Below are 144,179 nucleotides of genomic sequence, written 5' to 3'. Positions count from 1 at the left end.
CCTTGGCATATGTCTCCAATGGGGCTATGCTGGCCCTTGGCAACTCTCTTCATGGACTGTGATGCACTCTGTTACCTTGTCATATGTCTCCAATGGGGCTATGGTGGCCCTTGGCAACTCTCTTCATGGACTGTGATGCACTCTGTTACCTTGTTATATGTCTCCAATGGGGCTATGGTGGCCCTTGGCAACTCTCTTCATGGACTGTGATGCACTCTGTTACCTTGTCATATGTCTCCAATGGGGCTATGGTGGCCCTTGGCAACTCTCTTCATGGACTGTGATGCACTGTGTTACCTTGTCATATGTCTCCAATGGGGCTATGGTGGCCCTTGGCAACTCTCTTCATGGACTGTGATGCACTCTGTTACCTTGTCATATGGCTCAAATATTCCTTATTTTTACAAGATTATTTCTAAACGTTGTTGATGTTTTCTTACATACTAATAAAAGACATGTCATTGCACGATTCTTTGTCCTCATTCTTCATGTTATTTTTTGAAAGCTCTAGTTTATCTTGTTGATCCTTAAAGGGACCTACCAAAAATAATTGTTTTTCAAAAATCATATATGTAAGACAATTGTAAATGACTTTAAGATTAACATCTCCAATGTAATCTTATTATTTGTCTTTATATTTTTCTCAAAGCTTTATCATTGCATGATTATGATTAGCATAGTAATTGTTTTATATATGTATATATAGATTGTTATTTGTGTATATATGTATATTTCAATTTTCACATCCATGTGTGTATTTAGAAACTCTGCATGAATAGATGCACCTTTAACAAATGATCTGAGGATTGATACAATGATATAATCCCTGTAAAGTGTTCATTTTATTGAAATAGTATTGTCTATGTGTATCCTCTTTTTAAAAACAAAATAATGTCCCTTTAAGTGATGGTGAGCACAATTGTTAATGAATGTATTTCCATTTCTAAAGCGTTTTTGTCCTTTTTACATGAACAAGGACATATAATCTTATTAATAAACAATCTTATTGTAATGTTGACAGCACATGTATTTCATTTTCAATTCTATCTTATTGTAAAAGTGTAACCAAATAAATCTCTGTGTGTAATGCAAATATTTTAGATGATGAATATTTTTTAACAAATATTTTAACAAAATACTTCTCCTCCCATATATGGCTATATGTAGGCTGACCATATTTAAACTTGAATAAATGACACGTTTAATCAATCCATGTATAATTATTGTTATTCCAAAACAATCAAAACATATCTTAAAACATCAATGGCATATGTATTTCTCATGTTTATCTTTTAAATGTTAAAGATATACACCATAGCTATAGTTCAAGGGACAGTCAAGTCCGAAAAGATGATTCATGATTTCGTGACATTCCTAGATAGCAATCTAGACACATACTAGTTCCTAAAATATAAATACATTTCTTAGTGATATGCCAAGCTGTCAACTGAGTCCTTGTATTGGCTGCGGTTTTTCAGCGATCTCGGATGGCCATGTTGCTTAAGACGTCACCTGCCAGGCTGTCCAATGATTCCTTGTATTGACTGACGTTCTTACATGATCAAGAATGTGCCTTTTATTGGATGGCGTTTTGACGCGATCAAGGATGCGCCTTTTTTTTGGGGCGTTCTTACGTGATCAAGAATGTGCCTTTTATTGGATGGCGTTCTTACGTGATCAAAGAAGAGCCATGTTAAGACGTCACATGCAAAGGTAAAAAAACGTCTGATTGGATTACGTAGTCCCGCAATATTTGTTTGTGCACGTTAAACACGTTTGTGACTGCAGCCAATTTTAAAAACCTTGCGAATATGTATTATTTGCATCATGTTACATTGTTGACCCGTAGCTGATAAAGACCACCACATTCTCTTTTGCTGGATGTCTGGTTGAATAAACGAACGAAAGCAAAATGTTTTCATGCATATGATATTTCGAGGCAAGTGCAAATCTCTATAGTCCATGTTGTTTAATATGTTTGTCAACAATATGTTCCTTTTTCAGAAAAATGACTGTTGTGTTTAATGTTTAAGATATCTAATTAATAAATATGCGCTATTGTGTTAGAATAACGTAATCAATATGCATTTAGCTTTATCATATGCTAAATATATGATGCCGACTTCTTCTAAATGTAATTTCGTTGTATATTTTATTAAAGGTTCATTAGACACTCACATTATAAATGAAATCTTTTAATTTGGTCTCTAGTTAGATAGTCCATTGTTTAACAAATACATGTTTCATTTTGCTTCTGTTCAAATAAAATGTAATTAATTATCAGACTCCTCGCCAAGCCTCTAAGTTTCATGTGAGTACCATCTCCAGCTTTCTCCTGTTTTGTGTATGATGGTGTATTGTCTTGTTTTACGGTTGTAATGGGGGTTCATCTATATTTTCAATAGAGCTAACCCGATTTTCTTTGAAAGTGTTTGAAGCTTTGTAATATTGATATCAGTATATGTTAATCTTGTTGTTTCTAGTAGTGTCTATTACATACAGTTCTGTTAAAAATATAGTATACTGTCCCTTTAATGCAAATGTTGATTTTTGTATCATGTATGAGTTCCACATTGGTTAATCTTCAAATATATTATTGTTAGCATATTTTCACCCCCCACTCCTAAAAGGACTTTAAACCATATTCATTGTTAAAACAAATGTCTTTATAAAAAAAAATTAACACAATAATGTCTCTTTAAGAAAATAGACTTTATTTAACACGTCAATATAAATCTGATTTCAATATTTATTGTTTGAACAAGTACATGTAGATATACCAACAAGCTTCAAATATATGTTAGCATATGTAATTTTGTTAAAGGGACAGTTTAGAAAACAAATAATGTTTTGCATTATTCTAAAAGTCAATTTTGTAATATCAATGATATCAAATGTTTCTCACCAATTAATCATTTGTCTGTGTTTATTTAAATTTGCTAGCTAAACCTATGAGGTTCGTGTGCTCATTTCTTCGAGCTTGAAGAGTGCATGTAATCATTATGCAATTTGACCACTAGAGGGCATTTGTATAGCATTTGTATATGTAAAACTTTGTGCTCATACAGCATATTATTTACCATGTATTGATCATTGATATCTAAAATGTTGTTATGTCAGAACAACAAATAAGTGGTCATTTTTCATAGTCATAGATACAAGGGTAAGCACATAAGTCACACGTATTTCTCCATGTTTTGTTGTTTCCAACTTGATAATGCGTAATATTCAAACAGTAATATGCCATCATGGATAATTGTAATGCTAATTTAGTTTGCGATTCGGGAAACAGTTTGGACATCACATCACAGAAACCAATCAATATCATGAACAAGGATAGGTATGTGATGATGTGGTTTTCACACACTTATAACCCACACTCGGCAAACAATCTGCCTCCATGGACCCGGTCCCATAGAAGTAGATTATATACAGAGTGTGGTCCACAAGTGTATCAAAACCACATCATCACATACCTATCCATTACACATTAAATAAATAAAAACATTAAAGATGAAAATAAATACTTACTTCCTCTTCCTTCCCCTCTTCCCACGGGGCTGAGGCTCTGGGAGGGGCAACTGCCGACTCCGAAGAGTTCTCCTTGGAGATGTTGTGGGAAGAGTGGAAGGAAGAGTACTGGGACGACCAAGGTGAGGAGGAGAAGATGGCTGAGGAGGAGAAGATGGCTGAGGAGGAGAAGATGGCTGAAGAGGAGGAGATGGCTGAAGAGGAGGAGATGGCTGAAGAGGAGGAGATGGCTGAAGAGGAGTAGATGGGCCGGCAGGAGGAGATGGGCCAGCAGCAGGAGGCCCAGCAGCAAGAGGCCCAGCAGCAGGAGGCCCAGTAGCAGGAGGCCCAGCAGCAGGAGGCGGACCAGGAGGCAGACCAGCATGCGCCTCCCGGAAAAAATTGAACATCTCTTGGTGCAGATTAATGATTCTGTTTTGGCCTTGTTCGATTCTATTAAGTATGTTTATTATTTGGTTTTGGCCTTCAATTATTTGATTTTGTCCATCAATAATTCGAGTTCGGCCTTCGATATTTTGTATCCGGGAGTTACGCATCTGGTCTATGTAGTCCAGTAGAACCCGCACCTCCGCTATTTCCTCTTGTTGTGCTTGGCGGGGTACCCGTGCATGGCGGGGTGCCCGTACACGGCGGTGTGCGGGTCCTTGAGGGGCCTCTGGTTCCGCGGACTCCTCCTCTGCTTCCGGGGCCTCTCCATCTGCTTCCGTGCCCTCTTCGTCACGGGGGGCCTCTTCCCTCCGAAGTGGAAATTCCTCCCCACCACTCTCATCCCGGGGAGATGGATGAGGCTGTATTTCTTGTGCTGCCTCCTCCCCAGACTCTGTATATTAGAAAAAAAATAAAAAAAATGTATATATTAGCATATTTGCAAATCAAGCTTTAAATGACTTAGCTTACGATACAATTACAAATGCAGAATCATTAATCCACAAATCTAACAATCAATACGATTTCCGCATTTTCTAAATCGTGTTTGTGATATCTCTGGTCAATCTGAATGTTTTAGCGTTTGTTTTCAGTCTGTTTAAATGCACACCTAACCTATAGCCTAGATACTGATGTAACCGCAAAGTAATTGTGAATGCGTGTAAACAACGTTATAGCATTAATCTGATCCTTAAAGGGACATGAAACCCAATGTTTTATCTTTCATGATTTAGAAGCATACATTTATAATCAACTTTCTAATGTACTTTTCTTATCTAATTAGCTTCATTCTCTGGATATTCTTTGCTGAAAAGCATATCTAAATATGCTTATAAGATGCTGATTGTTAGCTGAATATAGCTGCCTCCTGTGATTGTTTCAACGTGTGCATGGCTATTTCTTCATTAAAATATATCTCAAGAATGATTCAAATTAGGTAATATAAGTACATTTGAATGTTTTGTCAAATTGTATTCGCTACCTCAATCATGAAAGTAAAGGTTTGCGTATAGTGTCCCTTGAAATACATTCGTATGTGAATTTATTGTTCAATGAGCTTACCGTCAGATGAGAATGGCAGGTTCCCGGTATCAATTCCTCCGATACCGACTACATCCACCTCGGAGATGCTGGGCCGCAACATTTCCTCCCATCGGCAGTACTCTATTTCCAGGGCAGGTCCGCCACCGGTTCCTGCGGAATGTCGGGCCTCCAGGCTTAACTTTTTCTTGAGATCCATCTTACAGTCCCGGTAGCGATGTTTTATCGAATCCAGATCTCTGTTCCGGCCACCCACTGCATTGACTGCATTTCTTATCTCATTCCAGAGCCTCCTCTTGTCAGTCGGGGTAGTCTTCTAGTGCTGCAGCCTCCTATACCTGGCCATATAGGCCTCTACGAGGGCCTCCTTCTCCTCCATCGAAAACCTTGCCTCCCTAGTCGCCTTGGCCTACCCCTGTGACAATGCCCTCTGTTTCCCGGACTGTGAAGCCCTACTCTGTCCGCCACTGGGCCCAGCCACTTGTTCATCTTGCACCAAGTGGCTGTGTCCACCCACCGCTTCCACCCCCGCTTCCTGCCCCCCTTCCTGCCTGCCCTCCATCTGTTCCCTAAACTAAACCCCAAATAATCAAACAAAAAGTGAGTGTGATGAAATGAAAGGGGGTCAAAATAAAGAACTAAAAAGACAAAAAAAGTGCTGAAAGTGTGAGAGGGATGTAAAAAAACAAAGAGGGTAAGGAGTATTTAAATAAACCAAAAGAAGAAGACGACTAAAAGGAGGATATGTAAACTAAATGTAACTAGGGGATGGGTATGGGATAAGAGTAAATGGGATGAAAGGGAATGGGACTACAGGGAATGGGGTATGTAGTGTAGTATGAGGGGGTATGGGGTATGGAGTGTATGTAGTGTTATTGATAAGTGTATGTATGTATTGAATGTGTTTGCGTGTAAATGTGTTACGTGTACAGAAAAATCACTCGCTCGCTAACTCACACTACTACTAATTCTCACTAACACACTACTACTAATTCTCACTAACAAACACTCCCATTAACTCTCACTAACTACCACTAACTCACGCTCCCACTAACAACTCTCACTAACAACTCCCACTCCCACTAACTCACTCACGCTCCCACTAACAGACTCTCTCCCACTCCCACTAACTCCCACTAACTCACTCACGATAACACTAACAACTGACTCTCTCACGCTAACACTAACTCACTCACAATAATGCACCAACTCTCTAATCTTAAACCTCCAATCTCCAAAGACCCACCAGCAACACAGTCAAAGAAGCCCTGCTTGTGTGGTACTTATATACCCTGTGTAAATGTTTAATGATGTACCAATTTCCGTTGTAAATTGTGTTCAGGTGTGCTTTATTAGCAATTAATATTAGTGCAATGTGTATTAGCTGTGAATTTGCGCATGCTCATTTTGAGTTAGTATTTGTGGAATGTGTAGAATGCGATGATGTCATAGTGGTCGTTTTCTCTAACATTGTCCAATAGTATTCTTTTTAAATGTGAATTTGCGATGGTGTGTTATTAGCGAAGTGTTGTATATGTATGTTTGTCCTAATATATAGTGATATTGAATGCGATTATTTTTCTAGTGTATGTATATATTTTTTACTCCTTGTTGTTATTTTGCGAATTTCCGCATCTTAAAGTATATGCGTATTCCCCGTATTAAATTTTATTAAAAATCCCCCCGCTTGTGAATATGTAATGCTTGTGTGCTTTGTTGATTGATTGTTGTTGTGACATTTGCGGCGTGATGTGGTATGCGTCATATGACCGAGCTGTGCGTATTCTCGCGAGATCGAGTGTTAGGTGAAAAAAGCTATTTTTTTGCTTTTCCATTGATCTCTATGGGAGACTGTCTAACGCGGGCAGGATTCCGCGTGTGACATACACGCGTTAGGAGCATCGTTAGATGGTCTTTTTTGTACTCTAAATACCAGAGTCAAACAATGCCGTGCGTCAGACATAAAACACGCGTGGCGTTAGCAACCCATCTACCGCCAAACTCCAAATCTAGCCGAAAGACTTTTTTGCTTTTCTCCAGATAAGGCACTATATTTCTGGAATTATCAGAGAAGTAGGTTGGTCCTGGACACTGGGTAAATTAGAAAGTTGGCTTACACTTATTAAAGTAAACAGGATGTCCATCTCTTTTTGTTACCGCTTACTTGTCACTGTCAGGGGAACTTCAATTCTAGCCAACCTTGCCGTAACATGGTCTTTAATCTTAGGCCAGACCACAATGGAACCAAAAATTTTACAATATTCTATCATCAGAGTAGCAAAGACAACACTATCTGCTACATGGCGGGAGGCACATATTAAACTCCTGCATCGAGCATATTTCACCCCGGAGAAGGGCCACAGGTTGCACAACTCGGACTTCAACAGATGTCCTAAATGCTCACTTCCTGCATCTGACCTTAAGCATATGTTCTGGCTTTGTCCAAAAATTCGTAAAGTATGGGGTAAGCTTGAATATTGGCTAAATAATGTCCTGAAAATTTCACCAGTGACCCTATCCCTCTTTCAGATTATTTTTTGTTTTGATAATTTAAAGAAGCAATACCCAAATGAGAACATTGTATCTATGTCTATATTAGCAACTAGATATCTCATATGTAAAAAATGGAAAATGCGTTCCACACCTAGTGTCTGAAATTCAGAACTGTTTGAAAAAACAATGTGTACTTGAACAAAAGGATACTGATATAGACAACACAGAAGATATAAAAAAAAAATTCACTAAATGGGCTGTATTTATTAAAACACTCCCCAAAAATGAGATTGACTATATGATTTTTCCATTTCAGAATTCAGAGTTGGTGCTTCTGGGTGCTTGGTAGTGGAGACGCTGGGGGAGAAGGAGAGAGAGGGTTATTTCTTCTTTTTTTTTTTCTTGTAATTCAATCTTAACTTTTTTTTATTTTTATTTTTTTTATTTATTTATTTATTTTTTCTTCTCGGTTTGTTTTGTGAGGGTCCTTGGTCATAGGACCATTGTGTGAATGGAAATTAACGATTATAAAACCCTGCTGTGCAGAAACTGTATACAAGAAAATAAGTTTACATTAAGACTGATAAGACGACTGAATATCAGTGTAATTATGATAAGTTTGTTATTGATTATATTAATAAGGAAAGTGCTGATGGATATATGTTGTAAACATATTTAACTGGAGACTTTATGTTATGTTGGCTTCTTGTTTACTGCACAGTGGAAAATAAATAAATATTTAAAAAAAAAAAAAAAAAAAAATTGCCTGCTCTATCTGAATCATGAAGAAAACATGTGTGTTTCATATCCCTTTAAGGTTGCATGATTTAGAAACACATGGATGTGCAAAAGCATAAAGATACAACAGATTAATCCTGACGACAAAAGTAGCACTGATTTTAATTTGGGTTAACAAGAGCAACCCCTTGTGCCATGATACCAAACATTGCATTCAAATTACTGCCACTGACCCCCTTTACTTTGCGCCTTGGGCTTGGCCTGATATGACCCAGTGAGGCTTACACAAATAAATTTCAATAGCGTGCCATGCAGCCCATATCTTACCAGGTCAACACCTTCATTTGCCAGATGTTAATCAGACTTGTTCCTTTAGCATAGCACAGCAACCTGTGCCTTTACTTATTCTATCTATTGACGCTTACCCTCCTAACTATACTATACCACAATATCCATTGGGAGAGTACTCACTCAACCATTCTTTTGATAGGCCAATTGTGTTGTCGTTCAAAAATCATTTACATTGTTTGAAATCGATGTCCCTCAAGATCCAATCCTGTAGCACTTTTCGTGTCCGACCATCAAATTGTTTAATGACCTGCCCATTCACACACTTCGATAAAGTGGTATCCCTAGCAACCATACTCTAGTCACGTCCCAGTGTTGAGATTGTGTAACTTGACCACATCATTTTGATCACATCGGCCGCAATCTACCAGCAGCGCCTTTGGAATCGACTGGTAGATCCCGATCCACCTAATGGGCACCCCTGTTTTTTTATACGATTTTCTGTGACTTTGTCTCATCTTACCAGTACTTCGAACTGTGGAATGACCACCGGCTATTGAGTTAAGAAATTGTACATTGATGTGATGGTACCTGCCTGCTTACCTGTTAACCCTGGCCTGAAAACTGAGTACTCTTCTGTTCCTCTACTGAAGTTTGTTATAATCTTTTGAGAGCTGATTCAAGCCTATTCCTGTCCTGGGCCTGTAACGTATATCTTGCAGTTATGGTTCCAGCATGCAAACAAGGTAATTACCAATTTACCTTATAACACCTTACCTAGAGTTCATAAAAACTTGGATAGGCTATCCTAAAGTGGCCAGTATATGACCAATTTTATCTTTATATTTCAGTTTAATTAGATCATTGTAACATAGTAGATGAGGTTTAAAGAAGACAGCAGTCCATCAAGTTCATCCTATACAGATACTACCTGATTTACAATAAAAGCTCGAATTGAGCTTAACTAAATCCCATTAAAATAGTGACCCATTTAACACAAACAATCATATTCCTGAAATCTGTTTCTAGACAGAAATGTACCTAAGCCATTCTAATGTATCTAAGGTATTGGCATTCACTACCTCCTTAGGCAATGAGTTCCACAATGTGATTGCTCCTACCATGTAAAAATGCTTAAGTTTATGGAGATTAAATCTCATTTCCTCCAGAATTAAATTGTGAACTCTTGTCACAAACAATTTCCTTGGAATAAACACAGCTTCTGCCAACTTTGTATATGGGCCTTGAATATATTAATATAAAGTAATCATACCACCTCTCTAGAGCCTTTATTCTAGAGAAAAGAAAGATCCAGTTTGACTAACTTCTACTCATAATTTAAATTATTCATTCCATTTATTAGTTTTGTGACTCTTCTCTGAACTTTTTATAACTCTGCAACTTTTTTTTTTGAGATTGGTCCCCAGAACTGCACTCCAAACTCAAGGTGAGGTCCAGGGATTTATATAGTGAACAATTATGCTTTTCTCCCTTGCATCAATGCCTCTTTTAATACATAGTAATATCTTATTAGTTTAAAAGCCACTTCCCTGCTTTGTAAACCCATTTTTAGCGTGTTATCTATAAGTACGCCCAAATCCCTTTCCTTCTTTGTTTTACTAAGTATAGTCCCATTTAAATAATATGTTGACTGCTTATATTTACTTCCAAAATGTAGATGTACATTTTCCAGTATTAAATATAATTTTCCATTTACCAGTCCATTCTTCCAATTTTTGCAAATCCCCTTGCAAAGTAATTTCATTTTGCACTAACTTAATGAACTTACAGACCTTTGTATAATTTGCAAAACTAGAGATGTTGCTATTTAGTCCTTGCTCCGAGTCATTAATAAAAATATTAAAAAGAACAAGGCCCAGTACTGATCCCTGGGGGACTCCACTTATTACCTTTTTCCAATCTGCGTATGATCCATTAACTCGTTGCTCACTGTCTTTTTTTCTAGTTATTTGTCCATGAGTTTAGATTTTCAGCTAGTCCCAGTCTCTTAATTTTGCACAATTATGTCTTATGTAGCACCGTATCATAAGTATTTGCAAAATCCAAGTATATAACAAGTATATAACATCAACTAGTTCCCCTTTATCTATGTTTGGATCTAATTAGATTAGTTTGACATGATCTATTTCTCATAAAACAATACTGGTTTGAACTCACAATCTTGTTTACATGTATATACTCATCAATAAAATCCCTTATCCCTTCAAGTTTCTTGCCCCTACTGATGCCAGACTAACTGGTCTAAAGCTTCAAGGATCAGGCCTTCTTCCTTTTCTAAAAAGTGTCACCAAGGCAGCTTTATGCCAGTCCTCGGGTACTATGCCTGAGAATAACGAATCTTGAAAAATTGAGAGTAGGAGTAGAGGTTTGACTATAACAGTGCTAAATTCCTTGGGTGTATTCCATCTGGGCCTGGAGTTTTACTTACCTTAATATTATCCATTTTTTCCTGATATCCCCTAGAGATAACCCAGTTTCAAAGTATCTACCATTGATTACCCTCTTGTGTATACTGAAGAAAATAACTGGTTTAGTACCTCAGCCTTCTCCCTGCCACTGTTAATCATGCTACCCTTCTCACATTTTAATGAACCTATACTTTCCTTATTAGATTTCATGTTTAATTTACGTGCAAATTCCTCCTCCCCTTTAATTACTCCTGTCCCTCCTAAATAAAGCATGACCCTATAAATGAACTGCCCAACCATGTGAATAATCCCACCAGGTTTCAGTTATACTGATAATGTCAAAATCCTCTTCTAAATCTACGAGCCCCAGCTCCCCCATTTTACACGTCATGCTTCTTGCATTTGCTATCATACATTTAATTTTCATGTTATTTCTGCTGCTACTTGGTGCACTTTCCTACAAATTTTGTAATGTGACATTTTCTATGTGTAGCCTTCTGTCATTAATTCCTTGAGATAGTCTAGGTGTGTCATATTCACAGACTGGTCTGTCTGTTCTGTTTGGACTGACCCTCCCCTAGTTTAAAAGATTCTCTAAACGTGCTACCATCATCTCCCCCAACACACCTGCACCCTTGTGATTCAGGTGCAATCTATCCTTACTATACAAATTGTATCCAAGCGAAAAGCCAGCCCAGTGCTCTAAAGTCAAACCCCTTATTTTGACACCATGTGTTTAACCAGGAATTTACTGCCCTTAGCTTTTGCCTTATTGGATTAGCACATGTCATTGATAATATTTTAGAAAACACTACCTTGGAGGTCTATGCTTTAATCTTGCTACCTAACTCCCTGAAAAAAATTTTTTAGGACACTCCTCCAGCTGACTCTACAGTGCCAATATGGATCATGATTGTGGGATGAGATCCAGATCTCTCTAACAATGTGTCAATACACTCCACAATATGCCTTATACAAGCCCCTGGAAGACAGCAAACTGTTCTATTTAAAGGATCTGGATGAAAATGACTCCATCAACCTACCAAATATTTACAGGTGATCAACATCAAACATCAAATTAGACTACCTGACATATGAAGCACAAACAGGGAATTTGAAGCTTTTTATGAAATAGAAGCAGCGTTAACTCTAACACAGACCTGCTTGATGATAGGCTGAAAGTATTCAATGTGTCTTTCTGTGTGGAGTAACGGCTGGACACCGCCGACTTTCTTAACACTGAAGGTATTTTGCAACATTGTTTTATCTGGATATTCTGGATTGTAATCATTGCTTATACAAGCAATAAGACGTTACCCTTAATCTTTAGCTTACAGAGCGGACATACATAAGGTACCTTATCTGCCTATAGACATTGCTGATATAATCAGCACTTATTGGATAGTTGTTGTGGCCACAACATATATATATTTATTTAGGATATGTATTTTATCTAATAAATGTTTTAATAACTCTAGATTTCATTGCATTTATTTTTTCCACTAGTGCAGAAAATTGGTTTTCATTTAAATATTGTTTTCATTTTAACTATTTAACTATTTATATATAGCGTAATACATCTTGATATTTAACATATTGTCATTTTTATATTATCGAGTGTTTAGAAGGGCTATTTAGTTAACCCTATCTGAGTTTAACTTTATTCCTTTAGCCTATTGGGTATATGGGCGACACTCCACCTGTAAATATTTGAATTTATCTCTATCAAAACGTGAGTGAGAAGAACACGTTTTTTAGGAGTGTGCAGATTCTTTTTACTTCTAACCTTCCAAATATTAGTCTCCTACAACCAACATCTGTCTGAGGCCAAGACTTGTATGCCCTTCTTCCATTACTGAAGGACTGTTCACTATATTAGGCCAACCCTGAATTGATATCCCCAACATCTTCACTCAATATGGCAATGTACTTGTATAATATGTAGAGGAATCTAGTTAATTTACTCTTGACACTGGACATTTCCTGAATAAAATAAGAGTAATTATAACACCTACTGGTAAAAGTATTCTATTTAGCCTTGATATGTTTATCTTAAAAAAAAATCAATAACCCATACATGGAGTTTGGAAGCAGTAAAAAAAACTGCTAATCATCTAACGACACCGCAATATAGATCAGAGAGAGATCATTTGAAAGGTGTTGAAAATTGTATTAAGGTGCAATAAATTATAATGTTGTCCCCACCTATGTAAATATATTTGTGAATGAGGATTTACTTTTTCTACTATATGGTGGTTTAGTGGCACTTTATTGAGGACATTGTCAGGGTGTGGTTGAGCAAAATTAGAGCTCTTAAACAAATTTGTGGATATATCTAATACTACCACTAAACACTGCATTTAATCTGGTATACAGTGAAAAAACATATTTGGCTACCATCATTATTATTATTTCTAAAACAGAATTTTTTCAAGAAAGGTAGAAATCAATATCTATTATATTTTAACAGTGGCCTTAAAAAATCCCTTCAACATAGTAAAAAAGTAATAGTAAATAGTGAGATGTATAGTGTCTGATGACTTAATGTAGCTGACGAGATTAAAAGAGATGGGTAAATCGTTCACTGTAAACCGTTAAGACCCAATGTTTAGTCAACATGAGGTTTCAGCTTTAAAGAAGAGTCCTATAGATTTTAAAGTGCAGTTTACCCTAAATTTTTCTCCAATTAATTTGTTCACAATGATCCATTTTACATGCTGGAGTGTAATTAAAGTATTTACAAATAGCTCCTTTACCTTCATATCAGCAACTGAAATAGATGATTTTGCCTGTGCCAGCCCTACATATACTAAGGGCAAGATTTATCAAGCTCTGAAAAAATGCGCCAAAAATTTGCGGATATTTCCGCATCTATTTGCAATTTCTAAAATACAATTATTTACCAATATTTATCAGCGCTACGTAATTTGGCCAGCACTAAGGAATTTGGTGGCGCTTTACAAATAAATGATTATAATATTAATAATAATTGTTGAGACAAATTTTGTGCAAAAGTTTATTGCGATGACAAGTGAATGACTAGAATAGTTTTCCGGAGAATGCTAAGATTTTCACTTTATTTATCAATCACAAGTTATTATTATAACGTTACCTACCGGAAAAAGTTTTATTTTTATTATTGTAATTGTCCTATAAAAATTAAATAAATTAACCACATGATTGTTTGTTATAGTGTTATTTCTTATTTATGATTAAAGTTGTTTTTATTCTGACCCTTTACTGGCGCTTTTGCAAACTGGAAGGTTGCCTTTAGTTAGTCGCTAATTGAAATTCTTTTGATTGTTCATTTTAATTGATTCTCTTTTTTTATTTATAATTAATTTTGTATATATATTTATATAATATACATTATTGATATATTACATACTATATATACTTTTTAAAACTTTTTGATTTGCATAGTTATATTTTACTATATATAAGTAATTAATATATTTATTCATTAACTTATTTATTGATTATGTCTGCTGCTGAGTTAAGAGGTAAATGCATTGACTGCCGGGAAAACCAAAGGTGGTTGTATTGTTAATTTTAGCCTTGCTCAGAATAATTTTCTAGTAAAAAAAAATATGAAATAACTATGACATTTAACCCACCCATATTTGTGGGGAAGTTTTGGAAACTTTTCAGAGAAGAGTAGAATGAGACTTAATTGATCTCTCCAGGACACCACACTGCTCCAACTACAATTTAACCCTAGATGAAAGGAGGGCCTTTAATGGTTTAAAAAATAACCTTAATTTGAATATCAAGATGGCAGATAAGGGTGACAGTGTGGTTGTCTGGGACAGACAATTATATATCATGGAAGCTAGGAGACAGTTAGAGGATACTATGTTTTATCAGAAATGTACCTTCAATCCTATGGCTAGATTCCAACTTGAACTTAGATCAATTCTGGATGATGGTCTGCATGAGGTTTTTTTTTAATCATAAATCTATAACTGATGTTAGAGGTAGGCCAATTGTATCGGGTATAGGTTCTCTTTGTGAACCACTATCACAGTGGTTGGATAGTATCTTACAACCCCTCATGCAGTCTCTCAAGAGTTATCTTTTGGATGAAGTACAGTGGATTAAAGGTTACATTTGGATCACAATCGATGTCTCCATTTTGTACTCCAATATTAAACACAACAATGGTTTGGAAGCTTTGGCATATTCCTTAAAGCATATGACTTATTATAGTGGATAATTACAAATATTTGTTTTGAGGACAGCTGAATTTCTACTCACACATAATTTCTTTTCTTTTGAGGGGGATTTTTTCCTCCAGAGATGTGGGACAGCCATGGGGGCAAAATTTGCCCCATCCTACGCCAACCTATTTTTGGGTTGGTGGGAGGCATCCCACATCTTTGGCGGAAGAAATCCTTATAGGGATAATATTGCCTTTTATAGGCGATATATTGATGACATCATACTCATTTGGAAGGGGGCCATTTCCCTGGTAGACAAGTTTTTAACATACATCAATAACAATGAAATTGGGATGTCTTTTACCATGGAACATTTGTCTGACATAAATTTTTTAGATGTCACACTTAAATCGTCATTAGTTGGCGCTAAGGTGACAACCAAGTTATATTGAAAATTGATCTTGGGCAATACGATTTTGCATGGTAAGAGTTGTCACCCACGTCATGTGCCATATGCCATTACAAAAGGACAACTAATCAAGGTAAAGTGAAATTGCTCGGAAGCTTCTGAATACTTGAGAGAAATTACTTAATAAAAAGATTGAGAGCAAGGGGATATTCTGACAGAGACATAATAAAGGCCAAAGATGAAACTGATTCTGTTGATAGACAAAGTCTCCTGAGAAATGGAGATCATAGAGACAGGTCCAATAGACAGGAGGGGATTATCTTTCTTACTGAATATTGCTTGGAATATGATAGGATCTGTGGCATAATAAGGAAACATTTTTCCTTACTCTCGGCAGATGAGAAACTTGAGAAGGTTGTACAAAAGGGTTGCAGGTTTACCTATAAAGTAGGAACTTCACTTGGAAACATGCTTTCGCCAAGTAAATTGAGAGATACAAAGGTTAGGACCAATTCATGGTTAACTTGCAAGGGCATGTATAAATGTCACTGCATAGCATGCTCACATGTAGATAAGGGACCAATGTTTGAGTCTTTTGCAAACAAGAAATCATACAAGCTAGACTCCTGTGTTAATTGTTGTTCAAACTATGTGGTATACATGATATGGTGTTCACAATGCAAATTACAATATGTAGGGTGCACAACATGAGAGTCACGTGATAGGATTAGGGAACATCTTTAACACATTAAAAAATTGGTTGTTTCTTCTCTTTTGGTTAAACACTTTTTGGAAATACATGATGGAAAGGTTGATTTTTTTTTCAAATGGAAAATTATTGAGAAAATTGTAGATAATACAATTCAGATAATTGTATCAATTATGACAATACATTTCTGGGAGTGATTTTCTTTAGATAGAATCTTTTTTATGGAATGTTATCTCCCATATATTTTTCCTTTTTCCTTAAGCATATGTTCATATCAATGACATCATTAAGATGGTACTTATTTGAAGATTTTTTAAGTGACTATACGTCATTCTATATTGATAATTTTGAAGTCCGTTATGTAGTCACTTGTGTACATCACTGCAAGTATGTGTATTTGGATATATAAGTGTACGTCTTGGAATAAGCGATAAGAGCTTATTTGCACCAGTACTTGCCTATCATATAGTACTAGGAACAGTATCTTTATAACATATGGGGAAGGTCATCAGGACCACAACACTGGTTTCACATTGCCCTTAACACTCCTTTTTTGGCAGTTCATAAAATTATGGTAAGATCACTTATGATTAGATGGATTCAGGCAGAAATTGAATTGTTCCATGTTACCTTAAGGCTTATGGTAACTACACCTAGATACCCTATATAAGTGTGAGGTCATTCAGGACAGTTCATTTGGTGACATATAGTAAATAGAAATTAAGCTGATCTATGTCACTTTCACTTTAGTTGGCTTCATATTACCATTACGGTCTTTATATCATTATTACAGTATATATTTATTGAGGAATCGCACTATCATTTCCAATATGATCAACAGATTAACACTTGTCATGTTTTTGTGGTTTTTAAAACTAGACAGCGTATTCATATAATATGAAAATCGTGTATTTTTGAGTATTTAGGTAACCTTAATATTGTATAAAAAATGAGAATTTTGAAAGTGTCATCTAATATACCAAAATTAATTAAGTCAGTTATATTGATGTGCTGTTTTAACAACTAATCATGTGATAGGTGTTTAGACCAATAGTAAGCGGGTACTGCTTTTAAATAAACCTGTGTATGTAATCATGTAAAGGCATCTATGAGTAAGGCATAAAGCCGAAACAAGTGGCGTGTTTTTATATCCGCCACATTGATGGAGTGAAAGTCTCAATAAAGTCTTTGAAATTTTTGCTGGAGTGCTGAACTTTTCCTTATTTCTTTCCTGTATGATATTCTGCTAGGCTGTAGAAGTAGGCAGACACCTATGGCCCGCAAATGGATGAGATGGCTAGAAAACATAATTTATGTAAGAACTTACCTGATAAATTCATTTCTTTCATATTGGCAAGAGTCCATGAGCTAGTGACGTATGGGATATACAATCCTACCAGGATGAACAAAGTTTCCCAAACCTCAAAATGCCTATAAATACACCCCTCACCACACCCACAATTCAGGAGAAGAGATTGATTTAATGACAGGCTTGATAAGGAGCCTGCACAAAACAGTGAATATCAGGAAGCTTAGCAATCTTTCTGTGAAATAAAACAGAAAGAGCAGAGATTTGTCCTTTCAAGGAACTTGCAGACAAACCTTTATCCAAACCATCCTGAAGAAACTGTAAAATTCTAGGAATTCTAAAATAATGCCAGGAAAATTTATGAGAAGAACACCATGAAATATAAGTCTTCCAAACTCGATAATAAATCTTCCTAGAAACAGATTTACGAGCCTGTAACATAGTATTAATCACTGAGTCAGAAAAACCTCTATGACAAAGCACTAGGCATTCAATTTCCACACCTTCAAATTTAATGATTTGAGATCCTGATGGAAAAATGGACTTTGAGACAGAAGGTCTTGTCTTAAAGGAAGTGGCCAAGGTTGGCAACTGGACATCCGAACATGATCCGCATACCAAAACCTGTGAGGCCATGCTGGAGCTACCAGCAATACAAACGATTGTTCCATGATGATCTTGGAGATCACTATTGGAAGAAGAACTAGAAGCGGGAAGATATAAGCAGGTTGGTAACACCAAGAACTGCTAACGCATCCACTGCCTCCGCCTGAGGATCCCACCTTGGACCTTAGATGGGAATCCATCAGATCTATTTCTGGACGACCCCATATCTGAACAATTTGAGAAAACACATCTGGATGGAGCGACCACTCCCCCTGGATGTAAATTGTGACGGCTGAGATAACCCGCTTCCCAATTGTCTACACCTGGGAAATGAACAGCAGATATTAGACAGGAGCTGGATTCCGCCCAAGAAAGTATCCAAGATACTTATTTCATAGCTTGGGGACTGCGAGTCCCACCCTGATGATTGACATTTGCCACAGTTGTGATTTTGTCTGTCTGAAAACAAATGAACGGTTCTCTCTTCAACAGAAGCCACACCTGAAGAGCCCTGAAAATAGCACGGAGTTCTAAAATATTGATTGGTAACCTCGCCACTTAAGATTTCCAAACCCCTTGTGCTGTCAGAGATCCCCAAACAGCTCCCTAACCTGAAAGACTTGCATCTGTTGTGATCACAGTCCAGGTTGGACAAACAAAAGAGGCTCCCTGAACTATACGATGGTGATCTAACCACCAAGACAGAGAGTCGAACATAAGGATTTATGGATATTATTTGTGATATCTTTGTATAATCCCTGCACAATTGATTCAGCATACAAAGCTGGAGAGGTCTCATATGAAAACGAGCAAAGGGGATCGCGTCCAATGCTGCAGTCATGAGACCTAAAACTTCCATGCACATAGCTACTGAAGGGAATGATTGAGACAGAAGGTTCCGACAAGCTGAACCCAATTTAAGTTGTCTCTTGTATGTTAGAGACAGAGTCATGGACACTGAATATATCTGGAAACCTAAAAAGGTGACCCTTATCTGAGGAATCAAGGAACTTTTTGGTTAATTGATCCTCCAACCATGTCTTTGAAGAAACAACACTAGTTGATTTGTGTGACATTCTGCAGTATGTAAAGTGAGCTAGTACCAAGATATCGTCCAAATAAGGAACACCGCAATACCCCATTCGCTGATTACAGAGAGTTGGGTACCAAGAACCTTTGAAAAAATTATTGAAGCTGTCGCTAGGCCAATTGGAAGAGCGACAAATTGGTAATGTTTGTCTAGAAAAGAGAATCTCAGAAACTGATAGTGGTCTGGATGAATCAAAATATAAAGATATACATCCTGTAAGTCTATTGTGGACATATAATGAACTTGCTGAACAAAATGCAAAATAGTCCTTATAGTCACCATTTTGAAAATTGGCACTCTTACAAATCAATTCAAAATATTCAGATTCAGAACTGGCCTGAATGAATTTTCTTTCTTTGGGACAATAAATATATTTGAATAAAATCCCAGACACTGTTCCTGAAACGGAACTGGTATGATTACCCATGAAAGCTCCAGGTCTGAAACACACTTCAGAAAAGCCTGAGCCTTTACTGGATTTGCCGGGATGCGTGAGAGAAATAATCTTCTCACAGGAGGTCTTACTCTGAATCCTTTTCGGTACCCTTGAGAGACAATACTCTGAATCCATTGATTTTGGACAGAATCTGCCCAAATGCTTTGGAAGAATCTTAATCTGCCCCCTACCAGCTGAGCTGAAATGAGGGCCGCACCTTCATGCGGACTTGGGGGCTGGCTTTGGTTTCTTAAATGACTTGGATTTATTCCAACTTGAAGAAGGTTTCCAATTAGAACCAGATTCTTTGGGGGAAGGATTGGGTTTCTGTTCCTTATTTTGTCGAAAGGAACAAAAACGGTTAGAAGCTTTAGATTTCATTGCACAATGAAAATTAAAAAAAAATATATTGAAAACAAAAAACCAACCTTCAAAAACCACAGAATCTGATTATGAAGAATGTTCAACAATAATTTTTGGTCTTTTCATTGGAAGACTAAACTCGGGCTCTGGAATATCAAATTTTCCAGCTGTTTTTAAAATAAATATATTTGAATTTAGATTTAAATATATAGAACAGTTACCTAATAACCTATTTTGATTTGTTGAATTTTTTCAACACTTGGGGACGTTAGTTCATGTGTATTTTATAGATACAATTGAGGTAAAACACTTTAAGTTACATATGAGTAAGCAATATCTAAGTGGATAAAATGTAAGTCTGACAAAATGGGCAGTTTGCAGAGGCTTATATGTAAATAATTCAAAGGTACATTCTGGTAAACTAAAGTATGATAGTTTATATTAGTAGAAAAAAAGGGTTGTTTGTAATAAAGAATGAGGTGACCAAATTTTATTTTTATTACATAGCCACCTATCAGCATGTGCCAAACATTGTATCTAATCTATTTCCTCAAATTATTCTACTACAATTTTCTAAAATCTACATTTTATTTATCTATTTTATTTCCCTTTAAGTAATTGGATAATAACAATTAACTATACATTCTTGGTTTTCTTCTAAAGTATTTTCAATCTCAACCAGTTTCTTATTTCTGATTTTTAATATTGGCATATGTGGTGATCCCAAAGTTTGGTCACTTTGCACCTCCATATCCTTTAGATATTTTACATATCTATTTTCTAATTTTTCTTTCCTGTCTGAGCAATGAAGAAAAAAAACAAAAAAAAAAAACAATTAAAAATAAAAATAAAAAAAATTAGGAGTTGTTTTTTAAATATCCTTTCTTGGGGCATAATAACAGGCATTCCAGGATACCTTCTTGGGGCATAAGAGAAAAGTGTCATGTGGCATGAACGCTATTGAGTTATTGTGCAATACATAATTATAGCTTATTTTTCTTGAAAAATCATGTTTATAACTATTTTGTCAATTAAGTGGCCACAGTTTTTTTCGGATCTTTTCTTGGGGCATAATAACAGGCGTTCCGGGATACATTCTTAGAGCACAACAAGATAAAAGTGTCATGTGGCATGAACAATTTTGCATTATTGCGCAGTACATAATTATTGCTTATTTTTCTTGAAAAATAATGTTTATAAATATTTTGTCAACTAAGTGGCCACAGTGTTTTTTGGATCCTTTCTTGGGGCATAATAACAGGTGCTCCAGGATACCTTCTTGGGGCACAACAAGATAAAAGTGTCATGTGGCATGAACACTATTGCGTTAGTGCGCAGTACATAATTTTAGCTTATTTTTCATGAAAAATAATCTTTATAAATATTTTGTAAACTAAGTGGCCACAATGTTTTTCAGATCCTTTCTTGAGGCATAATAACAGGTGTTCCAGGATACCTTCTTGGGGCACAACAAGATAAAAGTGACATGAACGATATTGCGTTATTGCGCAGCACATAATTATAGCTTTTTTTTTCGTGAAAAATAATGTTTATAAATATTTTGTCAACTAAGTGGCCACAGTGTTTTTTGGATCCTTTCTTGGGGCATAATAACAGGCGTTCTTGGGACAAAATATAAACATCTTGTTGGGGCAAAATAATAACCTTCTTGGGGCTAAATAAAAAGTGTGTTGTGTAACTTTGAACAGGACATGTGCATTGCATCACATATCTTGTTCTTTTAGGGGCACAGAAAATAAGTACTGTAATAGAAAAAAGATACTTACATGCCCAAAGAAATTTTATTATAGAGTTTTTTAGATCCTTTTTTGCTTAAATCTGAAAATCTTTTCAGGCAGCCGCGCTAGGTCCATTTTAATACGGACACTCTTCGGACCCTAAAGGTCATTTCTGACGAGATCACATTTCTTTGGTTGTGCATGACTCTGTAGAAACCACCAATTTTTGGGGGGAAATATTTCTGCATGAATGCTGTCATTAGAATGAACTCTCCCAAAGTGAATCTTGGCTTCCTTGTTAAAGGCATTCTCTTCTCTGCTCCAAAAATAGGAATACATGTGCATTCATTTTTTCCTTTTTTTTTTTTTTTTTTAAAGAATTTAGACATTTAACATACTTTTAAAGTTTTGTGGATACTTAGAATATATTTTGGCATCATTGCTGCTAATATTAATGATAATTAAGGATTGTTATAATTTTTCATAGAGGGATTTTTTTTTCAATTAAATATGTTTAAAAACCAAAAATGTAAGACACAGTACTAAAGAGAAAAATATGCTCTTCTCCACTGTATATGCAAATATGAAATTCTTATTTTTTTTACAATTCTTAAAGGGATAGCTTAGTCGATTTTATAGTGTAATGATTTGCAGCCACCAATATCCCTATACAAAAAGTATATCAAGAGAATGATGCAAATTAGATAATAAAAGTAACTAGCATTCTTGTATAAAATTATATTTTATATCGAAATGATGAATGAAAAAATGTGGGTTCTAAGGGATAGTCATTTAAAAATTAAACTTTCATGATCCATATAGGGAATCAAATTTTAATCTACTCTGCAATTAACTTTCACCATCAAATTTGCTTGTTTCCCTTGGTGTTATTTTTTTAAAAGCTAAACATAGGTGGGCTAAAAATTATTTCTATTTTGTTGAAAACAGTCTCATAGCTTAGAGCATGTTTAATTTTTTTGGAGTTACACATTACTAGCTCATGTATATCGTATAGCTAACAATGTGCTCACTACGGTGGAGTTATTTAAGAGAATGCAATGATTGGATAAACTGCTTGTCTGTCAAAAGCACTGAGATAATCACAGCGTTAATAAGTATATAAATTAAAGGGATAGTGTAGTTAAAAATAAATTCTCATGATTTTGATAGATTGTAATTAATTTTCCAATTTCAATACTATTATAATTTTTTCAACAATTATTTTAGTATGTTTATTTAATAATTATTGGAGGGGCCAGTCCATTTTTTAGGACATGTGTAGCAATTGCTGATTGAATGGCTAATTATTGACACCAATCATCAAGCGCTAGCCAAGTTCTTAGAAATAAATGTGCCATCAAATTGATAAATGGAGTAAATTAGAAAGTTACTTAAAATTACATGCTCAATCTGATTCTTGAAATGTTATTTTTGACTAGACTATCCATTTAACTTAAATATTTTGGTTATGTAACACTATTATTCATTTCAAATATTTTGTAGATTAAAGTGGAACACACATTTGCTTACAAGTATACTGTACCTTACAAATGTACCCATGATGCTGTTTAAAAAAAATATATAAAGAAACAATAAAGAACTATATATTCAACCATTTTTTTAATGATTATAGACTATTAAAAAAACAATGAAATCAATATTTCTTAAACTGGATTCCTTCTTATTTCTTCAGTTCACACCGCGTTATTTTCCTTAAAAAAAAAATATATATATATATATATATATATATTTTTTTTTTTAATGGAAATGGACAGAATAATTATAAAACTTATTGTTTTTGAGAAATATAAAATATACTAACATGAGAAATATAGAGCAACTAGGTTATTGCGAACTTCAACACCACCAGCAGTGGAATCTCTTGAAGCCTCAAAATCTTCATTATCATCATTCTCACTGTGGACATCTCCATCTTGCAGAGCTATGTTGTGCAAAATGCAGCACACCAAAATTATATCGGAGACCTTACACAGAGCATATTGTAGAACTCCACCAGATCAATCTAGACACCAAAATCTAGTTTTTAATAACCCGAATGTCCTTTAGATGAGTGAGTACTCCGATGAGCATCATTATAGTTTTTCTCACCATCATTTCTTGGATTGGTAAATGGCGTCATGAGCTAGTGACGACAAGGATATCCACTGTCTCCTAAAAAAATAAACTGTAAATACATTTGAAAACGTGTCCAATAAAAGGGAAAAAAACATGAAAATGAAATGTAAAATTGACATTCAAAGAAAGGAATAAGAAACATAATTACCTACCAGTCATTCTTCAGGCATTTCTACAGATTCAAACATCCGATAAAGTGCAGACTGCTGAAGTATATAATAGTCATGGCATGACCCAGGAAAATTTGATCGGACACTCACAATTGTAAGCTTGGCATCACAAACCATTTGAACATTTAATGAATGGCTATGTTTGTGATTCCTAAACTGTTCCTCTTTATGTTGCAGAGGTCTTAATCGGATGTGGGTGCAATCAATAGCCCGTAAGACATTGGGCATACCAGTAACTTTAGAAAAATTACTTTTCAAGCTTTGCCGATCTTCAGAATTATTTGAAAAATTAATAATTTTAAATGCTTCAAAATAGCTTTTAGCACATGTGTGAGATGCCTTGAAAAAGAAAAATGACTGAGGCCCACAACGATACTGCTGACGGATTGAAAAGACCAAGTAGCCAGGAAATGTATGACAGCCAATAGCTATATCATGCCAGGAAGAGCATGGGTCCTTTTTTTCTTGTTTTGCAACTAGATCTTGCTCTGTGACCTGTTGTGGGCGATTTCTGTTTAGAGAAACAGCTAACACAGCAAGGAGAAGGACATTTTACATTTAAACCGGGAACAACAAAAATCAACTATTCGCGCTCTTCCACTAACTTGCATCATTCAAATTGGTGAATTTAGAAACAGTGAATATAACATGCGACACTTTTGATATATAATTGCGAATAAAAAAGGGCATCTATGAAATGTTTATAGGTTTAATACAAGAATTAGGAATTTCCAGACAATTTATTTGCATATAATGAAAACTTGCGAATAAACATAAGTCATTTTGTTCACATACATAAGAAGTTGCAACTTTTCTGGTGCATCAACTTTGATAAATATGGAGATATCAATTGTAACGTTTCTTTTGGCAAAAAATATGAGAATTTTGAAATTGGAACTAGTTGCCCTGATGGGGGTCATGCTAGTGTTTTTATGACATGATTAAGAGCTCTTGCCTGAAAACTTGTCTTTAAACTTGACTAGATGTCTAAATTTAAAAGGGCCATAGACACCAATGTTTTTTTTTTTTTGCATAGTTGTGTATAAAATTAAGTGATATAGCCCATCTGGGAGTGTTTTTGTATCAATATTTAGTTTTGTTTATTTTTTAATAACATTGCGTAGATTTTCAGACTCCTAACCAAGCCCCAAAGTGTGTGATGTATACCAGGGCTTAAAATGTCAAGCCCTAAGCTACTAGCCAGCCCAAAATGTTACTCGCCACTTTTTAACCCACCCACACCACACCCACTAATCTCGCCCCCCTCTTTGCTTATATTTAGCCAATGTAAAACACCTTATTGTGCAGTAATATTTTTTTATCTATCTATCTATCTATCTATATATATATATATATATATATATATATATATACAGTATATATATTTTATTTATTTTTTATATTATATATATTCCAATTCATGATACAAAATAATCAAGAAAAGACACCAAGGATTACATCCTGACAGAGTGAGGTATTACATAAAAAAGAAAATACATAGACACATTGTCAAGTACATATCAAAAAGAGAAAAGAAAAACAATCATATACATTGACATTTAAACTTTGTTTGACTCATCTGTCTGGTCCAAACTTAAACTGAACTAATTGGAAGCAAGAAAGGGTTTCAATGGCACTGCCTTATCAATTCTTGTGACTACACCCTATATAGATTGCTGGTTTATGTTTCATATAACCCTAGGGTCAATGGTGCTGTGTATTGTTTATATTACAAAGAGAACATGGGCCAAAAGACCATGAAAGAATACACAAATAGCACTCTTGCAGTCATCTGTGACACAAAATGTGTATATATTTAATAAGAGGATAGAGTACCAAATGGTAAGGGGAGTACGCTTAAGTAATTAAAACATAACTTTTATTAGATACGCAAAAAAACAGGAGATAAAATAAAGGGATGTGCAATTAAAAACAATAGATGCCTGGGGAGTGATAAATCATATATCTTATATCACTATAATGTCTGAATATGACAGTTTGAGGTTGTTGTATAGATAGGGTATAGACAATTTGGAATATATTGTATAATAAACCTCTGCAATGTTAAGGATAACTCAGTGCTAATTATATCAACACTGTAGTTAGCTCTTTTTGCTTGTGTTAACCACAAATTTATTGCAGGATAAAGATATGTCCCATATTGTTAAATTGTTACCCAAAATAACTTGTTAACAAGAAATGTTTAGAGTTACATAGAACACATAAATGAGGGCAGGGCATGAACCACTGATTCAGCAGTCAGTGTGCTTGGTGCATACTTAGGTATTTATGTTTGTCTGTTCATTGTCTCTCAGACTAAAACATTATACCTTGACCTTAAATGATACATTTGCCAATCACAAATGCATACATGTACCATGTGACAGCCAAAAGCCATTCACAAATGCATACACACTTATTCTTGCACATGCTCAGTAGGAGCTGGTGACTCAAAAAGTTTAAATATAAAAAGACTGTGCACGTTTAGTTAATGGAAGTAAATTGGAAAGTTGTTTAAAATAGCATGCTCTATCTGAATCATGAAAGTTTCATTTTGATTGAGTGTCCCTTTAATGTTGGGAAGTGCAAAGCCTCCATCTTCTTTAAGATGGGTTAGTTTTTATTGACGTCCGTAGTTTCCCTTTAACCCATAAAAAACTTGAACATTGAGAATTAAACTTTTGAATGGTATTTCTATTACGAAGAATAGGAATGTTTTGAAGGGGGAAGAGTATTTTCAGAAAAACAATAATTTTGATTAGTGTAATCTTAGCCGAGAGAGTTAATGGAAGCCAGGTCCAGTTTTTAAGATCTAGAAAGCATTTCTGCCATAAGGAGGTGAAATTAAAGGGACACTGAACCCAATTTTCTTCTTTTGTGATTCAGATAGAGCATGCAATTTTAAGCAACTTTCTAATTTACTCCTATTATCAATTTTTCTTCGTTCAATTGCTATCTTTAATTGAAAAAGAAGGCATCTAAGCTTTTTTTTCAGAACTCTGGACAGCACTTTTTTATTGGCGGATGAATTTATACACCAATCAGCAAGAACAACCCAGGTTGTTCACCAAAAATGGGCCAGCATCTAAACAGCAGGGGGAGCATCATTGAAGGGTTTTATGGAAGAATAGAAATAGATCTAAGAGCCTTATCTATGACCACTAGGAATACACCACAAAACCTAAGCAGGACCGAAAAAATAGCCCTTGAACAACTCACTAATAATCAGGATATTGTCGTGCGTAATGCAGACAAGGGAGGTTCTGTGGTCGTCTTAAACAAAAGTGACTACATAAAGGAGGCACTAAGACAATTGGAAGATCCTGAGTCATACACAGTCCTCTCTATTAATCCTACTAGAAGGTTCCAAAGGGACCTAAAGCACCTGGTAGATGATGGAATAGAACAGGGCTTTTTAGATTCTGACACAGCCACCTATATTTATGTAGAGTGTCCAGTTACCTCAGTCTTCCATCACCTGCCGAAGGTGCACAAGTCCCTCCAGAATGTAAGAGGTCGCCCCATAGTCAGTGGGATTGGGTCTCTTTTTGAGCACCTCTCCGAGTGGCTTGACATGATACTGCAACCATTTGTGGTATCTCTACCGAGCTTCCTAAGAGATACTAAACATTTGGTGAGCCTAGTAGACGATTTTGTCTGGAATAATGCTCTCCATAGTTGGGTGACTGTTGACGTCACGGCTTTATACACGTCCATTCCCCATGACAAAGGCATGGAAGCTATTTTGTTTTTTCTCCAAGAGTGGTCAGATTTTTCAGAGGATTTCCAAAAGTACATCCTAAGGGCGGCCTTATTCCTTCTAACACACATTTTTTTTTAATTTGAGGGTACCTTCTATCTCCAGAGGTGTGGGACAGCTATGGGGGCCAAGTTTGCCCCCTCCTATGCTAACCTATTCATGGGTTGGTGGGAGCTGTCCCACATCTTTGGAGATGGAAACCCTCATAGGCCAGAGATAGCCTTTTTTCGTCGGTTCATTGACGATGTGATTATGGTTTGGGGAGGAAGCAAAATAGACTTGGAAATGTTTACCAAATACATCAACATGAATGATATTGGTTTGAAGTTCACATATGAGACAGACAAGATCAAGATAAACTTTCTTGATATAACATTTAAAGGTAGAAATGATGGAAAAATCACTACCAGTCTCTACAGAAAACCTATGTCTGGCAACTCATTGCTACATGCAAGGAGTTGCCACCCTAAACACGTACCCTATGCGATTGCTAAGGGACAATTGATTAGGGTCAAACGAAACTGTACCGATGCAATGGATTGCCAGTATCAGATGAAGGAAGTCAACAAACGCTTGTTACAAAGGGGCTACTCACGTAAGACTGTCAAAAGGGCTTTCAATGATGTTTCTAAACTGCATAGGTCTGATCTAATCAAGTACAAACAGAAGGATGGGAAAAAATACAAAGGTGTCACCTTTGTCACTGACTTTAGTTCCCAGTATGAAGAAGTATGCAGTATAGTTAAACATCACTTTAAGATGCTCGTTGCGGATGAAAGACTGATAGATTGTGTACAAGAGGGTGTCAGATGTTCCTACCGTAGGAATTGGACATTGGGAAACATTTTGTCACCCACGGTCCTTAAGAAGCCATTACTTCAAACCAGTTCTTGGCTTACTCACAAAGGGTCATACAGGTGCGGCAGTTCCAGATGTGGGGCATGCGAGTACCTGATAGTATCTGATATTTTTAGATCCTCCAAAACTGGTAAAATATATGATATTAACTTCTGCCTCAACTGCACTTCTACATATGTCATATACTGTATAACGTGCACAGTATGTGGCAAACAATACATTGGACTCACGACGAGGGACGTTAGATCTAGAGTGAGAGAACATCTTTCTACCATACGAGTGGGTAAAGCCTCTACCCCACTGGTGCACCACTTTTCAGTGGTTCACAATAAGGAATTATCCTGCTTCTCTTGGCAACCCATTGATATGGTCCCTTATCCCAAAAGAGGAGGAGATAGGGATACTATCTTGGGGAAGCGGGAGATGTTGTGGATATTTAAGCTAGAGACTAAGATCCCTTATGGACTTAACTCCGAATTCGATCTTATTAATTACTGGGAATAATATTCCATCGCACCAGCATGTAATAGTTCTATTACCCTTTAAGTAATCGAGTATATTTCCACAACTATCCCTTACTTCAACTAGTACTATCTATTTTGCTAAGTTTTATATATATATATATATATATATATATATATATACATATATTTTTTACCATCAGTATTAATGGGGCCTAGGTGCTACTACATGAGATGTCTAGTACTATGCCTTCCCTTTTCCCCTCATCCCCCCCCCCTCATGGTACTAGAAAGGCCCATATATATATATATATATATATATATATATATATATATATATATATACGTAAACGTATTAGGTAGCTATGGTAATCACTCTAGAAATATCCCCTGGAGTTCTGAGTCTAGAAAGGGCATTTCAATTTCCAGCAAGGATCCCACATGGGTTTAGGTTAATTATACCCTCTATGTGTACATTTAGGGTTATGTTCTATTTCTTATGCACGGCAATATTATAGAACATCCCTTTATATTCAATCCCAGATACTCTTGCATAGTTCTGCATATGGTAGATACCTTTGTACTTGTTTCTACATGGGTACAATGCTGTATATACATCCGGTACACTATTATATATATTTTTGGTTTTATGGTACCGTCGCTATATTTCCAGCTTTGAACACTGTATTTTGTATATCCCGCATATTACCCATTCAGTGCATATTAATTTGGGACCTACATACATCTATGATTTTCATTGATATATACCATTGCATTTGTTGTTTTTGTGTGGGACCAACACCACATTTTCCACACCTACTTTAGGGTTGTTTAAACATTTCTGTTTTACTATACAAATTGTTTTATAAGATCTACACTATGATGCTTTCATTCATTGTTATTTATCTTATTCCTCAAGTATGTAATATGATCATGTTGTACTAAATTTGTACCAAGGCCGGTTTCTGGCACACTACGTGTTAATACACCTAGGGGAGTTGTTTTAACCTTTGAACTTGTGATGTTAATTAATTATATGTGTATATAAGCATCACCTGGTATAGGCTACCTCATGTTATGATTACGGCTTAACAGCCGAAACGCGTAAGCTTGCCTACCCTAGGTGCTTGTGTGCAAAGTTCTTTTGTTGTTTTGGACCATCAGCTTTTAAACTTTTTTGAAAATAAAAGACTTGGTTTTAAATTTACCCTGCCGTTCGCTCTCACAGTTTTCTTTATGGTGAAGCCAGCATCTAAACTTATATTCTTGCATTTCAAATAAAGATACCAAGAGAATGAAGAAAATTTGATAATAGGATTAAATTAGAAAGTTGCTTAAAATTGAATGCTCTATCTGAATCATGAAAGAAAAAATTTGGGTTCAGTGTCCCTTTAAGTTCATACCATTCCTCTGGATTTTTAGATAGTGTTATTCCTAAATATTTAATTTTCCCTTTTGCTTGTGTAAAGGGATTAGTCATTTAGCTCAGTGCTTGACAAATCTGTTTAAAAACTAGTAGCCAGTAAGAATATTTAGGAGCCAGGCATATTTTTAGGAGCCAGACAGTTGGATTTGTATATAGATATATGGAGAATAACCCAAAAACGTAGAAGCCAGGGGTAAAATTCTAGGAGCCAGTGGCTCCCAGGCTCCTGGGTTTGTCGAGCCCTGATTTAGATGTCTTTTTTTTAACAATCTAAAGTATTTCTGACTAAGGTTGATTCTATATCCCAAGAATTTACTATATCCAGAAATATTTAAGATATTGGGAATATTTACCTTCGTATTTCCTACACAAAATAGCATATCATCTGCATAGAGGGAAAGAATAAAGTGTTTTTTGCCTATTAGAATACCTTCTAACTTTTTCCTACAAATTATTGCTAGGGGTTCAAGCGCAATATTAAAGAGTAACGGCGATAAAGGACAACCTTATCTAGTTCATTTTTGTAAGGTTATGCTTGAAGATAGCAAACCATTAATACTCAGGAAGGAAACTGGATCATGATAAATCAGTTTGATATAATTAACAAAAGAACCTATGAAGCCAAATTGCTTCAAAGCGGTAAACAGATATTCCCAGGAGATGGAGTTGAATGTCTTTTCGACGTCTACAGTAAGTAGTGCAAAGCCTCTCTGAGTATGAGGGTTGATTTTGTTTTGAGACATAAAGTGTTCTATTAATAGCATTGCTAATCTGATATTTTTCTGTTAAGTCCTACCTGGCATTAAACCAGTTTGGTCTATGTGAATTATTTCTCCTATGATTTTTTAAGTCTATTTGCTATTATATTTGCTAAAATTTTGTAGTCTGTATTAAGTAAGGAAATTGGACGGTAAGCACCATTGACTCCATCTCCTTGTCTTTTTTCAAAATAAAGATAACAGAGGCTGTGAAAAATCTAGATGGTTTGATATTATTTATAAAATAATTGTTATATAAGGTAGCCAATACAGGAGAAATTTTGTTCTTGTGTAATTTTAGAGAATTCCGAAGGAAGTTAGTTTGGGACAGGTACCTTGCCGTTTGCCAATTTAGAAATTGATTACGTGATTTCATCTAGCGTAATTTTACTATTGAGCAAAGACAATTGATCGAGTGAGACTTTAGGGAGATTAATATTATCCCCAAAAAAATTTTTAGCCTCTTTATCAATATTATCTGATGAGTATACCTTCTGGAGGAAGAATTCTGGAAGAAGAGCTGAAATTGGGCTATAATGTCTTTAGAAGTATATATTTTACCTTCAACTGTAATAGTCCCTACATAATTATTTTTCATCCAACTTTTAGCGAGATTGTGCAGTAATATTTTAATATTGTTTTTGTTTTATATCATAGACGAAATAATGCTACATACAGTAATAAATTAACAAAAATAAGTTGATAGCAGTTAGCAACATCAACGAGGGCTCTGGGAAGACAACAGCTGGACAGAAAAAGGAAGTTGATGAACTGAGAGAAAGCAGAGTGTTGACATTAATGTGAGGTCATAGCAGACCTGGAAAAAAATATATAAATTATCATCTCTCATTAATATTTCTCCACTCCCTCCTCTCTTCAATCTCTCTTTCCTCCCCTCCCTTCTCTCTTTGGCCATATCTCCACTTTACACTCTTTCTCTCTCCTCTTTTTTTTCTCCACTCTTTCTTAATGCTATATTTTTCTCCACTTTTACTTTTCCTCTCTAATCTCTCTCTGCTTCTGTTTACCCTGCAGAAGTAACAGTCTAAGCACTAATGGGGTCCCTAAAGGAATAACATACCCTTGCCCTTTTATGTTTATATAATATCCATTTAGATACTATTTGTAGACATTCACTCACTAACTTTCACTCGCCACTGTTAAATTTCCATTCGCCAATGGCTACTGGACATTTTGAGCCCTGACGGCTAAAAAATGTTTTTGCTAAGCGGTGACGTTTTCACCTTTTAGCCAAATGTTTTTTTTAGCCATGTGCTGCTGTAGCAGCTAAGAACGGCGATCGGTTAAAACAAATAAAGGAGCTTTCTACATGAAGTATCTTATACTTCATGAATGAAAGTCCCCTTTATTTGTTTTAAAAGTCAATCCTAGAGTTTCTAAAACTCTAGTATTTACTTTCACTTTAAGGGTAGTGATGCAGAACCTCTAAACAGATTTGCACAGTATTCTCAAAACATACAGGAAATTGACTTTTCTTGAATTTTAATTTCTAAATTTTGGAATTGGCACAGTTGCCACTTGCCAGAATGCAGTTATAAAACCAGAGTACTTTGCTAGTCTTATATACATTTTGTCTGCATATTGTAGCATCACAGTATGCAGCACTTTACATTAAAACAGCAGAATAATAAAGTAATAGATCTAGTTTGATTAACTGGCATATGTAAATCCCCTGCAGTTTACATATTCAATTAAATAATACTATATTTAATATTTTACATAGGTTGTGTTGAATTTATATTGGGTGCTTTGGGGCAGAGCTATGGAAAAAAAAAAAGGTGTTTTGTTGTAGTCAATGCTAATGTAACTTGCTTGATTGCTCTGCTGCAAAGTGTCCCTGGTTCTCAAATGTTTTTTACTAAGACAAGGTCAATAACAACTCATATATAGTGGGGGAAGAATGTGATCCCAATTTGGCTCCAAAGATTGACACTGATTTTTTTTTTTTTTATCAGCACTTTCTTTATAAAAAAAACAACAACAAAAAACATAACGTGATCTGGCACAAACAGGAGCTGCATGTTATCCGTTATGTACTGCAACTGGTGCCAGGGCGTAACAAAAGGTAACAATGTGTAATCAAATAAAAATAAAATACTATTGGGGGTTGTATTGCCTAAAAAGAATGAGAAGACTTTGTCACATAGAGTACTGGTATATAAACACCTTATAGTTATTTTAACCTCTTAAGGACATATGACGGAATTTTTCCGTCATAAAACAATTGAGCAAACTGAAAGCTGTGTCCTTAAAGGGTTAAAATTGATGCCCAACCGGGAGTAAAATACAGCACTTTTTTTTTTTTTCTGAAGTATCCAGTAATTGTTTTTATTGTATTGGAACAAGCAGCCCAATTTACATTTTAAACAAAATTTTGTATCAATAGCGTGTCTATTTCTACCGTGTTTAAGCAGAATTATTGTCAACTTTGTTTTACCCTGTTTTCATTGTTATTTTAAGCTAACAAGACCTTAACATTAAAATATATTGCCCTTCTGTTGATATTTGGTATAAACGCTGAATTACTAAAGCCTGTGCCGCATTTGGAATTTGGCAAAATATGCGCGACCGACTAGAAGTTACATATTTATAGGAGTTATTTCTTTTTTCTTTTTGTTCTGTCCGTATGCTGAGGGCGCACGCCGAGGAGTATAATCTCAGGTATTTTCTTTTAAGTTAACCTTTTCCCACCTACATAATATACCCCTTTCCATGTGCCCACCACCATAGCTCTACAATGCGGGCCTCACATCTAAAAATATTCCGACTCCTCCTCGGCTGCGCCATTTCCGGCCCCACACAAGAGGGAACATGGCGGCGCCCTGTAATTTGGAGCTTCCGTCCGAGGCTTCGTCTTGTGTAAAAATACCGAAGGCTGAAGTTTTATCACCGGGTTCCCCAGTGCTTAGTGACGGAAACCGATCTCTTTCTAATCCTTCTACCCCCAGCCGATCATCCCCTCTGAACACCGGGACACCTGGTGGTGCCAACACAGGCCTCAGCGGCGCTTCTCCTTCAGTTTCTTTCTCCACTGCATGCAGGGGGATGTCCTGGACACCGGCCGAGACAAACGCGCTAATAGCTGTGTGGGGCAATGAGCGGCTTGTGGAAGCCCGGTACCAGCAGCTTGAGGGAGCTGGTACCATCTTTGGAAGCAAAGCTCCCGGGCCTGCTATGTATGACCGGGTATCTAGGGCGCTGGCAGAACTGGGCTATGAGAGGACCCCGTCCCAGTGTCGAGAGAGGATGAAGGTAACCTACAGATGTCACCAATTCAAGGTGGCTTAAAGCTGGTTTAAGATTCCCGCAAATAACATTGCTGTGTCACACAAAGCATCCTCTGCGATGTCACCTGGACAGCTAAGTGCAGCATTCGAGGGTGCTGGCAGTAGTATTCCTTTGTAATATTCAGCACCCGCCTCATACCTTCCTAATAACTGCATTTTAATAGTAAGCACCATAGAAAGTGTGGTACCCAGATAAGAAGTGCATTAAAGTGACAGCATTGCCATTGATATCTTCTGATATCTACCAGCCCTTCCAGTCTTGTTTTAAGCAGATGTTGTAGTATTATTATTATAAAATATTTTCTAAATCAAAGATTTGAAGTGGTCTTAGGTACTGGAGGGTTCACTAAGTATGCATGGTGCACCGAGAAACCAGCAATCACAGGTCCTTTGACAGGTGTGTTGGTTTCTCTGCAATTGTGCAGGGAAGAATACATTTGGACACAATCATGGTGTCCCCTGTACTGCCAGGTGCTATTTAAAAAACAAAAAGCTAATTGAGTCACATTGGCTCCTAGAAATTTACTCCTGATTCTTAACTTTTTTGGTTATTCTCCTTCTCCAAATATCTATTATAAATTTCAACTATATTTGTTGACCCTTGACATAAGAACTCATTAGACAGCAATAGCAGGGTACAACTTGCTATGTTTCATTTACTATAGTGTTTAGTGGGTGTATATATATATATATATAAAAACTATTTAGACCTACTTAAGAAGCAACTTAACAGAGCTTTATAAACATCAAGTGCCTTGTTGCTAATCAGTGGGTCATGGTAAAATCTACCTCTATTCTGGCATTTTTAGGGAAATGTGCAGCAGCACAGCCTCTCTTGTCCTGTTTGCAGCATGCTTGTGCCCCTTATGTTAAATTTACTGATGAATGTATTGAGGGCAGTTAGGTTATATTAAATGGGTGTGTACTAGTGATTTAACCCCTTGATTGGCTGTATTAATTTCTGTTGTCTGGCTCAGTTTTGTTGTCCAGACAGTTGCTGTGTTTCTCAAAGCATAGGCACTTGCCTTGCACACTAGCATACTGTCTCCTGTTGATTCTTCACAGCAGGATGCTGCCACAGGCCAAGATTAATGTCATGCCAAACTTTAGGGAAGGAAAGCAGAGACCTGGCTTTGCTTTTTTTTACTCCACAATTTATACGGTACAAGTTTTATTACTTGAATATTCCCAGTGGCACAGTTTGCAAGGAAATCGGCATAGGCAATAGTACCAACAGTCCTATGAACATCAAAACTTGTCTGTCACCGTGGCCCATGTTAGATCTGACTTGCTCCTTCCTGGATGTATTTCCTTGGTGTTCACGTTTCAGAAATCCTTGTTGTAGCTATATTCTTAGAGTGAATCTAAATTTTGATGCTAAAGTGCCCGGTTTTTAAAAATTTGATTAAAAACAGGGGCACTTTAATTCATAAAAATTTACATTTCACTCCTGTTGTGAAAAAAACTTACCTTTTAAACTTGACAGCAGCTCAAGCTTCCTCCGGTCGTTGCAAGCCATTTCTGATGTCAGAAATGATGGATAGGTCATCCTCCAATCACAGCTTTCCCCCCCTGGGGGAATCGGTGTCTGATTCAATGCCGTGATTGGAGGAAGTCGGATTCCTCATTTTAGACCCAGGAAGAGGCTTTGCGACGGGTGGAGGAAGCTGGAGCTGCTGTCAAGATTAAAAGGTAAGTTTTTTTTCACAACAGGAGTGAAATGTAAATTTTGATGAATTAAAGTGCCCATATTTTTATTCTAATTTTTAAAAACCAGGCACTTTAGCATCAAAATTTACATTCACTTTAATATATTTCCTATCTTCAGACAAGAAATTGCATTGTGGGTAGAGAATTGGCAATGAACTTGGAATGTGGTGCTTTAGGTTGCGTGCTCTCTCATACGGCTTTAACTGTATTTTGGATATAGGGTTTAAAGGGACAGTATACACTCATTTTCATATAACTGCATGTAATAGACACTACTATAAAAAATAAGATGCACAGATACTGATATAAAAATCCAGTATAAAACTGTTTAGAAACTTACTTAGAAGCTCTCAGTTTAGCTCCGTTGAAAAGGTAGCTGGAAAGCCCACTGCAAGTGGGAAATAAGACACTCCCCCCCCCCCCCCCCCCTCTTTTGCATATGAAAAGACAATTTACACAAGCAGGAGTAAGCTGGAGAAGGTAGCTGCCGGAATTCACATAAAACTTTGGGGCTTGGTTAGGGGTCTGAAAATCAGAGCAATGTTATTTAAAAATAAGCAAAACTATACATTTTTTTAAAAAAAAAAACCTTTATGGGCTATATAAATAGATCGTCTACAAAACATTTATGCAAAGAAAAAATGAGTGTATAATGTCCCTTTAACCAATTTTCTGAGTGCAGTCAAATGATCTTCAAATAGTTAATTGCATATACAAATGGGAGAAACATGGACAGAGCAATGATTTTATACATTTTATATCCCACAACTCGCATAGTAAGTGAATGGTTAAATCACTTCTGCTTTTGTTTTACAGTCAAGAGGTTAGGTTATAGCTAACAGTTGGGCATATATCATTGATTTATTATTATTATACTTAATTTATGAAATGCCAACATATTCAGCAGCGCTATCCATAGGTACAATTCAATTCATTTTAAATAAAACAATGATATCAAACTTGTAAGAGACGAGACAAAATTTGACAAATACAGGAGGAATTAAGGTCCCTATTCCTGTGGGAACTTATTTATGTGTTTTTCTGGCCAGCAAAGCTGTTAAATTATACTTCTGTATGTTAATAACTTATTTTATATTACATAAAAACAAAATAATACCCTAATCATAATCACCTCCATTGTCTTTATCTTCTACTTTACTTTCTTGCCTTCCAAATAGCTTAACAAAACATTAGCATTAATAATATATATTTTTTTAAAAGAAAATGACACATTTTAGTATACAGTTTACATCCTTTGTAGCCATATTTCATGATGCTGTCTGTATGCAGTACATCATAGATTACGTGATCAAGTTAATATAAATGTGTATAAAGGTTAGAGATTAAGGTGCTCTGGTTTCACAAGTGGAATGATAGGAACACTTATCTGCATCTTTTTGCTTATACAGTATAAAGGATTGACAAACCTAGACAATGGTCAGATGTAAATACGTTCCAGCACTGAGTAGCATATAGAAGGTTCTGTCTTGCTCGCTCTGGGTCCAATGAGCTAAAGCTGACATCCTAAAACTTGGCCATCCAGAGGTTTTGGAACTACATTTCCCATGATGCTCAGCCAGCTGATATGCTGGCTGAGCATCATGGGAAATGTAATTCCAAAAACCTCTGGAGGGCCAAATTTGAGGATGTCTGAGCTAAAGCAAAGAATTTTGGAACTGGCTACAGGTGAGTTTCTGATCTTGGGTCAGTCTCTCTAAACCTTGTTCTTGCTTCTCAACCGAAAACAAAAATTAAAGTTTCTCTCTAGCCCCCACGCAGCCAAGACGTGATTCAGAGGGCTCTCCTGCGTCGTCATTGACAATTTACAGTGTTCTGTCATGGTGCACCTATTTTATGCAATACAAGCGTGCACTCTGTCACTCACAGCAGTGAGAAACTGTATCCCAGGCATAGCTGACACCTTATTAAATAATTATTTAAAGGGACACTGAACCCAAATTTTTTCTTTTGTGATTCAGATAGAGCATGACATTTTAAGCAACTTTCTAATTTACTCCTATTATAAAATTTTCTTAATTCTCTTGGTATCTTTATTTGAAATGCAAGAATGTAAGTTTAGATGCCGGCCCATTTTTTGTTGAACAACCTGGGTTGTCCTTGCTGATTGGTGGATAAAGTCATCCACCAATAAAAAAAAAAAGTGCTTTCCAGAGTTCTGAACAAAAAAAAGCTTAGATGCCCTTTTCAAATAAAGATAGCAAGAGAACAAAGAAATTGATAATAGGAGTAAATTAGAAAGTTGCTTAAAATTGCATGTTCTATCTGGATTACGAAAGAAAACAATTTGGGTTTAGTGTCACTTTAAGTGCTTGAAACTGTTGTCTGTACCCTCTTGGATCTGCTCACTCTCTGTAGACAAAAACAAATAAATGTGTTCAATGCAATTATCCCTAGCTACAGAAAATGGTAATTGATCTATTTTTGGTGCCAGAAGGAAACAATACACGTATATTCATCAAAGATAGCTAATCTGTTTATTCATTTTGGCATATAACTTATTACACTATGTATACAACAGCTTACATTGTACCTTTTAAAGAGACATGAAACACAAACATTTTCTTTCATGATTCAGAGCATACCATTTTAAACAACTTCCGAATTTATTTCTATTATCTAATATCCTTTGTTTTCATGGTATTCTTTGATGAAAAGGATATCTAGGTAAGCTCCATAGAAAGTGTGGTACCGAGATAAGAAGTAAATTAAAGGGACACTCGATCAATTAAACCTTCATTATTCAGATAGAGCATGCTATTTTAAACAACTTTCCAATTTACTTCCATTAACAAAATGTGCACATTCTTTTTATATTTAAACTTTGAGTCACCAGGTCCTACTGGGCATGTGCAAGAATAAGTGTGTATGCATTTGTGAATGGCTGATGGCTGTCACATGGTACGTGTATGCATTTGTAGTTGGTTGATGGCTGTCACATGGTACAGGGGGAGTGGAAAAAGCCATAACTTTTAAAATTGTCAGAAAAAAAAATCTACTATTTGAAGTTCAGACTAAGTGCTATTGCATTGTCTTGTTATCGTGCATTTGTTGATTATGCAAATCTACTGTGTTGACTGGTCCTTTAAGTGCATTAAAGTGACAACATTGTCATTGATATCTACCAGCCCTTCCAGTCTTGTTTCTGCTGATTGGTGGCTGCACATTTATGCCTCTTGCCATTGGTTTACTGATGTGTTCAGCTATCTTCCAGTAATGCATTGCTGCACCCTGTTATACAGAATACTGAACCCAAAATGTTTCCTTCACAATTCAAATAGAGCATGCAATTTTAAGCAACTTTCTAATTTACTCTTATGATCATTTTTTCTTTGTTCTTTTTGTATCTTTATTTGAAAAAGCAGGAATGTAAGCTTATGAGCCGGCCCATCTTTGGTTCAGCACCTGGGTAGCGCTTGCTAATTGGTGGCTAAATGATATCAAGAGAATGAAGCAAATGTTATAAGAAATAAATCTGAACATTTTTTTTTTTTTTTAAAAATTGTATGCTCTATCTGAATCGTAAAATAATAATTTTGGGTTTATGTTCCATCAACCCCTTAATGACCATAATGTTTATTTTATAACGTTTTTGCGGTGAAAGTAAGGCTTGTTGTCCCAGCAGACAAAAATTCACAATTTTGTGAACTACAAAACCAAAAATATGTGATCATTTTCTAGATAGAAAAAAAAAAAATGCCTAAAATAATCTTACAGAAACCTCTGAAAGAGCATGACATTGTGAATGGATTAATATAATTCATTTACCAAAAAATCAACCTTACATCCATGAATATCCACCCTGCTCATAAACTTACATTACATTTTCTAATCGTATATTTATAGCTATATATAGGATTTATATAATAAGAGAAAAAAAAATTAAATTTGGCTGAAGGGAGAAAATAAAGAATAAGGATAATATAATTGTGCAAATCTGCAATCAATCTTTTGTGTAACAGTATTTAGGGGAAAAAATGAGATAGCTAATACGAGGAAGGTTCCAGTAGGTTGTAGTTTTAGTGTTCGGTTATCTTGTTTAGTAGTATTCTTTAATGGAGTTGATTTTAATTGTATGATTTGAATGTAAAGGGAGAGTCTACTTTTTTATTGTTTTAAAAGATGGAGAACACCTTTACTACTCATTCCTAAGCTTGACATAAACATTTGTTATATTAAAGGGACAGTCTTCTCCAGAATTTTTGTTTAAAAACATAGATAATCCCTTTATTACTCATTCCCCAGTTTTGCATAACCAGCACGTTTATTATATTAATATACTTTTTACGTCTGTGATTACCTTGTATCTAAGCCTCTGCAGACAGCCCCCTTATTTTAGTTCTTTTGACAGGCATCCATTTTAGCCAATCAGTGCTGACTCCTAGGTAATGCCACGTGTGTGAGCTCAATGTCATCTATATGGCACATGTGAACTAACACCCTCTAGCTGTGAAAACTGTCAAAATGCCCTGAGATAAGAGGCGGCCTTCAAGGGTCTTAGAAACTAGCATACCTAGGTTTAGCTTTCAACAAAGAATACCAAGAAACAAAGACAATTTGATGATAAAAGTAAATTGGAATGTAGTTTAAAATTGCATGACCTATCTGAAATGTATTTTTTGAGATCTGAAAAATGTTATTGCCAAAATAATCTGCACATGGTGACTCCAAAAACATAAGTTATGGCTCCCACATATTTTGTACTTTATTTTTTAATATAAACATTTCCCTTGATCTTCTAAGAAGTATATTTCAGATTGATCAACCACTGTTAAATCGTACATAACGCTGAAAACCAAAGTCAAATACCAACTAGGAGACAGGAAGATTTGTTTAGGATGATAATCCCAATGATCAGCACCAGTGGTTCCGTATTGTACGGATTAGCACCTGTGATTTTTTTGTAAAATAGTAAATGTGAGCAGCAGATACCAGGAGGATATTAAAGCTTGTTCAAACAGATGCATGATTGGGATGCCTCTAAACAGGATTAAAGGGGCACAAAACACCATAATATTGTAATATAACATTTTTAATTGTGTAGTAAAGGAGCTGTAATACACTCTTTTTAAAGATAGTTCAAAACCAATTCTAGAAGCATATCATCTCCAACTGTACTGAGACCACTTTCAGATATAAGGATTTATTCAGCAGAAGACATGGTACCCATCTATTCTTAGTCCTGGCATTAAACCATTGATCCAAAGTGCTCAGACTCATTATTTCTTTGAAACATAGGGAAGGAATTGTAAACCAAGCTAATAAATTGGTTATGCATTACACAGGCTTTACCCATCTCTCCTATAAATCAGTGGGCAGAAGAGCATATGGAAGAAGTAGGATTCTCACAAGAAAATATATTTCTACATTTGCTCTTACAAGGCTGAACATTTAGTTCAGACTTAGATTTTTTTTTTTCTAACAAAATAATTCTACAGGGAAAGAAAATAAATGGTAATCATATTGTTCAAAAAATACTTTAAAAGTATAATTTCCAGTCTAGCATTTGTAGCATTATTTGGGAAAAAAAAATATTTATGCTACAAAACAATGAATGGCCTAATTTATCTATATTGAATTATTATCTCACAAGTTAAGCAAGTGAATGGGTTTTTGAGACCTGGTGTGTGTGTGTGTATATATATATATCTATATCTATATCTATTCACTTTCCATGTTTCTTGCAGACGGTCTGTCGCATCTCCTTCAGACCGAACTTGGGAACTACAATTTCCAGCACACTGCACAGCCAGAGTAAAGAGTACTCTCTATTGTGCTGTTTTTACTGCAAGTGGTTGAAATGTAGTTATACTGAGTACCGAGGACATGAATGATTACTCCTCCTGACTTGAGATATTTTATGTGAACTTTTTTTTTTGTGGGTCCTGGTTTGTTTGTGTCACTAATCTACGTTAAATACTACACTACAGGGGTGTGGAAAAAATACACAATATCAAAATAGTATATGTGTGTGTATATAGATGTATATCAGTTTCTGTTTAAATCAATAAATAAATATTTTCACTTACCGGTCTTGTATTTCAGGGGTCGACAAATCTGTTTAAAATTTAGGAGTCGGTAAGAATATTTAGTAGCCAGACATATGCTTAGGAGGTAGACAGTGGTATCTGTATATAGATCTATGGAGAATAACCCAAACAGTTAGGAGCCAGGGGTAAAATTCTAGGAGTCGGTGGCTCCCAGGCTCCTGGGTTTGTCGAGCCCTGTTGTATTTACATAATTAAAAATGAATTAATTCAGTTAGAAAATATACCCCTTGTGTTAATAGTTTTCTATTTTTAGCTGGGTAAAAGCTGATTTTGGGCCATGGTTAAAATATATAAAGTCCCCTGTAAAAACTAACAAGCAGGTGGTAGTGTCAAAGGGCTAATGTTCTAAGTGCAGATTATATAGGGAGCCTTTACTTCAGCTATAATTAATTTTTGGGGCACCACTTGCACCCAGGAAAATTGAACACTGTGCTACTGTGTACATCTGAGCGCCGGGATTCACGGGGACAAACATCTGCATTACCTGTTTTACATCTCTATATATAACACAGGGTAATAGTATGTAACACGTATTTAATGCTGCAGTAATAAGTGCACCTCATCCTGGGCATGAATATGGAGCAAGTCGCCTTCCCACCTCTTACCTCATGAGCATGGCTTACTCCGGGGAACATACAGGTCCCGGAGGCAGCTGCAGGCCTCTCACTGCTTCCCTGTGCCTCTAGGTGCCTGCGCTCTGCCAGGTTCCGTATTCCCCAAGAACTCCTGTCACTGCCATGTCCTGCCTGATGAGAGGGTGGAGAGCAACTTGGTTGCAACTTTGATAACTCAGCCAGTGAACTGGCATGCACTGAGGTCATTTAAGAGAGCTGGAGTTTAGTGCTTATCTGCTGACAGTTGCCTGCTTGCCAGTCAAGCTATTTTTTGTTATTCTTTTTTTTTTTCCAAGGGGTGCATCCCTGAACAGCTCTTGATCAGCAAAAAAATTGTGCTAAGAACATTGCAATGTCAACTCAATTTAAAACCTTTCACAGTACAGTGTTTAATATCACTTTTGCAGTTGTCTCACAAATATAAAATAGTTTTGGAGCTGTCCCTCATAGAAGTTAAAGTGACATTGTACACTAGATTTTACTTTGCATAAATGTTTTGCATAAATGTTTTGTAGATAATACATTTTATATAGCCCATCTGGGAGTGTTTTTGTAACAATATATACTTTTTGCTTATTTTTAATAACATTATTCTGATTTTCAGATTCCTATCCAAGCCCCTAAGTACACGCATGTTTACATAAACAGGAGCGAGCATGAGCCTGTAATCTTTCTTTTCATATGTGCGGAGGGGGGAGTGTCTGCTCTTACAGCTTTCCCAGCCCCTTTCACTAGGTGTCCCAGCCTAACCTCATAAACAATGCTAAACTGGGAGATTTTTTAAAGTTTTTATACTGGATTTTTAGATCATTATCAGTGCATATTATTTACAGTAATGTCTAATACATGCAGTTATATGAAAATTGGTGTACACCGTCCCTTTTAAAGATAAATATGGCTTTATAAAAGAGTGCTTTATTCGGGATTGATAAATCCTGATAACCATATATAAAAAGAAAATGCCCCTTAAAGCCTCCTTATGTCTGTCATTTTGGTATTTTGCTTTGCAATTGGTCGGCTATTGGTTATTCTAAAATAAAACTTTTCCCCCCCCCCCCCCTCTTTCCTTTTGCAGACTCTTCGCAGGTGTTACAGTAGAGTGAAAGAACGGGGTGTCGGCAAAAGGAAGAGCAGCTATACATTTGAACAACTGGAGCGTGTGTTTGGGCAGGGAGGATGGGATTCTCAGTCATGCCAACCAGTGCTAATCAACAGTAGTGGATTGTATCAAGAAATGGAATCGGATGGAAGTACCATGGAAGAGTTTTCTCAAGATGACTGGGGAAATCATAGTCAAGATATTCAAGCATTTCCTGGAGAAGATCTGAGTAAGGAATAAAAGCTAAAATCCAGTCGCTTGTTAGATGTTCTATATAATTTTTTTTCTCAACCGCAGTCCTCAATTACCCCCAACAAGCCAGATTTTCATTATAGCTGAACCAGTGCACAAGTGAAATAATCAGCTGATGGGTGAGAGCAGGTTAGTAACCATGGTGTTGCTGATCAGCTGATTACTTCACCTGTGCACTGGTCTTGTGCTTAATATTAAATACATGGAATCTGACCGTATTTGTCAGAGAAACTAATTTTATGTAAATTTTTATATACCCGCATATTATTTCTATATACACACGCATATATCTTTATTTATTCATGTGCCTTTAAAGGGACAGTATACACTCATTTTCATATAACTGCATGTAATACACTACTATAAAGAATAATATGCACAGATACTGATATAAAAATCCAGTATAAAACTGTTTAAAAACTTACTTAGAAGCTGTCAGTTTGGCTCTGTTGAAAAGGTAGCTGGAAAGCCCACTGCAAGTGGCAAATAAGACACTCCCCCCCTCCCCCTTCTTTTGCATATGAAAAGACCCTTTACACAAACAGGAGCAAGCTGGAGTAGGTAGTCGAGCGTATTCAAATAAAACTTTGGGGCTTGGTTAGGAGTCTGAAAATCAGAGCAATGTTATTTAAAAATAAGCAAAACTATACATTAATTTAAAAAAAAAACTTTATGGGCTATATAAATAGATTATCTACAAAACATTTATGCAAAAAAAAAATGAGTGTATAATGTCCCTTTAAGTTTTATATGACATTTCTACGTATACAAATAGACTTTTGAGGGTTAGAGTAACCATGTTTTCCAGACATCTATTTCTCTTTTGTCTTGCACAGAGGATCCTGATTGCAGCATATCTGAATTATTTTTTATTTTTTTTTAAATGCACTCCTAATGGATGACACGGTTAATTACGAACTCCATGTGTTTTTGTACTATCTGTGGTATTTCCCATAATCCAAGAAACAGTTAAAGTCTTAATTTCTGAAAGGGTCAGTAAAAGTCAAAATTAAACTTTCATAATACAGATAGAGCCTATAAGTTTAAACGAGTTTCAAATGTACTTGTGTTATGAAACTTTGCTTGTATTTATTTTTGTTGTAGTAAACCCAGGTGGGCTGGGCTCATAGGATCTAAGGAGTGCACACTTTTCTTTACCCGTGTTTGCAATAACTAACATTACTACAAACATTGTTTCAAACTCTGCTGCCATAGACTGCTAAAGATTGTGCACACTCGTGAAGTCCTATGGAGCTACATACATTTTCTCTTCAACAAAGGATTACAAAGGGAAAAAAGTAAATTTGATAATAGAAGTATTCTAGAAAGCTGTTTAAAAACGCATTCTCTGTCTAGACTATGAAAGTTTAATTTTGATTTTACAGTAGTAGTTAAAGGGATACTGAACCCAAATTTAGGGCATGACATTTTAAGCAACTTTCCAATTTATTCCTTTTTATTAATTTTTCTTTGTAGTCTTGCTATCTTTATTTGAAAAAGCATGAATGTAAGCTTACGAGCCGGCCTATTTTTGGTTCACTACCCTGGATAGCACTTGCTGATAGGTAGGTGGCTGCATTTTGATAATATGAGTAAATTAGAAAGTTGTTTAATATTGCATGCTCTATCTGAATAATGAAAATTTAATTTTGACTAGCCTATCCCTTTTAAATTTGAGCCTTTTCCAGATTTCTATCTGCCAAATTTTTGTGGTCAAGGAGCTCAAGTCCATGCGTTATATTTTCACGAGGATTGGAAGATTGTCATAGGTTTAGTGGTGGCAATGTTAAAATGTATTTTCTTGTGGCTTTTTTTTTTTGACAGCTGTGCTTTCTAGTCCAGAGGGACCACAATTTTTTATACATTTCCAGAAAAAACTCCATTAGTGTCGCCAAGAAGGGTTTTCCCTAAACTGGTGTTTAGAGGGAAGCATTTTGCAATGTTAGCAGTGCTAGTCTGTCAGATTGTGGTGCAGTACTGAATTATTTTATAGCTGCGTTAGCTCGTTTTATTAGGATCTCTTGTAATAAATGTCCTGTAACATTGCCTTGAAGCTTGGTCTTACTAGTCATCAAGGAGTGGTTGAAAGCAGGTCTGACTTCCATTATTTGAATTATTTCCCGTGCCAGTCTTGGCCATTCACATCTGTAGGTCTCCAGGATTTGGAGCTTGCTTCAAGATACATACAGTATTTTGTAGAATATTAATGTTTCTTAACTCCAGTCCTCAAGTAATATTAACAGGCCAGGTTTCTATGATATATAAACCTTAAAGGGACACTAAAACCAAAATGTTTCTATCATGATTCAGGTAGAGAATACAATTTTAAACAACATTTTAAAGTACTTCTATTATCTAATTTGCTTCATTCTTTAAATATCCTTTACTGAAGAAATAGCAATGCACATGGGTGAGCCAATCACATGAGACATCTATGTGCAGCCACCAATCAGCAGCTACTGAGCCAATTTAGATATGCTTTTCAGCAAGGGATATCACAAGGATGAAGCAAATTAGATAATAGAAGTCAATCAGAAAGTTGTTTAACCCCTTAAGGACAAGGCCATTTTTCAATTTCTTTCCCTTAAGGACCAGGGCTATTTTTACATTTCTGCGGTGTTTGTGTTTAGCTGTAATTTTCCTCTTACTCATTTACTGTACCCACACATATTATATACCGTTTTTCTCGCCATTAAATGGACTTTCTAAAGATATCATTATTTTCATCATATCTTATAATTTACTATAATTTTTTTTTTTTAAATATTAGGAAAAAATTGAAAAAAACACACTTTTTCTAACTTTGACCCCCAAAATCTGTTACACATCTACAACCACCAAAAAACACCCATGCTAAATAGTTTCTAAATTTTGTCCTGAGTTTAGAAATACCCAATGTTCACATGTTCTTTGCTTTTTTTGCAAGTTATAGGGCCATAAATATAAGTAGCACTTTGCTATTTCCAAACCATTTTTTTTTCAAAATTAGCGCTAGTTACATTGGGACACTGATATCTTTTAGGAATCCCTGAATATCCCTTGACATGTATATATTTTTTTAGAAGACATCCAAAAGTATTGATCTAGGCCCATTTTGGTATATTTCATGCCACCATTTCACCGCCAAATGCGATCAAATAAAAAATATTGTTCACTTTTTCACAAATAATTTCACAAACTTTAGGTTTCTCACTGAAATTATTTACAAACAATTTGTGCAATTATGGCACAAATGGTTTTAAATATTTCTCTGGGATCCCCTTTGTTCAGAGATAGCAGACATATATGGCTTTGGTGTTGATTTTTGGTAATTAGAAGGCCGCTAAATGCCACTGCGCACCACACGTGTATTATGCCCAGCAGTGAAGGGGTTAATTAGGGAGCATGTAGGGAGCTTCTAGGGTTAATTTTAGCTTTAGGGTAGTGTAGTAGACAACCCAAAGTATTGATCTAGGCCCATTTTGATATATTTCATGCCACCATTTCACCGCCAAATGCGATCAAATAAAAAAAATCGTTCACTTTTTCACTAACTTTGGGTTTCTCACTGAAATTATTTACAAACAGCTTGTGCAATTATGGCACACATGGTTGTAAATGCTTCTCTGGGATCCCCTTTGTTCAGAAATAGCAGACATATATGGCTTTGGTATTACTTTTTGGTAATTAGAAGGCCGCTAAATGCCGCTGCGCACCACACTTGTATTATGCCCAGCAGTGACGGGGTTAATTAGGTAGCTTGTAGGGAGCTTGCAGGGTTAATTTTAGCTTTAATGTAGAGATCAGCCTCCCACCTGACACATCCCACCCCCTGATCCCTCCCAAATAGCTCTCTTCCCTCCCCCACCCCACAATTGTCCCCGCCATCTTAAGTACTGGCAGAAAGTCTGCCAGTACTAAAATAAAAGTTTTTTTTTTTAATTTTATTTATTTTTTTTAAAAAATCATATTCTGTTGCGTAGGATCCCCCCTTAGCCCCCAAACTCCCTGATCCCCACCAAAAAGCTCTCTAACCCTCCCCCCACTAACTATTCCCCACCATTTTGGGTACTGGCAGCTATCTGCCAGTACCCACTTTGCAATAAAATGTCATTTGTTTTATAAAAAACACTCGCTTTTTCTGTAGTGTAGCTGCTCCCCTCCATACCCTCCCCCCTCCCCCTCCCAGATCGCTTTTGGAAAGTAACCCCCCTCCTCTTCTGCCACCCACCACCCTCTCTCCCACTGCCCAGCACTTAGAAATTTTAAATGGTCCTATGCTAGATCGCGGGTGCGCGCCTCTCACCTCCCGCGCGCGCTCCCGCGCGCACCCGACATATCTGCTGCCACAGAACAGGAAGTTCCCCAGCGATGCGCACCCACCCGCCTCCCTGAAATGGCTCCCACCCACCAACGATCGGCACCATCGCTGGCCGATGCAGAGAGGGCCACAGAGTGGCCCTCTCTGCATCGGTGTGCCAAAAAAGGTATTGCAGTGATGCCTCAATATCGAGGCATCACTGCAATACCTTGAAAGCGGCTGGAAGCGATCATGATCGCTTCCAGCTGCTTGAAACCCTTAACGACGTACAGGGTACGTCGCTGGTCTTTAAAGACCAGTTTGTGTGTGACGTACCCTGTACGACATGTGTCGTTAAGGGGTTAAAATTGCACGTGTTATCTGAATCATCAAAGGAAAAAAAAGGGTTTCCTGTTCCTTTAAGCTCATGTGAAATAATCACCTGATGGATGAAAGCTGGTTTGTAACCATGGTTACTGGTCAGCGGATTTCACCTGTGCTCAAGTTAAAGGGACATAAAACCCAAACATTTTTTCCATGATTCAGATAGAACATACAGTTTTAAACAACTTTCCAATTTACGTCTTATCAAATTTTCATTGTTTTCTTGTTACCTTCCTACTTTTAAACAAAGTATAAGTTCAGGAGTGTGCACGTGTCTGCAGCCCTATATTGCAGTTATACACTAGCACTATTTACTTTCATGTAGTGCTCTAGATATGTCTTCAAGAACAAAACAAATTTGATAATAGAAGTAAATTGGAAGCTTTTTATAAAATTTGTATTCTCTATCTGAATTATAAAAGAAAAATTTTGGGTTTCATTTCACTTTAAGGTAACATGAAAATCTAGGATGTTAAAGTCTACACTAAAATTGTTATTGTTTAAAAAGATAGATAATATATTTACTACCCATTCCCCAGCTTTGCACAACCAACATTGATACATTTAAACCTCTAAATTTCTGCCTGTTTCAAAGGCTCTATAGACAGCGTCTTAATAACATGCTTTTATTTGCTTTTCACAACAGGAGACTACTAGTTCATGTGGGCCATATAGATAACTGTTCACGCCCGAGGAGTTATATAAGATTTAGCACAATACAGTACTAAATGCAATTCAATAGATAATAAATAAAAAAGTAATATGATCAGGGGGCTGTCAGAAGATGCTTAGATACAAGGTAATCGGAGGTAAAAAGTATATTAATATAACTGTTGGTTATGCAAAACTGGGGAATGGGTAATAAAGGGATTATATATTGTAGATTGTCCCTTGCTAGTGCTTGAGGCCTTGAGTTGAGAAATGCTTGAACAGAAATTAATTGTAATTACTAGGTGTTTACGATCCCTTTAAAATTGTACTGGACTTTACACAGACGTTAAGACAAACACTGAATGTGTTTGCCAGCAATTCAGCTTGTTTACAGGCAGTGCAATTTGCACAGAAGTCCAAAGCTCCTGGGTAACAAAGTGGTATTGAAAATCCAGAAGTCACAGTGGTTCCATTAGGATCACTCAAACTTGCAGCTGAGTCACAGCTTAGAATATTTTGGGTAGTACTAATTTAGGATTTGTGCTTATTTCAGCTGTATGTCACTATCTTGATGTATCACTCCTTGTCTAGTGTTTAAAAGACCAGTCAATACAATAGATTTGCATAATCAACAAATGCATGGTAATAGCACTTAGTCTGAATTTCAAATGAGGAGTAGTAGATTTTTCTTTTTTTTTTTTTAAATATGTCTATTTCCACTCCCCCTGTATCATGTGACAGCCATCAGCCAATCACAAATGGTGACTCAAACATTGTAAATATAAAAAGACTGTGTACATTTTGTTAATGGAAGTAAATTGGAAAGTTGTTTAAAATGGCATTTTCTATCTGAATCATGAAGTTAAATTTTGACTTGAGTGTCGCTGTAATTTAAATCCCCCCCCCCCCTCATTGCTGAAAAGACAAATTATGGCCAATGTTTGGAACGTCATCAGCAATTAGGCAGGTAACAAGAGAACACAACGTATGATTAAAAATGCATATTAATGGGCAGTGCTGTAACCATGAGGTTAAAAAGTGTGGATTTTCTTTGTTAGTTTACCAATGCAGGCATGTGGTATATTTTAAAGTGATGGTAAACTTTCCCCTCTGTATAAAACGATCCGGAATGTTAGCGTTATTTTAGATTGAGTTTCATCAGTTGTAATGAAGATATGCTATAACTTGCTTTTGAAGTGGGCGTCCAGTATTTGAATTTCAGCGCTAAATTAAAAAGTAAGTATTTTTGTGAGCTAACGGTTAGAATTGTTCCTTAATCGGTGCTCTAGCCATAAGGCATTCACACAATTTTTTTTATTTTTTTTTGTAGCTAGAGTGCCGATTTGGAGAACAGGTCAAACCGTTAGCTCACAAAAAAAATTACTATTGAAGTGGGCGGCCGGAGCGCGGGGTATTTGAATATCGGCGCTATATTAAAAAGTAAGTTAAAGCGTATCTTCCTTACAACTGATGAATTAAATCTGTTTTTACAAAGGCCCAGATTTATTAAAGGTTCTGACTGCAGGCTCGCATAAACAAACAAACTTGCACCTGAAAGTTAAGAAGCTGCGGTCATCAGACTGCTGCTTAACAACCCACTTCGCTATCTATGTGGAGTATCTCAACCCCCCTTAACTTTTCCAACAGTGCGATTGGTTGCACACTAGCTGTAGAGTGTAATGATAAATGTGGGAAGATGTACGCCACTGTCCGCCGGACTTTGTAAACTTTCCCCCTTGGGCCAGATTTAACAATCCCTTTAAAAAAATAATAATGCATTTTTCTGCATTAGTGGATAAAAATATTGTTTGCCCCTGCTTGTAGTAAAAAAAGCAAAAAGCTGTGTCCTTGCATTGGCTATGGTGATATAAACTGTTCAGAGTATTTCCAGTCCATGCCTATGATTTAATTTATGAAAAACTGTCTCCAGAACAGCTGTTTGAATAATTCTAATTGTACAATGTTAAAGCCTATGAATGCTAAATGTGTTCAAGTACAGCTAACATAATATTGTCATATATTAAATTTTGTTGTACATAAAAGTTAACAAACTGAACAGGTTGATATGTGTTGTTTTTTTTTTCTCCCCCCCAGCTCCTTGGATGGTTCAGAAACCTTCATTACCTTGTCCTCCTAATGACGGTACAGTATTTACTTTCCTTTCTTTAGTGATAACACACACAACGTGAAATTTCCACTAATCCCAAACGAGTAGCATTTTTTTTTTTTTAACAATTTAAAAATGCTACTATAAAGAAACTGCAGCTGAATCTTAGTGCTACATTGGTTAGTTTTGTATATAACATTATTTTGTGCACAATTCCTAATGTCAATAGACATTATCGCTAGCTATATAGTACACCTAATTAATTTATTAGGGTGTATGTATAATTATAAATGTAATATGGTTAGGTATGAATGGAGTAATTGTGTTCCTAGGAAATACATGCTTGCTGGTGTATTTACTCTTTAGTTGTTGTATTACTGAAAGATTTTTTTTTTTTTAAATAGTATATAAAACACCTTGAAATTGTGGCTTAAAGGGATACTGAATCCAAATTGTTTCTTTCATGATTCAGACAGAGCATGCAACTTAATTATTTACTCCTATTATCATTTTTCTTCATTCTCTTTATTTATCTTTATTTCTTTATTTGAAAAAGCATGAATGTAATCTTACGAGCCAGACCATGTTTGGTTCAGCACCCTGGATAGCGCTTGCTGATTGGTGGTTGCATTTAGCCACCAATCAGCAAGCGCTACACAGGTGCTGAACCATGATGAGCCAGCGATAATAGGAGTAAATTAGAAAGTTGCTTAAAATTGCATTCTCTATCTGAATCCTGAAATGAAAAAATATTGTGTTCAGTATCCCTTTAATTGCCTAGAGGGAGGGAAAAGAGCAGACATAAAGAAAAGCAAGTAACAGCAAAGTAGAAATGTGATCATCTGTCTTTTCTCTTCCTGCATTTTGAGTAAGTGTTAGATGATTTTGTAGATAGTGGAAAATTCTGGCTTTAAGAATAACTTGAATGTAGTATATAATTTCACAAAAGATTACAGTTTCTACTATTCTTTTGATAAGTGGTTGTGCTTCCTCTTTGCTATTTATTTGAGCTGTATGGCCTGTAGGGAAGAATAGTCAAACATGCATTCTTGGCATGCAAGATAAAAATCATCTTTTTACATTCATTCACAGTGTCTTAAACACATAATTTGTGGTTGGTTCAGCTGTTTGCTTGATTGATAGGTTGTTTATATCGTTCCAAGTATTTTCACCTTTAGAGGAGTTAAAGGGACATTAAACACTAAATAACTGCTAGACAGAATGATGCATTCAAAGACCAGATTAGTCTGATAATAACACGTAGATGTATGTTTTAAAAATTTAATTAGCTGTTTAAATATTGAAAAAATTTCTTTCCTAAGATATGGTGAGTCCACGGAATAATCAATTACTGTTGGGAATATCACTCCTGGCCAGCAGGAGGAGGCAAAGACCACCACAGCAAAGCTGTTCAGTATCACTCCACTTCCCACAATCCCCAGTCATTCTCTTTGCCTTCGTACAAGGAGGAGGTGAAGATTTTGGTGTCTGATAATTGAATTTCTACAAGCAAGTTTTTTTGGTCTAGCCGTATTCCACGTTAATCTCTTGAGTAAGGGTTGTGGTGGCTTTCAAACAGCTAGGAATTTGAAGGTGGGCCTTACTGTGCTTTCCTAGTATTGTGCTGCCCTATTCTAGAAAATCAGAGTAGGTGACTCTTCTTTCTTTTTTAAAGGGTCTCTGTGAAGGAACTGTGTCCTTACATACCCTGCAAGCTGTCTTCATGCCGGACAGCGGATTTGGCAGGTAAGTGCCTGTTTTTTCTTCCAGGTGGGGATAAGTTATAAGCACTTACAATTTTCTATGCATTACTGAGACAGATAATCCTTATGTAAGGAATGATAACTAGTGTATGATGCAGGGATTTAGGACTGAGACTCTAACTTTTCAGAAACTAAAGGGTTAATTAGGCTTTTTTTATTGAGATCATTATTTTAAGCACAATTTCACTTTTTATTACGGTGGGGATTTAGGATGTCCATATAGTGTTTTCGATTTCAGCTCGCACTGTTACTCAGGATTACGTAACCAGGAAGTAGCTTTTGTGGTATTTTGCGCCTTTCTGTGGTGTAGTTGTATTTTGGCCGATCACGTGAGCGCTCTGTCGGTTTTAGTTTCAGAGCGGTGCTGACTGCCGGCGTGAGAGAACATGTCGCTCAGGTCTTATTGGTGGCAGGTAGGCGCCTCGGCTAAGGCTGAGCTGAGGGGTTCCTGAGAGTTAAAGGAGCGCATAGTTGCCCATTTAATTACATTTCTTTTTGCTGATATTTTTAATTTGGTTAACACCCTCAAGACATTGTGCCATTAGCATAGAAAGCGTAAGAGGAGACAGACCTTTTAAATTTTTCTGCAGGCAGTAATTTTTCTGATACAGATCTGGATCAAATTCAGTTAAATGCATGTCTTTTGTGTTTAGAAGCTTAGACTGCTTTGCCAATGCAGTTCTGTTCCTCATGTGTTAAAAAGATTTTACAGTGTAAATTGATGAGCCTAATGTCTCTCAGGATGATGCTGTTCAGGTAATACCACAGCCTTCTCCTGGAACGTCCCAAGCTACAATGGCGTCATATGCAGCGCCCTGAAGTTCCTCTATAGCTCCCAGCGGAGCATATTTGAAAGCTGAAATTGCCGCTCAGGTTTCTTCAGCGGTATCTGCAGCATTAGCTGCTTTTCCTATGTTGAAGGGAAAGCGTAAGAGGAAAAGGAATTCAGACAGCAAGGTTTCTGATTCCAGTGGTGTGTTACAGATGGCCCTTCCTCTTATGTCTGAGGAAGATGCGTCAGAGTTTTCTGAGGGTGAGATCTCAGATTCGGATAGTGTAAGTCTGTCGTCTGAAACTGATGAAAGTTCTTTCAGGTTTAAAGGGACACTGAACCCAATTTTTTTTTATTTTATGATTCAGATAGAGCATGCAATTTTAAGCAACATTCTAATTTAGTCCTATTAGCAAATGTTCTTCATTCTCTTGGTATCTTTATTTGAAAAGCAAGAATGTAAGTTTAGATGCCGGCCCATTTTGGTGAACAACCTGGGTTGTTCTTGCTGATTGGTGGATAAATTCATCCACCAATAAACAAGTGCTGTCCAAGGTTCTGGACTTTCTCAAAGATAGCAAGAGAACAAAGAAAAATTGATAAAAGGAGTAAATTAGAAAGTTGCTTAAAATTGCATGCTCTATCTGAATCACGAAAAAAAAAATGTGGGTTCAGTGTCCCTTTAAGCTTGAACACCTTTGTGTTGGCTACCTTAGATGATTCGGATACTCCTGTCACTGTCCAGCCTAAGAAATCTAGTAAACTCAATAATTAATTCTTCTAAGGAGGTTCCTGACCGGGCTTAGGATATTATTTCCCAGGAGTGGCAGAAGCCGGGGGTATCTTTTTCTTTTTTTTTTTTTTTTATTTTTCCCTTTCCTATTTTTAAGAAAAAGTTTCCCTTTACGGACTCCATTACGGAATCGGGGCATTCTGTTCCTAAAGTAGATGGGGCTATTCCTACTCTTGCTAAGAGGACAACTATTCCTGTTGAGGATAGTTGCTCTTTCAAAGATCTTATGGATAAAAATATGTAGGTATACTTAAAAAGAATCTACGTTAATCTTGGCCTTTTATGTCAACCTGCAGTTTGCATTGCCACAGTGACAAGTGCTGCATCTTACTGGTTTGATGCTTTGTCCGACTCTCTTCAGGTAGAAACTCCTTTAGATGAGATTCAAGACAGAATTAAATCTCGTGGGTGATTGTAACCACGGGCACCAGCCTGATGCCCTGGGGAGTGGTTTGGGACTCTTTTTGAAGGCACAGGGACTGTGGTCTCAGGAGGAATCTGCTCTCTCCATAAACATTCTGGAGTTGAGAGCTATCTTCAACGCCTTGATGACTTGGCCTCAACTTGCCTTAGGCCGGTTTATCAGGTTCCACTTAGATAACATAACCTCAGTGGCTTACATCAACCACCAGGGGGGAACTCTGAGTTCCTTAGCCATGAAGGAGGCGGCTCGGATCATTCAGTGGGCGGAAGCTCACAATTGATCTGTCATCCATATTCCAGGAGTGGACACTTGGGAGGCAGATTTTCTAAGCAGACAGGATTTCCATCCCGGGAAGTGGGAACTCCATCTGGAGGTGTTCTCCCGGTTAACAACCAAATGGGGGTTACCGGAATTGGATTTGATGGCGTCTCCCCAGAAGGCCAAGCTTCCAAAGTATGGATCAAGGTCGAGGAAACCTCAGGCTTTCTTGATGGATGCTCAGGCAGTTCCTTGGAACTTCAGGTTGGCATGCCTTTTTTTTTTTTTTTTTTCCTCCTTTTGCTCTCCTTCCATGAGTAATTGCTCGGATCAAGCAAGAGAGAGCTTCGGTTATTTGGTCTCGCAGGATCTGGTACGCAGACTTAGTGGAAATGTCATCTCTACCTCCGTGGAGTCTCCCTCTGAAGAAAGACCTTCTACTTCAGGGTCCTTTTTCTTCATCCATACATCATTATTCTGAAGCTGGTTGTTATCTTGGTTTTGTTTGACTGCTATTTCTTCGGCTCAGAGTTTCGGAACTCTCAGCTTTACTGTGCAATTCGCCTTATATCATATTTAATACAGAAAAGGCAGTTCTTCATACCAAGTTTGGTTTTCTTCCTAAGGTTGTTTCGGATAGAAATATTAATCAGGAAATTGTGGTTCCTTCTTCTCATAAGGAACGGTTGTTGCACAATCTAGATGTTGTGCGGGCTCTTAAATTCTATTTGCAGACTAAGGACTTTCATCAGTTTTCTGCATTGTTTGTTTGCTTTTCCAGTAAATGCAAAGGTCAGAAATCTACTGCTACTTCTTTCTCTCTGGTTAAGTAGTATTATTTGTTTGGCATGAGACTGCTGGTCAGCAGCCTCCTGAGAGAATTACGGCTCATTCTACCAGGGCAGTTTCTTCTTCTTGGGCTTTCAAAAATGAGGCTTCTGTAAAACAGATTTGCAAGGCTGCAACTTGGTCTTCTTTACTTACTTTTTCCAAATTCTATAAATTTGATACTTTTGCCTTGGCAGAGGCTTCTTTTGGGAGAAAGGTTCTTCAAGCAGTAGTGCCTTATGTTTAGGCGACCTGTCTTGTTCCTCCCTTATTATCTGTGTCCTCAGGCATGGGTATTGGTTCCCAACAGTAATTAATGATTCTGTTGACTTGCCATATCTTAGGAAAGAAAACAAAATGTATGCTTACCTGATAAATGTATTTATTTTCGGATATGGTGAGTCCATGGCCCCGCCCTCTGTTTTAAGACTGTTCTTTTGACTAAACCTCAGGCACCTCTACACCTTGTGTTGCTCCCGTTTTCCTTTTCCTTTGGTCGAATGACTGGGGATTGCGGGAAGGGGAGTGATGCTTAACAGCTTTGCTGTGGTGCTCTTTACTTCCTCCTGCTGGCCAGGGGTTATATTCCCAACAGTAATTGATTCCGTGGACTCACCATATCCGGAAAGAGAGAAATTTATCATGTAAGCATAAATTTTGTTTTTAGTGTCTGTAAAACAATGGGAGCTGCCATGTTGTAACTTAGGTTTCCTTCTCTGCTGTGGCCAATTAGGGACAGTTATAAATAGGTCACTAGAGTGTGCAGCCAATGGCTGTGTGGAATATAACAGTATTCTGCACTTCCATTTCTAACAGGAACTGAAAAGCTCTCAATTTCAGAATATAATTACAGGAGAATGGGACAAAATAAATAATGAAAGTATATTGCAGACGTGTGTGTTATTATTTTATATTACCATCTCAAAGTGTTTGTCTCTTTAAAGTTCTTATTTGAGCCAACTAAGGACTGGTATTAGGGTGATTTGTTACTGTATATTAAAGTGAAGGTACATTTTCATGAATGGTGCATCAAATAAGGGGCTACATGAATAAATAGCATAATTTTTTTTAAAAATACTTATTGCAGCGGTTTTGTTTAAATACTTACCTTTTTCTTCTTCCAAGCCGAACCAGCGATCCTCCTCCCACAGCTGCTCTGTACTTAAGTCAGCAATGACAAAGCCGGCTTCCTCCAATCATGGCTTTCCCCCCACCCCCCAGAGCAAACATTTCCTGAGGTCATGCCATAATTGTAGGAGGCCGGTTTTGTCATTGCTGTTTAAGTACTGCAGGAAAAGCAGGCAAGGGATCGCTGGTCCCTCAGGTGCTAACGACGTCTCCATGCCGTCACTAGGACTCAACATTCAGGGGGACCTGAGGGCCCCCTACACCCGTCCGATCTTGCCCTCATATTGAAGAGCAGGCTCGGGGCTTCACACGGAGCGCAATGTCGTCATCACACAACTTTATTTACAACTGTCAATTGACAGTTATGGAGAGATGGGGGCATACTGCTTAGGTTCCAGTATCTTGGGCATCTAAGCAGCTACAGACCCCCACGACCTACCATTGGAAAGGTAATCACCTCACAAATGGTGTAAGTTTTTAAAGTGTAGTAAAAAAAGATTAAAAAGTTAAAAATAAATACATTAAAAAAATATTTAAAAAATAAGGGAGTCTCTACAGGCACATCAGTAAACATCAAAATTGCCTAGAGACTCCCAAAATAGATTTCCCTAAAATAAATTAGTCCCTTTTTTAATTTTTTTTAATTTTTTATTATCAATTTAAGTATATTAGCTAAAGGATCACCGTGGTAACCAGCATTACCAGAGTGATCACCTAGCTAAGAAAAATGACATTCCCTTATTATACGGATAATATTTGTAATCACATGAACACCTGGATCATGTGCTAACAAATTAATCAATGTTATAGAAATGCTTTTATTAAAAAGAGAGAATTTTTTTTTTTTTTTATAATCAGTCTTTTACAGCTCTTGTAAGGTACTCAAAACACCCTCTTTGCGCAGCTCTCACATTCTTTCAAAACCCCTGTATTTTTACTGCAAAGAAGCTTCATTTTTTTGCAATAAAAAATATAACTTTTCTAGCAGCATCATTTCTTTCAAAATATCTATTCACTTTGTAAAGAGAATTATGGCTGAGCGTCTGATGAACTCCGACCTTGTTTCCTTCTCGAATGACGCTAGATCTGCTAGAGAAATTATAATATATTGCAAAATTTGAGTGCACAAGAAATAGCTGAACATGTCACTTTACTTTGAAAAAAAATTGCTTTCTAACCAAAGCACCATATTCCGTTAATTTTAACGCACTCCACTTTTGTGCTAGAAATACATGTAGACCCTCATTCGATGCCCAAAGGGGTGTACTTTATACAAATGTGTACTTTATGTACCCCTTTTAACTTCCCATGTGGCTAGAGCTGTTTAATTGCAGAAATGACAACCTAAAAAAAAGTCTAACATTGTCTCAATTTTTAGGGGTGATGTCTGCAATTAGACAGCTGTAGCCACCTGGAAAGTTAAGATACAGTAAATAAAGTGCACATTATTTGGTAAGTACACCCCTTGGTGCATCAAATAAGGGGCTACATGAATAAATAGCATAAAATTAGAGTGCGCAATATATAACTAAACAGTGCACTTTGCTCAGAAAACGTTTTGTTTTTTAAACAAGTGCAATATTTGCTTATTTGTTACATTCTCCAGTTTTGAGAGATAAATACAAATAAACCCTCATCTGATAGACCTGGGAGTGTAGTTTCTAAAAATGTAGTAAAAATAGTTTAGTTGCCATAGCTTAACTTCCCTGGCGGCTAGAACTGTTTAAATGCCAGTAACAGAATATTACATTTAAAAACGCTGTTTTTGATTATATACTAAATTAGCATCCCGGCAAAAAAACAGTAGAAAAACGCAGTGAAATGTTCTCAATTTTTTACTTATTTTATACAGGATATCTACTAAAAATATTTATCCACACAGGTTTTGATGATAGTTTACAAAAATAAAATTGCATACAGTTAATTGAGTCAGAAGTAAAAATATCCTTTTTTTTTTTTTCTTCTAATGTTTTGCTTTATTTTTCAAACATAACAAATACAAAGATACAATATTTGGAGTGCATAAGACATAAATGAAAATGTCACTTTGCTTAGAAAAAAATATTTTCTAAGCTAAGCACCATATTCCATGAATATTTGCGCACTCCACTTTTGTACTAGAAGTACATATAGCCCCTCATTTGATGCGTACCCTAATTTAGCTTCCCAGGTGGCTTAGAGCTGTTTAACTGCAGATATGGCAACCTTGAAAATCTTATTTAACCCCTTAAGGACCAGCGACGTACCCTATGTCGCTGGCCTTTTTTTGGGACTTGATTGTTTTTTAGCGCGGTCTTGCCACCAGCGTTGAGACTGCTCTATTCCACAAAGCCTGCTGGAGGGAGGGTATTAATAGCGTCTTCTTGCTAGACTTGTGCTATTATGTCCTGAAAAAACCCTTAATGACCAGTGACATACAGGGTACATTGTGGTCATTAAGGGGTTAAAAATTGTCTTTAAACATTTAGGGGTGATGTCTACAATTAGACAGCTGTAGCCACCTGGGAATTTAAGATACAGTTTACAAGGTACACAGTTTTGGAAAGTACACCCCTTGGCACATCAAATGAGGGGGTGCATGTATTGCTAGCACAAATTTGGAGTAAGAAATTATTTTTTTACAAGTGTGATATTCGCTTATTTGTTGCACACTTCAGATTTGTGATACAAATAAGACCTCATTTGATGAAGCTGGGGTGTAGTTTCTAAAAATACAGGGAGTGCAGAATTATTAGGCAAGTTGTATTTTTGAGGATTAATTTTATTATTGAACAACAACCATGTTCTCAATGAACCCAAAAAACTCATTAATATCAAAGCTGAATAGTTTTGGAAGTAGTTTTTAGTTTGTTTTTAGTTATAGCTATTTTAGGGGGATATCTGTGTGTGCAGGTGACTATTACTGTGCATAATTATTAGGCAACTTAACAAAAAACAAATATATACCCATTTCAATTATTTATTTTTACCAGTGAAACCAATATAACATCTCAACATTCACAAATATACATTTCTGACACTCAAAAACAAAAACAAATCAGTGACCAATATAGCCACCTTTCTTTGCAAGGACACTCAAAAGCCTGCCATCCATGGATTCTGTCAGTGTTTTGATCTGTTTACCATCAACATTGCGTGCAGCAGCAACCACAGCCTCCCAGACACTGTTCAGAGAGGTGTACTGTTTTCCCTCCTTGTAAATCTCACATTTGATGATGGACCACAGGTTCTCAATGGGGTTCAGATCAGGTGAACAAGGAGGCCATGTCATTAGATTTTCTTCTTTTATACCCTTTCTTGCCAGCCACGCTGTGGAGTACTTGGACGCGTGTGATGGAGCATTGTCCTGCATGAAAATCATGTTTTTCTTGAAGGATGCAGACTTCTTCCTGTACCACTGCTTGAAGAAGGTGTCTTCCAGAAACTGGCAGTAGGACTGGGAGTTGAGCTTGACTCCATCCTCAACCCGAAAAGGCCCCACAAGCTCATCTTTGATGATACCAGCCCAAACCAGTACTCCACCTCCACCTTGCTGGCGTCTGAGTCGGACTGGAGCTCTCTGCCCTTTACCAATCCAGCCACGGGCCCATCCATCTGGCCCATCAAGACTCACTCTCATTTCATCAGTCCATAAAACCTTAGAAAAATCAGTCTTGAGATATTTCTTGGCCCAGTCTTGACGTTTCAGCTTGTGTGTCTTGTTCAGTGGTGGTCGTCTTTCAGCCTTAGTATTGCACACCTTGTGCTTTTGGGCACTCCAGTGATGTTGCAGCTCTGAAATATGGCCAAACTGGTGGCAAGTGGCATCTTGGCAGCTGCACGCTTGACTTTTCTCAGTTCATGGGCAGTTATTTTGCGCCTTGGTTTTTCCACACGCTTCTTGCGACCCTGTTGACTATTTTGAATGAAACGCTTGATTGTTCGATGATCACGCTTCAGAAGCTTTGCAATTTTAAGAGTGCTGCATCCCTCTGCAAGATATCTCACTATTTTTGACTTTTCTGAGCCTGTCAAGTCCTTCTTTTGACCCATTTTGCCAAAGGAAAGGAAGTTGCCTAATAATTATGCACACCTGATATAGGGTGTTGATGTCATTAGACCACACCCCTTCTCATTACAGAGATGCACATCACCTAATATGCTTAATTGGTAGTAGGCTTTCGAGCCTATACAGCTTGGAGTAAGACAACATGCATAAAGAGGATGATGTGGTCAAAATACTCATTTGCCTAATATTTCTGCATTCCCTGTATATAGTTTTGTTGTCGTTTCTTAACTTCCCAGGCAGCTGAAGCCATCTTAATTGCTGGCAACAATACATTAAATTTAAAGATGCTTTTTGTTAAGGTCTATCAAATTGACACGTCGGTAATAAAACAGTAGAAAAACACAGTGAAATCTTCTCAATTTCTGCTTATTTTAGATAGGTTACCTACTGCAAATATTTAGCAACACAGGTTTTGATGATAGAGTTTACAGCAATAAAATTACAAACTCAATAAAAATGAGTGTGGAGTAAAAAAATACTTTTTTTTTTTCTTTTTTTTTTGTTCATATTTTATGCTTTATTTTTAAAACCTGTTGAGACACATATAATATTGGTATATTTGGAATCTGCCAGGTCTGCTGAAAAAATAAATATATACTGCAACAAAAAGCTCAAAACCAGCTTAGCACACAGGTGGGAAACTGCTTAGCAGCCAAAGGGTAAAGGGAACAGACATGCTACTTTTCTTGTAATTGGCAAACATTTACTGACTAATATGTAATTGTATTTACCTTTCTGTCAGATAAATCCTATCCTACTGTAGAACTTCAGTATTAAGGGCGTAACTAGAAACCACAGGGCCCAGGTGCAAGAATCTAAGAAGGGCCCACCGCCCAAAAAATGTGAATTTGATACATATTTTTTTTCTTCAACATAATAATGTCAAAATTAATTTTTCATGTTTTAGATATAGCGTGCAATAATAATTGATTAGATCGTAAGCCGAATTAAGTCCAGGCGGATATCTGGTTTTTAGTTGGAATATCCAAAATATTTCCCTCTTGGCCAGTGCTCTATCTTTATCCCCCCCTCTTTTACCAACATGGACAATTTCGATGATGGTCCATTTAAAACTCTTTGCATCTTTATTGCAGACCATTTTAAAATGTTGGACCAGGGGGGTTGTTAGAACACTGGCATTTATATTGGTGAGGTATTATCGAATGCGTGTGTCTCTCAACGTCATCCCTACATACTGTAGGTGACAGTCTGTACAACTCGCCAAATAAACTGTGTATTTACTTCTACAGTTCATGCATTTTTTTATGTGTATATATGTCTTGTTAGTGATCTCACTTTTGAAGTCCCCACCTTCAACCAAGTGCTCGCAGGCTGTGCAGGTAAAATTACTACATCTGTAAACGCCTCTGAACCTAAGCCAAGAGCTTGCATCTTCCTGTAATAACGGCTTCAGTTGTGTGGGTGCCAGGATAATATCCATTGAAATCCCTTCGCCTAAAGCATCATCAGAGCACCCCTACAGACAGAATATACAGTTTTACAGGCGGTATATTGATGATCTGCTCCTGGTGTGGAGAGGGACAGAGGAAAAGGCCAAAGAGTTTGTAGATTGGTTGAATGATAACGATATTGGGTTAGAATTCACCTTTTGGAGTTCAATAAATCCGAAAAATTAATTTTTTGGATTTAACCCTAAAGGGCACACCTAATGTAGGTGTAGAGACTGAGATCTATAGGAAATCAATCACAGGCAATAACCTTCTCCACGCCAGGAGCAGTCATCCAAAACAGGTTGCAAATGCTCCTTTAGGCGAGGGATTTCAATGGATAATATCCTGGCACCTACACAAATGAAGCCGTTATTACAGGAAGATGCAAGCTCTTGGCTTAGGTTCAGAGGCGTCTACAGATGTAGTCATTTTACCTGCACAGCCTGCGAGCACTTGGTTGAAGGTGGGGGCTTCACAAGTGAGATCACTAACAAGACATATAGACAAGCGGGACCAGCACTCACTTAATCCTTAATTTTTCCAGTAATTAGAGTTGGTGCACACCAGGGGGACTCCCCTAACCAAAGTCCAGTGACAAGTATAATAAAACAACACACTGGTGGCACTCAAAAAATGGCAACAGTGCCTTTATTACAGAGTAACGTTTCGGGGCTCCTGCCCCTTTATCAAGCTAACATATATGAAGAAAAAACACATTTATGTACATAGGAGACCAATCACAAACTCAGAGGGAGGGGTCACACACCTGTTAAGGTCTCACCTGACCTAACAAATAAGCGAGTAATTCTCACATAGTCAAAATTTTAACCCCTTCAGAACCTCATGTGAAAAAGACTCCATTTAAAAACAGATGCAGCAAGTTGCTATATAAACTATGCTATATGGCTAAATATTTGGCTACATGTAAAATATCGATAGTGTATTGATCAACTAGAACAAAAACAAAATGAACAGAGGCCTTAAATAAAAGGAAGTAAGTCAAATTCTCTATTCAATCCCTTGGGGTGCATAGTATCTAACTTCCAGATCCATCTGGCCTCCCTATATAGGAGGTCCTTAATCCTATCACCCCCTCTAATCCGTGCAGGGGCCTGGTCTATTACCATGTATCTGAGCTGATTGATTTGGTGGCCTTTCTCAATGAAATGTACAGGGAGGTTAGCAGTTTTCTCATTTCTAATCGTGGATTTATGTTGGCATATGCGGTCCTTGACCCGTTGGGTCGTCTCGCCAACATATAGCAGCCCACATGGGCACTTTAACGCATACACCACATGTGTAGAATTACATGTGTAATACCCTTTTAATTGAGAATTTTTCCCCTGTGTATGGATGAGAGATGCTACCACCCTTAATGACATTTCCACATTGGCCACAACCTAGGCAGGGGAATGTGCCCTCCTTCGGTTTACCAAGGAATCTCTGATCTCCTCTTCTAGTGGCATCAGAACTAGACATGGCTCTAACCAGCCTTTTACCTATGGTCTTACCCCTACGATAAGATGCTCTAGGGATAATCTGGAATTCTTCCATTTCTGGACAAGCTTCCTTAAGTAAAGGCCAATTCCTCTTGATAATATTGAACACTTTTTGGCTCATGGTGTTATAAGATGTAACAAAATTCATTCTTTTATTAGCAGATATAGTATTTGACTTATGGGGACTTTTAATAGATTGTTCTACTATATCTAATTGCTGACTATCATAACCCCTTTGGATAAATTTATTTTTCATCTCAGCAAATCTGGCTGTTTTCTTTTGGGGATCTGTGACTATTCTGTCCACCCTCATTAATTGGGATTTTTGGACACTGTCAAACACCTTAGGGGGGTGAAAACTGGTACGAAGCAATAAGGTATTGCGGTCTGTGGGCTTCACAAATAAATCAGTAGTTAAGGACCCTTTCTGTTTGAGAACAGTAGTGTCCAGAAACTCCACCTTGTGGCAGTCATGTTTGCAGCTGAATTTTAGGAAAGGAACAGCGTTCTCAATGTTGGTCTGGAGATCCCTTAATTTTTCAGGGGGGCCCCGCCACACAATGAACAGATCATCTATGTAGCGGAACCACCCCTGACAATGCTCCTTGAACAAGGGGTCATTGTAAACTACTCTTTCTCTTGTTAAGTGTATCCAGTCCACGGATCATCCATTACTTGTGGGATATTCTCCTTCCCAACAGGAAGTTGCAAGAGGATCACCCACAGCAGAGCTACTATATAGCTCCTCCCCTAACTGTCATATCCAGTCATTCTCTTGCAAGCCTCAACCAAGATGGAGGTCGTAAGAGGAGTGTGGTGTTTTATACTTAGTTTATTCTTCAATCAAAAGTTTTTTATTTTTAAATGGTGCCGGAGTGTACTGTTTATCTCAGGCGGTATTTAGAAGAAGAATCTGCCTGCGTTTTCTATGATCTTAGCAGAAGTAACTAAGATCCATGGCTCTTCTCACATATTCTGAGTAGTGAGGTAACTTCAGAGAGGGAATGGTGTGCAGGTTTTCCTACAATAAGGTATGTGCAGTTAATATTTTTCTAGGTATGGAATTTGCTAGAAAATGCTGCTGATACCGAACTAAAGTAAGTAAAGCCTTAAATGCCGTGAGAGCTACTGGTATCAGGCTTATTAATAGAGATGCATACTCTTATAAAAATGTAATATAAAACGTTTGCTGGCATGTTTAATCGTTTTTATATGTATTTGGTGATAAAACTTATTGGGGCCTAGTTTTTTTCCACATGGCTGGCTTGAATTTTGCCTAGTAACAGTTTTCCTTGTTGTAATATGAGTGGGAAGGGCCTTTTTTAGTGCTTTCTGTGCAGCTAAAAATACTGACATAGACATTGTTTCCCTCTGCATGATCCAGGACATCTCTGGAGGGCTCAAAAGGCTTCAAAGTCATTTTTGAGGGAGGTGCCACAGTAGAGCTGTGGCAGTTGTTGTGACTGTTTTTAAAAAAACAAAACAAAAAAAACAAAAACGTTTGTCTTTTATTATTCCAGTTTGGGTATTAAGGGGTTAATCATCCATTTGCAAGTGGGTGCAATGCTCTGCTAACTTGTTACATACACTGTATAAATTTCGTTAGTGTAACTGCCTTTTTTCACTGTTATTTCAAATTTTGACAAAATTTGTGTTTCTTAAAGGTGCAGTAACGTTTTTTATATTGCTTGTAAACTTGTTTAAAGTGTTTTCCAAGCTTGCTAGTCTCATTGCTAGTCTGTTTAAACATGTCTGACACAGAGGAAACTACTTGTTCATTATGTTTGAAAGCCATGGTGGAGCCCCATAGGAGAATGTGTACTAAATGTATTGATTTCACCTTAAACAGTAAAGATCAGTCTTTATCTATAAAAGAAATATCACCAGAAGATTCTGACGAGGGGGAAGTTATGCCGACTAACTCTCCCCACGTGTCAGACCCTTTGCCTCCCGCTCAGAGGATGCACGCTAATATGGCGCCAAAGGGACGCCCATAGCGATTAACTTGCAGGACATGGCTGCAATCATGAATAATACCCTGTCAGAGGTATTATCCAGGTTGCCTGAATTAAGAGGCAAGCGCGATTGCTCTGGGGTTAGGAGAAATACAGAGCTCGCAGATGCTGTAAGGGCCATGTCTGATACTGCGTCACAATATGCAGATCATGAGGATGGAGAGCTTCAGTCTGTGGGTGACATCTCTGATTCGGGGAAACCTGATTCAGAGATTTCTAATTTTAAATTTAAGCTTGAGAACCTCTGTGTGTTGCTTTGGGAGGTATTAGCAGCTCTGAATGAATGTAACACAGTTGCAGTACCAGAGAAATTGTGTTGGCTGGATAAATACTATGCGGTACCGGTGTGTACTGATGTTTTTCCTATACCTAAAAGGCTTACAGAAATTATTAGCAAGGAGTTGGATAGACCGGGTGTGCCTTTTTCCCCACCTCCTATATTTAGAAAAATGTTCCCAATAGACGCCACTACACGGGACTTATGGCAGACGGTCCCTAAGGTGGAGGGAGCAGTTTCTACTTTAGCAAAGCGTACTACTATCCCGGTTGAGGACAGTTGTGCTTTTTCAGATCCAATGGATAAAAAATGGGAGGGTTACCTTAAGAAAATGTTTATTCAACAAGGTTTTATTTTACAGCCCCTTGCATGCATTGCGCCTGTCACGGCCGCGGCGGCATTCTAGTTTGAGGCCCTGGAAGAGGCCATCCATACATCTCCATTGACTGAAATTATTGACAAGCTTAGAACACTTAAGCTAGCTAACTCATTTGTTTCTGATGCCATTGTTCATTTGACTAAACTAACGGCTAAGAATTCCGGATTCGCCATCCAAGCGCGTAGGGCGCTATGGCTTAAATCCTGGTCAGCTGATGTGACTTCAAAGTCTAAATTACTTAACATTCCTTTCAAGGGGCAGACCTTATTTGGGCCTGGTTTGAAGGAAATTATTGCTGACATTACTGGAGGTAAGGGTCACACCCTTCCTCAGGACAGGGCCAAAGCAAAGGCCAAACAGTCTAATTTTCGTGCCTTTCGAAATTTCAAGGCAGGAGCAGCATCAACTTTCCCCGCTTCAAAACAAGAGGGAACTTTTGCTCAATCTAAACAGGCCTGGAAACCTAACCAGTCCTGGAACAAAGGCAAGCAGGCCAGAAATCCTGCTGCTGCCTCTAAGACAGCATGAAGGAACGGCCCCCTATCCGGCGACGGATCTAGTAGGGGGCAGACTTTCTCTCTTCGCCCAGGCGTGGGCAAAAGATGTTCAGGATCCCTGGGCGTTGGAGATCATATCTCAGGGATATCTTCTGGACTTCAAAGCTTCCCCTCCACAAGGGAGATTTCATCTTTCAAGGCTATCTGCAAATCAGATAAAGAAAGAGGCATTCCTACGCTGTGTGCAAGACCTCCTAGTAATGGGAGTGATCCATCCAGTTCCGCGGACGGAACAAGGACAGGGTTTTTTTTTCGAATCTGTATGTGGTTCCCAAAAAAGAGGGAACCTTCAGACCAATTTTGGATCTAAAGATCTTAAACAAATTCCTCAGAGTTCCATCTTTCAAAATGGAAACTATTCGGACCATCCTACCCATGATCCAAGAAGGTCAGTACATGACCACAGTGGACTTAAAGGATGCCTACCTTCACATACCGATTCACAAAGATCATCATCGGTTTCTAAGGTTTGCCTTTCTAGACAGGCATTACCAATTTGTAGCTCTTCCCTTCGGGTTGGCTACAGCCCCGAGAATCTTTACAAAGGTTCTGGGCTCACTTCTGGCGGTTCTAAGACCGCGAGGCATAGCGGTGGCTCCGTATCTAGACGACATCCTGATACAGGCGTCAAGCTTTCAAGTTGCCAAGTCTCATACAGAGATAGTTCTGGCATTTCTGAGGTCGCACGGGTGGAAAGTGAACGAGGAAAAGAGTTCTCTATCCCCACTCACAAGAGTCTCCTTCTTATGGACTCTTATAGATTCTGTAGAAATGAAAATTTACCTGACGGAGTCCAGGTTATCAAAACTTCTAAATGCTTGCCGTGTTCTTCACTCCATTCCGCGCCCTTCGGTAGCTCAGTGTATGGAGGTAATCGGCTTAATGGTAGCGGCAATGGACATAGTGCCATTTGCGTGCCTTCATCTCAGACCGCTGCAATTATGCATGCTGAGTCAGTGGAATGGGGATTACACAGATTTGTCCCCTCTGCTAAATCTGGATCAAGAGACCAGAGATTCTCTTCTCTGGTGGTTGTCTCGGGTACACCTGTCCAAGGGTATGACCTTTCGCAGGCCAGATTGGACAATTGTAACAACAGATGCCAGCCTTCTAGGTTGGGGTGCAGTCTGGAATTCCCTGAAGGCACAGGGATCGTGGACTCAGGAGGAGAAACTCCTTCCAATAAATATTCTGGAGTTAAGAGCGATATTCAATGCTTTTCTGGCTTGGCCTCAGTTAGCAACACTGAGGTTCATCAGATTTCAGTCGGAACAACATCACGACTGTGGCTTACATCAACCATCAAGGGGGAACCAGGAGTTCCCTAGAGATGTTAGAAGTCTCAAAAATAATTCGCTGGGCAGAGTACCACTCTTGCCACCTGTCAGCAATCCATATCCCAGGCGTGGAGAACTGGGAGGCGGATTTTCTAAGTCGTCAGACTTTCCATCCGGGGGAGTGGGAACTCCATCCGGAGGTGTTTGCTCAGTTGATTCATCGTTGGGGCAAACCAGAGTTAGATCTCATGGCGTCTCGCCAGAACGCCAAACTTCCTTGTTACGGATCCAGGTCCAGGGACCAAGAAGCGACGCTGATAGATGCTCTAGCAGCGCCTTGGTTCTTCAACCTGGCTTATGTGTTTCCACCGTTTCCTCTGCTCCCTCGACTGATTGCCAAAACAGGAGAGAGCATCGGTGATTCTGATAGCACCTGCGTGGCCACGCAGGACTTGGTATGCAGACCTAGTGGACATGTCATCCTTTCCACCATGGACTCTGCCTCTAAGACAGGACCTTCTGATACAAGGTCCTTTCAATCATCCAAATCTAATTTCTCCGAGACTGAATGCATGGAGATTGAACGCTTGATTCTATCAAAGCGTGGCTTCTCCGAGTCAGTCATTGATACTTTTAATACAGGCACGAAAGCCTGTTACCAGGAAAATCTACCACAAGATATGGAGTAAATATCTTTATTGGTGTGAATCCAAGAATTACTCATGGAGTAAGGTTAGGATTCCTAGAATATTGTCTTTTCTCCAAGAGGGCTTGGACAAAGGATTATCAGTTAGTTCCTTAAAGGGACAGAATTCTGCTCTGTCTATTCTTTTGCACAAGCGTCTGGCAGAGGTTCCAGACGTCCAGGCATTTTGCCAGGCTTTGGTTAGAATTAAGCCTGTGTTTAAACCTGTTGCTCCCCCGTGGAGCTTAAACTTGGTTCTTAAAGTTCTTCAAGGAGTTCAGTTTGAATCCCTTCATTCCATTGATATTAAACTTTTATCTTGGAAAGTTCTGTTTTTGATGGCTATTTCCTCGGCTCGGAGAGTCTCTGAGCTATCTGCCTTGCAATGTGATTCTCCTTATCTGATTTTTCATGCAGATAAGGTAGTCCTGCGTACCAAACCTGGGTTTTTACCTAAGGTGGTTTCTAACAAGAATATCAATCAAGAGATTGTTGTTCCATCATTGTGTCCTAATCCTTCTTCAAAGAAGGAACGTCTTTTACATAATCTGGACGTAGTCCGTGCCTTGAAGTTTTACTTACAGGCTACTAAAGATTTTCGCCAAACATCTAACCTGTTTGTTGTTTACTCTGGACAGAGGAGAGGTCAGAAGGCCTCGGCAACCTCTCTTTCTTTTTGGCTTCGGAGTATAATACGTTTAGCCTATGAGACTGCTGGACAGCAGCCCCCTGAAAGGATTACAGCTCATTCTACTAGAGCTGTGGCTTCCACCTGGGCCTTTAAAAATGAGGCCTCTGTTGAACAGATTTGCAAGGCCGCGACTTGGTCTTCGCTTCACACTTTTTTCCAAATTTGATACTTTTGCTTCTTCGGAGGCTGTTTTTGGGAGAAAGGTTCTTCAGGCAGTGGTTCATTCCGCTTAATCTTGCCTTGTCCCTCCCATCATCCGTGTACTTTAGCTTTGGTATTGGTATCCCATAAGTAATGGATGATCCGTGGACTGGATACACTTAACAAGAGAAAACATAATTTATGCTTACCTGATAAATTTATTTCTCTTGTAGTGTATCCAGTCCACGGCCCGCCCTGTCCTTTTAAGGCAGGTCTAAATTTTAATTAAACTACAGTCACCACTGCACCCTATGGTTTCTCCTTTCTCTGTTTGTTTTCGGTCGAATGACTGGATATGACAGTTAGGGGAGGAGCTATATAGCAGCTCTGCTGTGGGTGATCCTCTTTCAACTTCCTGTTGGAAAGGAGAATATCCCATAAGTAATGGATGATCCGTGGACTGGATACACTACAAGAGAAATAAATTTATCAGGTAAGCATAAATTATGTTTTCTTCAATGTCGTCCATGACCAAACAGGCATAGGCTGGGGCCACATTTTACCCCCATAGCCGTCCCATTCTTTTGCATGTAAAACTGCTTGTCATGCAAAAAGAAGTTATTGGTCAATACCAGGTCCAACAACTGGATAAGCCATTCTTGTTGTTGTCGACTATGTTGGCCATTCTTTGCTAGTGTATTGCTAATACAATTAATCCCCATACTATGCGGTATGACAGTATATAAAGAATTTACATCCCATGTGGAAAGAATAACATCATCTCCCAGTTATTTAAACTTAGAGATACATTCAATGAAGTGACCTGTGTCCCTAATATATGATTTTCCTTGAGTAACCATAGGGGATAAAACCTTATCCAAAAACTGGGCTGTGGGACTAAGCAGGGAGTTTATCCCACCCACAATGGGTCTCCCTGGGGGATCTACCAAACACTTGTGGACTTTTGGCACCAAGTAAAACACAGGCACAATAGGAGGATCAGGAAGCAAAAAATCATACAATTTCTTTGTTAACAATTCATTAGTTAAACCCATATCTAACATTCTCTTCAAATCTTGGTGGACACTGTTAGTGGGGTCACAGTCCAATTTCATATAAGTGGTTTCATCATCAAGCTGTCGCATAATTTCCTTGTTGTACTTCACTGTGTCCATTACAACCACCGCACCACCCTTATCGGCGGGCTTAATGGTGAGAGTTTTGTTATTTTGTAGGTTTGCGAGTGCTTGGTATAGATTTTTGCTCAAATTGTGTCTATTGTCATCTTTGTGATTACTGATTAATTTCTTAAAGTCGGTGTCCACAAGTTTAATGAAAGTCTCAACAGCCACATTGTCCCCTGAAGGGTTAAAGGAACTTTTTGAGTGCAGACCCAAGGTAGTTAAATCAAAAGCACCTTCATTATGAATGTCCCGTATATTTTGTGTAAAGGACTGCCTATTTGGATTGTTAAAGAATGCCTTAAGACGTAGTCCCCTAAAGAAACGTGTCAGATCTGTCATGATGGAAAATGAGTCAGGAGTGGTGGTGGGGCAAAAAGATAAGCCCATATTTAGTACTGTTACTTCATCTGTGACAATGCATATGAGGACAAGTTAATTACATTTACCTCTTTAGTTTGGACTTTGTTTTCAGTCGGGTCCCCATTCCTCCTCCTCCTCCGTCTGCCGCCCCTTCTCGTTTTGTACCTCCTCTGTTGTTTGGCCCCATTGTTCCCGATAAAAAAGAACTTGATGTGCCTTCACCGGCAACTGATGCCTGTGCTGCGCCGGAGCTGTCGGTACTCGTAACCCTCTGAGTTTGTGATTGGTCTCCTATGTACATAAATGTGTGTTTTTTTCTTCATATATGTTAGCTTGATAAAGGGACAGGAGCCCCGAAATTTTGCTCTGTAATAAAGGCACTGTTGCCATTTTTTGAGTGCCACCAGTGTGTTTTATTACACTAACAAGACATATACACATAAAAAATGCATGAACTGTAGAAGTAAATACACAGTTTATTTGGCGAGTTGTACGGACTGTCACCTACAGTATGTAGGGATGACGTTAAGAGAGACACGCTCACGCATTAGAGAACACCTCACCAATATAAAAGCCGGTGTTCTAACAACCCTCCTGGTCAAACATTTTAAAAGGGGCCACAATAAAGATGCAAAGAATTTTAAATGGACCATCAATGAAATTGTCCATGTTGGTAAAAGAGGGGGGGGGGGTAGAGAGCACTGACCAAGAGGGAAATATTTTGGATATTCCAACTAAAAAACAGATATCTGTCTGGACTTAATTCGGCTTACGATCTAATCTATTATTGGAACTAGATTAAGTTCTATGAAAGATTTAACCTATACAGAATGTCATGTATTAGATGAATTAGTGACACGCATAAGGGAAAGTAGTGAATTTAGTGTAGTCTCTTTCCCAATAACGCCAGGAGTTGTTTTTTTTAGATAGTGTGCTTAGTAATATGTGACCTATATGGTTTGTTATTTACACCTCGAACAGAGTTAGGCAGAGTTCATATATTAATTAAAGTCAAATTGAGATTCTTGGTGAAATTCACACAAGATTTTTTTATCCCGTAAATTAAAAGACTCAAATTGACAACACAATCACTGGAAATAAAGTTAATGAGTGAAATATAGCTTATAAGAGTAATGAATATTTGTGAACGAATAAACTTTACATACATGGGTTCAAAGTAATATGCACTTAGAGGTGTCAATGGAGGTCTTCTAGAGTTCATTCATTGCAAACAATTGTTGGAAAGTTAGCAGGAACTTTATAAATTATATTCATAAAGAAATGTTGTATATTTTATTGACCATACAACTACTATGGACACTCGGTAATGAAAGAGTTAATCACACCCTAGCGAATCATATGTTTTTAATTTCCTTTAAATAGCCCTTTGAGGAAAGGAAAGACAGTGAGCTATGAGTACGGCATAATTTCTGAAACGCATAAGATTAATTATGTGCTAAGGGTATATGGAACCTTTTTGTTTTATTTTTGTTTCTGTTTTAACCCCTTAATGACCAAGGACGTGCAGGGTACATCCTCAAAAAAAAAAAATAAACAACGACCGAGGACGTACCCTGCATGTCCTCAGTCTGGAAAGCAGTTGGAAGCGATCCTGCTCGCTTCCCGCTGCTTTCCGGTTATTGCAGTGATGCCTGCAATAACCTTTTTTAGCCATCCGATGCAGGCTCTGTGGCCCTCTGCACCGGACATCGATGGCTGGTATTGGTGGGTGGGAGGTGGGTGGCGGCCATCGATGGGCCTTGTGATGTGGAGTGGGCGGGGGTGCGCAGGGGGAGGCCGGCGCGTGCACGGGGAGGGAGCAGGTGTAAACCGCTACACTACAGAAAATTTTAAGTGAATAATGGGGAAAGGGGGGAAGGTTAAAAAAAGGGGGGGATCAGAGAGGTTGGGGGCTTCTACACAGCAGCATATGTAAATGTGCTTTAAAAAAAAAAAAAGAGATACCTTTTTATTTTAGTAATGGCAGACTTTCTGCCAGTACTTAAGATGGCGGGGGCAATTGTGAGGTGGGGGAGGGAAGGAAGCTGTTTGGGAGGGATCAGGGGGTGTGATGTGTCAGGTGGGAGGCTAATCTCTACACTAAAGCTAAAATTAACCCTGTAAACTCCCTGCAAACTACCTAATTAACATCTTCACTGCTAGCCATAATACACGTGTGATGCACAGCGGCATTTAGCAGCCTTCTAATTACCAAAAAGCAACGCCAAAGCCATATATGTCTGCTATTTCTGAAGAAAGGGGATCCCAGAGAAGCATTTACAACCATTTGTGCCATAATTGCACAAGCTGTTTGTAAATAATTTCAGTGAGAAACCTAAAATTGTGAAAAATGTAACATGCTTTTTTTTTTTTTATTTGATCGCATTTGGAGGTGAAATGGTGGCATAAAATATACCAAAATGGGCCTAGATCAATACTTGGTGTTGTCTACTACACTAAAGTTAAAATTAAGCTCCCTACATGCTCCCTAATTAACCCCTTTACTGCTGGGCATAACACACGTGTGGTGCGCAGTAGCATTTAGCTGCCTTCTAATTACCAAAAAGCAAAGCCATATATGTCTATTTATGAACAAAGGGGATCCCAGAGAAGCATTTACAACCATTTATGCCATAATTGCATAAGTTGTTTGTAAATAATTTCAGTGAGAAACCTAAAGTTTGTGAGAAAATATGTGAAAAAGTGAAGTTTTTTTTTTTTTATTTGATCACATTTGGCGGTGAAATGGTGGCATGAAATATACCAAAATGGGCCTAGATCAATACTTTGTGATGTCTTCTAAAAAAAAAAAAATACATGTCAAGGGATATTTAGGGATTCCTGAAAGATATCAGTGTCACAATGTAACTAGCGCTAATTTTGAAAAAAAAAAAAAAGGTTTGGAAATAGAAAAGTGCTACTTGTATTTATTGCCCTATACCTTGCAAAGAACATGTAAACATTGGATATTTCTAAACTCAGGACAAAATTTAGAAACTATTTAGCATGGGTGTTTTTTGGTGGTTGTAGATGTGTAACAGATTTTGGGGGTCAAAGTTAGAAAAAGTGTTTTGTTTTTTCATTTTTTCCTCATTTTATAAAAAAAATTATGGTAAATTATAAAATATGATGAAAATAATGATATCTTTTGAAAGTCCATTTAATGGCGAGAAAAACGGTATATAATATGTGTGGGTACAGTAAATGAGTAAGAGGAAAATTACAGCTAAACACAAACATCGCAAAAATGTAAAAATTGCCTTGGTCCCAAACGGACAGAAAATGGAAAAGTGCTGTGGTCATTAAGGGGCTAATGAAAGCTTAACCAAGCTGAATAAAGAAAATTCTTTCAACTGCTACTCTGGACTTTTTCCTTTTGATACTGTGTATGTAAAAGGTCATTGAGTTTCTGGACTCCTGACAGACCCTTGCATCTTTCATCCAGTGTTGCACTGATGTTTCTGGATTCTGAGTCATGGGGAAAGCAAACTAATTGTCAAAGTATCTGCGGGAAAAGGTAGTTGAACTGTATAAAAAAGGAAAGGGATATAAAAAGATATCCAAGGAATTGAGAATGCTGATCAGCAGTGATCAAACTCTAATCAAGAAGTGGAAAATGAGGGGTTCTGTTGAAACCAAACCACGGTCAGATAGACCAACAAAAATTTCAGCCACAACTGCCAGGAAAATTGTTCAGGATGCAAATAACTTCAGGTGAAATACAGTACTCTCTGAAAACATGTGGTGTGGCTATTTCAAGATGCTCAATAAGGAGGCACTTGAAGAAAGATGTGCTGTATGGTCGAGTCGCCAGAAGAAAGCCATTACTATGCAAATGCCACAAAGGATCCCGCTTACAATACGCCAAACAGCACAGAGACGAGCCTCAAACCTACTGGCACAGTCATTTGGAGAGATGAGACCAAAATTTAGCTTTTTGGGCACAACCATAAACGCTACATTTGGAAAGGAGTCAACAAGGACTATGATGAAAGGTACACCATTCCTACTGTGAAACACGGGGGTGGATCGCTGATGTTTTGGCGATGTGTGAGCTACAAAGGCACAGGAAATTTGGTCAGAATTTATGGCAAGATGAAGGCAGTATGTTATCAAAAAATACTAAAGGAAAATTTGCATTCATCAGCCCGGGAGCTGCGCATGGGACGTACTTGAACATTCCAACATGACAATGATCCTAAACACAAGGCCAAGTCGACCTGTCATTGGCTACAGCAGAATAAAGTGAAGATTCTGGAGTGGCCATCTCAGTCTCCTGACCTCAATATCATTGAGCCACTCTGGGGAGATCTCAAACGTGCAGTTTATGCAAGACAGCTCAAGAATTTACAGGAACTGGAGGCTTTTTGCCAGGAAGAATGGGCAGCTTTACCATCTGAGAAGATAAAGAGCCTCATCCACAAATACCACAAAAGACTTCAAGCTGTCATTGATGTTAAAGGGGGCAATACACAGTATTAAGAATTGGGGTATGTAAACATTTTTGATCAGGGTCATTTGCGTAGTTTCTGTTGTCTTTATGATTTAAAAAGAGCAAACACAGTTGATTTATAATAAATGGCTTCAGCCAAACACTAACCATGAGTGAAGAAAATGTTTTGTGTTATCATTCATATTCTCTGAAAAATGTCCAAGTAATCATAAATTCTGCCAGGGTGTATATATATATATATATATATATATATATATATATATATATATATATATATATATATATATATATATATATATAGTTAGGGACCGGAGCCCCGCTGTAAAGTGAAAACCGCCTTAAAGTGAAACAAGGCAGTTTTAGCTTTCTTTTCACTTGCCAGTGTGTTTAAAAACTAAAAACATGTTTTAACTAACTTATATTAGGTGTACAATAGTGCTAAGTTTAGTTTAACACTCGCACAGCACAGTATTCAATAAATCCTGTACCTGTAAAATAGTGACAATCACTGTAGTACAATTTGCCAGAGTATAGCACTGAGACACAGATTGCACTGTAATGCTGTAAACAGAGTGAACTAAGTATAATAAAATGGTGGCAGTCACTTTTCTTGCAATCTCACGAAGATTACAGCACTGTTTTAAAATCCTTGGAGGTTGAACTTCAGCTCCACAAAGCGCTGTATTAGCGAAGCGCTGTAAAGTGGGGTATACCTGTACATAGCAATTGATGTGAATAATTTATTTTATTCTTTGGATACTAGGACAGGAGATTTGAGCAATGTTGTATGATTGATCAAATTAATCCAAATGTGAAAAATTGAGGAATAACTAAAAATGTGCATTCAGACCCAGTCTCAAAATCAGCAGTTGGTGATTAAATTGAGAACATAACTGGTTTATGCAATTTGTAGAGCATCTGTCAGCACCAGAGAGAAGACTGAGTGAGCTAGCATCGTATCTAGAGAATATTTACTTGTGATTGTCTGCAATAGACAGTGTGCATTGCATTTCTAAATCTTTCAGGTCTTTTGTTTAGACATGGCCTGCATTTCCCCCCCCCCATCAGATCAGTATAGACGTATAGAGACCTGATATATTAACCCTTTGAGTGCTAAGCACTTTCCCACCTGGGTGCTAATATTTTCTACGGTTCTTTTTATTTTTGATCACCGGGGTAGGAGCGGTTAGCAGCCCCTAGATCTCCCTCAAGGTGGGAGAGTGCTCATGAATGCTCTGAGCCGTCATTAGCACCAGAGTGAGAAACTTTGTGACAGCTCAGAACCGTCATTAGCACTCAAAGGGTTAAACTCCTTATTATGAGTGTAAGTTTAGTGGTAGATTGTTGTGACTTTTGAAGAAGAAAAAATGCTTAATACATTTGATCACAGGCTCAGAAATAATAGATTGTGTTATGGGTAATATATAGACTGTAATATCACAGTAATATTTAAGTGATGCTGTCATGCTGATTTCAGATGCCACTGTCCTTTCTCTCTCAGCTGTTTGTTCATTGTCCCCATTTTAAGGGAATACCTGAAAAATAGCTTGCGTAATATCAGCTGTGCTGCGGAGCTATGGGGTCGCAAAGACCAAGTCAATGGTGCCGTGGTTAGGGTTCCAGGATGCAATCGCAATGCACTGACTTGCCTCTTCCTGACTTCCTTTGCACTTCAGACAGTCCCTGCGTTACTGGCTGCATTCACGCAGGCAGCTCCTGCCTCCTTGTTTCCGAGCGTTGCCATGGTAACTCGCGACAACGTTCTGTTTTCAGAATTTTTTTTCAGTTTTAAATCAAACAAGTTTTTTGGGGTTAAAAAAGTTAGTTGTTAACGAAGCTGGGGCCCCCTTGAGGGTTGGAGCTGTTGGGCCTGGTCGCAATCTCGACCTCTGCACCACTGGTAGTTTCGTTCCTGAGTATGGCAGTTATTAGGGGCTTTTCTAACCCATACAGACCACCAGGGACCCTGAAGTAATTTATTATGCCTCACGTATATTGCTGAGTTAATTGTGTCATGTTCTTCATGTTTGTACATGTATGCAAAAGGCTTATATAACATATTTTAACAAAAAAAAAGTTGCATTTTAAGATATTATGATCGTGTTAATTGCCAAAGTGTTGATGAGGATATTGGTTTTTGCTAAATGCACAAGTATAATTTAACTTTCAGATTGATACAACAGTGTTGCATTTAATTGTTTCTCAGAGCTCACCCACTCCATGCTACGTGTTGCAGTGGTTGAGCTCTAGATATATTATACTTGGGCATTTAAGAGTTTCCTAGAGCTCACCCACTTTATTATGATACAGGTTGCAGTGGTGGAGCTGTAGGCACCATCTTCTTTCCTGTGTCATGTGATGTTGTTTAACCTGTTGTATGAGGAATTTTCAGGCAGTCATGTGGTAAATGAATAGTTTATATTCCCCCTAAATTTGTTGGGAAAATATTTTAGCTTATGTATTAAAAACAAAAAATACTAAAATAAAGTAGCAAGGATTACACAAGATAGAGATAAAGAACAATATATAGTTGTTAAAGCTGCTAGTCTTCTAAGAAGAAAAAAAATAGGAGTAAAAAGCAATAGAAACAATAGACAGCGCTCAAACAATATTGTTCAATAAAAATAAATATATTTATTCAACATATAGTATATAAAAACAGTGTTGCAATGTCATAGTACATAGAAATGTAGCGAGTCTACCATCTTAAATAGGCTTTTTTTGTTTGTCACATAGTCTGGCCAGACTCAAGAGCTACGTTTGTGGATCTTCAATGTTATGCAAGTATCGTTGTTTCTATGTATTTGTTTTTACATACTATGGGTAGATTAACCCTTTCGTGACAGGGTTAAAGTGTCTACATCGGAACACCTGTTCCGATGTAGACAAATTGAAACTACGCGATCGTGCATACGATCGCGAGATTTCAATTATTGGATCGCATCTGGGGGGCGTCCCTACAACCCTAGGAACGCCCTCCAGACCGCGATCAAGTCCTTGAAGCGCAGAAGGCTTCAGGACAGCCGTTTGATATGACGTTCTATTCCGTCATAACGGCTTTAAAGCCCAGTGTAATTATGACGGAATAGAACGGCATAACGGCGTTAAAAGGTTAAAAGTGGCGTACTATGTAGCGTTTTCGCTCAAGCAATAATACCGTCGGAAGAATTAGTGTGCATATTGCAAGTTTAAAGTAAAACTTTTGTGAGAGAAAACCTGACGCTCGCTAACTTTTTGGAAATTGGGTATTGCGACCGTTTTAACTTATTCTTCCCATATATTTCAAATGGAGCGCGCAGAAGAAAAAAGTTAAGTAATGGTAAATGCTCTCCTTTATAAAAATAGATCTGGAATGTTAGTGATATTTTAGATAGTTTAGTTCATCAGTTGTAATGAAAATGTGCTATAACTTTTTAAAGTGATGGTAAACCCAAGTGTATACCAAACGCTAGGAATAACAATCATTAAAAATAAACGTTGGTTTCATTGTTTCTTAAAAAGCAATGTTAAACTCACCATATCTGTTAGGAAAGAAGATTGCTAACTCAATGCCTCAGTCAGCCCATGGTACAGAGCTTTCTTCAATGAGATGATGTTGGCACCTCTAGACCAATAGCCGTGCGTGTCAGCAGACATCCTATCACTCCTATTGGTCTAGAGGCGAAAACGTCACCACATTGGACAAAGCGCTGTGTTAGCAATCTTCTTTCTTTACAGATAGTGAGTTTAACATTTGTATTTTTTACGAAACTATGAGAGAAACAAACGTTTATTTTTTGTGATGGTAAATCCTAGTATTTGTTATATGCTTGGATAAACCATCTCTTTACTATTGATATGAAATTCAAATCCCCCGTGCTCCGCCACTCAGTTCAAAAGTTAGTTTTTCTGTAAGCTAAAGGTTTGAACTGTTCTCCAATCAGCGATCTCCCCTTAAATCCCCTTTGTTGTAGCTAGAGTGCTGATTGGAGAACAATTCAAATAGCTCACAGAAAAAATTAGTTTTGGAGTGGGTGGCGGAGTGAGGGTGCTTGAATTTCATATCTATATTAAAAAAGTAAGTTATTGCGCATCTTCGTTACAACTGAACCATCACTTTAACACTTATCACTCGCACACTAACACGACAGGAGTTATTAATAATTCACATTCCAATGTTCTTCACACCAGGAAAATAATATTTGTATTATTAAATATGTATGCCTATATATCTATTCCTCTATAGATATATATTTTACATTAACATTATCAGAAAGAGAGATGGATGTATTTAATAATAAAAAAATGTTATGTGAAGAATATTGGAATATAAAATATGCCTTATGCACTTCGAATTGTGCGCTTTAGGTCTAACTCGGTGGTGGGTTAGCACACATGAAGAATTTAGTTATCTTAAGGCGCATTGTGTAAATATATTGCATATAAAATATGAAAACATTAATGAAAAATTAATCATTATAGATACTGTAAAAATACTGAATATTTTAGTACATCTATAATAAAAATTTACTTTTAATATTTTCAATATTTAATAAATATATAATACATGTCTGATTTTAGTGTACTCCTGTTCGGTTTAAAACCCAAGAAGAGTACACTAATTGAGAGCACTCTCACTTTCAAAATCCTTAGTGCCAGGGTGCCAGCAGGTAAATATACAGGATGAAGGAAGGCACTCACTGGTCTTTTCATCAATTCTTTATTGAGCGTGACGTTTCAGGGACACACTCCCCTTCCTCAGACAAATTCAAACCAAAAGTGACTGAAAATATAAAGTCAAACAAGTCCCCTCCCAGTGAAAATTGCGCCAAAAATGGTTGCTATAGTGATTCTCAACAACATAGTAATCCCTGTGAACAGCATATATAATCAAGTGTTAACAGCTGCTCATCTTGCAGACAGTATATTTTAACCACACTTAAAAGAAACATGTAGTGAATATAACATGTCGGGTATAATATGTCTATCATACTAAAATATAGTGAAAGTGTGAGAAGAGTGTAAAAAGAGCACAAATTCAGCATACTCTCTAAACTATCACCCATCTGTGTAGTAAATACCTGTGTGTCCCCTAACGCATGTACTAAATCTATGTGTATGGTGTAATAGTGACATTAGTATATTGTGCAGTCAATAGTGTATATATACACACTGGCAGCCCCTGGGCAAGATCGATATGGGAACTTTGTTAATTACCTAATCGTAAAACATCTTTATCAAGTGAAAATAGCCAGAGTTGAAAAAACATTCATAATTACTTATAGCAGGTTTGGATGATGCTGCTTATGTGCACGGTCTGAGGCCCAATCAATGACAGAGGGGATACTAAACTTAATATAACATAGCACATTGCCAACTAAATACCACTATCGATCAAAGTATACATCAGATCCCGGACATCCCACATAGTAATAATTAGATCATATATCCATGTACCTGCACAAACATCAAGTTCGTGGCAGCAATCAGAAAATCTGAGACGCACACACCCGGCTCCGTGTGATGACGTCATCGGCCGACTTACTAGACAAAATACTAGGTTGCCATAGTGACGCTTTAAGCTACTGAAAAATGTAAATAGGAGGCCCAAGACTCCACAACGTCTGTGGATACCTCACGAGTGTAGACTAATAATGTCAAACTCATAAATATGAGACAATTGTATGTGAGATTATTGGATGCAGAATAGTATATGAAATAAGCCAGAGCGGATCAAATGGACTCATATTGTCAATATTGATGAAATTGATGAAAAGACCAGTGCCTTCCTTCATCCTGTGTGTGTGTGTATATGTATGTATATATGTGTGTGTGTGTATATATATATATATCATATTCCTCTGACGAAGCGGTGACACAACCGTGAAACGCGTAAGGCCACGCCCACCTTGCGTCTGTCTTTGTGGAACAGCGATCAGCTGTGTTTGTATCTGCACGGACCATTTTGCCAAAGAAAGATTGTGCTCCAAAAAAACTCCTACCAAAAGGGAAGTGAGTGGAACAAGAGGCCGGGAGAATTACTTGTCCAGATCTCGAGTTGCAGACAGTGACACCCGGCATTCAGGTTGGACTTGTCCTGACTTTTTTGACTAAGCACTTTCATAGCAAGCGGTTCTGAGCGAAACTTTCAAACTACATGCTAAAACATACCTCACAAGTTTGAGGTTGACTCCTGTGAGTAGATACCCTACGGGGGAGCTGTTTTAATACACACTTGTATTATTGTTTAAATTAAATTGATTTGCACTATGTAGGTGCCTTTGTGCGCTTTCTTTTTCATTATTTTTTTTAGATTTCTACCTTACTCCGTGAGATCCGGAGGACTAATAAGACACAGCAGCCGACACCTACAATTGATCTGCACTATTACGTGGGATCCAACCAATTTATCCTTTTTATTGTGATTTATAATCTTATCACTACATATTTTATTCTATTATATATTTCAATGAACCAATATTATTTGATCATTTGAATGTTTTGATTTTGGCATCATCCAGATATTTATATTGTATTTTAAAAAAAGGGGTTTATTTAGAGCGCAGTTCTGTGTTTTGAAAGAGAGGTTTTTTAACCCTTTGACATACACGTTTTTTTTGTTTCATATATATATATATATATATATATATATATATATATATATATATATTCCTGTATGCAATGAACATTGGAATTTTGGAATTTGAAATATTTCTAGTAAAAACACAGTAGAGCACATTAAATATTATTTTTATATATATATTGTATTGTAGCCCTTTGCAGTCAAATACATGGCCATATACCTTTTTGAACCCTTCTAAAACATTTGTTCTATTAATATTTATATAAAAAAATATTAAATGGTGTTTATATGAGTTTAACTGTTTGTTTTAACATATTTGTTGTTTGGTGCACCTTTTATTTTATCCCTAACCCTTTACGCAAGGTCTTAAGTCACGCTAACCTGACGCACGTTAAATAAGATTGCACTCAAGCGAAAGTGTTTACTATAAACTTGCAATAACGCTTGCATGCAAACATTAGTGAGCCACTTGTAATCTATACTTATATATGTTTTAATAAATATATTGTTTGAGCGCTGTCTATTGTTTCTATAAGCTTATGCATTATACCTAAAAGAATGTTTTTAAAGGGTTGTGTTTTTTTTTTCTTAGATGAAATCAGTATTCCAAAGAAGCCACAGAAGAACAGTGTCCCTTCAGAAGAAGTACAGTAAGTTTTTTTTTCTCTTTAAAACAAATTTTATTTTCTAGGTTCTGATATTTTTATAGTATTTTCTGGGCGAAATATTTTGTTATTCTTAGTGCCATGTTTATGCACCACAGACTTACTACCAACAAAGCTATACTATAATCGCATTTTTGTAACACGTCCGTCATTGTCACCAGTTGCGCACGCATCCTCAAAGGAATGATGGCTGCGCGAGGCAGCCAAAAGAAGGTGGATTCTTTCACCACCCTGGCATTTTTCGGAATCTACCTGGATGCAGCGTAGGCAAACCTGAAGCCTTAAAAAAAAAAAAACATGCAACCATCCGTACAAAATATCGAAAAAACACATAACCGCCCGCAATAAATAAAAAAACATGTAACCGCCAGCAGGAAATATAACAAAACAAAAAAAAAAAAAAAAACTACCCGTCCACACGAAGTATAACAAAAAAAAAAACTAACCTCCCACACAAGTATTAACAAACTCCTAAACCGCCAACCCCCATATCACAAAATAATAAAGTAATTAACCCCTAATCAGCAAATAACAATATTAACCCCTTAACCGCCAACCCCTCATATCGCAATAAACCTAATTAACCTATTAACCCCTAAACCAACAAACCCCCACATCACAATAAACCTAATTAATCTATTCACCCCCACATCGCAATAAACCTAATTAACCTATTAACTCCTAAACTGCCAAAAAAAACACAAGGCAAATAACTAATTTAATTACAAAGCCCCCTAACCTAACACCCCCTAAATTAACCCCAATAATAAGTTACACCTAAATAAAACCTAACATTAAATTACAAAAAATAAAAAACTCTAGAATTATCAAAAATATAAAACCTAATCCTTATGAAAATAAAAACACCCCTAAACTACCAATAGCCCTTAAAATGCCCTTTTGTAATTAAGCAGCTCTTTTACATTTAAAAATTACTAACCTCCCCCCCCCCACCACAAATAAAAAAAACTAACACTAAAAAAAACTAAAGTACCCATTGCCCTTAAGAGGGCAATCGGCTCTTTTCCAGCCCTTTAAATACCTAATCTTAAAAATAAAACAAAAAAAATCCTAACACTAAGCCCCAAATAGGTACTCACCGTTCCTGAAGTCCGGCGGAGAAGGTCTGCTTCCAGGTGGCTCCATCATTTTCTATCTTCATCCGGAACAGAGGTGTGGAGCTGGCTTCCCCGATGCGCGGAGGCTCCCCTTCGTGCGATCGTCCATCGCACACTGAAGGTTGAATGCAAGGTACACCATATTTATTGGGGTACCTTGCATTCCTATTGGCTGAAATTTTGAAATCAGCCAATAGGATTAGAGCTACTAATATTCTATTGGCTGTTCAAAATAGCCAATAAGATTTCAGTAGTTCTCATCCTATTGGCTGATTTCAAAATTTCAGCCTATAGGAATGCAAGGTACCCCAAATTGATTGTGTCTCCTTTCATTCAATCTTTAGTGTACAACTGATATCGGATGAAAAGGAGCCTCCATGCCTCCGAGGACCGCCGCCACTGAGGATCCACAGCTCCGTGCCACCTTCGTTCCGGATAAAGATAGAAGATGATGGCGAGTACCTATTTGGCGAAGATAGAAGGAACGGAGAGTACCTATTTGGGGCTTAGTGTTAGGATTTAAAAAAAAAAAAAAAAAAGATTAGGGATTTAATGGGCTGGAAAAGAGCTGATTGTGATTTTAAGGGCAGTAAAAGAACTGAATGCCCTTTTAAGGGTAATGCCCATACAAATGCCCCTTATGGGGCAATGGGTAGTTTAGGTGGTGGTGTTTTTTTTTTGTTTTTTTTTTTATTTTGGGGGTTTGGTGGGTGGGGTTTTATTACTGTTAGGGGGTAATTGGTAATTTGTTTAGGTAAAAGAGCTGTTTTAACTTGAGGGCTATTGGTAGTTTAGTATTAGATTAGGGGGTGTTTTTATTTTGGGGGGGATTTTTTATTTGTATACGAGTATTAGTTAAGGTTTATTTTTATTTTGGATAGCTTTTTTGTTTTTTTCTGTAATTTTTACATTTTTTTTATTTTTTGTAATTTTAGCTTTGGGGGTTGTAGTTTTTTTTTTTTTTTTTTTTTTTTTTTTTAAAAATAGACTGCCCTCTGCGCAGGCTTATCACCTAGTACAATATAAAGTGTAATAAATAGATAATCCTTTAGGCATGACAAGGCATTGCCAGTATATGGACACCAATAGCCACTTAAATTAGGAATGTAAAATACAGGGCTGCCCTTTTTAGGTAAACAAAATACCAGAAATTGCATTTAATGTTAAACTATGCTTTCTCTTCCCCTTGTACCTGTATGCATCTGAAATTGATATGAGCAAATGTACTCTCTTGCCTAAGGGCTATCCAAGGATTCCCCCTCCTAATTATTTGCATCTTTCATAATTTATTTTTTAATTTTTCACACCAAAACCATTGAAGAGTTGTCCCATTTAACTTGTAGAGGCTTTTCTGTTGCTTATCCTTGGTGGGTAGAGCCTGTTCATGTACCAGTTTTATGGGGTTCCGCTATGAGGAAGTGCTTTGTTATACTAGGAGAGCGTCTGCATGGATTAACTATTAAAGGGGAATTTAACACTTGAGACAGTAATATAAAATATTTAATTATGCATAGTAAAACACCTTTGCAAAATGCTTTCATTATTTATTTTGCTCTCCTTTCCAGTAATTTATCCTTTAAAATCATGTTTCCCAATTTTCTGCTAGTCAAAAAGAAAATTAGTAATTCAGTAAAATGACATATCAGTATATTAATTTATAACATAAAATCTTGTAATTACAAGGCATTTTTATGTCTTGTGTATAATTTTATTATTATTTCTATTATATTTGCATTTTGCATGTCAAATCTAATTTTACTTTTGTGTATTGAACTGTACTGTCTTGATATTTCAGGAAGAGAGACAGTTTGCAAACAATTATGCATATTTTGGAATCAGTCCAGCTAAAATGGGAGCTGTTTCAAAGCTGGACAGACTTTTCAAGACTACATCTGTCTAACAAACTGGCAATATTTGGCATTGGTTACAACACTCGGTGGAAAGAAGATATTCGGTACCATTATGCAGAAATAAGTTCACAGGTTCCCCTTGGAAAGAGACTTAGAGAGTACTTCAATCCTGAGAAACCAGAGGGGAGAATAGTTATGACACGAGTACAAAAAATGAACTGGAAAAATGTTTATTATAAGTTTTTGGAAATAACAATTAGTGAAGCGAGATGCCTTGAGCTACACATGGAGATTGACTGGATACCTATTGCTCACTCCAAGCCAATTGGAGGAGATATTGTCCAATACCTGTTACCTGGTGGCATTCCAAAATGCCCTGGTCTTTATGCCATTGGTTTTGAAGATATGCGTAATAAGCCTGTTGCAGACCATGGAGTTGTTGATTTAGTTAATGATGGCAATTGTGAAAGTCCTACAGGGCTGGCCTCAAATTCTGATCCAGTAACCACCAGAATTAACTACTGTTACCTTGGAATTGCAGAGAGCATAACCCTTCAGCAGTGCTTGTTCTTTCATTTTCAGTCCACTATCAAGAACCAAAGCAAAGAGTGGGCAAGTATCAATGGATTTTTAGCTCAAAACTGTAAAGTAGAACCTGGAGTGTCACCTAAAACTATCTACATCAAATTTGTTGAGGTGGAAAGAGATTTCCTTTCTGCTGGATCACTTGTTGAGTGCCTGGAAAAAGCCATTGGGTACCCTTTAAAGTTCAACAAATAAATCTTATCCTTTATAAGGATTTGGGGCTCTACAGAGAAAAAAAAATACCAGGGTTTACTCTTGAACTATGGATGGATTGTTTGAAATGGAGTGACTCATATTTGGATAAATGTCCAAAATGTTTTGAGCTTCCACTTTGTTTAAAGATATTGTCTTGAGCAAATGGGGCTTAATGTGTATGGGTGGTCATTTTTGTGTTTTTTTATAAAGAGAATTTTATTGTAGAGCCCTGATATAAATTGCTGTAAGTACATTCCACATTGGACATAGCTTCTTACTTTCATTTTTCAAAGGAAATACTGTATTTTTTTCACAATATTTCATTTTTACATATCTGTGTGTTTAAACATACCTAGGGAAAAAATGATGACATTCAATAATGAATGAAAATGAAGATGATGTCCCCTAACCCAAGTAGCTAATATTGTATATAATTTAGATAATCACTTTTATTACCCATTAAGTGTTTTTACTATTTCAACCAGTATTGCCTGCAAAGAATTTTGTTTCTGTGATGTACTGTATCCGCACTCCTAGCTGTGTTGCCATATCTTTTTTTTTTTTTTTTTTTTAAATCATTAAAGTAAGTATTGGCCTATTTGTGTTTTTGTTAGTTGACATTTTTGTCATTTTTTAAAAAGGTAAGTAACATTGAATACTTACAGTGTAAAGGTCATACCAATTTGATACAACTTAAATAAATTGTTTGAAATAAACTGTTCTTTATATGTTTACAAAAATCCAAATATTTCCTTTTTAAACATGCTTTTTTATAAACTTGAATTTTAAATTATGAAATGCCATAAACCATTCAGTTTTTATAAGCTAAAACATAATCTTTCATATGATGGTGAGAGTCCACAAGATCATCGCATGTGGGTGTATATTCCAGTCCACTAAGAGGAGGCAAAAAAAGAAGACATCCCAGTGCTTTTAATTCCTCACACTTTCCTAGCATCCCTCAGATTTTTGCCTCCAAGATTATGTGAATTCTGAAGTGTTGAGCTACACATTCTTCACAGGGGTTCTCTAACTGATCTGAGGCCCAATGTCTATTTGGAGTGCCTACAAAGGCAGAGAAGAAGACAGGATTTTCAGCCAGACAGTGAAAATCTTCTTCCAGTGTAGAGATGTCACAGGCCTCTCAGGTGAAATTCAGATTTATCTGCCAATCCCTTGGTCTAAAGTGGCTACAGCGTGGGAGATCCTTGGCACTGTGCTTGCACTTCTTCCGATGGGAAGTAGTTTATCTGTACCGTAGACAAAGGTACTAACTGGTAAGTACAGTGCATTTTTGTAGCCCACTGGCTATTGGTGTGAACATTTACGTATTATCTACATAGCCTGGGGACATATACAGTATACACACAGAGCACAACTTTTACAGCAGTTTTGGGCACTTTTATTGTTTAAAAAATTGAGGCTACTGTCTTTTTAAATTTAGCGTGACCAGGTTTAGTGCCCTCTGTTGCTCTTTCTGCAGTTTTTGGACATTAGGAATCCTTTTTTAGTGCCCACCAATAGCACTGGTGCACAAAGGGTTAACTTAAAAACACACTTTCCTGCTTCGTCTCTTCCGAGGTAGCCATCTTAGCTGTGTCGAGAAAAGCTTTCTGTGGAGGTGGTGAGACCTTTTGCATATATCAGAGTTTATTGTTTAATTCTTTACTTGCTGTGGTTAATTTTTGTTTGCCATTACTCCTAATAGATATATTATAGGGCATGTGTAGTTCACGGAGGTATAGTTGGTGACTTTATTGTTCTCCTCAGGGGCTAACATCGGTTCTGTGTGCCCTTATATTCTGTCCCACGCTATCTAGACAGCCACTTTAATTTTTTTGGAGTAACTGGTACAGCTCAGGTCTCTGTACCATCAGCTGATCCTTTTGGAGGGGCATTCTACTGATCATTTAACCCCTTCTAACCCTTCTTTACTTTGTAAGAATATTCCGGTGTTTGTCAGTGCTCAGTTATACACCTTCTATTTTGTCTATGGCTCCCATTTATAAAATGCTGAATGGATAAGGTTATTATTGCAACAGAAAATGCTTGTGCAGCGGCACCCCCAGGCCCTGAAACTGCATACATGTTTTTTTGTTTTTTTTTTGTCTAATCATATACAGAGATTTGCAGTGCTGTCCTTCAGTCAGCGTTTTCAGGCGTCTTTTAAGACTATACCCCAAGATTTTCTACTGTACTCTCTCCTAAATTTAAATCCACTCATCTATTACTGAGTTTATGGCTGTTATGCTCCAGCAATTAAATAGAAATGCATGCAGAAGGTGATCCTTCCCAGGCCTTTACCTCATCTGGGACATACCTTAGAATCAACCCTTCTCAATTCCCAACAGAAAAATAAGGTACATTTGAGGATGGATATTTATATACCCAGGACCCTCTTCTGTGACAGGGGGGTGCATCCTTTAATTTCAGACTTGAGCATATTCATGTGCTATTACAGGAAGCTTTAATTGCTTTAAAATCCTGTCGGGTGTAAGACTAGATGCAATTTTTGCCAGTTACTGGAGACAAAGGAGCATTGATACCACAAGATAAAAAAAAATCTTAAGGGGAAACATAGACCCTCAGGATGTTTTCGTTCCTTTCAGCAGTCCAAAAACCTTCCTCTTCCCTCATTCCAGACCAGTTTCTGGTAGGGGCAGATCGAATCTGTCAGCAGACTTGGAAGACTATTTAGGATCCTTGAAAATGTTGTCTCAGGGCTAAGTTATCGATTTAAAGCCTCCTCTGGGAAGATTCCTTCTGTCTCTATTTCCTAAAGGCCTAGGCCTTTCTGGCTTGAGTGAGTTAAAGATCTGGAATCTATAGGAATAATTGTTACAGCCTTAGAGCGAAACCAGAGATTTCCTTCCTAAGATAGGGATAGTCCATGGCTTCATTCCTCACTGTTGGGAAATACAATACCTGGCCACCAGGAGGCGGCAAAGACACCCCTCTCAAAGGCTTAAATATCCCTCCCACTTCCTCATTACCCCAGTCATTCTTTGCCTTTGTCACGTTAGGTGGTGGCAGAGAAGTGTCAGAAGATTTGGAGAGTCCTGAAAAAGGGTATCTGCCCTTCGAGATAGGACTGGAGTTTTAAGTAGTCATGCCAACTTCTCAGTGAGAGTATTGATGAAAGTTTGAGTCTGGAGATGCAGGGAAAGTTTTTCTGCGAAACCATACAAACTACTGCCAAAAGCTCTTAAGCAATCAGTGTTGATGAGTTTCACTGCCTGCTTTCTCTCACTCAAGTCCATATCAGGAGCACTGCTATAAGACTGTCACACTTGAGAGGCTGTGTTCTGTTCCACAGCATGGATCCTGGAGGTAAGATCTTTTTCAATTTTTACACATAAAACGCTATAACAGGGTCACAGTGTGGCTCCTTTATACCTTGATAGAATCCACGGTTAATATCCTCTGAAGGGGGTTTATTTAACAGTTGGGGTTAATTAATCAGTGTATTCATTATTTACATGCTGCTTTGTGTGATTTTTTTTTTTTTTTTTCCTGGGCTGATAGACTGTGTTTTTGGCTGGAACAAACAGGTTTCACTTTTAAGTTTCACTTTCGTTTTTTTGAAAATGTTGCACAGCTCCTATTACTTGCTGTACTTGTAATAACAGGGGAAGTACTGTCTTGAACTACATCTGACCGGGTGTGGTCTGTTCATTTCCTCCATTCCGGCTAAGACTTGAACCTGAGGAGAGCGTTTCCTCTGTTAACTGTCTGGGTCTAGGAGGTGGTTAGTGCCCCAGCCATTGGGAGTATAAAGGTGCAGTTTTCTATAATAAAAAAAACATTTTTATTTGTGTCCTCCTGTGGGTATAGCCTTAGCTATGGAGGGCTCTGACATGTTAGAACATATGCCTTCTGTACTAAATCATACTTGTTTATATTGTGAGGAGGCCGTGGTTTTCCTGCCCACTCAATTATGTTCCACATACCTTAACACCGTTATAAAGTCTAAGAAGGGACACAAGCCTGCTTAGACTCTTAGTCCCTCTGAGCCGTCTACCTCTCAGGACTCTGCATCCTGTGAGATTACTACCCTTGCTACATTATCCACTCCACATGCAGTTCTCCGTAGCACATCTAATCCTCCATCCGGAGGGGGCCTTCTTCCTGCAGACTTTGCCACGCAGTAACAAACGGCGGTGTCTGCAGCCCTCAGTGCTTTACTTTGCTCTAACAAACGCAAGAGAAAGGTTAAACATAGCTCTCCTGACCCGGAGTTATCTAAATATTTAGCTATTATGTCCCAGTTATCTGATGATGAGTTAACCTCTGTAGCTTCAGAGGGTGAGCTTTCTGGGTCGGAGTCCTTAGCGTCTAAGCCTGCTGCTGCAGAGGAACCGTCCTTCAGATTTAAAATTGAGCACTTGCATTTTTTGTTATTAAAAAGAGGTTCTGTCTACATTTAGAGGCTCCATTCCTAAGGTGGATGGTGCTATCTCTACGCTTGGTAAACGTAGTACTATACCTCTTGGGGATAGTTCTTCATTCAGAGAGCCGATGGATAAGAAAATGGAAACCTTTCTGAGAAAGTTGTTTCAACATACAGGATTTTTGTTTCAACCTGCAGTTGTTGGAGCAGCTACCTACTGGTGCGACTCTTTGTTAGAACTCATTGAGGTGGAGTCTTGAGAATATACAAGGCAGAATTAAAGCTCTGAGAATTGCTAATTCTTTTATCTGTGATGCGAACATGCAAATAATTAGTCTAAATGCAAAGGCTTAGCTGTACTAGCCCGCCGGGTGCTCTGGTTGAAGTCTTGGTCTATGGATATGACTTTTAAGTCCAGACTCCTTTCTTTTCCCTTCAAGGAAAAGATTTTATTTGGTCCAGGCCTGGACTCCATTATTTCTACGGTTACTGGAGGCAAGGGTGCCTTCCTACCACAAGATAAGAACAAGTCTAAGGGATGACATTCTTTTAATTTTCGTTCTGACAAATCCCAACGACAACAATCCTTCTCCAAACCCGAGCAACCCAAGAGTACTTGAAAGCCGTCTCAGTCCTGGAATAAATCCAAGCAGAATAAGAAGCCAGTTGAAAATAAATCGGCATTAAGGGGCAGCCCCCGATCCGGGATCATTTTTTTTTTTTTTTTAAGATGCCTGGTTCAAGGACGTACAGGATATGTGGGTCCTGGAGGTGATATCTTAAGGATACAAGATAGGCTTCAAATCTCATACGCCAAGGGGCAGATTCTTTCTCTTGAATCTGTCTACCAGACCAGAAAAGAGGGATGCCTTTCTAGGGTGCGTTCAGGATCTATCCTTAGGAGATGTTGTCCCGGTGCCTATCTAAGGAAGAGGTTTGGGGGTTTATTCAACCCTTTCGTGGTCCCAAAGAAGGAGGGAACTTTCCGCCAAATTCTGGACCTAAAGTGCTTAAACAAATTTCAGTGTCTCTTCCTTCAAGATGGAGACGATAAGGTCCATCTTTCCTTTAATTCAGGAAGGCCTGTTTATGACCACTAAAGATCTGAAGGATGCTTACCTCCATGTTTCAATCCACAGGGAACACTTTCAGTTCCTGAGGTTTGCATTCCTAGACCAGCACTTCCAGTTCATTGCCCTTCCGTTTGGCCTAGCTACTGCTCCAAGAATCTTTAGGAATGTTCTGGGGGCTCTTCTAGCCTTTGCCAGAACTCAGGGTATTGCAGTAGCCTCATACTTGGACGACATTCTGGTGCAAGCACCATCCTTTCGTCTTGCGGAATAATTCTCGGAGTCCCATCTCAGTCTTCAATCACATGGATGGAAGATAAACTTGGAAAAGAGTTCTCTTATCCCAAGTACCAGGGTGGAATTCCTGGGTATTATAATATACTGCATAACCATGAGGATATTTCTAACAGACCAGAGACATTGCAAGCTAACTTCAGCACATTTTGCCCTCCTGACAACCTTGAGTCCCTCTGTGGCTCAGTGTATGGAGGTGATTGGTCTCGTGGTGTCCTGCATGGACTTATTTCCTTTTGCCAGGTTCCGTCTCAGTCCTTTACAACTGTGCATGCTGAGGCAATGGAACGGCGATCATTCAGATCTGTCTCAATAGATTGTATTAGAAAGCCGGTCGAGAGAATCGCTCTCTTGGTGGCTCTGTCCAGATAATCTGTCCCGAGGGACATGCTTCTTAAGACCATCCTGGGAGATTGTGACTACGGACGCAAGCCTATCCAGATAGGGAGCTGTTTGGGGTGCCACAGGGGTTGTGGACTCAGGAGGAGGAGCCCCTTCCGATCAATATTTTAGAACTAAATGCAATTTTCAAGGCCTTGAAGGCTTGGCCACTTCTGGGTTCAGATTCCAATCAGACAATATAACCTTGGTGGCTTACATCAATCATCAGGGGGGAACGAGGAGTTCCTTAGCAATGAAGGACGTTTCTCAGATTCTGGAGTGTGCTGAAGCCCACAGCTGTTTACTGTCAGCAATCCACATTCTGGGTGTGAACAACTGGGAGGTGGATTTTCTCAGCAGGCAATCCTTCCATCCAGGGGAATGGTCTCTCTATCCCGAGGTGTGTGTTTGCAGAGGTATACAGCAAGTGGGGACGCCGGAGATAGATCTCATGGCATCCCGTCTCAATACCAATCTACCCAGGTACGGGTCGAGGGATCCCCAAGCGTATCTAATAGATGCACTAGCAGTGCCCTGGAGGTTCAAACTTATATTTTTTTCCTCCATTACCGCTTCTTCCTCGAGTGGTGGCTTGCATTTAGCAGGAGCGGGTATGAGTAATTGCTCCATCGTGGCCGTTATGGACGTGGTTCGCAGATCTAGTGGGGATGTCCTCATCTTCTCCGTGGAAGTTACCTTGTCGTAGAGACCTGCTGATACAAGGTCCATTTGTTCATCAAAATTTAGATTCTCTGAGGCTGACTGCGTGGAGATTGAACGCTTAGTCTTAGCCAAGAGAGGTTTCTCTGAGAGTGTCATTGATACTCTTATTTAAGCTCGTAAACCAGTTATTTGGCGTATCTACTACAAGGTGTGGAGGACCTACTTATTCTAGTGTAAAGAGCGTGGTTTTTCCTGGCACAGAGTTAAGGTTTACAGGATCTTATCTTTTCTCCAGGATGAGCTGGAGAAGGGCCTTTCTGCTAGTTCACTGAGGGGACATATTTCGACCCTGTGCGTTTTATTGCACAAGAGACTGGCTGAGCTTCCAGACGTTGAGTCCTTTGTTAAGGCTCTGATTAAGATCGACCTGTGTTTTAGATCTGGGACTCCTCCTTGGAGCCTAAATCTTGTTCTTAGGGTTTTGTGCAGAGTTTTTGAGATCTCTGCTTCGCAATGTGAGCCCCCTTATCTGTTTTTTTTTAATGCAGAAAAGGCATTTTTACATACTAAATTAGGCTTTCTTCCTAAGGTTGTCAAATCGCAACATCAATCAGGAGATAGTGGTTCCTTCCTTGTGTCCTAATCCTTCTCCATCTAAGGAACGCTTACTTCACAATTTAGATGTGGTTCGCGCCTTGAAGTTCTATCTTCAGACTACTAAGGAGTTTAGACAATCTTCCTCTGTTGTCTTTTCAGGGAAGCGTAAAAGGAGCAGAAGGCTACTTCGACTTCCCTATCTTTTTGGTTAAGGTGTGTCATCCTCTTAGCTTACGGGACATCATCCTCCTGAGAGGATAACGACTCATTCCACTAGAGCAGTGGCTTCCTCTTGGACCTTTAAGAACGAGGCCTCGATGGATCAGATTTGTAAGGCGGCTACCTGGTCCTCCTTACATACTTTTTCAAAATTTTACAAGTTTGATGTTTTTGCTTCTGCTGAAGCAGCTTTCGTGAGAAAAGTTTTGCAGGCTGCGGTGCCCTCAGAATAGGGTCCGCCTCTTCCTTTTTGTTCCCTCCCGTTATTCATTCAGTGTGCTCTGGAGCTTGGGTATAGTTTTCCCAACAGTAAGGAATGAAGCCGTGGACTCTCCCAATGTTAGGAAGGAAAACAATTTATGCTTATGAGATCAATTCCTTTCCTTCCGGATAGGGAGAGTCCACGGCCCTCGCCCATTTTTTCTTATGGGTGGTCCCCTATTTTATTCTTCTGGCACCATTTATACCCTAATGTTTCTCCTACTTTTCCTTGTTCCCTCTGCAGAATGACTGGGGTAATGAGGAAGTGGTAGAGATATTTAAAGGGACAGTCAACACCAGCATTTTTGTTGTTTTAAAAGATAGATAATCCCTTAATTACCAATTCCCCAGGTTTGCATAACGATCAGTTATAATTATACACGTTTTACCTCTGTACTTACCTTGTATCTAAGCCTCAGCAGACTGCCCCCTTATTTCAGTTCTTTTGACAGACTTGCATTTTACCCAATCAGAGTTGTCTCCATGGTAAATTCACGAGCATGAGCTCAATGTTATCTATATGAAACACATGAACTAATGACCTCTAGTGGTGGAAAACTTTCAAAATGCATTTAGATTAGAGGCGGCCTTCAACGTCTAAGAAATTAGCATATGAACCTCCTAGGTTTAGCTTTCAACTAAGAATACCAAGAGAACAAAGCAAAATTGGGAAATAAAAGTAAATTGAAAAGTTGTTTAAAATGACATGCCCCATCTGAATCATGAAAAAAAAGTCTTTGCCTCCTCCTGGTGGCCAGGTGTTGTATTTCCCAACAGTAAGGAATGAAGCCGCGGACTCCCTATCCGGAAGGAAAGGAATTGATCTGGTGAGCATAAATTATGTTTTTATTCCATTCTCTTCATAATACCAAAGAAACTAGGTATTTTTCAGTTTATCACTGTCCTGAAGACTGAACAAATTTCTGAAAGTGCCCACTTCTGCCTCCTCTTCCTAGCGAACTAGAGTGTACTTCCACATGTGAAAAGCTTGTGGACTCTCACCAGCATGAAATAAATTATTTATCAGGTAAGCAAAAAAAAGTTTTTATGGGAGAGGGATTTTCTTACCTTTTGGCAACAATTCATTGGTTACAATTGTTTTGTTTTATTGAAATTTAACACTTGTAACCTAAGAAAGGTATTTAGTGCCTTTTCCCAAATTTAATTTTTGAAATAATTCAACATTATAGGTCTATATTTGTTTTAAGATACCTAAATGATTGTTGGAAATAATAATAAAAGTATAGCCCATTTTTCAGGGGACGGTACATGTACATACCCAAAATAGCAGTTCACTTCTATTATTACAGTGTTGACATTTTAACTGTAGAATGCTGAAGTTGTTTTGTTCTGAATTTATTATAGTAATTTTTCCCCAGGGAAAAAATGTTTATCTTTTTTTTTTGTGTGTGTGTTTTTTATTTTTTTTATTTTATTAAAGTACTGTCCTGTTAAATTGCCCGGAGTACAGTGCTTGAGTAGCTGCTATAAAGATTTTACCAAATTAACATCAAACAAAAGCAGAACGCATTGTATATTGCAATTATTATTTCTTTTATGGGTATATGCTTTTCATTTTTTTAATATTAAACCCAAGTAATTATGGACACAAATGTTACAATTGAGTTTTTACTGCATCCCCAGTATCTTAAGGTGAAGCTGCAGGTATCTGCACCACTGGCGTCATTGGTTGCTCTATAATCTAATCTTCGCTGTACATGCTGATGTATTAAATATAATTTATAATAAAAATGAATGTGTTTGTAATAGCATATTTTCAGAACCTCTTGGTTTAAAATATAGGGGCTTCATGGGCATCTCTTTGCCTTATTCTATGCATAAGGCTATATATACACACTTGCACATTAATTCTCTATTTCAAGTCCTATATTCAGGTGCTAATGCTGTGTCCTTTCATGGATGTCAATGAAAGTTCCCAGAAGCCTTTTGTTTCTTATACACTTTACCTTTTCTGGCAGCTACCTTTCTGCTTCTAGCTTTTTGGAGTGAGAGAGTGTGTGTGCTTGTAGAAATTTTATTTGTGAGAGAGAAAAAAAGGACCCCTTTCATTATGGCATGCCCTAACCTTGCATAGCATCTTGTAATGTAGGCCTCCTGGCTTGCAGTAGCTGGTAAATTTAATTTGTGAATTCAGCCCGGTAAGTGGTTTTTATTTTTGGGGGGGGGGTTTGCTTCTTTTCTGTGTTCTATATTAGAAATCTTGTTAAGAATCCTCATATTTTATCTATGAAGGGGGGCAGTAGTATGCCTTCATACTACATTCTGTGCATGTCATTTTGTTTTCTAATCTGTATTTCACATTTTTATGAGATTCAACTGCTTAAAAGGACACAAAACCCCAAATTGTTCTTTCATGGCACAGATAGAGAATGCAAATGTTAAACAACCTTAGAATTTACTTCTATTATCACATGTTCTTTGTTCTCCTGGTATCTTTTGATTAAAAAAAAGCATGGACATAAGCTCATGAGTGTACACGTGTCTGGAACACTATCTGGCAGCACTTTTTCCTGCCATGTAGTGCACAAGAGACCTACTTAGGTATCTCTTCAGCAAAGAGTACAATGGCAATGAAGTAAATTTGATAAGAAAAGTATTTTGAAAAATTGTATGCTCTGTCTGAATCACAAAAGAAAAGTTTTTGGGTATTTTTGTATCTTTCATGGGTGCATTCTTTTTGCCTTTCTGAACCTCCTAGAGGTTTTCACATGACCCCCACGAATATAAATACACCTGCTGACTGATAAATATTATGTATACCCTGGAATATCTTAAGGATTGCGTGAACAGATGCTCTCTGGAGGAGTTTTAATATTGTCATTTTATGAGGGAGGGGGTAGCTTTGAACCTAGTACTTTTGGTGTTATGCCATCTGTTTAAATTAATGCATACCTTGGGTTATTCATATTCTATGCATACAATAGCAATGTTTGATTAGTGTGCTATTAGGGCTGGGCGATATGGGCGGAAAAAAAACGCGTTTGTGATTTAATTGCGATTTTCTTATAAATGACTATAACACCTTAATTTTGTTTTCTAAAGTTTATTCAACACTACAGAATCTTAATGTACATGTTTCTCAATGTCCAATACACTCTTGGAGCATAAAAATACAAAACAAAAAATAGTTAAAATAAAATTTGCTGCCTGTGATGTGATTAAATAGTAGCCAGTTATTGGGTCTTATGACACACAACATTGTCATGTTTTCTTGGACAGTCATTCTAACTGTGGACATTGGTATGATTAACAAATGAAGCAGTGTAAGCCACATGCACACACACACATATATATATATATATATATAATATACAATCACATACACGGTTACACTCTCACACACACACATATATATATATATATATATATATATATATATATATATATATATATAAACACATAGAAACACCCAGCACTCACCAGCTAGCTCACAGCTAAGATAAAATCACAACTGGAAAGGTTAGTTACCACATCTGGCCAAATGGGAAAGCTCAGGCACCACGTCAAGGTCCTTTCCTTTGCCTGAATAGGAGGGGATTTTAATTTGTCACTTTGACCTGCAATTGATAGATTTTTAAAAAAAAACATGGTTTTATACAAAAAACAAGCCAAATTTATGAAAACATTCTGTTATCAATTAAAATTAATTGATATTTGGAGACTATAATCCTGATCAACGTCTATTTACTTGTGAATCCAAAACTTTTAGAACATTCTCCAGAATTTACTTTATTTTGGTAACAGAGTCTTTATCACTGCAAAAAATTCATGCTGAGATCGCGAGATAGTTATTTCTGACCATGCGATTGTTTCACTGTCATAGCACTCTTCTTTAAATGAACCAAAAAGAAATTTAAATTTTATCTTTCCACGTTATATGTATAAAAATATGAAATTCATTTTATGGTTAAAACAGAATAGTTACAAAAAATACATTACCTCTCCAAACCGTTCTTTTTGGGAAAGTTATGTCAATGCCAGAAAAGAAAGAGATACATTTGTTAAGCAAAAGTCCCTAGAGGAGGAGGCCAAATTGAATTTGCGCTTTAAAGGTCATTATGGATGTTCAGCCAAATATTTGGCGAACTTAACCAGAAGTAGGAAGAAAAAAAATTATATCTTATCAATTAAAGACCAAGGTAATAGGTATACTGAAGTGAGTGATATTAACAAGGTCTTTTTTTACATATTATGAGAATCTATATACTCAGACCAGTAATAATAGGCAGAATCAAGAAATATTTTGGTCCCAAATAAAAATTCCGCAAGTAGCAGATAATCATCTTGAACATTTGAATGCTCCTATTTCATTGGAAGAAATAGGGGACGCAATTAATAAATCTAAGCTAAATATAGCTACTGGCCTTACTTTCTTCCAACAGAATATTATAAAATATTAGCGGAAGAGATTAAGCCTATTTTGGAAAAACTTTTTAATAGTTATTTTTTGTGTAGTAACCCATTCTCTGAATTTTTTACGGCCGCGTATATTCCATTAATTCCTAAAAAAGACAAAGACCCAGAAGATCCAGCCTCATTTAGACCCATATCAGTACTAAACGTAGATTACAAGATTTTAACTTCTATCCTTGCGGCTAGATTAATTAAATGCCTTGACCAAATCATACACCATGATCAAACTGGATTTATGGCTTCTAGAAACTTATCGAAAAATATACGAAAAATTGTTACCCTAATCGATTATATCTGGAGTCTAAATAAAGATGTTAGTAAATATTTTAAACATGATATTGCCCTCTTAACATTGGATGCGGTCAAGGCATTCGACTCAATAGAATGGGATTACCTCTTTCAGACATTGGAAAAATTTGGTTTTGAAAACCATTTTTTTCACTTTATTTGTAATTTATACCATTCTCCTATTTCTTATCTATTGATAAATGATACTTTAATGCCTGGTATAAGATTGCAAAAAGGTACTAGGCAAGGCTGCCCCCTATCCCCCCTACTTTTTAATTTGGCACTCGAACCCCTTGCTATATGGTTAAGAGATGTGATGGAAGGGCTCAATTTTGGGAATACTTCTTTAAAGACCTTACTGTACGCTGACGATCTGTTAATCTTTCTTCAAAATACATCCTTATCTATTCCCATAATATTGGATTCCTTGAAACTTTTCAGTTCATTTTCTGGTTACAAAGTAAATTTTCATAAAAGTGAATTGATGTGGATTCACAAATCTAAGAATAAGATAAATAATACTCCGTTTAAGGAAGTTGAAACATTAAGATATTTAGGGATTTATTTACACAGAAACCCAGAAAAATGGTATGGGTTGAATTTTCATCCTCTACTACAGAAAATTGAATCAGATTTTAAAGCGTGGGACTCATTTCCGTTATCAATTACAGCTAAAGTAAATCTTATTAAGACAATTATTTTTCCTCGCTTGCTTTTCCCTCTGCAAAATTTACCCTTATTATTGTCTAAAACTGACTTAAGTAAATTACATGCAAAATTTTCGCAATTTATTTGGCAGGGTAAAAAAAAAATCACGTATCGCCTTGAGGAAGTTGATGCTTCCCTGGGAAACGGCAGGCTTAGCATTAACTGATATTAAGTATTATAATATTGCCGCTTTAGGGAAAATTGCGGCAGATTGGATGGCAGAAACTGATTGATTTTCGTCAAAAGAAAACACAATTTATGCTTACCTGATAAATTTATTTCTCTTGTGGTGTATCCAGTCCACGGATCATCCATTACTTGTGGGATATTCTCATTCCCAACAGGAAGATGCAAGAGGACACCCACAGCAGAGCTGTAATATAGCTCCTCCCCTAACTGTCATAGCCAGTCATTCGACCGAAAACAAGCCGAGAAAGGAGGAACCTTAGGGTGTAGTGGTTACTGTAGTTTAAATTTAAAAATTACCTGCCTTAAAATGACAGGGCGGGCAGTGGACTGGATACACCACAAGAGAAATAAATTTATCAGGTAAGCATAAATTGTGTTTTCTCTTGTAAGGTGTATCCAGTCCACGGATCATCCATTACTTGTGGGATACCAATACCAAAGCTAAAGTACACGGATGAAGGGAGGGACAAGGCAGGAACTTAAATGGAAGGAACCACTGCCCGTAAAACCTTTCTCCCAAATATAGCCTCTGAAGAAGCAAAAGTATCAAATTTGTCAAATTTTGAAAAAATATGAAGCGAAGACCAAGTCGTCGCCTTGCAAATCTGATCAAAAGAAGCCTCATTTTTAAAGGCCCAAGTGGAAGCCACAGCTCTAGTGGAATGAGCTGTAATCCTTTCAGGAGGCTGCTGTCCAGCAGTCTCATAGGCTAAGCGGACTAAGCTTCTTAGTCAAAAAGAAAAAGAGGTTACCGAAGCCTTTTGACCTCTCCTCTGTCCAGAGTAGACAACAAACAAAGCAGATGTTTGACGAAAATCTTTAGTAGCTTGTAAGTAAAACTTTAAAGCACAGACCACGCCCAAATTGTGTAACACAAGGATGGAACAACAATCTCTTGATTGAAGAAAATAAACTAGCTATATTTAACCACTCTCTCCTACAACGTCCTTGCTTGTTGAGAGTTGCAAGAGAATGACTGGCTATGACAGTTAGGGGAGGAGCTATATTACAGCTCTGCTGTGGGTGTCCTCTTGCAACTTCCTGTTGGGAATGAGAATATCCCACAAGTAATGGATGATCCGTGGACTGGATACACCTTACAAGAGAAATGGAGAATTTTATAGTTTCTCCCTTGTCCCTTAAAGCTTTATTGCATATAAATTTGAAAGAGCTTCCTAGCAACATTAAGAGGTTAATTTCAGTTAAGAATGTAATATCTGCATGGCAAATTATTTGTATCTCTGTAGGGGCAGATTACTCCTTTTCAAACTATCTCCCTTTATTGGGCAACCCAGAGTTCTCTCCTGGGATCTATCAGAAAACCTTTAGAAGATGGGCTAATAAGGGTCTTAAGGAAGTATACCAATTTTTTACAGAAGATGGACAAATTAGATCGTTTGACAATTTAAAATCCCAGTTTGATTTACCAAATAACAACCTCTATCCTTATATGCAATTCTATCATTTTATTAAAGCTAAGAACTGGAATGGCCGTGAGACAGTAGCATGGTATGTCCTGAGATCCACCATTATTATTTCTAATATTAAAGCACCCTCTATTTCTTTATTTTATAGTATCATGTTGGCTAAACAAAGTGATTCCTTGTTAGAAAGCCTCACTGAGAAATAGAGATTAATAACCCCAAGGATTGATCAAGATAAAATAAGAAATAGTTGTAAACTAGTCAATAAACTCCAAATACCAATGAGCTGGAAAGAGAGTCATATGAAATTACTGCATAATTTTTATTATACTCCTCAGAAAATGTCTAAAATATATCCTAATTTAACTTTTTCATGTCCCTGTTGTCTTTACATTAATGCAGATACACTACATATGTTTGTATCTTGTCCTAAGATCGATCAATTCTGGAAAAAGGTTGCTTTCTGGTTCAATAGATTATATGGAGCAAACGTCCATTTCAATGCAGATACTATCTTCCTCCTTGAACACACTAGCTGTGAAACTTCTCTGCAAAAAAAAAAGCTTAAATGTAATTATTCTACTTGTTAGACATTTAATACTAACTAATTGGAAAGCCAGAAGAATGCCGGGTTTCTCATTATTTATCAAAGAAATTCAGATGCAAATAATTTTTGAATTTTTTCATTTGAGAGAAGTAGGTGAAAGGGAAGTTAGGAAGTTTTTATTGAAATGGCTACCAATAATTAAGATATTTTCGGAAAGCATTCAAAAAACTATTTTATCACCATTTCTAAGCTCGGATAGCTTTAGTGACCTAGTATTACTAGGTGATTTCCCTGTAGATTGGATAAGGGGCTATAGAGACTCATAATAGCCTGTCCTTTGAACTACAGCAATGAGGACAAAGCCCTTCCTGATGACATGGGGAAGAGAGAGGGGTTTCCTTTCTTTTTTTCCCCCCTTCTTTTCTCTTTTTCTTCTTTCCTTACAATAAAAATATGCCATAAGTGTTAAATGCAGGATTTGCAACATTTACTTTATAAGGCCCAAGGTCATGTGAAAGTGGAGAAAAAATGTTTCTTTTTTGTATAAGTTTGTTGTCTTCATTATGGATTTTTCTCTGTTATCTCATTTGAATCCACTTAAGATGATGCCCTGCGTGGCGTTTTGACTATTATAAATTGTACAACTAATAACATTTTTGGCTCTTTAAATAAATAATAAAAAAAAAAAGAGAATGCAAATGTTAAACAACCTTAGAATGTACTTCTATTATCACATGTTCTTTGTTCTCCTGGTATCTTTTGATTTAAAAAAAAAAGCATGGACATAAGCTCATGAGCGTACATGTGTCTGGAACACTCTGGCAGCACTTTTTCCTGCCATGTAGTGCACAAGAGACCTACTTAGGTATCTCTTCAGCAAAGAGTAAAATGGCAATGAAGCAAATTTGATAGAAAAGTATTTTGAAAAATTGTATGCTCTGTCTGAATCACAAAAGAAAAGTTTTTGGGTATTTTTGTATCTTTTTCATGGGTGCATTCTTTTTGCCTTTCTGAACCTCCTAGAGGTTTTCACATGACCCCCACAAATATAAATACACCTGCTGACTGATAAATATTATGTATACCCTGGAATATCTTAAGGATTGCGTGAACAGATACTCTCTGGAGGAGTTTTAATATTGTCATTTTATGAGGGAGGGGGTAGCTTTGAACCTAGTACTTTTGGTGTTATGCCATCTGTTTAAATTAATGCATACCTTGTCTTAAGGTTATTCATATTCTATGCATACAATCAGGGCCGCCACTAGAAATTTTGGGGCCCCTGACTCAACCATTGATCAGGGCCCCCCCCCCCTCCTTTGACATGTGCAATTTTTGACCAAGTGACTAAAATGTATATGCACTTTATTCTTAATTGTCTATTTAAACTTGGAAATGTTGTAAAGGTAGTAACATACACACACACAGACACACTCATACACTGAAACACACAAACACACTCACACATAAGGATTCACATATAGACACTCTAGCAGACACGCAAAGAAACACACTCAGACACAGAAACCCAAACAGACACTTAGCACTTGTTTACATTGACCTGACAAGTAATGAGGTAAACTACAGTTTTGTAAAAAAAGGAGATTTAGAAAACAAAATATGGAGTTCTGATAATCTTTTTGTAAAGGAAGATGACAACTAAATTATGACAACAGCATGCAGTGGCTGAAAGGAAGGGCACTGAACTGCCTAAACAATAATTTAAAGGTTAAATGGTGGAGTGGTTACTTCCGGGAAAGGTCTTGTTAGTCTCAAAGTCTGTAGAAAGATGTGAATAATTAGTACTAAGGTCAAAATGTCCTAAAAAGGAACAGACAATGGACACACACACTAACTCAAACTTGCACATACACCCAAGGAAACACCGACAGAGACAGCCTCAGAAAACACACAAAGACATATACACACATACACACACAGAAAACACACAAAGACATACACACACACAGAGAGACAACCACATGAAAAACACAGAAAGACATACATACACACACCCTCACTGAGACATCCACAGAAAACACACAGACATACACACACCCTCACAGAGACACCCACAGAAAACACAGACATACATACATACACGCAAACACCCTCACAGAAACACCCATAGAAAAAGCTCAAAGACATATGCACACACCCTCACAGACATCCACAGAAAATGCACAAAGACATACACACGGTAACACCCACCCTCACAGAGAGACCCACAGATAAAAAATACATACACATAGAGACACAAACCAAAGCACAAAGACATAAACACATACACCCACAGAAACACTCACAGGAGGAAACATTTATGCACCGTGCATCCCCTAAATCAACAGTGAGTGACATGCATGATAAAAAAAATGCAGAAATTAAGAGATCACTTTTTAAAGAATCATATTTGTAAATGTGCAAACAAAAATAATTCTGTGAATTCAAAATTGTACATTAATGAGCTGGGTAGATGGCTAGATGAAGAAAAGTACCTTTAAAAGGTTGACATATGTTTGTTTGTTTTTTTCCCATTTTCCCCAACCAAGAGCACCACTTCAAATATAGTGTACAAATTTTCCCATCTGTCAGTGGTACTTATGGATTTTGAAAATGCTGTACTCTATATGGTCTTGGTGGGACCATAAGCTGTGGTACTCATACCATTAGATCTGGTTAAATGCAGGATTTAGGCTTGTTGGTATGTATTTCAAAACTAAGTCAGCTGTAGTGTAAACTGAACAGTTTTAAGTTAACCTGGCTCATTTCAAACACTGAGCAATCTTAGTCTGATAGTATAAAATTTTATGCAGATGTAAAAATCTTAGATAAAATGCCTCCTTGCATCTGGAAAGTCCTTGCATAAAGGGGCAGTAAACTGGAATGTAATATATATTTTTATATATATATAAAATGCATATCTGCCAAAAGGGCATCTACCATTTGTGTATTGAGGAGGAAACATTTCTGCATGGTTTTAAATATAGAATTTCTACAGCATTGTCAAATAATCATAAATACACTGCTGCTAAAAAAATGTGTTTTTATGGACCCCTAGCCCCACCATACAACTACTACCACACTGAACTTACAATCCAAAATTGCACAAAGAAATAAAAAACATTTGCTAAGTAAGTCCTACCTCCTCTTCAAATGAAAGTGATCTGCCGTCTAACTCAGGCACACACTGTACAAAGTGTCAAGTCTGTCTCACACTGAGCATAGTGGTTTAGTGCACACTAAGAAATCCTCTCAAATGCTAATACTTTACTCCTTGTAATAACATTTCCCATTCTCAATTAACACTCTGCTATAGTACCCACTGGTGGCTGCCAAAATTATTATTTTTTTTTTTTTTTAAGTTCTTGCCTCATGGGGCCCCCCTGGCTCATTGGGCCCCTGACAGGAGTCACCCCTGTCACCCCCTGATGGCGGCCCTGCATACAATAGCAATGTTTGATTAGTGTGCTATTAGGGCTGGGCGATATGGGCGGTAAAAAAACGCGTTTGTGATTTAATTGCGATTTTCTTATAAATGACTATAACACCTTAATTTTGTTTTCTAAAGTTTATTCAACACTACAGAATCTTAATGTACATGTTTCTCAATGTCCAATACACTCTTGGAGCATAAAAAAACAAAACAAAAAATAGTTAAAATAAAATTTGCTGCCTGTGATGTGATTAAATAGTAGCCACTAGCCAGTTATTGGGTCTTATGACACACAACATTGTCATGTTTTCTTGGACAGTCATTCTAACTGTGGACATTGGTATGATTAACAAATGAAGCAGTGTAAGCCACATGCGCACACACACATATATATATATATATATATATATATATATATATATATATATATATATATAATATACAATCACATACACGGTTACACTCACACACATATATATATATATATATATATATATATATATATAACACATAGAAACACCCAGCACTCACCAGCTAGCTCACAGCTAAGATAAAATCACAACTGGAAAGGTTAGTTACCGCATCTGGCCAAATGGGAAAGCTCAGGCACCACGTCAAGGTCCTTTCCCTTGCCCGAGTCCCTAAAACAGCCACACCATCATGCGAGCTCACAAAGCCAAACAGACTGAGAACAAAGAAGGCGTGCACAGGTGGATGTAATCACCCAGAGATTTTACAAATATGTGCTAAAAGCAACCACTAGATGGAGCTGGTTTGCAAGAAATCACACACAAATCAATGCATTACAGCCACTTCTGAGAATTTTTTTTTTTTTTTTTAGCAAAAAATCGCAACTTGTGTTTTTTAAATTGCATACGCGATTAATCGTGCAGCCCTCTGTGCTATACAGTGCCTGTATTTACAATAATGAGGTTGATCAAAATCTATCAGCCCACCTTTATCAGCAGATTTTCGGACTGCATCTCCCTGGTCTTCTATTAGTACTAGTTAGTGTCTTTGATAAGACACTCGAAGCAGCCCTCCTGTGTAATTTTCTTTGTTACAGAAAAGGGGACAGTCTACTTCATAATTTTTTATTGTTTAAAAAGATATATAATACCCCTTATTATGCATTCCTCAGTTTTGCATAACCAACACTTATATTAAAGGGCCATGATACCCAAATGTTAAAACACTTGAAAGTGATGCAGCATAGCTGTAAAAAGCCGACTAGAAAATATCACCTGAACATCTCTATGTAAAAAAGAAAGATATTTTACCTCAAACGTTCCTCGGTAGCCACATCCCATTGTAAAGGACTTCTAAGTAGCAAATCAGTATGTCTGTCCCGGGAGAGCTAAGGGAGTGAGCTTTTGTGCGCACTCATCTTATTTCCCTTTTCAGTTTAAGGAAGATTACTATGGAATCTCATGAGATCACAGTAAAAGAGTTCATGACCTCAGCACTGTTGATGCTGATTGGCTGCTGTTCATTTCTTCTTTTTTTTACCTGCAGCTGGGCAGCAGCGGTAAATAACTTTTTACACATAGCTTACTCTGCTGAGCTAAGGAGATTGTGAGGTAAAATATCTTCCTTTTTTACATAGAGATTCTCAGGTGATATTTTCCGGTCAGCTTTTTACAGTTATACTGCATTAGTTTCAAGTGATTTAGCATATGAGTATTATGTCCCTTTAATATACTTTTTATCTCTTATTACTTTAAATCTAAGCCTCTGCAGACTGCCTCCTTATTTCTGTTCTTTTGACAGATATGCATTTTAGCCAATCAGTGTTGACTCCTAGGTAACTCCACGGGAGTGAGCACAATGTTATCTCAATGGCACACATGAACTAGCACTGTCTAGCTTAAAAAAAACTAGATTTTTATAGGAAAGGTGTTTAAAATTCTGTGCCCTATCTGAATTATGAAAGTTTAGTTTTGACTAGGCTGTCCATTTAAGTTCCACTTTACAGCTACAGAACTTGATTACATTGTAACCTAGACTTCTAATTACTCTCCTCCCAGTGCTCTAGGGTATGTAGCAGTGCTGTCTAAGTAAGCAGCAACTTTTGATTTCTTGTAAAAGATCCCCACACTAAGATATGTGTAAATCCAGATCTTTAAATGGGGATCTTTTACAAGAATCAACAAGAAACCAACTCTGTATTAAACTTTCATGTGCATCCATATCATGGAGGCAACCACAACTTCTTTGATATGTAATGTGACTCAAGATAAAAGGGTTGAATTTGGGCCTGTCCAGCTTGACCAAGTAGGATGATGATGTGGCTTGCTTTCACATGTAGCTGTAGGTAGCCATTCTGCTCAGACTGGCACCAACTTTCAGATGTCCAGATGAAGGGGCTTCCCTGACCGTTGTACCTGCAGTCTGAATGTATTAGAGAGCTATCTGAGCTAAAAGGCAGCTGCTTTATGCATGAACACCCAAAATAATGAACAAACTTTATTAGGAAGAGACATCTCTAATACAGGACTCATTCCTCACTAAAAACAACAGAGAAGCACAACACCAGGAATATGACTACATTGGCAACATTTAGAAACAAGCAAGCATTACCCAGGTTCTGAACCAATAAAGGACCGGCTCTTAAACTTACATTCTTGCTTTTTCAAATAGAGATACCAAGAGAACAAAGAAAAATTGATAATATGAGTAAAATAGAAAGCTGCTTAAAATTGCATGTTCTATCTCATGGGGTGCCAAACTTGTCGGCCCACGACACCTCCATGAAAAATAATTATAATATGCTTATTACTTAAAGAGCAAGCGAGGGTGTTTACTGTTATGGTTGCACATGTGTGCAACCTCCATTCAGCTCTCCGTTACAATGACTGTACCCCTTTGTTTTTCATCATTGTGATTCACTTGTATAGTGAGCAGCTGTGTTACGGTAGCGAGATCATTAAAACCCCTGAAACTTTAGAACTAACCTCATTATTCTAGAAGAAGAAAAAAGACAAACACAGATAAGTGCATAACTATTTATTTGACACATGCAGCACTTCTTTATATGTGTTCATTACTATGACAGCACTGATTTCATACATCTTGATTGCCCATTCCTTTCCATAATTTTCTCTAGATAAAATCACATACTTTATATTTGATAAATAAATATTTTATAGATATATTTATTTTATCTGAGAGAACCTTCTTAAAAGCATTTAGAGCCCGTTTCATGAAGCCAGAGTAAGTTACTTAGAGGTTACAGAACACAATCTTTTGAAATGCATACAGTTAAAGCAAATGCCACTGTTGTGTTTACAGTATACAATTTACATATAGTGGATTTTCTTATATGGCTTGGATTTATTCCAATTATGAAATGGTCTCCAATTAGAGCCAAAGGCTTTAGGGTAGGGAGCAGTTTTCTGCTTGAAAGGAGACAGACAGTAATCTTGTGTTAGACACCATGGGGCCCATTTATCAAATGTCTGTCCGACATGATCCGATCAGCGGATCATGTCCGAAAGACATCGCTGAATGCGGACAGCATACGCTCTCCGCATTCAGCATTGCACAAGCAGTTCTTGTAAACTGTTGGTGCAATGCCGCCCCCTGCAGATTCATGGCCAATCAACCGCTAGCAGGGTGTGTCAATCAACCCGATCGTATCTGATCGGGTTGATTGCTGTCCGCGGCCCCAGAACAGGCGGACAGGTTATGGAGCAGCGGTCTTTAGACTGCTGCTTCATAACTTTGTGTTTCTGGTGAGCCTGAAGGCAATTTAAAGTGAGAGAGGGTGGGGGTAGGGCAGAGTATATTATATACAAGAGATTCAGTGGTTAAGGGCAGATAGCCCAATTTGAGTTTTATAATCTCCTAAACACTGATACCTCCTGCCACAGATTTAGAGTTAAGGGCAAGATACAACTAATAAATAATTGTAAATAGACTTACAAGTAAAAGTAGGTAACTTAAATCTGTGAGGAAAATTTCCACCAATGCCCTTACAGAATCAGAGCTGAATATTTTTTATTTAGAAAAAATGTTTTTTTCATTCATGCACTAAAGTTTATTAAATCAAAATTTAACCACACATACATTTAGCAGAGGCTAAAAATTAAAAACACTGCACCTAGGTTGAGCTGAGATTTTTAAATTAGTCTGAAATCAGTATCAAAGGTATCTAGCAGCAAAAATTTATAGTTATAAGCTAAGCCCTTACAATCCGAGGGCTAGTTTAAATTTAAATTTTTACAAATTATTAAAGCTGCATTGTACCGGACCAACGAAGGTGAGCAAGTTAAAAGAAAGGGGAAAGACAAAGCTTATCCCAGAGGACCCCTGACGTACGTTTCACAAAAAACGCTTCCTCAGAGGGGTGTGGAGCTGCTGCAAAATGCTATATTTATACACAATTTCTTTACCTTCAACGATAGGTACTACTTACAGACGCAGGGTACCGCAATGGGTACGGCCTGCGCACCGACATATGCCAACCTGTTCTTGGGGCATTGGGAGCTCTTTAATGTTTTTTCGACTGAATTACAACATCATACTGATCGTATCCCGCTATGGATAAGATATATAGATGATGTCTTATTCATATGGCAAGGAACATCTCAGGAATTAGATCAATTTATGACCAAAATAAATATGAATAACAAAAACATCAAATTAACATACTCAGCCGATCAACACAAAATTTCCTTTCTGGATATAACTATATTCAAGAAAGAAGATGGTTACATTAACACCACTATTTACCGAAAAGAAACAGCGACTAACACTCTATTACATAGATCTAGCGCCCATCCACCATGCACCCTTAAGGCTATCCCCTTTGGGGAATTTCTGCGCCTAAGACGTAACTGTTCCAGTACTGATATATATCTCACAGAAAGTAAAACTCTAATGGACAGACTTATGGCACGAGGCTATAGCAAAAAAGCAGTCAAACGAGCCAAATATAAGGCCCTGAATATCTATAGAGAAAATTTACTCATTCCCAAGGTCAAAAATACTAGTGAGTCTAATCCAAGACTAATCACCACATACAACCCACAAATGCCAGAAATAACTAAAATAATCAACCAACACTGGAAAATTCTGCAAAATGATCCTTCTCTGAAAGAAAGTATCGGTGACAGAATCTCAATTGGGTACAAAAGACCCACAAATCTCAGGGATAGACTCGTCTCTAGCCATTATGTAAGAGCTTTCAAGAAAAAGGACACTGACCCAGGGATGTATCCCTGTGGGACCTGCTCCGCATGCCCATACGTATTGAAGTCTAAAACCATTCAAGATAAAGATGGCCATTTATATAATCTAGCCTCCCATTTCTCCTGCAGAACTATTGCGGTTGTATATGCTCTCTTTTGCCAATGCAAAATGATCTATGTTGGCATGACAACCCGGGAGATCAGGGTACGTATCCTTGAACACGCTAACAACATAAAAAATGCCAATAAGGATGAAGCTCGTGGCAAAAAGCTAACATCAGTCGCAAAACACTTTCAAATACATCACAAGTGTTCCACTAGCAATCTGAAATATATGGTCATTCAAAAAGCCTCATTAGGAATACGAGGAGGCAATCTGGAGAAAACACTACTCAAACTTGAATGCAAATGGATCTACCGTCTAAATTCTGTAAAACCGAATGGCATGAATGATTTCAATAATTATTTTGTATATTTGTAAGTGAAATAATGTATCACTTATATCAATAATTGTTGTGTCCTATCACTTATTATAATTCATGGCTCACTCCACGACTCACTCTCATTGATCAAAAACTCATCACACTACCCAAATTCTAAGGTCATTATACTTTGACCTATTTATTTAATTCACAACATTGTATACACGTCAACCTATACACTCTGTATAAGCAAAACCTATCTAGTCAATATATATACACTGAATTAGGTATGTCTCACCTTTGTCCCCTTTTTTGGTCACTCTCAATATGCTATATTATTTTTTAGCACGCAAGAGCACCCTGTGCACACCAAAGTTTTTATTTTTTAAATTTTTTTTCACTTTCATTTTTATCACAATACTTCACTTATTAATGATAAAGTGATCTGACCAGTAATTTTTATACAAAATTAGCATCCGCAGCAATGAGAACAATCATGCCTTAACAAAATCCAGCATATTATTCATTTTCAGCACATTGAAAATATACCTAAGTATGAAAGCAATATGAACTAAAGGCTATCCCTCACACATATGCTCTAAAAAGAGGTATCCTATCATATTTGTGCTTTAAATAATACTGACATCTCCAAAAATTATCCTTGGCATCTGTGTACCTCACAATAAACAATGTTACCTCTCACGTAACTCTTCCTTTTAGAATCTGATATAGGAAGAATTAAGTGTATAAGCAGTTTACCAATAAGATAGCGAATGAATGGTTTTCGCGTAGATAAATCTTATCCTTTTACATTACCCACACAAGCAAACAGCTAAAATAAAACGTGTATAAGCAGTTAAAATAAAATGTGAGCAGCTAAAATAAAATGTGCATAAGCAGTGTATAAGCAGTTTACCCATAAGATACTGAATGAGTGGTTTTCGCGTAGATAAATCTTATCCTTTCGCAAACAGCTAAAATAAAATAAAATCTAACCGTTTATAATACACGATCAGACTTGCCAATGACTACCCCACGTTTTAGATCGATGTGTCAGATATTTAGCTAAGTCCAACAGCGTAACATATGTCAAAAGTGAACATCCAATAAGACTGTTACCACATAAGTAAATATAAACAAACACGCCCACTCTAGATGTAACACTGATGTTAGCCTATAAGCAGCTCACTCATATAGATTGAATAAATGACACTGAGCAGATCTATCATACCCCTCAATATTAACGACTGCAGCAAGCTGCTGACCAATATTAAAAGGGGTAAGACGGAACGCCGACTCACATTATTAAGCACCTATATGTACTAATCACTTTATCTGGGTGTGAATAAAACGGACAGCAACTTTGCTAAACAGCAGTCTCCAGGTACAACGTTTATGTGAAAGGGATACATTAATACGATCTATCTACCTACGATAACCGGTCATATCTGATAAGGGACTGCGTTATACTTTCCATCGATATGCCTGACATTTAGCTAAACATATTAACGTAACATATGGTCGATGCAATCACCCAATGAGATCTGTCCAACAACTGTCAATATAAACAAAAACGCCCATTCCAGACGCAGCATGACGTTTAGAACCACTACCTCTCATTGTATCCTATCAGCAGTCACTCTGGTGACTGTCATTCATATGAGCCAATTAAAATGTAACTTTGGCAATTATGGAACATCCACTCAAACATCGGAGCCTGAAGGCAAGCCAGAAACACGGGGCATCATGCTCTATACGGAGCTTGATAAATAGGCCCCCATGTCTGCATTCCAAGATTTAAGTCATAAAGCTCTTCTAGATGGAATAGCTAAAGACATAGATTTGACGTTGATTTTCTTAACATCAAAGATAGCATCACAAAGATAATGATTTGCGTATTGATGATAAAGAATAATGTTAGATAATTCAGAGTCTAAAGAGAACTGTTGAGCGAAACTATCCAACCAAAAGGTAGAATCAGTAGCAACATCAGCCATAAACATAAACTGGTCTAAGAATATAGCCAGTATGTAAATATGCCCTTCTAAGATAAGATTCAAGCTTCCTATCTAAAGGGTTTTTAAAAGAAGTGCTGTTTTCCATAGGAATGGTTGTACGTTTAGCAAGAGTGGAAATAGCCCCATCAGTCTTAGGCACTGTTTCCCAAAGTTCCAAATTAGCAATAGGTAAAGGATATAATTTCTTCTATAAGGTAAGACGAGTCCACGGATTCATCCTTTACTTGTGGGATATTATCCTCCTGCTAACAGGAAGTGGCAAAGAGCACCATAGCAGAGCTGTCTATATAGCTCCTCCCTTAGCTCCACCCCCCAGTCATTCTCTTTGCCTACTCTAAGTACTAGGAAGGGTAAAGTGAAAGAGGTGATAAAATAATAGTTTTTAATTTCTTCAAGCAAGAGTTTGTTATTTTAAATGGTACCAGTGTGTACTATTTACTCTTAGGCAGCAGATGGATGAAGACTTCTGCCTAGAGGATGATGATCTTAGCCTCTGTGGGAACAGCACTGGACCTTAGTTACAAATGCTGAGGAGTACAGGAAACTTCAGTGTGAGGAACGTTTTCATGCTATGCAGCAGTGAGGTATGTTCAGTCATATTTTTCTGGAGAGACTGTATTTCCGAAAGGCTGACATTATCCCCATGAGGGTAAGCAGTAATCCTAAGAGCTATAAGAAGGGCATTACTAAGCTTGCAAAAGGGACTAATTACAAAAATGGTTGACACTGAGTTGTAAATGTTTGTGGGCAAACGTTTTTATGAACTGGGAGTGCTGTTTAACGTTTTGTGGGCAATAACGTTTTGGGCAACCTTATTGAGGGTACACTTGGCTTATTTTTTTTGGGTCTCAGAACCCACGTGGCTAGTTGAAAACCGCCCTGGTGCGGTTCTTTGAGACTGTAGAGACATCGAGTGAGATGGGCGGGGCCTATTTTCGCGCCTCAGATGCGCAGTTATTTTCTCTCAGCAAGCTCTAACTCCTGAGGGCCCTGGTGAATGTTTTGGGCCAAATCGAAGCTTTTATCCCATATTTACTATCCCTGAGGGCAGGTAGGGCCACAGCAGGGCTGTGGCAAGGTGCTGAGGTTTTTTTTTCCAGATTTAGGCCTAATTTCAATCCGGTTTGCACATCAAAGGGTTAAATGTTAAAATTCCTTGTGGGACAATCTTAACTACATATATTGTGTCTGCTTGCAAAATTTTGAAAAATTTGGTGCATTTTAAAGCTGTTTTGCAGAACGTGTATGCTTTTTTTCTCTTAAAGGCGCAGTACCGTTTTTTAAGATTGTTATTTTTTTCACTAAATAAAGTGTTTTCATGCTTGTTTATAGTCATTACTAGCCTGTTCAACATGTCTGAGATTGAGGAAAGTCAATGTTCAATATGTTCAGAAGCCATTGTGGAACCTCCACTTAGAATGTGTCCCTCATGCACTGAAAGGTCAATAAATTGCAAAGAACATATTTTAGCTACTAAAAGTATGTCGCAGGATGATTCTCAGTCAGAAGGGAATCAGGTTATGCCATCTAATTCTTCCCAAATGTCACAACCATTAACGCCCGCACAAGCGACGCCAAGTGCTTCTAATGCGTCTAATTCTTTCACCCTGCAAGATATGGCCGCAGTTATGAATACTACCCTCACAGAGGTTTTATCTAAGCTGCCTGTGTTGCAGGGGAAGCACAGTAGGTCTGGTGTGAGAACAAACGCTGAGCCCTCTGACGCTTTATTAGCCATATCCGATGTACCCTCACAATGCTCTGAGTTGGGGGTGAGGGATTTGCTGGCTGAGGGAGAGATTTCTGATTCAGGAAATATGTTCCCTCAGACAGACTCAGATATGACGGCTTTTAAATTTAAACTAGAACACCTCCGCTTATTGCTCAGGGAGGTTTTAGCGACTCTGGATGATTGTGACCCTATTGTAGTTCCAGAGAAATTGTGAAAAATGGACAGATTTCTAGAGGTTCCTGCTTACACTGATGTTTTGCCGGTCCCTAAGAGGATTTCAGACATTGTTACTAAGGAGTAGGATAGACCAGGTATTCCGTTCGCTCCCCTCCGACTTTTAAGAAAATGTTTCCCATACCATGCGGGACTCGTGGCAGATGGTCCCTAAGGTGGAGGGAGCTATTTCTACCCTGGCTAAGAGTACAACTATACCTATTGAGGACAGTTGTGCTTTTAAAGATCCTATGGATAAAAAATTAGAGGGTCTCCTGAAGAAAATATTTGTTCATCAAGGTTTTCTTCTCCAGCCTATAGCATGCATTGTTCCTGTAACTACTGCAGCGTCCTTTTGGTTCAAGGCTCTGGAGGAGGCTCTTCAGGTTGAGACCCCATTAGATGATATTCTAGATATAATTAGGGCTCTCAAGCTAGCTAAATCTTTCATTACAAGATGCCGCTTTTCAACTGGCTAAATTAGCTGCGAAAAATTCAGGTTTTGCTATTTTAGCGCATAGAGCGTTATGGCTTAAGTCCTGGTGTGCTGATGTGTCATCAAAAGCTAAGCTGTTAGCCATCCCTTTCAAGGGTAAGACCCTATTCGGGCCTGAACTGAAAGAGATCATTTCAGATATCACTGGAGGAAAAAGGCCATGCCCTTCCTCAGGATAAGACAAATAAGATGAGGACCAAACAAAATAATTTTTGTTCCTTTCGGAACTTTAAAGGTGGTCCCTCTTCCTCTTCCCCTGCCGCAAAGCAAGGGGGGAATTTTGCTCAATCCAAGTCAGTCTGGAGACCTAATCAGACTTGGAACAAGGGTAAACAGGCCAAGAAGCCCGCTGCTGCCACCAAGACAGCATGAAGGGGTAACCCCCGATCCGGGACCGGATCTAGTAGGGGGCAGGCTTGGGCAAGGCTTGGGCAAGAGATGTTCAGGACTCCTGGGCTTTAGAAATCGTAACCCAGGGGTATATTCTAGATTTCAAAGATTCTCCCCCAAGGGGGAGATTCCATCTTTCTCAATTGTCTGTAAACCAGACAAAAAGAGAGGCGTTCTTACGCTGTGTAGAAGACCTATATACCATGGGAGTGATATGCCCAGTTCCGAAAACAGAACAGGGGCAAGGGTTCTACTCCAATCTGTTTGTGGTTCCCAAAAAAGAGGGAACCTTCAGACCAATTTTGGATCTCAAGATCCTAAACAAATTCCTCAGAGTCCCATCCTTCAAGATGGAGACCATTCGGACTATTTTGCCGCTGATCTAGGAGGGTCAATATATGACGTGGACTTAAAGGATGCGTATCTACACCCTATCCACAAAGATCATAACCAGTTCCTCAGGTTCGCCTTTCTGGACAAGCATTACCAGTTTGTGGCTCTTCCCTTCAGGTTGGCCACAGCTCCCAGAATTTTCACAAAGGTGCTAGGGTCCCTTCTGGCGGTTCTAAGGCTGCGGGGCATAGCTGTGGCGCCCTATCTGGAGGATATCTTAATCCAGGCGTCGACTTACCAACTAGCGTGTTGGCTTTTCTAAGATCTCACGGGTGGAAGGTGAACGTAAAAAAGTTCACTTATCCCTCTCACAAGAGTTCCATTCCTGGGAACTCTGATAGATTTGGTGGACATGAAAAATTTTCTGACGGAGATCAGGAAATCAAAGATTTTATCCATCTGCCGAGCTCTTCATTCCATTCCTCGGCCGTCAGTGGCTCAGTGTATGGAGGTAATCGGCTTAATGGTAGCGGCAATGGACATAGTTCCGTTTGCTCGCTTGCATCTCAGACCACTGCAACTATGCATGCTCAAACAGTGAAATGGGGATTATGCAGATTTATCTCCTCAGATAAATCTGGACCAGTGACGTGCAGTGACGTCAGAGGCTGGTGAGGCAGTGGCTAGGATACGCCTTGATTCTTTAGATATCCTTTGTTGAAGAAATAGCAATGCACATGGGTGAGCCAATCACATGAGGTATCTATGTGCAGCCACCAATCAGCAGCTACTGAGCATATTTAGAAATGATTTTCAACAAAGGATATGAAAAGAATGAAGAAAATTAGATATTAGATGTAAATTGGAAAGTTATTTAAAATTGCATCCTCTTTCTAAATCATGAAAGAAAACATATGGGTTTCATGTCCCTTTAAATGGTTTCTTGGAAAACTGGTCAACTTAGTAAACATCTGATTTTAGTCTAAAGGATTGTAACAGAAACACTTGCCAGATAACAAAATGCTAGCTCTGATTATGAGATATAGAAATCCATGCCAATTAACCCTTTGGCTGCTAAGCCATTTCCCACCTGGGTGCTAATATTTTAATTTTTATTTTTATTTTTGAAATTTTGGAAAAAAACATTTTCAACTTTTTTATTTCTTTTTACAGACCCCCAAGACTTACACTGTTGGAAATGTTAGGCGATTACCTTTCCAACAATCGGTCTTGGGGGTCTGTAGCTGCTTAGATGCCTGAGATACAGGCTTCTAAGCAGCATGCCCCCTCCTCCTATACTTAACATTGTTAAGTATAAATAAAGTTGCGCGGTGACGTCATCACGTAATTGCGTGTGACGTCACCGCGCATCACGTGAAGCCCCGTCGATGCCTGTCACTCTACAGGCACGATCGCTGGGGTAGGATCAGTAAGGAGCCCCCAGATCTCCCTCAAGGTGGGAGAGTGCTCATGACGGCTCTGAGCCGTCATTAGCACCAGAGTGAGAAACTCTGTGACGGCTCAGAGCCGTCATTAGCACTCAAAGGGTTAAAATATGTTTAAAACATACTTTTTACTTTAATGCTGCAAATTATGCTTATAGATTCTTTCATTATTCAGTAAATATAAAAATGTCTTGATCCAGTGGCGGCTGGTGAAATTTAAAGATGGTGGGGCGCTTGACCCCACCCCTTTAAATAAAGCTACACCATCAGATCTCACTACCAATTCATTAATTAAATAAATAAAATATAGACAGAAACACAGAAAAGCACTCGGGGGGAGAGGGAGAGAGAGATGGGGGGAGAGGGAGAGAGAGATGGGGGGAGAGACACACAGAGGGTTAGAGAGACACAATCACACACAGAGGGTGTGTGAGAGAGAGAGAGAGACACAATCGCACACAGAGAGTTAGAGAGAGAGAGAGACAATCAAACACAGAGGGTTAGAGAGACACATAAGGGATGAGAGAGTCAGAGGGGGAGGAAGAGAGACAGAGAGAGAAAGAGACCATGGGGGAGAACAACACATAAGGAGAGAGATGGATAGATAGAGACACACACACACAAGGGTGGGGAGGGACCATTGCATTTTTAAGTAATAAAACAGCAGAGCTACAGAGAGTTCAGAAAGTAAGACTATAGATTAGTACAGAGGCAAGCTGCTAAGTTAGTGGGTGTAAAGTTTGAGGAAACAAAATACAAAAACGATTCTTTAACTGTTGTAAAACAGTAAAAAAAAAAAAAAACACTAAACCGCATTCATTAAATTATAATTTTCACTAACAGAATCCCTTTCAGTGAAATCTAACGGCTAGATTTAGAGTTTTGTCGGTAACGACCCGCGTAGCTAACGCTGGCTTTTTTCTGGCCGCACCTTTTAAATAACTCTGGTATTGAGAGTCCACAGAATGGCTGCGTTAGGCTCCAAAAAAGGAGCGTATAGCATATTTAACGCAACTTCAACTCTCGATACCAGAGTTGCTTACGGACGCGGCCAGCTTCAAAAACGTGCTCGTGCACGATTCCCCCATAGGAAACAATGGGGCTGTTTGAGCTGAAAAAAAACCTAACACTTGCAAAAAAGCCGAGTTCAGCTCCTAACGCAGCCCCATTGTTTGCTATGGGGAAACACTTCCTACGTCTGCACCTAACACTCTAACATGTACCCCGAGTCTAAACACCCCTAACCTTACACTTATTAACCCCTAATCTGCCGCCCCGCTATCGCTGACCCCTGCATATTATTTTTAACCCCTAATCTGCCGCTCCGTACACCCCCGCCACCTACATTATCCCTATGTACCCCTAATCTGCTGCCCTAACATCGCCGACCCCTATATTATATTTATTAACCCCTAATCTGCCGCCCCCAACGTCGCCTCCACCTAACTACACTTATTAACCCCTAATCTACCGACCGGACCTGAGCGCTACTATAATAAATGTATTAACCCCTAATCCGCCTCACTCCCGCCTCAATAACCCTATAATAAATAGTATTAACCCCTAATCTGCCCTCCCTAACATTGCCGACACCTAACTTCAAGTATTAACCCCTAATCTGCCGACAGGAGCTCACCGCTATTCTAATAAATGTATTAACCCCTAAAGCTAAGTCTAACCCTAACACTAACACCCCCCTAAGTTAAATATAATTTAAATCTAACGAAATAAATTAACTCTTATTAAATAAATTATTCCTATTTAAACCTAAATACTTACCTTAAAAATAAATCCTAATATAGCTACAATATAAATTATAATTATATTATAGCTATTTTAGAATTTATATTTATTTTACAGGTAACTTTGTATTTATTTTAACCAGGTACAATAGCTATTAAATAGTTAAGAACTATTTAATAGCTAAAATAGTTAAAATAATTACAAAATTACCTGTAAAATAAATCCTAACCTAAGTTACAATTAAACCTAACACTACACTATCAATAAATTAATTAAATAAAATACCTACAATTATCTACAATTAAACCTAACACTACACTATCAATAAATTAATTAAATACAATTCCCACAAATAAATACAATGAAATAAACTAACTAAAGTACAAAAAATAAAAAAGAACTAAGTTACAAAAAATAAAAAAATATTTACAAACATTAGAAAAAAATTACAACAATTTTAAACTAATTACACCTACTCTAAGCCCCCTAATAAAATAACAAAGACCCCCAAAATAAAAAAAATGCCCTACCCTATTCTAAATTACAAAAGTTCAAAGCTCTTTTACCTTACCAGCCCTGAACAGGGCCCTTTGCGGGGCATGCCCCAAAGAATTCAGCTCTTTTGCCTGTAAAAAAAATACATACAATACCCCCCCCAACATTACAACCCACCACCCACATACCCCTAATCTAACCCAAACCCCCCTTAAATAAACCTAACAATAAGCCCCTGAAGATCTTCCTACCTTATTTTCACCATACCAGGTTCACCGATCGATCCAGAAGAGCTCCTCCGATGTCGTGATCCAAGCCCAAGCGGGGGGCTGAAGAGGTCCATGATCCGGCTGAAGTCTTCATCCAAGCAGGAGCTGAAGAGGTCCATGATCCGGCTGAAGTCTTCTATCAACGGCATCTTCAATCTTCTTTCTTCCGGATCCATCTTGCAGACCTCCGACGCGGAACATCCTGCTGGCCCGACGGACTACCGACGAATGAAGGCTCCTTTAAGGGACGTCATCCAAGATGGCGTCCCTCGAATTCCGATTGGCTGATAGGATTCTATCAGCCAATCGGAATTAAGGTAGCCAATAGAATGCGAGCTCAATCTGATTGGCTGATCGGATCGGCCAATCGGATTGAACTTGATTCTGATTGGCTTATTCCATCAGCCAATCAGAATTTTCCTACCTTAATTCCGATTGGCTGATAGAATCCTATCAGCCAATCGGAATTCGAGGGACGCCATCTTGGATGACGTCCCTTAAAGGAGCCTTAATTCGTCGGTAGTCCGTCGGGACAACAGGATGTTCCGCGTCGGAGGTCTGCAAGATGGATCCGGAAGAAAGAAGATTGAAGATGCCGTTGATAGAAGACTTCAGCCAGATCATGGACCTCTTCAGCTCCTGCTTGGATGAAGACTTCAGCCGGATCATGGACCTCTTCAGCCCCCCGCTTGGGCTTGGATCACGACATCGGAGGAGCTCTTCTGGATCGATCGGTGAACCTGGTATGGTGAAGATAAGGTAGGAAGATCTTCAGGGGCTTAGTGTTAGGTTTATTTAAGGGGGGTTTGGGTTAGATTAGGGGTATGTGGGTGGTGGGTTGTAATGTTGGGGGGGTATTGTATGTGTTTTTTTTTACAGGCAAAAGAGCTGAATTCTTTGGGAGCATGCCCCGCAAAGGGCCCTGTTCAGGGCTGGTAAGGTAAAAGAGCTTTGAACTTTTGTAATTTAGAATAGGGTAGGGCATTTTTTTTATTTTGGTGGTCTTTGTTATTTTATTAGGGGGCTTAGAGTAGGTGTAATTAGTTTAAAATTGTTGTAATATTTTTCTGATGTTTGTAAATATTTTTTTATTTTTTGTAACTTAGTTCTTTTTTATTTTTTGTACTTTAGTTAGTTTATTTCATTGTAGTTTTTTGTAGGTATTGTATTTAATTTATTTATTGATAGTGTAGTGTTAGGTTTAATTGTAACTTAGGTTAGGATTTATTTTACAGGTAATTTTGTAATTATTTTAACTATTTTAGCTATTGTACCTGGTTAAAATAAATACAAAGTTACCTGTAAAATAAATATAAATCCTAAAATAGCTATAATATAAATATAATTTATATTGTAGCTATATTAGGATTTATTTTACAGGTAAGTATTTAGCTTTAAATAGGAATAATTTATTTAATAAGAGTTAATTTATTTCGTTAGATTTAAATTATATTTAACTTAGGGGGGTGTTAGTGTTAGGGTTAGACTTAGCTTTAGGGGTTAATAAATTTATTAGAATAGCGGTGAGCTCCAGTCGGCAGATTAGGGGTTAATGTTTGAAGTTAGGTGTCGGCGATGTTAGGGAGGGCAGATTATGGGTTAATACTATTTATTATAGGGTTAGTGAGGCGGATTAGGGGTTAATAACTTTATTATAATAGCGGTGCGGTCCGCTCGGCAGATTAGGGGTTAATAAGTGTAGGCAGGTGGAGGCGACGTTGTGGGGGGCAGATTTGGGGTTAATAAATATAATATAGGGGTCGGCGGTGTTAGGGGCAGCAGATTAGGGGTACATAAGGATACCGTAAGTAGCGGCGCTTTGCGGTCGGCAGATTAGGGGTTAATTATTGTAGGTAGCTGGCGGCGACGTTGTGGGGGGTAGGTTAGGGGTTAATAAATATAATACAGGGGTCGGCGGTGTTAGGGGCAGCAGATTAGGGGTAAATAAGGATAACGTAGGTGGCGGTCGGCAGATTAGGGGTTAAAAAAATTTAATCGAGTGGCGGCGATGTGGGGGGACCTCGGTTTAGGGGTACATAGGTAGTTTATGGGTGTTAGTGTACTTTAGAGCACAGTAGTTAAGAGCTTTATGAACCGGCGTTAGCCCAGAAAGCTCTTAACTACTGACTTTTTTCTGCGGCTGGAGTTTTGTCGTTAGAATTCTAACGCTCACTTCAGACACGACTCTAAATACCGGAGTTAGGAAGATTCCATTGAAAAGATAGGATACGCAATTGACGTAAGGGGATCTGCGGTATGGAAAAGTCGCGGCTGAAAAGTGAGCGTTAAACCCTTTCCTGACTGACTCCAAATACCGGCGGTAGCCTAAAACCAGCGTTAGGAGCCTCTAACGCTGGTTTTCACGGCTACCGCCAAACTCCAAATCTAGGCCTAAGGTTGCAGAACTTACTAAGATGTGGCTAAAACACTGCTCATTGACTGCATCTCTCTTCCTGCTCTGCCTGTGTCTGTATTAAGGAAGTGACAGTGGAACATTCCACTGCACTTAGAGTGGAAATACAGAACTCTCTTTTTCACTTTAGCAAAAGCTGGCAGCTTCACAGGACAGCAACAAAATAAATGAAAGTTGTTTTTTTCCGTTTTTGTTTTGTTTTATATGATTTAACATCCAGCCCCAACCCTGAGTTCCACTTACTAATGCCTCTCACTGGATTGGGTCAGCCCAAATAGGACTGTCTCAAATAAAGCACTTATGGGCCATGCAATGATCTTAACCACTTTTATCCAGTAGGTGGTGCAGCATGTTGTGTAATGGTGGGCAGACCTGCTTGTGCCTCTCCATTGCACAACATCTAGCTGTGAAAATAAAATGCCTGGGGAAAAAAAATTGCAATTTTTATTTTTTTAATTTTTTAAAGCCAATAAAAAAAATATATATTTTTGCCCATATGATAGGTGAAGCACTGCCTCACCTGTCTCTAGTGACTGCACATCACTGATCTGGACCAAGAGACCAGTGACTCTCTTCTTTGGTGGTTGTCACAGGATCATCTGTCCAAGGGAATGTGTTTCCGCAGGCCAGCATGGATCATAGTGACGACGGACGCCAGCCTATTGGGCTGGGTTGAAGTCTGGAATTCCCTGAAAGCACAGGGTTTGTGGACTCAGGAGGAGGTTCTCCTCCCGATAAATGTTCTCGAACTGAGAGCGATATTCAATGGCCTCAGCTGGCGTCGGCCAGATTCATAAGATTCCAGTCAGACAATATCACGACTGTAGCATATATCAATCATCAGGGGGGGAACAAAGAGTTCTCTAGCGATGATAGAGGTTACCAAAATAATTCGATGGGCAGAGACTCACTCTTGCCATCTATCAGCAATCTATATCCCATGAGTGGAGAACTGGGAAGCGGATTTTCTAAGTCGTCAGACTTTTCATCCGGGGGAGTGGGAACTCCATCTGGAGGTGTTTGCACAATTGATTCACCAATGGGGCACACCAGAATTGGATCTGATGGCGTCTCGTCAGAACGCCAAACTTCCTCGTTACGGGTCCAGGTCAAGGGATCCTCAGGCAGTACTGATAGATGCTCTAGCAGTACCCTGGTCGTTCAACCTGGCTTATGTGTTTCCACCATTTCCTCTCCTTCCTCGTTTGATTGCCAGAATCAAACAGGAGAGAGCTTCTGTGATTTTGATAGCACCTGCGTGGTCACGCAGGACTTGGTATGCAGACCTGGTGGACATGTCATCTCTTCCACCATGGACTCTGCCACTGAGACAGGACCTTCTGATTCAAGATCCGTTCCAGCATCCAAATCTAGTTTCTCTGCGGCTGACTGCTTGGAGATTGAACGCTTGATCTTATCCAAGCGGGGTTTCTCTAAATCGGTCATAGATACCTTGATTCAGGCTCGAAAGCCTGTCACCAGGAAAATTTATCATAAGATATGGCGTAAATATCTTTATTGGTGCGAATCCAAAGGCTACTCATGGAGTAAGATCAGGCTTCCTAGGATTTTGTCCTTTCTCCAAGAAGGATTGGAGAAGGGGCTATCGGCTAGTTCCTTAAAGGGATGGATATCTGCTTTATCAATTCTATTGCACAAACGTCTGGCAGATGTTCCAGACGTTCAGTCGTTCTGTCAGGCTTTAGTTAGAATCAAGCCTGTGTTTAAACCTGTTGCTCCGCCATGGAGTTTGAATTTTGTTCTTAAAGTTCTTCAAGGGGTTCAGTTTGAACCTATGCATTCCATAGATATTAAGCTTCTATCTTGGAAAGTTCTGTTTTTAGTTGCTATCTCTTCGGCTTGAAGAGTTTCTGAACTATCTGCATTGCAATGCGACTCGCCTTATCTTGTTTTCCATGCTGATAAGGTGGTTTTGCGTACCAAACCTGGATTCCTTCCTAAGGTTGTTACTAATAGGAATATCAATCAGGAAATGTTTGTTCCTTCTCTGTGTCCTAATCCTTCTTTTCAGAAGGAGTGTCTGTTGCACGACTTGGACGTGGTTCGTGCTTTGAAGTTTTACTTGCAAGCGACCAAAGATTTCCGTCAAACATCTTCTTTGTTGTCTATTCTTGAAAACGTAGAGGCCAAAAAGCTATGGCTACCTCTCTTGCCTTTTGGCTGAAAAGCATCATCTGTTTGGCATACGAGACTTCTGGACAGCAGCCTCCTGAAAGAATTACAGCTCACTCTACTAAAGCGGTGGCTTCCACATGGGCTTTTAAAAATGATGCTTCTGTTGAACAGATTTGTAAGGCTGCGACTTGGTCTTCGCTTCATACCTTTTCCAAATTTTCCAAATTTGATACTTTTGCTTCTTCGGAGGCTATTTTTGGGAGAAAAGTTCTTCATGCAGTGGTGCCTTCTGTTTAACCATCTGTCTTGTCCCTCCCGTTCATCCGTGTCCTGTAGCTTTGGTATTGTATCCCACAAGTAAAGGATGAATCCGTGGACTCGTCTTACCTTATAGAAGTAAAGTAAATTTATGCTTACCTGATAAATTAATTTCTTCTATGGTAAGACGAGTCCACGGCCCGTCCTGTCATTTTAAGACAGATTATTGTTACAAACTGCTATTTGTGACTGGCCCTTTAAATGGAAGGTTGCCCTGCTTCCCTGGATTTTGGAGAAGCCTATTTGCCAGCCTCCTTCCTCATGACTATGGCCCCTGGAAGATTGTGCCCCTGAGAGTATATTGACTTTTGTTGGGTGTGTGTGGCCCTTTGGGAAACGTCTGGGGACATATTGTGACTCTGGTGAACAATGCCCCCTTTAAGACTATGTCCCCAGACCTGTGAAATGACTTGTTCCTGGCTTTCTCCCACTTGGTTCAGTTTCATTGTGTGCCATTAAGAGTTAAATTTTGTTCAGCTTCAAGAAACCTATTCTAAATACAAGTCTGCTGGGATTAGCTCTAATTAGGTTTAGTGATCAACTTTCCCATTGTCTAATCAGATTAGTATTGATAAGGTGAACTGCATTGTTTTATTGTGTGTAATGTTATCTGCTGAAGTAAATGTTGTGGCCTGTCAAAGGGAGTGTCTCTCTATCTAATATCAAATGTGTGATGGGGGATTTTATGCCTCCCCCTGAGAGTGTCCTGTTTGCATGTAACCTCAATAAAAAGGAGGCTGTGTGCTCCAGCACATCAGACCTATGTTGACCCTCTAACTTGAAGCTTTGACTCATGTTTGTAGGGGACAGCTTCAGCTAATATCACTACAGGGATTGCTGACTATGGTGCTGATGATTCTTTGGTGAGCGCTAGGAGCATCCTTTTCTACGGTCCAACTTCCAGCCAGCCTGGAGGCAACCGTAACATTTGGCGGCAGCGGTGGGATTGGCGTCCTAGCGCAAGGAGCAGCACCACAACAGCACTGGTATCGTAGGAGAGTTATTGAGGGCAACGCTAGCCACTGCGCAGCGTCCCTACCTACAGCAGCATGGAGCTGACAAGACACTATTCAGAACCCTGTGAAGAGCACCTCAACCTGATCCGTCGCTATGAGGGCGCGGATTTCGTTCCAGAGGTAAAGAGGCGGCTAGTCCGATATGGTCCAGACCCTGCACAGGAGGTAGTCAGTCGCATCATCCGGGAATTGGATACGGAGAACAAAGCGGCACGAGCCTTTGAGCGCCAACTGTGGAGTTTGAGGGTCTGGACACCTGGTCTCCAGCGAAAAAGTGAGTCAACAGGGAGCGGAGAGCAACGACCTCCCTTCCCAGCGGCAGCCAGAGTTACAGGGAGAGGAGAGAGCAGCGACCTCCCTCCCCAGCGGCAGTATACCGTGCAGAGGGAAGAGACAACCAGTCCCCTTCCCCAGCCAGAGATACCAGAGGCAGCAGGCCTCATAGACTGGTCCTGGGAGGACCCCCAGCAGGCAGGTGGAGATGGGACCGCAGTCTCTCTACCGGCCCTACAGGGATGCTGGGGCAGGCGGCCCAGATCCCCAGCGACAGACCCAGCTACAGGGAGGGGAGAGCATCGACCTCCCTCCCCAGCCGGAGTGTGCCTTCCAGGGAGAGGAGACAACCGGTCTCTCTCCCCAGCCGCAGCATGTTCCACAGGAAGCGGAGAGCATCGACCTCCCTTCCCAACGGCCACCGGAGTATCAGGAGGAGGAGGTAAGCCAATCTCCCCCTCCCCAGCTAACTCCTAACTTGGGCCCAGGGTTAACAGTGGAGATGTTAACCCCCACTGACCCCCCACGTTCCCTTTGCCACCGGGCAGGACTATGCCCCAATTCCCCCAGCAGAAGAGCTGGCATCAGAACAGAGCGCTGCTGGCCTCTGCCCTACAGACCCCCTTGTTACAGGACTGGCCTGCAAACCCCTCACCCCAGCAGAAGCGCTGGCACCAGGGCAGAGTGCCGCTGGCCTCTGCCCCCCAAGTACCATCAGCTATTTGCACAGCTGCGCCAGGAAGGCAGAGGATGCTACACTTTCATCCTATAACCTGGAACCTACAGGCCAGTGCTACTTGTTGTGGGGGGGCTGCTTTGCTGCTAGTGTTTATTTGTGGGTGGGTTGCGAGACTAACTTAGGCACTGACCGACAGAAGGTCAGGTGCCTTGTTAGTCTCCCTCCAAAAGGGGAGATATGTTACAAACTGCTATTTGTGACTGGCCCTTTAAATGGAAGGTTGCCCTGCTTCCCTGGATTTTGGAGAAGCCTATTTGCCAGCCTCCTTCCTCATGACTATGGCCCCTGGAAGATTGTGCCCCTGAGAGTATATTGACTTTTGTTGGGTGTGTGTGGCCCTTTGGGAAACGTCTGGGGACATATTGTGACTCTGGTGAACAATGCCCCCTTTAAGACTATGTCCCCAGACCTGTGAAATGACTTGTCCCTGGCTTTCTCCCACTTGGTTCAGTTTCATTGTGTGCCATTAAGAGTTAAATTTTGTTCAGCTTCAAGAAACCTATTCTAAATACAAGTCTGCTGGGATTAGCTCTAATTAGGTTTAGTGATCAACTTTCCCATTGTCTAATCAGATTAGTATTGATAAGGTGGACTGCATTGTTTTATTGTGTGTAATGTTATCTGCTGAAGTAAATGTTGTGGCCTGTCAAAGGGAGTGTCTCTCTATCTAATATCAAATGTGTGATGGGGGATTTTATGCCTCCCCCTGAGAGTGTCCTGTTTGCATGTAACCTCAATAAAAAGGAGGCTGTGTGCTCCAGCACATCAGACCTATGTTGACCCTCTAACTTGAAGCTTTGACTCATGTTTGTAGGGGACAGCTTCAGCTAATATCACTACAGGGATTGCTGACTATGGTGCTGATGATTCTTTGGTGAGCGCTAGGAGCATCCTTTTCTACGGTCCAACTTCCAGCCAGCCTGGAGGCAACCGTAACAATTATATTTTTTGATTTAAACTTCAGTCACCTCTGCACCTTGTAGTTTCTCCTTTTTCTTCCTGTACCTTCGGTCGAATGACTGGGGGGTGGAGCTAAGGGAGGAGCTATATAGACAGCTCTGCTGTGGTGCTCTTTGCCAATTCCTGTTAGCAGGAGGATAATATCCCACAAGTAAAGGATGAATCCGTGGACTCGTCTTACCATAGAAGAAATTAATTTATCAGGTAAGCATAAATTTACTTTTTTAAAACCTAGAAGAAGGGTTAAAAGAATTACTAGGTTTAGACCATTCTTTAGCAATCACATTAGAGATAGCGTCTGGAATAGGATATACTTTAGGAGTAACAACAGTAGTTTTAAATAGACAATTTAAATGATTACAAGATTTATCATTTGGACGTTTAAACTCCTCAATCCCCAAAGTAAATAATACTTCCTTTGAAAGAGAGCGAATATGTTCAATTTTAAATATTTTTTGTTGTTGTAAATTTCTGTCTCTGTTGTAGGATCCTCTGAATCAGTGGAACCCCCATCAGTAGTAGATGCATCAGTATGCTGTTGGTCACTATAAAATTCACTAGACTTAGGAAAACTTTGTAAAGTCCTTTTTATGTTTATTTGAAGGCAGAATAACAGTCATAGCCTTCTCTATGGCTGCAGCAATACAACCTTTCATTTCTGCAGGAATACCTTTTGCATTAGACTGAGACGGTAACACAGTGGATACATTTGTACTCCTAGAAATATCACCATGTAATACATTTACAAAACAGGAGCCACATAATTATGGTGAAGAATTCAGGTTTTTTTTTTTTATAACGAACACACACTTTATTAGAAACATGTTCATGCAGCTCAGTTCCTATGGTAACTTCTGAGGCAGGTTCAGTTTGAGACATAGTTGCAAAAAAATAAAAAAATATATTTGCAATTGAAATCTAGGCTCCTATATATAGCAGGTTTGACAGAGTGGGAAATAGTGCTCGGATAAATTGAAAATGAAGAATCTGTGAAAGACTATCACATGCAGAGGGCGCCTCCTAGTGTAATATTTTGATTATAAAGGGGAGAATATATGTCTTGTGTTATGGTAATACTCACAAGAGTGGCAGCACCCAATGTGCTAAATAGCACAGGCTGGGAGCTCTCCGTGTCCTAGCTCACTGGTCCTAGGAGTAGAGAATAAGGTTCAAAACTAATCTTGTGAGAAAGCACTTAGCTCAGTGCTAAAGACCTCAGAGCTGCCCGGCAAGCTCACCACTAGGCACAGGAACACCACCAGAAGAAAACATGGATTAACAGTGCAAATTTACCGGTTGCCAATGTCAAAACTACCACCACTACTCAAGAGTGGTCAAATTTTAAAGTGGCTAAAAGCATTGTAGGTGGTAACAACAAAACCACAGGAGTGTATAATAAAAAGTTAAATATGTTTTAATAACATAAAAACATAATTTATGTAAGAACTTACCTGATAAATTCATTTCTTTCATATTAGCAAGAGTCCATGAGCTAGTGACGTATGGGATATACATTCCTACCAGGAGGGGCAAAGTTTCCCAAACCTTAAAATGCCTATAAATACACCCCTCACCACACCCACAATTCAGTTTAACGAATAGCCAAGAAGTGGGGTGATAAAAAAGTGCGAAAGCATATAAAATAAGGAATTGGAATAATTGTGCTTTATACAAAAAAATCATAACCACCACAAAAAAGGGCGGGCCTCATGGACTCTTGCTAATATGAAAGAAATGAATTTATCAGGTAAGTTCTTGCATAAATTATGTTTTCTTTCATGTAATTAGCAAGAGTCCATGAGCTAGTGACGTATGGGATAATGACTACCCAAGATGTGGATCTTTCCACACAAGAGTCACTAGAGAGGGAGGGATAAAATAAAGACAGCCAATTCCTGCTGAAAATAATCCACACCCAAAATAAAGTTTAATAAAAACATAAGCAGAAGATTCAGACTGAAACTGCTGCCTGAAATACTTTTCTACCAAAAACTGCTTCAGAAGAAGAAAATACATCAAAATGGTAGAATTTAGTAAAAATATGCAAAGAGGACCAAGTTGCAACTTTGCAAATGTGATCAACCGAAGCTTCATTCTTAAACGCCCAGGAAGAGAAACTGACCTGGTAAAATGAGCTGTAATCCTCTGAGGCGGAGTCTTACCCGACTCAACATAGGCATGATGAATTAAAGATTTCAACCAAGATGCCAAAGAAATGGCAGAAGCTTTCTGGCCTTTTCTAGAACCGGAAAAGATAACAAATAGACTAGAAGTCTTTCGGAAAGACTTAGTAGCTTCAACATAATATTTCAAAGCTCTAACAACATCCAAAAAATGCAAAGATTTCTCCTTAGAATTCTTAGGATTAGGACATAATGAAGGAACCACACTTTCTCTACTAATGTTGTTGGAATTCACAACTTTAGGTAAAAATTCAAAAGAAGTTCGCAACACCGCCTCATCCTGATGAAAAATCAGAAAAGGAGACTCACAAGAAAGAGCAGATAAATCAGAAACTCTTCTGGCAGAAGAGATGGCCAAAGGAAACAAAACTTTTCCAAGAAAGTTATTTAATGACCAATGAATGCATAGGTTCAAAGGGAGGAGCTTGAAGAGCTCCCAGAACCAAATTCAAACTCCAAGGAGGAGAAATTGACTTAATGACAGGTTTTATACGAACCAAAGCTTGTATAAAACAATAAATATCAGGAAGAATAGCAATCTTTCTGTGAAAAAGAACAGAAAGAGCAGAGATTTGTCCTTTCAAGGAACTTGCAGACAAACCCTTATCTAAACCATCCTGAAGAAACCGTAAAATTCTCGGTATTCTAAAAGAATGCCAAGAAAAAAGATGAGAAAGACATCAAAAGATATAAGTCTTCCAGACTCTAAAATATATCTCTCTAGATACAGAATAACGAGCCTGTAACATAGTATTAATCACAGAGTCAGAGAAACCTCTTTGACCAAGAATCAAGCGTTCAATCTCCATACCTTAAAATTTAAGGATTTGAGATCCTGATGGAAAAAGGACCTTGCGACAGAAGGTCTGGTCTTAACGGAAGAGTCCACGGCTGGCAAGAGATCATCCGGACAAGATCCGCATACCAAACCTGTAAGGCCATGCCGGAGCTACCAGCAGAACAAACGAGCATTCCTTCAGAATCTTGGAGATTACTCTTGGAAGAAGAACTAGAGGCGGAAAGATATAGACAGGATGATACTTCCAAGGAAGTGATAATGCATCCACTGCCTCCGCCTAAGGATCCCGGGATCTGGACAGATATCTGGGAAGTTTCTTGTTTAGATGAGACGCCATCAGATCTATTTCTGGAAGTTCCCACATTTGAACAACCTGAAGAAATACCTCTGGGTGAAGAAACCATTCGCCCGGATGCAACGTTTGGCGACTGAGATAATCCGCTTCCCAATTGTCTACACCTGGGATATGAACCGCAGAGATTAGACAGGAGCTGTAATCCGCCCAAACCAAAAAAATTTGAGATACTTCTTTCATAGCCAGAGGACTGTGAGTCGCTCCTTGATGATGTATGCCACAGTTGTGACATTGTCTGTCTGAAAACAAATGAACGATTCTCTCTACAGAAGAGGCCAAAACTGAAGAGCTCTGAAAATTGCACGGAGTTCCAAAATATTTATCGGCAATCTCACCTCCTGAGATTCCCAAACTCCTTGTGCCGACAGAGATCCCCACACAGCTCCCCAACCTGTGAGACTTGTATCTGTTGAAATTACAGTCCAGGTCGGAAGCACAAAAGAAGCCCCCTGAATTAAACAATGGTGATCTGTCCACCACGTTAGAGAGTGTCGAACAATCGGTTTTAAAGATATAAATTGAAATATCTTTGTGTAATCCTTGCACCATTGATTCAGCATACCGAGCTGAAGAGGTCGCATGTGAAAAACAAGCAAAGGGGATTGCGTCCAATGCAGCAGTCATAAGACCTAGAATTTCCATGCATAAGGTTACCGAAGGGAATGATTGTGACTGAAGGTTTCGACAATCTGAAAACAATGTAGACGTCTCTTGTCTGTTAAAGACAGAGTCATGGGCACTGAATCTATCTGGAAACCCAGAAAGGTTATCCTTGACTGAGGAATCAATGAACTTTTTGGTAAAATGATCCTCCAACCATGATCTTGAAGAAACAACACAAGTCGAATCGCATGAGATTCTTTGAATGAGAAGACTGAGCAAATACCAAGATAATCGTCCAAATAAAGAAAAAACCCTGTTCTCTGAATACAGAAAGAAGGGCACCGAGAATCTTTGAAAAAAATTCTTGGAACTGAGGCTAGGCCAAACAGTAGAGACACAAAACTGGTAATGCTTGTCTAAAAAGAGAATCTCAAACACTAAAAGTGATCTGAATGAATCGGAATATGCAGATACACATCCTGCAAAACTATTGTAGACATAAAATGCCCTTGCTAAACAAAAGGCAGAATAGTCCTACAGTAACCATCTTGCATGTTGGTATACATAACGATTCAATATTGATAGATCCGGAACTGGTCTGAAGGAATTGACCTTCTTTGGTACAATGAAGAGATAAAATAAAACCCTAGCCCCTGTTCCAGAACTGGAACTGGCATAATTACTCCAGCCAACTCTAGATCTGAAACACATTTCAGAAATGCTGAGCCTTGCTGTGATAACTGGGACACGGGAAGAAAAAAATCTCTTAGCAGGAGGCCTTAACTGAAGCCAATTCTGTACCCTTCTGAAACAATGTTCTGAAACCAGAGATTGAGAACGGAATTGATCCAAACTCCTTTGAATAAAACGTAATCTGCCCCATACCAGCTGAACTGGAAGAAGGGCCGCACCTTCATGGGTACTTAGAAGCTGACTATGGGTTTCTATAATGCTTGGATATATTCCAAACTGGAAATAGTTTCCAAACTGAAACCGCTCCTGAGGATGAAGGATCAGGCTTTTGTTCCTTATTATGAGAAAAAGAACGAAAAAATGAATATTACCCTGGAAAGAAAGGGAAAAACAAAGTTAACTTAGAAGACATATCAGCATTCCAAGTTAAATCCATAAAGCTTTTCTAGCTAAAATAGCTAGAGACATATACCTGACATCAACTCAAATGATATCAAAAGATGGTATCACCAATAAAATTATTAGCATGTTATAGAAAAAATAATGCTATAAAATTATGATCTGTTACTTGTTGCGCTAAAACTTCTAACCAAAAAAATGAAGCTGCAGCAACATCTGGTAAAAATATAGCAGGTCTAAGAAGATTACCTAAACATAAGTAAACTTTTCTTAGAAAGGATTCAATTTTCTTATCTAAAGGATCCTTAAATTTAGTACTATCTGCCGTAAGAATAGTAGTACATTTTAGCAGGAATAGAGACAGCCCCAAACCTTAGGGATTTTGTCCCAAAAAACTCTAATCTGTCAGATGGCACAGAATATAATTGCTTAAACGTTTAGAAGGAGTAAAAGAATTACCCAAATTATTCCATTCCCTGGAAATTACTTCAGAAAAAGCATCAGGGAGATTAAACACTTCTGGAATAAATACAGGAGATTTAAAAAACCCTATTTAAACGTTTAGAATTAGTATCAAGAGGACCAGAATCCTCTATATCTAAAGCAATTAATACGTCTTTAAATAAAGAACGAATAAATTCCATCTTGAACAAATAAAAAGATTTAACAGCATCAACCTCTGAGACAGAAACTTCTGAACCAGAAGAACCATTATCAGTATCAGAACGATGATGTTCATTTAAAAATTCATCTGAAAAAAAGAGAAGTTTTAAAAGACTTTTATGTAAACTAGAAGGAGAAATAACAGACATAGCCTTCTAAATGGATTTAAAAAATAAAATCTCTTATGTTTATCAGGAACACTCTGAAAATTAAATGTTGACGGAACAGCAACAGGTAATATAACAGTACTAAAGGAAATTTTATCTGCATTAATAAGTTTGTCATGACATGCATATCAAACAACAGCTGGAGAAACAGGTACCAAAAATTTATAGCAGATACACTTAGCTTGGTAGCTCCAGCCCCGGGCAGTGATTTTCCTCAAGTAACTTCTGACTCAGTTGCAACGTGGAACATCTTGCAATATGTAATAGAAAAAACAACATATAAAGCAAATTGAACAAAATCCTTAAATGACAGTTTCAGGAATGGGAAAAAAATGCCAGTGAACAAGCTTCTAACAACCAGAAGCAATAAATAATGAGACTTAAATAATGTGGAGACAAAAGCGACGCCCATATTTTTTTTAGCGCCAAACAAGACGCCCACATTATTTGGCGCCGAAATGCCTTTTGGCGCCAAAAAATAACGCCACATCCGGAACGCCGACATTTTTGGCGCAAAATAACGTCAAAAATGACGCAACTTCCGGCGACACGTATGACGCCGGAAACGGAAAAGAATTTTTGCGCCAAAAAAATCCGCGCCAAGAATGACGCAATAAAATGAAGCATTTTCAGCCCCCGCGAGCCTAACAGCCCACAGGGAAAAAAGAGTCAAATTTTTGAAGGTAAGAAAAAATGATCAATTCAAATGCATTATCCCAAATATGAAACTGACTGTCTGAAAAATAAGGAAAGTTGAACATTCTGAGTCAAGGCAAATAAATGTTTGAATACATATATTTAGAACTTTATAAACAAAGTGCCCAACCATAGCTTTAGAGTGTCACAGAAAATAAGATTTACTTACCCCAGGACACTCATCTACATGTTTGTAGAAAGCCAAACCAGTACTGAAACGAGAATCAGCAGAGGTAATGGTATATATAAGAGTATATCGTCGATCTGAAAAGGGAGGTAAGAGATGAATCTCTACGACCGATAACAGAGAACCTATGAAATAGACCCCCGTAGAAGGAGATCACTGCATAGGCAATACTCTCCTCACATCCCTCTGACATTCACTGCACGCTGAGAGGAAAACCGGGCTCCAACTTGCTGCGGAGCGCATATCAACGTAGAATCTAGCACAAACTTACTTCACCACCTCCATCGGAGGCAAAGTTTGTAAAACTGAATTGTGGGTGTGGTGAGGGGTGTATTTATAGGCATTTTAAGGTTTGGGAAACTTTGCCCCTCCTGGTAGGAATGTATATCCCATACGTCACTAGCTCATGGACTCTTGCTAATTACATGAAAGAAAAAGAATAAAAACATGTTTCTCAGCTACACACTGTTTCATCCGGCTTTGAAGCCTGATGAAATATGGTGTAGCTGAGAAACGTGTTTTTTATTTTATTTTATTAAAGTGTATTTAACTTTTTATTATACACACCTGTGGTTTTGTTGTTACCACCTACAATGCTTTTAGCCTGTACCAGTGTTTGCCACAGTGCCACCATCAGTTCTACTACTGCCAGTTACACCACTCTCCCAATTTCCTCCATATTTCTTCTACAAGATACGACGAGTCCACGGATTTCATCCTTACATGTGGGATATTATCCTCCAGCTAACAGGAAGTGGCAAAGAGCACCACAGCAGAGCTGTCTATATAGCTCCTCCCTTAGCTCCACCCCCCAGTCATTCTCTTTGCCTGTGTTATACTAGGAAGAGGCAAAGTGAGGTGTTAGTTTTAGTTTCTTCAATCAAGAAGTTTTTTATTTAAATGGTACCGGTGAGTACTATTTTCCTCAGGGGGATATGGAAGAAGATTTCTGCCCTGAGGTTGATGATCTTAGCAGCTGTAACTAAGATCCATGTTAGTTCCCACAAGACTTCTGAAGGTAACACAAGTGTGGAGAACAGTTTCGTGCTACAAGCAGCATTGAGGTATGTGCAGCCTTTTATTTCTGAGGAGACTTGATATATCAGAACTGGCTGGCATTTATTTCCCTGCAAGGGAATGGGGTAAGCAGTAGACCTGTTAAACAAAGGGGTGTTACTGGGAGACCTATGTTTTATTTTCTGTTGACATATTGGGCAATTATTATAATGAGTTTTGCGTTATATGAGACACTGGGAGAGGCACAGAAAATCAAAGATTCTAAATACTTGCTGAGCACTTCAGTCCATTCTTCGGCCGTCAGTGGCTCAGTGTATGGAGGTAATAGGATTAATGGTAGCGGCAATGGACACCATTCCGTTTGCTCGCTTTTATCTCAGACCACTGCAGCTGTGCATGCTCGGACAGTGGAATAGGGACTATGCGAATTTATCTCCTCAGATAAATCTGGATCAAGAGACCAGAGACTCTCTTCTTTGGTGGTTGTTGCCAGATCATCTGTCCCAGGGGACTTGTTTCCGCAGACCCTCGTGGGTGATAGTGACAATGGACGCCAGCCTTCTGGGCTGGGGTGCAGTCTGGAATTCCCTGAAGGCTCAAGGTGTTTGGACTCAGGTGGAGTCTCTACTTCCAATCAACATTCTGGAACTGAGAGCAATATTCAATGCGCTTCAGGCATGGCCTCAGTTGGCTTCGGCCAAATTCATCAGATTCCAGTCGGACAACATCACGACTGTGGCATATATCAATCATCAGGGGGGAACAAGGAGTTCCTTAGCGATGATAGAAGTATCTAAGATAATCCGATGGGCAGAGGCCCACTCTTGTTATCTGTCGGGAATCTACATCCCAGAAGTAGAAAATTGGGAAGCAGATTTTCTAAGTCGTCAGACTTTTCATCCGGGGGAGTAGGAGCTCCATCCGGAGGTGTTTGCTTCATTGATTCGCAAATGGTGCAAACCAGAACTGGATCTGATGGCATCTCGTCAGAATGCCAAGCTTCCACGTTACGGATCCAGGTCAAAGGATCCCCAGGCCAAACTGATAGATGCCTTGGTCGTTCAGCCTAGCTTATGTGTTCCCACCGTTTCCTCTCCTTCCAGGCGTGATTGCTCGAATCAAACGGGAGAGAGCTTCAGTAATCCTGATAGCGCCTGCGTGGCCACGCAGGACTTGGTATGCGGATTTAGTGGACATGCCCTCTCTGCCACCGTGGAAACTTCCTTTGAGACAGGACCTTCTCATTCAAGGTCCTTTCCAACATCCAAATCTAACTTCTCTGCAGCTGACTGCGTGGAGATTCAACGCTTGATTTTATCTAAGCGAGTATTCTCTGATTCGGTCATCGATACTTTGATACAGGTTCGAAAGCCTGATATGCTACAGGAAATTATTTCTCTGTGAAAGGCATAATGTGCTAAAAGAGACTGCACACTGAGCGGCACTGGCCTTGTGGACAAGCATGGAGGTTTTCTAGCTTTTGTTCTGTTTCAGTTTAGTGCGTCTCTCTATTTTCTTGTTTTTATGCAAATTACTCCTAGGTCTCCCTATGAGTAAAAAAGGGGAAACCAGACATGGACTCCTTGCACATATACCCTAAAGAGATGCAACTGCATCTCACTGACCAGGCCCAAGAGAGGCCGAAACGTACGTCTGGGGTTTGTTATTTTCTCTTGTTCAGAGAAGAATTGACTGGTATTTCGGCGCTGGACTGTCATTGGACAGGGTCAGACTGATATGCTACAGGATATTTTTTCTCTGTGAAAGGCATAATGTGCTAAAAGAGACTGCACACTGAGTGGCACTGGCCTTGTGGACAAGCATGGAAGTTCTAGCTTTTGTTCTGTCTCAGTTTAGTGCGTCTCTCTATTTTCTTGTTTCTCTGCCAGGAAGTTGTCAATGGGGAGAAGGTTTACCTTCCAACATGACAATGACCCAAAGCACACAGCAAAATGACCACACAGTGGTTGAAGGAGAAAAAGGTCAATGTCCTTGTATAGCCTAGTCAGAGCCCAGACTTAAACCCCATTGAATATCTGTGGCATGACTTGAAGACTGCAGTCCGCAAATGGTCACCATCAAATGTAACGGAACTGGAGCAGTTCTGCAAAGAAGAGTGGGCAAATATTGCACAGTCTAGATGTGCAAAGTTAGTAGAGACATATCCCAACAGAATAAAGGCTGTAATTAAAGCAAAATGGGGTTCAATGACATACTGACACAAGGGGGTGATTATTTTTGTAACTCAGTGATTCTGTTTTTGAATTGTCTTTATTTTTGCTTGACATGTTGGTGTTTTATCTTTCACTTGGATGTTATCAGTTGCACTGAGTAATTACAACTGGATAAACAAAAACTGTGTCTGTCTTTATTTCAGGCTGCAAAACAACGAACTGTGATTATTTTCAAGGGGGTGATTCTTTTCAATTCCCACTGTATATGCAGACTTACTTGAGTCAATCTTAGCAAGTAACAGAGATTGTTAATATTGAAAGAAGATGGGTCGGAAAGGGAAGAGAGCTGTTTGAGAGGGATCAGGGGGTGGGATGTGTCAGGTGAGAGGGTAATCTCTACACTAAAGCTAAAATTAACCTTAAAGGGATACTAAACCCAATTTTTTTCTATCATGATTCAGATAGAGCAGTGTTTCCCAAACCCAGTCCCTCAGGACCCTTACTCTGGCCAGATATTCATTATATCTCAACTACAGAACAGGTGAAATAATCAGCCGATGGGTGATTGTTTCACCTGTGCTCTAGTTAAGATATAATGAATATCTAGCCTAAGTAAGGGTCCTGAAGACTAGGTTTGGGAAACACTGAAAAATAGCATGCAATTTTAAGTAACTTTCTAATTTACTCTTATCTTCAATTTCTTTCATGTAATTGGCAAGAGTCCATGAGCTAGTGACGTATGGGATATACAATCCTACCAGGAGGGGCAAAGTTTCCCAAACCTCAAAATGCCTATAAATACACCCCTCACCACACCCACAATTCAGTTTTACAAACTTTGCCTCCTATGGAGGTGGTGAAGTAAGTTTGTGCTAAGATTTCTACGTTGACATGTACTTCTCAGCATTTTGAAGCCTGATTCCTCTCAGAGTACAGCGAATGTCAGAGGGGCGTGGAGAGTATTACCTATTGAATGCAATGATTTTCCTAACGGGGGTCTTTTTCATAGGTTCTCTGTTATTGGTCGTAGAGATTCATCTCATACCTCCCTTTGAGATCGACGGTATACTCTCATATACCATTACCTCTACTGATAACTGTTTCAGTACTGGTTTGGCAATCTGCTATATGTGGATGGGTGTCTTTGGGTAAGTATGTTTTTATTTCTTAAGACGCTTCAGCTATGGTTTGGCACTTATTTATAAACTTGGATTTATATAAAGTTCTAAACATATGTATTGTACTTATATTTGCCATGAGTCAGGTTCATGTATTTCCTTTTGCAGATTGTCAGTTTCATATTTGGGAAAGTTAATATTGAGAAATATTTTTCTTACCTGGGGTTTAGTCTTTTTTTCAATTGACTACTTGTTCAAATTGCGGGCTGTCTTAGGCTCGCAGGTGCGCTAAATGCTACACTTTATTGCATCATTCTTGGCACGAAGTTTTTTTGGCGTGAAAGGCATGTCCGTTGACGCAAGTTCATCATTTCCGGCGTCATACTTGACGCAGGGGTTCACACAGGTTTGCGTCGCTAGTGACGCGAGTGTGTCATTTCCGGACATGGTTGGTGCCAAAAAAAAATTTCAGTTACGTTGTGCGTCATGCTTGGCACCAAACTTTTTTCATTATTTATTGCCCCATTTGCTTTTGCCTCTTGCTATGGGAGCGGGCTATGCTATTTGCTTTTTTCCCATTCCTGAAACTGTCATATAAGGAAATTGATAATTTTGCTTTATATGTTGTTATTTCTTTTACATTTTGCAAGATGTCTCAATCTGATCCTGCCTCAGGAGTATCTGCTGGAACTTTGCTGCCTGACATCGGTTCTACCAAAGCTAAGTGCATTTGTTGTAAAATTGTGGAGATTATATCTCCAAATGTCATTTGTAATAGTTGTCATGATAAACTTTTACATGCAGATAGAGTGTCCATCTGTAATAGTACATTGCCGGTTGCAGTTCCCTCAACTTCTAATGTACATGATATACCTATGAATTTTAAAGAATTTGTTACTGATTCTATTCAGAAGGCTTTGTCTGCATTTCCACCTTCTAATAAGCGTAAGAGGTCTTTTAAAACTTCTGATAAAGTTGATGAAATTTCAAATGACCGACAGCATAATGAATTATCCACCTCTGATGAGGATCTATCTGATTCAGAAGATCCTTCCTCAGACATTGACAAATCTACTTATTTATTTAAAATAGAGTATATGCATTCTTTGTTAAAAACATAATTTATGCTTACCTGATAAATTTATTTCTCTTGTGGTGTATCCAGTCCACGGATCATCCATTACTTGTGGGATATTCTCCTTCCCAACAGGAAGCTGCAAGAGGATCACCCACAGCAGAGCTGTCTATATAGCTCCTCCCCTAACTGCCACTACCAGTCATTCGACCGAAGACAAGCAAGAGAAAGGAGAAACTATAGGGTGCAGTGGTGACTGTAGTTTAAAAATAAAAAACACCTGCCTTAAAATGACAGGGCGGGCCGTGGACTGGATACAACACAAGAGAAATACATTTATCAGGTAAGCATAAATTATGTTTTCTCTTGTAAGGTGTATCCAGTCCACGTATCATCCATTACTTGGGATACCAATACCAAAGCTATAGGACACGGATGAAGGGAGGGACAAGGCAGGCGCTTAAACGGAAGGCACCACTGCCTGCAAGACCTTTCTCCCAAAAATAGCCTCTGAAGAAGCAAAAGTATCAAATTTATAGAACTTTGAAAAAGTATGAAGCGAAGACCAAGTCGCCGCCTTACAAATCTGTTCAACAGAAGCCTCATTTTTAAAAGCCCATGTGGAAGCTACCGCTCTAGTAGAATGAGCTGTAATCCTTTCAGGAGGCTGCTGGCCAGCAGTCTCATAAGCTAAGCGTATTATACTCCTTAGCCAAAAAGAAAGAGAGGTTGCCAAAGCCTTTTGGCCTCTCCTCTGTCCAGAGTAGACAACAAACAATGCAGATGTTTGACGAAAATCTTTAGTAGCTTGTAAATAAAACTTTAAAGCACGAACCACATCAAGATTGTGTAAAAGACGTTCCTTCTTTGAAGAAGGATTCGGACACAGTGACGGTACAACAATCTTCTGATTGATATTTTTATTAGATACCACCTTAGGTAAAAAACCAGGTTTGGTACCCTTGAAAAACCTTAAGAACTAAATTTAAACTCCAAGGCGGAGCAACAGGTTTAAACACAGGCTTGATTCTGACTAAAGCCTGACAAAACACCTGCACGTCTGGAACCTCAGCCAGATGTTTGTGCAAAAGAATAGACAGAGCAGAAATCTGTCCTTTAAAGGAACTAGCTGGCAAACCCTTCTCCAATCCTTCTTGGAGAAAAGATAATATCCTAGGAATCCTGACCTTACTCCATGAGTAACCCTTGGATTCACACCAATGAAGATATTTACACCATATCTTATGATAGATTTTCCTGGTGACAGGCTTTCGCGCCTGTATTAAGGTATCAATGACCGACTCAGAGAAACCACGCTTTGATAAAATCAAGCGTTCAATCTCCAAGCAGTCAGCCGCAGAGAAATTAGATTTGGATGGTTGAAAGGACCCTGAAGTAGAAGGTCCTGCCTCAGAGGCAGAGTCCATGGTGGAAAGGATGACATGTCCACCAGATCTGCATACCAAGTCCTGCGTGGCCACGCAGGTGCTATCAAAATTACCGAAGCTTTCTCCTGTTTGATCTTGGCAATCAGACGAGGGAGCAGAGGAAACGGTGGAAACACATAAGCCAGGTTGAAGGACCAAGGCGCTGCTAGAGCATCTATCAGCGCTGCCTTGGGATCCCTGGACCTGGATCCATAACAAGGAAGCTTGGCGCTCTGGCGAGATCCAGTTCTAGTTTGCCCCAACGTTGAATCAACTGTGCAAACACCTCCGGATGGAGCTCCCACTCCCCCGGATGAAAAGTCTCACGACTTAGAAAATCTGCCTCCCAGTTCTCTACTCCTGGGATATGGATAGCTGATTGATGGCAAGAGTGAATCTCTGCCCATTGAATTATCTTTGAAACCTCCAAAATCGCTAGGGAACTCCTTGTTCCCCCCTTGATGGTTGATGTAAGCTACAGTCGTGATGTTGTCCGACTGAAATCTGATCCTCACTGCCGCTAGCTGAGGCCAAGCCTGAAGAGCATTGAATATCGCTCTTAGTTCCAGAATGTTTATTGGAAGGAGTGCCTCCTCCTGAGTCCACGGATGAAAAGTCTGACGACTTAGAAAATCTGCCTCCCAGTTCTCTACTCCTGGGATATGGATAGCTGATTGATGGCAAGAGTGAATCTCTGCCCATTGAATTATCTTTGAAACCTCCAACATCGCTAGGCAACTCCTTGTTCCCCCCTTGATGGTTGATGTAAGCTACAGTCGTGATGTTGTCCGACTGAAATCTGATCCTCACTGCCGCTAGCTGAGGCAAAGCCTGAAGAGCATTGAATATCGCTCTTAGTTCCAGAATGTTTATTGGAAGGAGTGCCTCCTCCTGAGTCCACGACCCCTAAGCCTTCAGAGAGTTCCAGACTGCACCCCAGCCCAGAAGGCTGGCATCTGTTGTTACTATTGTCCAATCTGGCCTGCGGAAGGTCATACCTTTGGACAGATGGACCCGAGATAGCCACCAGAGAAGAGAATCCCTGGTCTCTTGATCCAGATTTAGTAGAGGGGACAAATCCGTGTAATCCCCATTCCACTGACTGAGCATGCAGAGTTGCAGCGGTCTGAGATGTAGGCGGGCAAACGGAACTATGTCCATTGCCGCTACCATTAAGCCGATTACTTCCATACACTGAGCTACCGAAGGGCGAGAAGTATAATAAAGAACACAGCAGGAATTTAGAAGTTTTGACAACCTGTCCTCTGTCAGGTAAATCCTAATTTCTACAGAATCTATCAGAGTTCCCAGGAAGTTAACTCTTGTGAGAGGGGGATAGAGAACTCTTCTTTTCGT

At 38.4% G+C, this 144,179-nt stretch overlaps 1 protein-coding gene across 1 annotated transcript; it reads left to right on the top strand.

Moving 5' to 3' along the window:
* The first annotated feature begins 34,160 nt into the window (after nucleotides 1–34,160).
* Nucleotides 34,161–97,410, top strand: MSANTD2 (Myb/SANT DNA binding domain containing 2). The gene is made up of 5 exons (XM_053690484.1): nucleotides 34,161–34,609; nucleotides 44,112–44,364; nucleotides 51,796–51,843; nucleotides 83,946–84,003; nucleotides 86,932–97,410. The coding sequence occupies exons 1-5, from the start codon at nucleotides 34,169–34,171 to the stop codon at nucleotides 87,764–87,766; spliced, it is 1,635 nt and encodes a 544-aa protein (XP_053546459.1). The 5' UTR covers nucleotides 34,161–34,168; the 3' UTR covers nucleotides 87,767–97,410.
* Nucleotides 97,411–144,179: the final 46,769 nt, after the last annotated feature.

The sequence above is a fragment of the Bombina bombina genome, chromosome 8 (genome assembly GCF_027579735.1).
Source record: "Bombina bombina isolate aBomBom1 chromosome 8, aBomBom1.pri, whole genome shotgun sequence".
In the NCBI taxonomy this organism is placed as follows: domain Eukaryota; kingdom Metazoa; phylum Chordata; class Amphibia; order Anura; family Bombinatoridae; genus Bombina; species Bombina bombina.
The sequence above is the reverse complement of the archived record's forward strand: the minus strand, read 5'-3'. Positions and strand labels throughout refer to the sequence as shown.

Bases quoted from the DNA above. Each gene is read 5' to 3' on its own strand.
- MSANTD2 (XM_053690484.1), top strand. From the start codon at position 34,169: ATGGCGGCGCCCTGTAATTTGGAGCTTCCGTCCGAGGCTTCGTCTTGT. The intron at 44,365-51,795 runs GTAAGGAATAAA...TCTCCCCCCCAG, and splicing joins ATTTCCTGGAGAAGATCTGA to CTCCTTGGATGGTTCAGAAA. The intron at 84,004-86,931 runs GTAAGTTTTTTT...TTGATATTTCAG, and splicing joins GTCCCTTCAGAAGAAGTACA to GAAGAGAGACAGTTTGCAAA.